Genomic DNA, 125,127 nt, shown 5'->3' on the forward strand with positions numbered 1-125,127 from the left:
AAGAGTTATGGGAAAATACTAAAAGACATCTTTAACGATTGCACAGCTACGATAGTCCCCCATAAAGTCAGCAATAAGATTCCAGTAAGGAAGGGTGTCAGGCAGGGAGACACGATCTCGCCAATGCTATTCACAGCCTGTTTACAGGAGGTATTCCGGGGCCTGAAATGGGAACAGTTGGGGGATAACAGTTAATGGAGAATACCTAAGTAATCTACGATTCGCTGATGACTTTGCCTTGCTAAGTCACTCAGGACATGAACTGCAAAGCATGATCAATGAGTTAGACAGGCAGAGCAGAACGGTGGGACTAAGAATTAACATGCAGAAAACCAAAGTAATGTTCAACAGTCTCGCAAGCGAACCGCAGTTCGCAATTGGTAACGAGGAGCTGGAAGTAGTAAGAGAATATGTCTACCTAGGGCAGGTATTGACCACTTATCCGGATCTTGAGATCGAAATAACTCGAATAAGAATGGGGTGGAGTGCATATGGGAGGTCCTCTCGGATCATGAATGGAAGTTTACCAATATCCTTCAAGAGAAAATTATACGACAGCTGTATCTTAAGCTGTAGCTTAAGTTAAAGACAACGCAACGAGCTATGGAAAGAAAAATGATAGGTGTAACGTTAAGAGATCCGAAACCGGCGGTGTGTTTAAGGGAACAAACTCGGGTTATTGGCAAGCTAGTCAATATGAAGGGGAAGAAATGGGCTTGGGCAGGGCACATGTAATGCGCAGGCAAGATAACCGCTGGACCTTAAGGGCAACGGAGCGGATTTCATCAGAAGGCAAGCGTAGCAGGGGGTGGCAGAAAGTTAGGTGTGCGGGTGGCAGAAAGTTAGGTGTGCGGATGAGATTGAGAAGTTTGCAGCGACACGGTGGCCGCAGCTGGCAAAGAACAGGGTGTTTGGTACAGTGCGCATCTTTGGATTCTAATCGAACACTGTGTCAGGTGGTCAAGGATGCCATTACAAGCAGAAACCGGCTGATGCGTCGAAGACCGACTGCCCGAGCACATGAATCGCGCCGGGAACACTTTCGCTGGTGATATGAGAATCTGCTCGTGAGATCGCGGTAGGCGCGAATTTCCCTACAAGGTTTGGTCTTGATAGCAGGATAGAAAAGTGAGCTGGCGACATAAACTTCAACGTTTCGCACATCAATGCTTTTGATGTTCACCCCCCGGCTTTGTGACAAGAACACTGTTCACCCAGAAACAAAACCGAATTTGCGAACTTTCCAAAGGAATTTCATTTGTTTTACGCACTGACCCCTGTTTCCATTTACGACAGAGTTCGTCAGCACAGTTTGAACCGCTGTGCCGGACCGCAACGAGTTAAGTCTACTTTTAAACTTTTGCAACTTTGTGACTCGATGGAAACTGTGGAACACATATTCTGCTTGAGTGTCCTGCGTATGCTGACGAACGTGCGCACTATGAATAGAGCATGAAGAAGCTCTCCTTAGTGCCTGTAACAGTGGGCAGTGCTTTAGGTCCCTTAGCCTGCCCTAGGCAACAGAGACATGCAATAAACGTTTTGTTTGCATATCTAAAGGACATTGGACATCTTGACAAGCTCTAATTTCACCTTGCGCCTTACCCTCATGCATTCTTCACGCTGTGAACTTTGTTAGCCCATTTGTAGGACTATGCACTTCATCATTTCATGTGTTACATCGTTTCATCAGCTCACATTCACAGCTTTTGCTGGTGAACCGGGCAAGAGAGGCGGCAAAAACAAATGGGCTCCTGGAATGAGGGCCCACCCAATCATTTTATGCATTAAACGCTTTTGAAGCGAAAGCTTCCCTACGGGACCTCGTGCTTCGATCGCCGGGTGCCTAGTTTTGACCTTCAGGTGAGTTCCGGTTCCATCCGGAGGTTTGGCGACAAAGTCACAATAAAAGGGTTAGACACTTATTGTAGACATCACAGCAGAATATAAACGCTACCGCATTTTCTTCTCTAACAATGTGATTAAGAAGGCCCCCAATTTACTTCTGAACTTTCTCATTGGACCTGTACGCTTCAACCTCCTCACCTCTTTCCTAAAACGCTGCAATATCAGTTGGCTGCTATTTTGCATACACTTGAAACATCATACTATTCGGACAGATGCTGAACAGACTGCTCCACTTTCTCGACCATGTTCTTCAGTAAAGATAATACAAAAATTGGCCTGTGGGTTAGCGTTGCTTAGTAGATGTGGAGTAGATGTTTTTTCGGCACCCGTGAGACTGAGTGGCTTGTGCGCGAGGGTAAAAGGCCAGGATAAAAGATCGGAATCTGGTCATAATTGCAAGAAAAACTACAGGATGAAGTATGTGCCATGCCAAAATAACGTGGTGTATTCAGTCCCGTTGACGTGTGGTTGGTCATACATCGGCTAAACTGGCCAGTGTCTAAATGAAAGACTTAGGGAGCATGGAAATAATGCTAAGAACGCGGCCGGCCACATAGGTATTCACTGTCGTGAGTGTTCGTTTTACCCAGCGTTCAAACACAGCCAAGTAGTTACTGAACACAAGGATAAGCTTACACGAGAGATTATCGAGACATCTGAGATCATGAAGCTGGGTGCGAATTGTATCAGCACTCCTTCTGTTGCCATCTCTTTGAAAGAGCACAACTTTCTGATATCAAATGATCGATGTACACGCGATACAGCTGCATGCGCGTAGTGACTGGGTTTGATACTTTCCGCTCTTCTCTGTTTCTTTTGTTTTTTTTCTGAGGTGCAAAAGTGCATATATATGCTGTTAGCATCCAGAATGAACATTTGTTGTCAGTTCAGCGCTGTGTTCGTCCCTTTCTTCCCTTTGGCCCTGTGCCGTTGCGCTGCTTCACTAGATATAGCATTGCTAAGCACGAAATATTGTGCGAAAGCAGTTTTTTGCTGGTGGACACCGTCGACACGTACTTGAAAGCGCGACTGAGGTGTCCACTGATCCAGGGAGCCAGTTCCGGTACCGCCTTTCGTCAGCAGCGCCTTGTTTCCGCCACAGAGTTGTCCACGCCCGTATTCAGCGCACACATCTCTCTGTCGCTGCCGCCACTTAGGCCAAAGCGCGAATATTAGTTTGATTGTAGTATTAGTTGATGAAGATGATGCGCAATGCACAGCGCGAGAGTGTGTTGCAGTTTAACACGAGACGTTTTAGGCTGTGGCGAAAGCCGAGTGCTCTCGCGGAGTGAAGCTCATCTGTTGGTGCCCCCACGGGTTCGAATCCCAGTCGCGGGTATTTATTTGATTTCTTTTTATTTACTCTTTTCAGTTGTCACAAACCAACAAACATCGCAAACCCACAAACATCGGAAGATGTTGCGCGGGATTTACCACTCGGCATATTGTTTCGCACTTCGCACTATTATCTATTTAAACTTAATTTAGTTTATCGCGTCAATCCGGCGGCTGACTTGTGTGTGAACCCTTCTATAGGTTGGCCTTCTTCTTGTTTAGTGTTGTGAGAGTCTTTCAATTATCTAGCTGATGACGTGAGACATGTTTGAAATTTCAATTCTTTTTTCCTTTGCCATCGTCAGTGTAAAAAGCTGACTTGGTCCACGTCTGGTCTTGAGCATGCGCCTCCCCTCTAGTCCGGCCCTGTTTGGTCACGGCAGAACAGGAGCCAAGATGACACCAATGATCGCACTTAAACAGCTTGCGAAAATTACCGTTTTTCAAAAGTGCTCAGTGAGGCAGTAAAAAACATTGAAATTCTACACTGCAGGAACTAAATTACGAAAACGTCACTTCAGAAAGAAAAGCGTTAGCGAAGATGCAACAGCAGCAGCAAGCACAGACACGGTGAGGCCCGCGGAAATTTCTAGAAAAAAAGATTACTCTAAACTTATGCCAACCTGGAAGATACCAACGCAAGGATTAAATGCGTTACAGCATGTATTGATACCACCTTTGCGCACGTGTGACATGTGAGCACATCTGTACATACTGCACACTCAGGAAGCGCAGTGTCATGTGTTGTCACTGTGTCATACACAGTGCGCGCCAACAGCCCGGCTGCTTTCCTTCCATAGATAAGCACACGCGGAACGTCCGGGACGTCATACCCATCTGCTTGATGCACGTAAAGGTTCATTGTTATTCATTTCCTTCAGTGCGCACTGTTACAAGTCTACAGAAGCGCTGTAAGGTTGGCCTGGATAAGCCCCAGCCACCTTTATGCCTCCGGCATCTCTTGACACGGCTGGGTTAAACTAGCGCTGCGAACGAACAATTGTTCCAACGTCTCAACCGGAACGTAACACTCGTCTTTAGCCAGTGGCGCACTCGCCTGTCCCTGGGCGACACACCACAGATGAGTACTCGGAGTATCATTGCGCGATGGTGGCGCGTCAGGGACGGCGTGGCGACGACGTAAACTACATTAAAACACGCTATTTATGTGCGATGAGTGGGTTGAGGAGTCGGAGAGGGACGCATTCGTGAATCACCGCGTGCGCTTCCTTAAATGCGAGCGGGAGGTCATTGGGAAATTGCGGTGGAGGTGACTTCGCCGCCCCGTTCGTTAGCGCCGACGCCTTAGTAACCGGGCTTCCACAGCTGACGAATGACACATCTGCGTTGCGCCTGGCACTCTATTCACTCCCACATCGCGCACAAAAGAGGGGATGGGAAAGAATTCCACTGCTCTGTAGGCTTTTGAGGGCGGCCCGGCAGTAACATAAGAGGACAAACCTTGAAGGTACCGAGGCGCGGCTAGTTCTCCAGGCAAAAAAAAAGTTTATTGCAGGAATAGACAGAGGTCCTGAAGCCTTTATATTTGCCACATTCACGGCTATCTGTGGCTCCTCCGTCCAAGGCGCTCCAATCGCTTAACGTGCAGCACGAACCCGCGGACTACGATGGGTTTGAGGTCAAAGTGTTGATAATTTTTACAATAAATTCTGGTAACTTGCCTAAATCGAGACCTGCATCGATGACAGCAAGCATGCACAAGTTCTGAAGGGTTGGTGCTAAGTGCAAGATGTGGAGATCCGCCATTTCCTCTACCTCTTCACTGTCCTCCTCCGTGGGTTCTGCGTCTGTACATTTGGGGGGAGGCCCGAAGCCACCGAACAGAAACACCCTTTCTCCAAGCATGGTGCAGCCAGGCGAGCGCCTGGCAGACGGGCTTAACCCATATGGCATAACTTCAATCCAGAACGAGTCTTGTGGGTTATACTTGTGCATGTCCGAAAAGTAGGCGTCAGGCAGTTCCGTGGAACCTCCAAAGATGTATAGCTGATCGTCGTACACGAAGGCAGAGTGACACTTGCGTCCCTTGGGGGCCATGCCTTGCACTTGTGGGCGCACCCACGTCGCGGTGGTCGTTTCCAGATAATACAAGGCATTGTCAAACCTGTCCTGGCGCCATGAGTTGCATTGATCGCCACCCCAAACGTACATGCGTGTTCCGATGGCGGACGCCGTGTGGCAGATTCGCCCAACCGGAGCCTCTCCACTGGTCAGGACGACATGCCACTCGAAGCTCTCGAGGTCTAGAAAGCACACACCGCGCGAGGAAACACTGTGCGATCCACCAAAGATGTACATTCGGTTACCCAGCACGCAGGCCGAGTGGTAGATGTCCGCTCTCGGCACTTCGCCGCTTACCCAGGGACGGCTCCATGTCATAGCTTGGGTATCGAAGCGGTACAGTACGTTAAACGCTGGGCTGTGGTGCTTACCGCCCCACAGGTAGGCACAGTGGCCGTAGGCTACAATGCTGCGGCCGGAAGTGTCGAGCGGCTCATCGTCGGGGTGCGACTGAGTTTCCAGAATCTGCCACTGATACGATGCGGCGTCGAAGGCGTACACGTCGTTGAGGTACAGTGAGCTGCCTTCACTGCCCGCACTACTGTCACGAAAAGAGTCGAACGAGTAGAGCTTCCCTTTGATGGTGACAGACATCTGGTTGACGCCTTCTGGAACGCCGTTCAGCCGCACCGTCCACATCTTACGATGGCAATCAATTCTTACAAAAATGATAGTGGAACACTTTCCTTCGCTACAGCTGTAGGCCACGAGTTGAAATCAAACCTAGTTGGTATTTGGTTTTTTTCGGGGCTCCGTTTTATATAGCGAGCTGCTGGTGGGCAGTGTGCCGTTATCACGGCGTACTTGACGTGTTTACGCAATAGAAAGGAGGAAAGGGCGAGGGATGGTTTTCAATGGAAAGGGAAGAGGCGAGGGGGAACGCACTGTACTCTGATTGGGCAAGAACAAGCAAAGTCAATTTACATAGGTCGCGAAGGTGGAGCTCGAATAGTGGCAGAACCAAGCGCCAGCGATATCAGTGAGGCTTCTGTACTGGAGCGCCAAAACGAAGCGGGTGGACAGGCACAAATGCGAGAAAAATAATTGGCTGGATATTTGCATCTATAGTCATCTAAAACACAGTTGCAGTTGCTTTTTATAAGAAAGATTTTTAGTTTGTGTTCATTTGGCTGGAAAGCACAACGCTTTTAAAAAGATAGTTATGTTCGCGTTCCCTCGAAGCAACGAACAGCGAGCGGCTCTCACGTCATCCACCTTGACTTTTCTGCGGCTTGCTTGCCGCTAGCTGCCTACCTTCGCCGGCGTATTTTTTCATATCGTGACTTCGTTGCGTGCGGCTGCTCGCCTTTTATGAGCGTTGATTTCAAGTACATGGTTTCGATACAAAACTTCTATTTTAGCCGGGTGTCCGCATACGACCTTGAAGTGACCTTCTGACTTTGAGGTTTTATAGCAACCGCCTGAAGTCAAATGCGGAAGCGTACTTTGGCTAAGGTCAGTGTGATGGTGTCTCCAGATTAGACCCGGTTCGTTTTCGAAATGTTGCCCATCCCACTCCCCAGACTTGGCCAACCCCACCCCGAAATTTCATCTTCATTGATTTGGACCAAAATCAATGTCGTGGGAAGAAATCGGAAAAAGTGTTAACTATTCAAGCGACCAATTATCTCACCGAACGATGCACTCAGCAGAGGCGAAACGGAAGACGAAAAGTCTCGCCCTTGCACGGGCCACCGATTGTGTATCGCGCTTCCCCTCGCCTCGCAATCTTCCAATCGTGGTTTCCTCTTCAAATCTTCCAGTCTATCGCGGTTTCCTCCTCTCTTCTTTGCATATACCCAGGAATGCACGCTGGCCATGCCGCGATTCTGGAAGACGCCATCCGAGCAGCTCACTCTGTGAAACGAAGGCCTGAGGAAAAGCGAACAACGCTTACCAGGTTTGATATCAGCGCGTGGCCGATAGCCTTAAAGAAAGAAGGCGGCCCGATAGCCTTTTCGCAAGAACTGGCTGTCACTGCAACATATATGGACGCTGAGGCTGAACGGCATTCGAGAACGCTTCAACGACAAGCCTGTCACCATGAAATGGAAGGTCTACTCATTGGACTCCTACGGCACCCGGCACCAGGGCAGTGAAGAAGTCTCGGGCTTCCTCGTCGACGTGTACACCTTCGCCCCCTCATTGGCTAGGTGGGATATGCTGCAGGCTCAGTCTCTCCAAGAAGATTGATCGATTAACATTTTGGGCCGCAGCGTTGTAGCATACGGCCACTGCGTCTACATGTGGGGCGGACAGCACATCAGCCCAGAGTTACCGGCCTCTACCGCTTCGATACCCAAGCCATGACATGGAGCCGTCCGGACATCAGCGACGGAATCCCGGAAGCGGACATCAACCTCTTGGTGTGCGTGCTGGGTCACCGGATGTACATCCTTTGTGAGTTCGGCACGGGTTCCTTGCGGTATGTACCCGTCCTAGACCTGGAGAGCTTCCAATGGCAACGCGTTCCAACCCGCGGAGGGGCCCGGCTGGGCGTTGTTGCCACACGGCGACTGCCATTGGAACTCGCAAGTACGTTTGGGGTGGCTGTCGAAACGGCTCATGGCCTAACGACAGCTATGACAATTCCTTGTATCATCTGGAAACGACCACCGCGACGTGGGTGCGCCCACAAGTGCAAGGCGTGGCCGCGGAGGGGCGCGAGTGTCACTCTGCTTTAGTGTACGAGAGAGAGCTGTATATCTTCGGTGGCTACAACGGAATGCTGAACACATGCTTTGCAGATATGGTATGACGCTGAACAGTCGTGCTGGACTAAAGTGACGCCAGTTGGATCAGGCCCGTCAGCGAGGTACTCGCCCGGCTGCTGTGTGCTTGGGGAGAGGGTGTTGGTCTTCGGTGGATTCGGGCCTCCACCCAGCCGTGAGGAGCAAGAGCACCTCGAGGACATTTGTGAGGAAGAAGAGGAGCTGACGGACCTGCACGTGTTGCACTTAGCACCGACGCTGCAGAACCTGTGCCTACTCGCTATCATCGATAGAGCTCTTGACGTAAGCGACTTCCCAGATACAAAACGAGCTCAACACTATCACCTCCCGCCCATCGTAGTCCACTGGTTGGTGTAAGTGAAGCGAAAAGACCGCTTTGAAAGGAGCCACGGATATGAGGGCGCGAGGGCGAATATGAAGATTTCAATATCTGTCTACACACTTTTGAACATTATATTCCGATTTAAATTTTTTTGTTTGCGTGGAGGCCTTTTACACCTCACGGCTTTTATCTGTTTTATTCCTTTTATCGTGTTCATCACACGTAACTCATGCTTTATTCATTGACGTGACTAAACTGAAATCCGGTGGCGGCGCAACCTTTTTTGTAATGTGCCGCCCCCTTCTACATATTCTTTCTGCCTCCGAAATAAAATTTTGTTGATAGTCAGCGCTCATTTGTGTCTTTCACTGTTTCTGTTTGACTTGTGTCTTGCGCTGTATATTCATGCCTCTATACTGGCGCATATATAACGGATCGAAAGTATAAGTATCAATTGTGACAGTGCGCTCACGTCGTTACCGTTTTGGCAGTTTGACCTTCATTGCAGACAGACGTCTCCTCGATAAACTTAAGCAGTAAGAGCTCACGCTCTGAAAGTTTCGCGTGTGCTTACCAATAGAAGGAAAACAACGGGGCTTTCAGTGTCCGGTGCATGGTGTGCGTCATAATGACAGTCCCTTCCACGTGCGCTTCTTGAGTGTACATTAGGGAAATATGGGTACACATGTGGCGTTCGATCATCGGTGACGGGGATACAAACTGCAACGCGTTTAATCCCCGCGCTCAAATCTTGCACTTCGGCGGGAGTTGAAAGTCATCTTTCTTTCTCGAAAATTCTGTGCTCGTCACTGCGTCTGGGCTTGCTGATGCTGCGTATGTAGTAACGCTTTCTTTTTTAGAGCGCAGCTCTTTGGCGTCCGTTCCCGGGTTTCGCGTCGTCGTCGTCGTCGGCGTTGTCGTCGGCGTCGGCCTCGTAACCAGCTCCGCCCCCCTTTCATCCGCAGCTGGGGTTGACTCACTATCGGCGTCAGCGGCATCAGTCAGTCGCTGCTATCTCTTCTCTCCTCCCTTTATCGTGTTGTCCGCTTGCTGCGCGCGCTTCTGCCCCTATCGTTTGCCGCTGGGTGTACACGCCGCCCCCCTCCCCCCTCTTCCTGCGAGTCTCCGGTTGTCAAAGCGCCGGCTCGAACTTAATTCCTTTCTTCGCTCCTCCTCCAATGCAACCCCTGTGCGGTGGCAATCAGAGAGCCGGATCGGTGGCGGCGGATCTGTATATGTGCACCGCCCGAGCCCAAATTGCCGCTGCCGTTCGCCACTGCGAAATTATCTGCCAGTTCTTTCTGAGCCATGAGCGAGACGACCGATGGAAGTCCTCCGTCTGCTAAAAAAAAAAATTCTGTGATAGCGCATACATGTGTTGCTCGATTTCTTTGCCTCAATCTATCGAAAAGGTGAAACAGCTTATTTGCTGCGCTCAAATTTCGCATTAGGAAGTAACGTAATCGTCGGTAATTTTTTTTTTTTGCTCAGGGGCTATATCTGTGATTTCCCTCCTACAGCGTAGGATTCCGATCTGTATCCACTTCGTAACGACGCACTTCTGAGAAACAATTTTTTTTTCACATGTAGCGAATGCGATTACTGCTGCCATCTTGACTCCTACATAACCATGACCAAGTCAGTGTTTAACGCTGCAGACAGCTAGAAAAAAGAAATAATAGGAAATTATAAACGTTTGTCGCGTCATCAGCTGGACTGGCGAAGGCTTTCCCAGTCCACAGTAACACTGTCTGTTAAAGAGGCGTTTTTCGTCCATTGCACTAGCCAACTTGGTTTTGTTATCTTTCGATGTGAAGGTATAATCTTTTTTTTTTGTTTCCTGATTAAATTATTCGGTTTTAGCGCTCCTACCGTAGGTTAATTTTCCTCCGCGTTTTCATCTTGTACTCCCTGGTTATTATTATTTTTTGTTAAAGGTGCACTAAAGAGGATCCTCAACTCGTCCTTTTATCGCGAGATATCGACCTACACACTCCTAGCATTATCAGAAACTGCGAATTATTGTCCTGTGGTACCGATTTCCCTATTACGTTGGATGAAACGTTCCGGCTACCACTTTTTTTTTCGCACTGACCTCCGAGAGTGGGAGGAGTCAACCAACGCGTGGAGTGTCTTTCAGCCAGTCCCGTGGCGGCTTGCCGCTCTGCCATTGGCGGAGTGACACGCAGTGATACTCGGAGTGATCTTCGAAAATGTGCGGGTTTCTAGTCTGACTACATTCAGCCAGTATTTCTTTGTCTGCTGTCGAGATGCGTGTGGAAAACTTGAGCGCGACGGAGATGGAAATTCTTCGACGGACAGCCGATCTCGGATCCATTTCATACGACAGCACGGCTTTACGCGAGGTCGACGGTAGCAAGAGTATTTGCTCCAGTAGTAACCCGTCCCACCGCGATGATATTTAGCGAGGATGTGGTGTCCTCCGACGCCGATGACACAGCGGACGGCCGGCAACGAGTGGACAGTGTGGACTGGTGAGCGATGTGAACCATATTATGCCATGCATCGCTGACATCCGTTTTGTGCGAAGGTGCCAGTGGGAGTGCTGCGCCGTCGTCCCGACCGCCATGGAATACGTCTGCTGCTGGGAATACCCAGCCGCCGTGCAGAAGCAGCCGGATCAGTGCTACCCCCCCTTCCTCCCCCCCCCCCCCCCTTCCCCCTCCTGCGAGAACCTATGCCTCAACCCGGTATTGATGCAGCAGGCGTCTTTGAACCTGCAGTATTACCGACACCCAGGCATGTACGACACCATCAACGAGTAAGTAGTACAACAGCGAGCTTCATCGATCGCGTAACCGCATTTAGAAATAAAAAAAAAATTTCAGCGTTGCACTTGAGTCTGCTTAGGTGTAGTAATGCGAAATCATTTCTATTACTGCTGCCGATTATGTCGCTGCGCGTTCGTTTCATTACGCCTTTGCCGTTTCTAAGCTGTGTTTTTTGCTCTAACTTCGGTTCCATACCATAGCCGAAGACGTGGGTCCCGTTGCTAGGGCGCCTAGTAAGCACACCAAAGAATTAATTAATAACTTCAGTAATTAAGTAATTCACTAATTCGTTCAAATTACCGACGATTGTGTGAGACACTTCACTAATTAAACGAATTGGTTCGATTAATTGATTACCCAATCATTTTGTGCTGTGGCGACTTGATTGAATGCAATTGAATTTAAGTGTACGATTAAATCAGTAATTAATTCACTAACTCAACTAATCATTTACTTCGTCCAGTTAATGAATTGCCCATTTGATTAATTATCTTCGTGATTTAATTATTCATTCATGATTACATTATTATTTATTCAACTATTCTATTAATTACCGCTTAATGGATGATTGACAGTTCGTGCGGACACGATCTGGTGGCACGCCTTGCCGGCACGCTCTGATGACAGGCCCTGTTCACGCCACTCATGAGAAAACAAATGCTTTCGCATTAATAACGCTACTAGCCTTCGCCACTGCGTTTATCGTCGACAGTAGGATCTAAAGCGCATACGTATGCGATGCGTTTGTACTGAAAAGTCGGGGTAGTAGATAATCGCTTTTTATCGCGCAGCTGTTAGGAGCTCGCTCTCGCGTCCCACGTCGTCGGCGTAAACCGTTGTCCAAGTACAGCAGAGCGCAATGCCACCTGGAAGGTGGTTGTCACGGAAGGATCCCGCAGGGTGGCTAACATCGTAGCACGTGACCTGCGACTGTTACCAGGTCGCGTGTGAAGAGCTGCGCTCAAATTTCGCGCTACCGACTATCGTAATCGTATTCGTCAAATGTTTAGGGGAATTCCTCAAAGTGGAGTAGATTTGTAATAAGGGAGTAATTACTCATTGACATCCACCCGAGCGCAGCCATACGGCTACAAAGGAAAGCTATGCAGCTTTCTCAGAAACTTCTCAGTTAAAGAAAAATTCGTCCTGGTCTGGGGTTCGAGCCCGGGACCACCGCTTCACCGGAGCAGTCGCTCTTACAACTGAGCTAACCGGTACGGCAAGTTTATGGAAGGGCGAGAGCGAATTTATCAATAACTCGAAGTGAGAACTGTGTTCGCCCAATGTTTAGGGGAATCCCCCAATGTGGAGTAGATTTGTAATAAGGGAGTAATTACTTATTGACATCCACCCGACATCCACCTAATCGTATGTCAATTTTTTTCCTTGATATTGACGCTGCGCGTTTCTGTGCGACTGTTCGTCGCCATGTAACAAAGTAAAATGACGAAAATCAGAGAGAGAGAGAGAGAGAGAGAGAGTAGCTAAGGCAGAACTAGTCCGCAATAGGCGAAAAAAAAAGATAACAGTGGTGTCACGACTTATCACACTATGACTGTAACCTCAAGTGCAAAGTAATCAGGCATCTTTTCATCTGCTACAACTCTGAATTCCCTGCGAGAACATTCTTGCAGGCTAGGTAGTGCATATTTGGCGAATTTTTGGTGCAGAAACAAGGGCACAAAAGAAGCGATGTGGACAGTACACAGCGCTACTAACAACATTTTTTGTTGAAAGAGCACTGCTTTTGTACAGCAATCGTTCTTAAAGGTGCACTGAAAAGAAATCTGAACTCGTCTTTTTGCCGCGGGAACTCAATCTGCACGTTCCGAGCATTCTTAGAAACTGCGACTTATTGCCCTTTGTGGCCGATTTCCCTAATTAAATCGAATTAACGCCCGGCTCCCGCCTTTTTTTTTTTTTGAATTCTCCTTCGTACGGTGGGCGGAGTCGACCAACGCGGGGAGTGCCTTTCAGCCAGCTCCGTGAAGGCTTTGCTTTCGCTTCATTTTGTTTTTTAGGTTTCCGTGAATAATTAGTTTCATTTGCAGATAATATAACCGCAAAATAAGCCCGCAGAAATAAAAATACGCGCGGACTATTTGCATCTACGGACTACTACGTATTACTCCGCCGATGGCAGAGCGGCAAGCCGCCACGGGACTGGGTGAAAGGCACTCCCCGCGTTGGTCGACTCCGCCCACCGTACGAGGGAGGATTAAAAAAAAAAAAGGGTGGGAGCCGGGCGTTAATTCGATTTAATTAGGGAAATCGGCCACACAGGGCAATAAATCGAAGTTTCTAAGAATGCTCGGAACGTGTAGATTGAGTTCCCGCGGGAAAAAGACGAGTTCAGATTCCTCTTCAGTGCACCTTTAACAACAAAAATAAATCATCATAGAAGCTTGTGAATCGAATGGCTTATCGCGTCTGCTTTAGGCAAGAAACAGGATGAATTGGGTTTACTTATATCTAAATATCTGATCTCTTTTTCTGTGAGAGATATTGATGGTTTGATGGCACATGTGTTCCTGGGACTTTCAATTTCGTTAGCTTCAGATATCCCTTCTAAGCTGCATTCGACATATGCGCTGAAATGCGTTTTCAAGCGCTGGGCTGCAGTTATGGCATTCGAGATTATGTTCAGCCATATTGCTCCCTGCTTTCCTTTACACATTTGTGGCGTGCTCCTTCGGCCTCTCATTTAGGTCTGGCTTTAGCGCCGTTTACCGCAGGCCAGCGGAACGGAGTACACTACTTCTTTGTTGCAGACTACAAAGTGTTGCTGGTGTCGCTTAGAGCAAGCGATGGTCGGGGCCTCGGAATTATCCCTCCTGCGGATTCTGAGAGCTTCCCAGGGGTAGAAAAAAGGACATCAACGCCAGCTCTTTTGCCGATTTTCTTCAGTTGCGCGAGATCCCGTCGAAATACAGGATAACCGCAACCTTCTCTATCCTCTCTTTGTGAATCTCATTCTGCTTATTCGCTGAAAACATGCCGAAAACATGGTGAAAAAACTGAACGTTCCAGCGAGGAAGCTGAGTGAAGCAGTCATGTGGGTCCCTTGCTCAAGTCCCCTCAACTTTGCATCGTCAACTGACGCACGCCACGTGTGACTTTGACAGAGCGCGGAAGCTCTTGCCTATCAACAGCAACAAACTTTATCACATGTTGCCTAGAGGTGCAACCGAAGAAGGCGATCTATTGTACCGATGGATAATAGTCTTGGGAAAGAGGGACTTACTGAAAGCTGCTATATTGTGTTGCGTTTGCAGTGGGCTTCGTATGCCTCCTCTTGCGGTAAGTTTCGATTTTAGACGACAAAAAAAAAAAAGGCTAGATTTTCTTGCGCCGCAGAGCTTAAGAGAACGACTTTTCTTTTTTTTTTTTTCAAAAAGTGTTAAGGCATCGTCTTGTCCATGGCTTCGGGCTAAACGCCACACGGTGTAATTATAAATTGAATTAGTGATTTTAGTCGTTTAGTAGTCGAATATTATGCATTTTATAGTTTCCGGCTTCCACCGCAGCTGAGAGTGAATTCCTGAGAAAATGTAAGAATTTTATTTTATTTATTTTAAGGAATTTGCGAACACCTAGTACGCTGCGGAACAATTTGTGTGAAGGAGTAAGGAGGGAGTCTCTAGTGCTCTTCCGATAACTGGCATATAGTAAATCACGTAAACATTCCGCAAATTTTATGATTCCCTGCAGATGTAACACAAATCCCCCACCTCCGAGCACCGCCAAAACCTAAATGAGCTAGTTGGGATCTTCAATATGATGTTTGCTTAGAAACGGTGTATTCTTATCATCTATGCTCCACACCCTGCTGCTCCATAGGCCTCAACTTTGGTCGCCACTAAAAAAAGAAAGTTCGAAGGGAAAAAAAGAAATACATATTCTCTTTTAGTCTTGGAGTTCATACGCACTTCCTCAGCCGCCGACTACAGAGCGGGTTCAGCAATGGGCTCAACGCGTTTATCGGCATCGATAACACCCACTCATGAGATGTCTTACCTCCGCCTCTTGAATGTTGGCATCAAGAGCGCGGCTCAGTGACGATCATGGCGCACCCGGGAGCAGGAAGGCTTCTGCGGCTGAGCGTCGGAAGCATCGGTGGCGTCAGATGGAGACCCACGCGGTTTACAGAGGACACGGCGCGTCGTTACGCGTGTTCCTTATGCGGGGTGATTTCAAGCACCAGGACGATCCTGCCTTGCATGCACGCGCTGTGCGATACCTGCAAGGCTGGCAGCTACCAGAATGATGCCGGTAGCGTCTGCCCGCTGGACCACGAACCTTTCCAGGAGGAAGAATGCGGCAAAGTTCTGCTGAGCGTTGAGAAAATCCACAGTCTGAAGGTGAGTCTGCTTCACTCTACGATCTTTATGCGACTATAGTAAATTGGGCTGCTTACTCCGGTTGCGTACTGAGTACTCCAGTACTCAGTTGATAGTTTGTGCTCTTATGTCTTCTGCTCTTTCCTGTTTATGTTTGTTCTTGTGCGCAACGCCTTCCCAAGAAAGCTATGCATGCCAACTCGCCCAGCAAGAAGTTCTACAGTACTCCAGAAGTCCTTACAAAGCTAGAACAGCTTCAGCGTGACTTACACTGTATCTCATACAGAATTGCTCCACGCGTGTCAAGGCAGAACGCATGCATAGGCTGCTCCCAAACGTATCACGTCGTTAATTAAAAGACTAACGCATAAAACTAGGACAAATACATAGAAGGAGAGAGGACGAGACAGGATTAGAGCTCGTTCTGTCTCTTTCTATGTCTTTGTCCCAGTTTTATGCACTAGTCTTTTAATTAACAATGACACTCCAACTAGCCCAACTTTCCGCCTTGATTGTATCCCGTCGGTATTTCTGAAGCGAACATCTCGGAAACTACAGAAAGCTTCCGCGTTTGTGAGGCCTGTAATAAATAAAAAGAAATGCGCCCTAAAAGTCGTAATTTGTATCCACGAAAGACAATTGTTGTCAATGCAAAGATGTAATTTACGGCTAAGTAATCATATTTCACTCAAAGTGTATTGCTGAGTGAGTTGGTGATAGAACATCTCAGACAAAGAACAGCGCAAAAAGACGAGAAGAAGAAGTAGCAGACACACACAAGCGCTCGTGTGTGTCTGTTTTTTCTCCGTCTCGTCTTTTTGCACTGTCCTTTGTCTAAGACATTTCAATCACATGGCATGATTGACTAAGGTGAGGCGGTATTAAAAGAAGAAAATGTGCGCAATTTTTTTATTTCCATTCAAGAGAGCAGAATTAAACATTGGGTACATGGTCCGCAATGTCTACGTCATCGTTTACAACTGCCGTGTTTTCTCGCATATAAGTTGACCAGTATTTTCAAAGTCCTGGTCTTCGAATTCGGGGGAAGATCAACTGCGTATCACATATGCAGCAAGGCGGACTTTGAAACCAAAAAAAGAAAGTAACGGAGAAAGCGGATCCTTCTGGCCGCCTTCGAGCTTTCCCAATGTACGGCACTTGTTGCGGCTATCACTGCGCAGAGGTTTGAAGAGCCCTCCAAGTTCAAAAGGTCCGCCGACAAGATCAGCAGATAATGAAGATACGAAGGGATCTCGTAGCCCTACTGCGCTGTCGACACCCTCGCTGACCGCGACCTTATCGTGAAAACGAAACTTCTCCCAGTCGCTCAGCCGCGCAGCGACTTCTGTCTCTTGAGCTCCGGTGACCGATGTCGAGGCCATTTCATAAAAAAATTAAGGTTTTCAGGTTAAATTGGCGCTAAACGCGATGAGGGGAAAATAAGGAATATTTTTAATCAGTACCTACTAATTTTCAAACGTTCGGTCCAATTATTTGCGCATAGACTTGCTGTTGTCCGAGTCATATTGAGTCGTTCTGCGTCCGGAATCTTCCTCCTCTTCCCTACAAGTCGAAAGGAAAAGGAGAGAAGGGCAGAGAGAGAGAGAGCGGGATGGTTGACAGGTGGCGGGTGGAGAGAGGCAAATTCCCCTAAAACCCAACCAATGTGGGTGGAGGTTTCACAGAGACGCCGACACCACCGTACAGTTTCCGCCTTGATGGACCTTCCTAATGCTGCCACATTAAAGAACTGGGACTTATTACTTTATTCTTGCGATAAGACCGGTAGCGCAATGTTTGAATTAGTAATGGTGAAAACCTGCCCAGGCGGAGCTATTTAAGCGAATATTGACCACTATAAAAAAATCACTGGGGTCGATATAGGTTAGAGCAGAGTGCCACTCATAGGCACTTGCGAACCAGTTTTTGATTTTTATATCTACAGAAAAAATGAATCAGAGTTACAAAAAAGGTGTCTCCTGTCGGGTGGAAACATGGATGCCAACTATGAAACCCTGAACATAAACACCGTATAGAACTCCGCCGCGGTGGCTCAGTGGTTACGGCGTTCGGCTGCTGACCCGAAAGACGCGGGTTGGATTCCGGCTGCGGCAGCCGAATTTCGATAGAGGTGAAGGTCCGTGTATACTGTGCCATGTCAGTACACGTTAAAGAACCCCAGGTGGTCGAAATTTCCGAAGCCCTTCACTACGGCGCCTCTCATAGTCTTAGTCACTTTGGGACTTAAACCCCAATAAACCATAAACCATGAAATTCCGTGCAGCAAAGTGTGCTGTGCGCGCAGGCACGCTGTTTCAGTCGGTCAGTAGGAAAATAACAGCTATGAACGCCACAGTGCAGCAGTAGTTTGCAATAAAGTCAACTTCCGAATAAGGAGATTTGCAATTCTGTGTGGTCGGTTTAATGCGTCAGCATAGACGTGCGCTCTAGCATGGTGTCTCCACGATATTTTTTTCCAAACACATAAGTCATACATCAAATTTTTGTCCACACGATTACGTCGTTCTCTAAAGATAAATGTGTGAAAGTGCGATTTTGAGAAATAGTGTGCGATAAAATGTGGCCGTGGGAAAAATTTGGTCAATGAGGTGTAATTATTTATTGATTAAATGCAAAAAACGCGGAAAAGTACACTTAGACGTCAAAATAGCCATGGGCGTCGATATAGTACATGGACTTCAGAACAGCTACGAACGTCGATATATAGAATGTGGACGTTTTGCTTTCACATCGCTCCACTGCGGGTCACCCCAGTGATCTCAAACTTCTTTTTTTTTTCTCTTCCAAGGCCTACTGCTGGAACCAAGACCACGGCTGCCCGTTCTCAGGCACCCTACCGGAGGTCCTGCGCCACTACGAGGAGGAGTGCCCCTTCCATGCTGTCCAATGTCCCCGGTGTGGGGAAAGCGTCCCGCACGCCAACCTAGCGGCACATTACAGCCTCGGATGCCCCGTCAACGTGAGCGCTGTTGCAGTCGACCCAGAGCCACCACAAGATGGCGGTGTCTTCGGCGTTCGTGACGTCACCGCCGCCCTGGAAGAGTTCAAGGCGCTCCTGAGGGAACCTTACCAGGAACAGCTGCCGGCGTTGCAGAGCCACATGAATCAACTCTCGGAGGAAGTGACCAACCAGTACGCCCTCTTGAGGCGAATTGGTGAGATGCTGCTGGAAACCTCGGCTGATGAAGAGAACTGGGATCGCCGCAACCGCATGCCCTGGCACCTGGAGCAAAGGCATATCCTACGAAGACTAGATGTCTTGGCGAGTGAATCGGTTGCAGGTTTGCAGGATTTGCGCCGAGCATTCGTGCCTAACATGGGAGATCCCATCATCTGGTTTGACTACTCCACCAGAAAGGATTGGACGGGTTCATCTTCCGGCGCCAGCCTCCACTGGAGAGCATGCAAGCACGACGGCCGAGAAAGGGCAGTTTACAATTTTGTTGGCAAAAAAATGAAAGCAATTTCCAACCGCTCTCCTTGCAAACGCGTAGTTGTCGCCGAGGTCACTCAGTGGCATTGCAAGGACCTCTATTTTACCATGGCTTTGATCACAGACACTGAAAAGGACCGGTTGAAGATTTCATTCCGACTTGGCGGCACTCTCGACAGCGTCCAAGCACGGGCGCAGGTCTCATCCGTTTGTCTTGAGGATGAGAGCAAGAGGCGTGTGGCCATGAATCTAACCACTGCAGCTGAGTTATCACACGATGATCTGGAATGGCACTACACATTCTGGACTGGCCTTTCGCAGCTGACAAAGAGCGGCTTCTGCAGGGATGCATTGCTGCGTTTGGCGGTCACGGTCATCGTCTAGCCTAAACTGTCGGAGGCTGCCAAGAGCACTAAAAGCTTTGTGAAGAGGTTACGTTCAAACAAATGCTTCTTTTTCATTTTATTCTAGCCCCCAAAGTATATTTCCAGGCAATTCACTTCATTGTCTTGTTCCACTTTAACACACTCGACCATACCGCGGCTCTTCCAATCCACACTGCTCATTACTAGCTGAACGATAAAATGCATATATGTGTATGCTTGGTCAGCAAGAAATCTGAACGAAAAAAAATAGATTAATATGAATGCTCCTTACAGCAGCATGCCAGATAAAAGTATTTTTGAGTAACTGTAGTATATTTCTTCAGCCACGTAAATACATATAGTTTCTGTTCGGTGCTCGTCCCGTGACACCATTTTCTGTGCAAAAAGGAAAAAAAATTCGCTGTTCACACGAAGTGCCCTGACCTTGCTCACACCTGGTCTTCGACAGTCCGTGGCTCGAAACGCAAGTGTCTATTCAAAGTTTTGATTTGCTTAAATTTAAGGTAACATTATTCAATTTATCCTTAAAACAATTCCCATGTATTTTCTCTATCATGTTAGATATCTTTCTGACAGAAAAATGATTTTAGAAGCATCTTCATATATTCATTCATTATTTGCATTTGTATTCAATTGTTATATCTCTATATGCTTTGTTGTAATAAAATACACCATTGATGTATATTCACGGATAAAACCAATTTTTATACCTTGTTTGCATGACGTTTCCATTTCTTTCCTACAAACTGGGCTGCCAAGCCAGTTTCATGCTTTTCCAGTGCACTGCTAACGTCGCGCAAATGCTGAAAAAAGTGCTCTTATGATTTGAGTTCGCGAAGAGAAAACTTTTACGACGCTAATAAAGATAAACAAATTCGCAGGGACACACAATTGCAGCTAACGTGTTGACACTGCGACAGCATTAGAAGCAATTCATGCCTTTACGTCTAGTTTTCTGTCATTTTTTCATGCTTGTGTCTGCGGGCCCCAGTTAGTCTGCCCGCGTACAACCAGATATCTGAGTCATATAATTGGTGGGTCTTCGGTGCTCGTCCCTCTTCCTCCGGACGGCTTGCCGTGGTAACCACATACAGATAATGCATTCATATGCTCTCGCCATATCCTACTCCTTCCAAAGTAACCCTTCCTTATCCTTCCAGGGTAACTACCGTCTGGCTTGTTCCCGTGGCAACCACCCATCAGTTGCGCCATCTTCCGTTCGCGCTATGCACTCAATATGTGCTCCTCATTCCACTGTAACCCTTCTCAGACTTCCAAGGTAACTGCCCTTCGTGTGGTTCCCATCGCAGCCATCGACCGCTCGCGCCTTACGCTCTCGACACACCCTCCTCCATACGCGGTAACCATCCTCTGGCTGCGTATTCTTTTGTAGCAAAAGCTACACTGGCCACGAACTTGCGGTTTCGCTGTGGCGGTGCTCCGAGGAGGCACACAGACCGACCTTGAGCCGTTGCCTAGCAACCGCCGCAGCTGGCGGACGTCGCGCACTCGTCGCGCCATCTGGCATGACGTTACACTACACTGCGTGCCTCGCCGCGGAGCCGCCGCCGCCGTTTGGTATGACGTCACGCCGCTTGCTTCGTCGTTGCGCTCGACTCCGCTCGCTTCGCTAGCTGTGTTGCATGCTTGATAGCATATCGGAGGATTGAAAAAGAGAGCTCGCGTGCGCCGCAAAGACAGTTGAGGCATTTCGATACGTACATCCTGGCATAGCCGAGCTAAGCCACTGCCAATTTTTGCTGTCTTGATACCCTCTTCCTTTCATGGTAACCGGTCTACGGATGGTTCTGGTGGTAAAAATCACCCACCGGTTCCGCATTCCTCCCTTCTCCTCATGCCCTCATCCTTCTAGGGTAATCACCTTCCGAGTGGTTTCCATGGTGACGCATCCACACGTTCCGCTGACGACTAGGGCGTAATACAGCTACAACTACTACGACGCGAAATCCAGGAACGCGTGCTCAACAGCCGTCGCTGTAAAACATTCAAGGAGCCTCACATCAACCGGGCGGCATCAGCGAACCAAGGCCTTTCGAAGCCGTTCACTTTTCTCTTTGTATCCATCTCCTGCATATCATGCATTTGCTTCTTGTACAAGTTTTTTCCCTCTTGCTTTGAAGACTGTGATGTCACGTATTGGTTTGGCTAATGCGCGCATCGAAAAGGTTAAAACTATAGTGCGCTCCTTACAGCGTTAGCAGCATCTGCCCTTATACGAAACTTTCCCCCCTATTCGCGTCAACAGCCCTGTCTTTCGTTGTACAAATGAGTTTACTTATTCTGCATTGTGCTGCATTGAATGATAAGTGAAGTTTATTGTCTGACATCCTCCCAGCTGCCACAGCTGGTGCCAGGCCAGCGAGTTGGACGCCCGTCGTGGAGGAGTCAACGCAGCGAGTAGGAGGATACGATGAACCAATTATTATTAGAAACTCGGCGTACCGCTAATTTGTCGGAGACGCGAAACCATCAGGACGCCGAGTTCCAGCGACTCATGCGCGCCCTCGAAAGTCTCATTGAGAACAATCCTGTATATGCAGACAGCACGTACCACATTTTGCACACCAGTAGCAGCTACGACTAACATATAATATATGAATATTCGCCGTTGAACATGTCTGACTGACGTGTGTATGACTATGTCTTGTGGGGCTTGGTCTTCACGGCGCAATGTTTAGCGTGAAAGTGAAACCAGCTCTTTAAAACCACTCGGAGTTGAAGTTTGCAGTTGAAGCTCCTTATCTATTTAGAGCCAGACAGCAACAGTTGTGGCAGCCGCTGTACATACCGTCGCCGTGACCGAAGCGTCGGCTCCGACGCAGCAGGCGGCAGTTGCGCCGCAGCTGGCAGCAGCTGCGACACAGCAGGGGGCAGCTGTCGTCACGGGGCGCAGACGCGGCCCAACATGAGCTGCTCGGAGACTGTGTCGGGCTACTGACCCTGCTACTCCGCAATCAGTACAGCTGCTGGACGCACCCTCTTGATTATTTTCTTTTTTCGTAGTTTTTCATCGTACTTCTGCCAGCCGTAAAAGGTTGTTGTTGTTGCTCACCTCAGTAAATACAGCACATACCCACGCGGGGAGATTGGCTAAGGTACGGTGGTGAATGCCAAGGAAGTAATTGTGCGCGAAAAAGACATGAGGCGGCGAACTGGGATAGTAGAACGACTGAAACTAGAAAAAAAATTATATTAATTCTTGAAAAATTTAAATAAATTAAACCGATTTGAAGTGTCAGGAATAGAATAAATTTTTTTTGGACTTGGGACAGGATTTTATGTATAGTGAACAAGGTCACTGACCAGTTGGAATAATGTAATCATAAAGGTAGCCGCAAACGCTACTTAACCAGAATCCCTTGAAGCTCGCATTGAACCAGATAACTGGTAGAGACACACGGAGTCCTAACCTTGAAAGAGGGACCTCCAATTATTGCTTTCTCTGAGGGCGGACCGCCGACAAGAGAGGTGAAAATGTTCTGTTTCAACTTCTCCACATGAGTCACAAAGAAATGTCGTAGCGAACCTGCATCTGCATAAGTACAAATTTAGGTGGGAGATTCTGCATCGCAGAAGCGTCATTGACACCTCAAACAGCCTTGATTTACACGACCGGACATTCCACGGGTACTTTATGTGCTGAAAGTCCTTGGTATTCAGCAACGGATCATTCAAGCTTAGTCAGAGGTAAACTGAAACCATGCTTAGTCAGAGGTAAAGAGGCGGCAGAGGTAAACTGAAACCATATGCGCGAAGGCAATGCCCTGGCTCGTGCTTGCTCAAGGGGGTCGCGCAGCGGCACGAGCAGACGATTTTCACGGCTACCGGAAGTGTGCCCATGACGTGGATGCCGTGGCTCCAGCGAATGACAGGGTGTGGTGGCCTGCCGACGTCATGGGATTAGTGACGTCTGTTTTCCCGATTTTAGTTTCAAACTCGGTCACTGCGAGCACACCAGTTGGCCTGTGAATTAAAAAAATAAACGCGGTTTATCAAAATTCATAATGAATTGCCTGCTCTGTTCCAAAGACTCTTACTTGGCGTGAATGCATCTTAGCATCATTTCTAACCATCGAAAACACTTACAAGCGACTTTTAATTCGTTGCATAATCCCTTTAAGCCACTACTCGGATCCGTTAGTAGCTGACTCAACAGTGGACAGCTCGCAGCTGGTTCAGTTGATGCCCACGGGGTCGCTTGAGCCACATATTTGACTGAGCCACACACGTGAGCCACACATGTTGACTTGAAACGAACATAACATCATGGCTCTGTCTCGAGTCGTCCATTACACACCCAACAACGCATTCACTCACTCGCAAAGGTGGAAATCTAACGCAAGTTTACGACAAGTGTCCGGGCTCTATAATGCGCCATGCTTACAGCAACACTACAATTTTTGTGTGAAACAGGCCTGGATACTCGTCTGTGACCGCCTGTGCACAACCTACATGGTTAATGACGTGTCGGTGTTTGTATTGCAGACACCAGTTTTATGAGTTTTATGTGCGTCTACTAACCGCGATGCGAGTGCCAGCTAGTGTGTTGTGTGTGTGTGTGTGTAGACATCACCCGTTAAACTCATTGTATTATTCCATCATCAGCCTTCATCCGCACTTTCCTTTTCCTCCCCTTCCCTTTCTCCTGTGTGGAGTAGCAGGCCAGGGCCATGTTACCACCGGCCGACCTCTCCACCTTTCCCTCATTAAAATTCCTTTCTCTCTCTCTACAATGTTTCGCCTTAATTGTGAACAGGAGCTTAAACGAAATCTCATTTTGTAAGTCGGCGCCCTTTATTTATCTATTTTTTTATCATGAAGCATTTTTTAAAGAAACACCGTGACCCACATCGATATCGCTTCTCGTAATGAGAAATGACCGAGAGCCGTGAAGGGATCGAGCTACGCGTACTCGGACAGGCGGATGAAGGACGTGGCTTTTCTTTGTCGCGTTTTTGAAGTTCCATTCTGGCCTCGAACGCTTGCAGCTCTTCCTTCGCATGACGCATCGCCGCTATCTTCCCTCCCGGTGGAGAGGGCGTATCGTTAGGTCTAGAATGCGTGTCTGCCGCCAAGGTCCACGTTGGAAGTTTCGGAATCGCACGACGGCAACCGGATTTATGAGCTCGTGCATCACACCCTCCGTATTTTTTGTTCAGCGTGCGCCCTTTTGTGCGCCCCACTGTGCGCGCGCTGCTCCAGTAGTCATCACATCGAGTAAGCGTTCCTGGTGGCCACTTTGTTTCCCTGCTCACCACTGCACAGGCAAGGATTCTCTACGTATCCTTCGTTGCACATCGTTTTTTGCCCTGCTTTTATTAGTCTACGTGAGATTCTCTTTGAAGGCAAAGCAACAAATGGCCTGCGCTTCAAGTTACGAGCTGGAAGAAGCATTCAGGAGCAAAGCTATTATCCATTTGAAGTCTCAGCCCTGGTGCTCCCGGAGCATTGCGGACGGCACCGACTTGACAAACACTCGGCCCGGTTTCGGCATCATATTCAAGTTAGCGGACGACCAATTCGTGCACCGCATCCGAGACGCCATTGCGCCGGGAATCATGGTCCTGAAAACAAAGGACAGCGCCATGCACGTCACTATTTTTCACGCGGGGATTTACTTCGACAAGGCAAAGTACAATCCCGCGTCGCTGCCGAACACGCTGCTGTATTCGTTACGGGAGGAACTTATGGATACTTTTGGCGGAGTCCTCAAGGAGGTGAACGCGGCCTTTCGCCAGGGAACGGTGGCGATGAAAGTGCCTGAGAATCCGTGGATCTTGCTTGGGTATGGCTGCCCGTCACACGTGGGCATCGAGGTGAATTACGAGGAGACCGGCGAGATACTGAAAGAGATGCGGGATGTGGTCGACAAACAGCACATAAGAAAATGGATCGCCCGGGCTGCCACTGTGATCAGGGATCGTGGATTTAAAGCCACCATCGAAAGGGACGAGCTAGGACTGCAGCTGGTGGGCGAAGGATGGACGCTACGCATAGCTTTTACGGGGAACGCCGACTACAAGTCCCACATCACGCTGGGAATGTTTTGCACCACTGTGCGGATGGACGAGACGATTCGACAACTCGTGCCGAAATTCCCGCAGCGCATCGACTCGGTGTTTTCCAGGAGAAGTCCTAGCAACTGGCTGCCCGAAATCGAAATGCTGGAAGATCTGAAATGGGAGTACGCTGCGAAGTGCTACAACGAAACATCCGACGTGCTCGACCGCCCTGTGGACGCCGTGCGCAACGGACAAGAGGCCCGCACGTTGATTCCACCATCCTTCGTGTTCAAGTGGGGCTCCTACCTGCTGGAGACAAAGCTGATCAAGATGTTTGAGCAACGACTGCACGACTGCGGTGTTACCATGGATGATAGTGTTCGAATTTCGGCTGTGCGTATGGATTTTTTGGACTTTAACCGCATCCCAAACTACGATCTGGTATAACCGTTCATCGTGTAATTCCTTCCAAGTGAGTGTGAAATGAACAACAATCCAGACCCTCTATATTTATTAAGCGGCGATTATGCATTATAATAAGCTATTTTTTCTCCTAAACTTATGTTGTATCGCTTCGATTTCACATAATTTCGGTATTGCTGTCGGGGTTAAACCAAACTCAACTTCTGCTTTGTTTTCCTCATGTATTACTTCTTGTACACACCAAACAAAAGTGGACAAAAACATTTTTGTACGGGGAAGAGTTTATGAATGCAGTTTTTTTCAGATGTAAGATTTCACTGTATCAGTATATTCATAGATCTCCTCTCAACAGTCTTGCATTCTTTTGCTACTAACATTTTTGTGATCATAAAAAACGCCTAATGGTTTTTTAGGGCACTTTTAACTGATCCAGCGAGTGATGGAAAAACCTTAAGAGTTTTGCTTCTCTTCGGAAGAATTTACCATTATGTGCGCCTTCAATATTTCCATAACAATACCTTACAATCATCCAGTTTTCAAATTTTTCGCCCGAAAAAGTTGGACATGGTATGCTGTAACAAATCTACGTTGATTATTTTTTCATATGTTTTAATGTTCTACCGGGAAGACCCCGGTACTGTAGTCTGACTGTGAGACACCTTGCCTCTATACTTCACATTTTTTTACGCTTTCTGAACCATTCCGCATTCGAACCAATCAGAATAAAAGACGACAGCCCTAACGCGGTCGCTCATGGTACTCTGAAATAATTTCCCACTACCTTCACGTCATTTTAGCCGGCTCTGATGAAAGGAGCCTGCTTAGTTGAGAACGTCAACTAAGAACGTTAAGTACATTACATCACAATTATGAATGAAAGCAGCGAGACATTTATAAAACACTGGATTTTCCAAATGGAGTTACACACCACAAAACACAATCACGGTGCAATCACAATACACAACCATCAAAATAGACAGATTTGTTCAACGCGCACATAAATTGTGAGCAAATCATGGGTAAAATTTTATGAAAATTCAGTATTACTACTTGTACAATGTTGTTTAATGTTCTCATTTAACCGCTTAGCGGAAGTATTCATTTGAAGATATTAAGGTAAATTATTCAGTGCCTAGGGCGCTTTGTATCTCAGTGTATGTTTAAAGTAATGTGATCGAAAATGTGGACCTAACTTTTTATGTTCTGAAGTGGTACGATGAGGAAGAATTATCAGGAATGGCGATGGAAAGTCGTTTTTCATGTATATGTTGAAAGAATCAAAGCCAATAGATCTGATCTGTCTTAGGATACTATGTTTGAGGAAAAGAGGCATTGCTATTATGTTTTGTAGCCGGCCATGATATTCTTCAATTGCTTGTAGTGGTTTCTATTGTCTCGTAATTTGCTTTCGATATTTACCAAAAGTCGTAGAATAAAAAATTGACACATGATTACGATAGTCGGTGGTGGGAAATTTGAGCGCAGCTCTTCACACGGCACCTGCCAACGCTGGCGGGTGGCATGTTACGCTGCTACAGCCACCCCCTCCGGGATCTTCCTGTGTCAGCCACCTTCTCTCTGTCCATTCCTCCGCTCAAGCCATGGCAGAAGCGTTTCGCTCTGCCCCCTGTTACGGTTGTCAGGCGGCGTGTTACGTCTACGCCGACAACGAATACAACATGGAATCCACGAACGGGCGTCTAACAGCTGCGCTGTAAGATGCGCATGATATATTGATATCTTATTCCATGTAGGTGTAACCTCAATCAATCTCTAAAGCAGTCATCAACTCTGCTTTACTTGAAGATACGTTTCCATTACAGCGTCTCGCTGAACCTAACCCAGAGAAACTTATAGCTTGCGACGTTTTCAGTCGTAATTTTAGCAAATTCAATATTATGCATACAGCAGTCTATGCTGTTAATAGGCCTGAAAATGATGCACTGCGTTTTGGAGAGATTTAAATGTCGCGGTTGACTTCTAACCAGGAATGGAGTCGATTTAGGTCAGCATTTACTTTGACTTCCAGTGATCCGCCGAAGGTGTACGTGGTGCTTTGGCATTAGCTGAGTTAGTGAAATTGCACACAAGTTCAACATGTATGTGAAATACATTATGCAGAAAGACAAATGCGTAGCGTGTGTATGGCGGTCTTCCACTTGTAATTTATCCGCTCTTCATTTTTACGGAAAGAAGATATTTTTTCTCTCGTAAACTACTATTAGTGTTCTTTGCTTTGTACCTCTGAAACTTTGAAACTTGCAATTTGTAGTCTTGTATGCCGTGTCTGTAACTTTTGAAATCTTTAGCCATTTGTTTAGCCTAGTAACTTGAAATATGCAAGCTCTTACTGTTGTCTTTGGGGAGATGAAGCGTTGTCAAGCTCTATTGAAACTTTTTCTCCACCCTCCCTTTACATTTTTTGCGTGAATCAAATGTTCTGTTCTGTTCTGTTCAAAACTTTGAAGCATGTCTGAGATTGCCTGTGTGTTTGATGCTCGATCACTTACCGGAACTCGCCTAAGATGGAGTTTCACTTGATTCCTTCCAGGTAATAAGGCTATAATACACAGCTTCATCACATTTCGCTGGAATGCGTATTTTTTTGTAACCTTTTCTCGCAACTGAATTCAAGACACCATCGTTTCATCGGTAATCGTTAGACGGTCACGGTCGGTATGCCGATTTGTTTACAAACAAATTGATTTACTGGTACCATTCTCAGCTCGTGGAGGAGAGCGCTGCATACTATTGTGGCACTTTTGAAGACACTTTTCGCGTCGCGGCTGCTGAGGCAAGCGCAGCTTCTGTCGCTGCCTCAAGTCTTGCCGGAAGTGGAACATTGCTGCATTGCCTTAAAGGACTTTGCGACCTGAGACATGCTTCACACGCCCAGCAGAGGCTGTGGCGTTCGAATGCCAAGCATGAGGTCGCGGGTTCGAACCCTTGCTGTTACCACAGCATTTTGATTCAAGATAAACGCAAAAATTGCCCGTGTGATGTGCTACACCTACGCATGTTCAGGAACCCAGGGTGATCAGAATTCATCCGAAGACTCCTGCTACTGCGCCTTGCTCTCTTCCTTCCTTCACTGCCGCTTCTATGCATTCGCTCGTGGCACAGCCCAGGCGGTCACCAGCATGTGGACGATTACTAAGCCTTTACTTTCTGCATCGCCTCCATATCGTGCTTTGAGCTCTAAGAATGCCCCTTCTACATGTTTCGAGACTGTAATGAGTGAATCCAAGTCACGAAAAGAACCTCTGATCATGTAAAGCAACTCAACCAATCAATTTTTATTGACAGGGAAATAAACATTGCAGGAAAATAATACATTTCTTTTTCTGCCCGCGACTAAAACATTGATGGCCACCACAAGTGCCATACACGAGGCAGCAATCAGCACACTTAGAAACGTCTTTGACATACATGTAGTAAATACTGAAGATTTCCCATAGATTCAGTCTCCAACTCCAAGAAGATTTTATTGCTTACGTATCTCGTGCGAAAACCTTTGAACTTATGAACTTTTTTTAAATGCACACGCACCCTTCGACATAGATAGCGGTGCTCTCATTATGCATGTATTAACTAATAATAAAAGTATTAAAATCTGAGTAAATTTTCTCCCATTGCTTCGGGAATCTTTAGAAGCCCTTTTTCTCTGTCGCGATGTTGCCGTGGAAGGCAATAATACAAGAACGTTTTGGTCCTCGAACTGCTTTTAATTTTATTATTGGATTCCTTATATAAATTCAATCCCCATTTTCTCGTGCTCATGGTATTCCCATGCGAAATAAAACAGGGATTCTAAAATAGATTACAAGATCAGTGGGCACGTGTAAGTATTCTTATGTACTACTAGAGCCATGTACAAATTGCCTTTCTCCCGATATTTTTCATGAAGTTCCTGATCCCTTCCACATAGCTGTCCTTTACCAACCATGAATTCAACACACACGTCTTAAAAAAGTTTGTAGCAGCTCAGTGAAGGAAACAAATATTCAGAGCTAAACAGGCGCAGGACCTGTAAGGAGGGCGCGCTTAGACTACTATGCAGTTTTTATGTACTCTGGAAAAATTTGCCCAGTGTAGCTAAAAACTCAAGTCCTGCGTAAGATGACACATGCAACGATGCAAAGATTCTTCTGAAAAACTTGGTTAAAAAAATGAGAAAGTAAATAAATGCTTCCGACACCAAATTATACAACCACTCTGAACCCTGAATGAAACTCGTCTTTCATCTAGACAAATGCCGTTCAGTAGATTCAGCCACGACCTGTAATTAGAGAGTTTCGACATATAGAAGAGACATACTAGCGTAGTAGCATGCTGGACCGGCCGGGCACTTGTTGCGCGTGCGCTGTGGTAGGTGTACGCATCGCTAACTGTTACCATCTCTGTTATTCCCGGTGGAGTAATAATGTACTACTTGTAAAAATCCAATAATAATACGCCTACTAAAGCACAAAAGAAATTTCCGCAATTTTCGATATACAGTCCACGAGTGATGCATGCTTAAAATTTTAAATTTTGCACTTTGCGGAGCCTCTATAGGTGTGGACTATAGAGTAATTACTTTTAGTGGTCATCGAATATAATTCCCAGCGCTTATACTAGTTAGAGTTTATTGCACTGTGCGCGTACATTAATTTGTATGCACTGGTTGCCCACCTGCTCTGCCGGCTATGTACCGGGTGCAGATAATTTAGTAAGAACAATTCTTTTTCCCCAAAGATTTATCCCTGTGGGCGATGGACCGGGTTCGCACAGTACTCCGGAAATTACGGTAAATGAAGGATTTTCATGTTAGAGGGAAAGTTATTTTTCGCATAACGGCACGTATTATCTAAGTGCTTCGTTATATTTCATGTGCATACAAAAAATATAGAGAGCATGAAAAGCGCAAATTCACACATCTTAAGCTCTTAAAGGTTACTCGAAGCTGCAAGTAGCACTATGACTGAAACTGCACCGCTGCTTTAAGCGGCACCATCCAAGAGTGAAATATTTTGCGCGTTAGGAATGCATCTTCACGCATAGAACAGCACATAATTTGTCTTGAGAATTTGGCACTCAATCGCCTAATACGCGATAATTTGACCGTGGCCGAAAGGAATGCATGTTCCTGTTGACTAGCAAAAGAGAAACAATAAGTACGCAAAAGGAGTAAGTGACATGTCATAGCCTCGCGCTTATACGCCGAGATTTTTCTAGCCCCTGTCTGAGCAGAGCCGCAGATCATTGTCAAATAGCGTGCCAGGCAGTGGGTGTCACACCTGGATTAAAAAATTATGGCTGAGGCTTAGCTAAGGTTAAGCCTAGTCAGATGCGAAGCATATTGGTGGCTAGGCTTGGTAATACATGGCTTTCCTTGGTTGCATACTTGGTCATTTTAATACAACCACTAGAAGCCTTCGTCGTGGGGGAAGACAACGGCATGGCTACAGCGGAACGCCGACTAACCCCGAGACGCGCGTTGGGTGAGCGCCTGGATTGCCACGGAAGCCGCGTCTGCCCGCCCGGTGGAGCGAGCGTTTCACCTACAGCGAGTGTGAACGCGCGTTCGAAATGCGCGGGAATGCCGCTCGAGGACATTCCGGCGTCTGTGCGATGGCATCGTCACGACGACGTCACGGTTTCACGTGGCGTGACGGCTAGGGGTCCCACGGCGACGGCGCGAGGTGGAGGCCGCCTCTCATCCGATGTCACGTGGTGTGACGTCACGGTGTCACGTGGTGTGACGTCTAGGGGTCCCACACCGACGGCGTGAGTGGTAGCTCTAGCAATATGCTTCGCATAAAATGAGGATATTTCCAATTCAACATTAAGACGATCATCAACAGGCGTTTCTAGAGCGGGCTGCATCCTTGTTGCGATGTTTTTAGTGACAACAAAGCACTGCGATAACAACCACAACAACAACAAAAAATAAACTGCATCCCAGCTAAGCAAAATCATGCTGCCGAACATTCAACAGCAGCTAGTAGAAGCGGCGGTCTCAGCATTCAGCTGTCCTCCACTAGGCGGACCTGCGCGTCAAGCGAAGTTGCCGCGGTTTCGTTGCGTTCCTCCATTTGTCGGTGACCCCCGGTGTTTCGTCTTCCCCGCCATTCTACTGTGCGGTCTTTCAGGCGACAATGAACTTGAAGGCAACCAGGCAGATCAGTGTGTGAAGTAGACCTGTACAGCAGGGGAAAAATATATACTATTGCAGTGACTGCAATTCAGGCACGTCACGGCGAAAGGCATAAGCTCATGTTTTCTAAAGATGGCCGAATGTGATCATACTTCTGAGGAAATGGCAAAAAAAGAAAAACAGCACAGATAGGCTCTTGTGCCTCTGTACTGTTCGTAGGCCATTGCCGGGAACTGAAAGTGTTATCCGTCAGCCTATGCTCACCTATTGTGCATCGGGCTGTTTCATCTGGAGGGCTCACATATCAATTTATGCGTTAAGTTTACTACTACTACAACTACTGGGTATTTGTTCTTTTTAGCCTGATTTACACTAGTCTGTAAAATCCGTTCAACGTCACTGCAGACCCCAGTCGCTCTTAGTGCCCCTAGGAATGCTTTATCTGGAGTGCTGACGGCCAGTGGGATTCACAGACGCGTGCTAGTGCTGCACTCAACTGCGTCGACACAGCACTCGTGCATGCTGCAGATTTTAGGCTGCAGTGGATGCCATAAATGTCACACACGACAGCCGGTTTTTCTTTTCTGAAATTTCTTCTGCCCGGTTCCTGCTCTCCTCGAAATAAGCTGGTGCACATTTGGCTCAAGCTTGTTAGTGTCTTTGCAAGTGGAAGTCGTACCTTTGTTGAGGGTCGAGGCTCCACCGTGTGGGATGTGAAACTCTGCGGGATCACCTGCGCACAGCAACAAGTTACTAGTCACTAACACAATTCACTTTCACAACAACAACAACAACAACAACAAAAAATGTTCACACCAAGCACCTCGAGCAAGTTACTTCGTTACTATTCATTAACACAATTCAGTTTCGCAACAAAAAATGTGCACAACAAGCACATCGATGAACCGTTTAGCATTACGGCTCACGAAGAAGAAGCGAACGCCCGGATAGGCTCAACGAAATCTCCTAGTGCTTTAGAGGGGATGACGAGGAAAGAAGGGAGGGGGCAGGAGGATAGGTAGTCACACGCGCACAAGGGCACACACGCACAATTCACATTTAAACTATTGGCCGAGATTGCAGAAAAGGTTTTCTATGTAAAACGGCAGAGGCGTGTCGAAGCGAACGCTTTCGTCGCATACAGAGAGGAAGCCCTAATTCGAACAAACCTACATGCCACCTCATTGCCACAGCGCGCCGGCTAACATGCACACATAGAGTATCATGGGGCAAGCCGTAATAATGGCTTTTTACTCATATTGAAAACTCGTTCATTGGACTTGCCATGTGCTTTCTATGATATTTAAAAATGGACTCCTATAGGCGCCATAAGTTGCAGCTATCACTTGTGCCCTCACTTGCAGGGTACTGCAATGAGTCGCGTAGTTTCTAGCTCCTAAAAACCTTGGCGTCTTTAGAGTAGATAAATTATATTATATAGTTTTAGATATTTACCATCGAACAGCAAAGAAAAAAATGAAAGCATTTGATCTCCCAGCGCATTGATCTCAATCGGCTCAGGCGGAAACACTTTTTCTAGTTCGCGTCGTCAGCGACAAGCAGCAGATTTGTCCAAGAGAAGCTTGTTCAAGTATGGAGAGGGTAGGTTTCTCAACTGCTACGCGAACAAAGGAAGCCCTTACCCCTGGTGAAGATGGTGCAGTCGTCCGAAGGGACTGAGCGCAGTCCGGTACTGTTGCCGGTGAACAAGTCACAAACTCCTAGAGCTTCTCCATCGTCCACGCAAAACTGTATGTGCTCACAGTTGAACTTGACATCAGTGGAGCAGTTTTTTGCGCATTCTTCTTTGCCAACATTGGTCAGGTTGAGATACGGCAGAGGCCTTGAGAGTTCGTAGAAAGCAATCTCTTCGTATTCTTCGAGGTAAACTGCAAACAAAGGAAATAGATAAAATAAACGTTACATACCTCCATCGCTATACACATTTGCAGACGCAAAGATGGACGGAGCGGCTATGGTGATAGTGATGTTTTATTTTTATAGCCAGGAACGTCACAGTAATGAAGTCCCGGCAAGGTGGCAGCTCAGTTCGTGATTGAAAGCGAGAGGTTGCTGAGAAAAAAAAAACAATCTAGGTCTCACTGTTTTAAAAATTTGTTTAGACAGTCTATAGGCTGTCCATAGACTGCTTTCGATAAAGTCTTTTTACAAATCCTAGAGAATTACGGAGAATAGTCCATAGGCAATGGAAATTCTATAGACAGTGTATAGAGAATCACGGAGAACAGTCCATAGGCAATGGAAATTATATAGACAGTGTATAGACAATCTATAGATTTGTGGCCGTACAATTTTAGCAGACTTTTGTCTGTAGACATATTACCGGGATTTTTAGCGCAAGAAAGACACACAAAAAAGGCGCTGTAGTGGCTCAGTGGTTATGGCGCTCGGCTGCTGACCCGAAAGGCGCGGGTTCGATCCCGGCCGCGGAGGTCGAATTTCGATGGAGGCGAAATTCTAGAGTGCCGTGTACTGTGCGATGTCAATGCACATTAAAGAGCCGTAGGTGGTCAAAATTTCCGGAGCCCTTCACTACGACTTCCCTCGTAGCCTGAGTCGCTTTGATACGTTAAACCCACATAAACCATACACCAAACCGAAGAACACACAGGAAAGACAAAAGCACTCGTGTTGTCCACTTTCTTGTGCGTGTCTTCGTTGCGCTGAAAATCCTGGTAATATATCTAAAATCCAACTAGCTCGGCAGTTCACTCTCTTAAAGTATATTTTGTCTATAGACAGTCTATAGACTGTGAATAGACAGAAGGAATTATCTATAAAAAGGCAATAGAGTCTACAAGAAGTCTATAAACCACTTTTATAAGAGGGGCTTGGCGCTTGTGTACAAGCCCGAAATATGGGAGGACCTGCCATCGCATGGCCGTTTGGAATCACTTAACCTATCCACCACTACTCCAGCATTGGTATTAGAACTCCCAGGTATCTATGAATGAGCAGTAGAGAATAACCAATTTCGCATATATGGGCATTAACCCATTATCGCGATCCGAACAACTTCCATCCGCGTACAATGGATCCGAAGACCGGAACCGAAGTGAACACTAGGTGCTAGCGAACCCAATTCGCATTTTGCCTTACTACGCCAATCAAGCGCCATTTTTTTTTCTTCAGGGTTGCGGGGTGATACTTGTCATTTCACAATGAATATGCGATAGGAAACTTCCCTTATAAAAATGGTCTATAGACTTTCTATAGACTTTTTATAGACTCTATAGCCATCCTATAGACTTTTCCTTTTGTCTATAGACAGTCTATAGAAAATCTATGGACTAAAGTCTATAGCTACTTCAATTTCCTTTTGTCTATAGACGGTCTATAGACCCTCTATAGACTAAGGTCTATAGCCGCCTCAATTTCCTTTCGTCTATAGACTGTCTATAGACCCTCTATAGACTAAAGTCTATAGCTGCCTGAATTTCCTTTCGTCTATAGACTCTCTATAGACTCTCTATGGACTAAGGTCTATAGCTGCCTCAATTTTCTTTCGTCTATAGACTGTCTATAGACACTTTATAGACTAAAGTCTATAGCTGACTCAATTTCCTTTTGTCTATAGACGGTCTATAGACTCTCTATAGACTGAAGTCTATAACTACCTCTATTTCCTTTTGTCTATAGACGGTCTATAGACTCGCTATAGCCTAGGGTCTATAGCTGCCTCAATTTCCTTTTGTCTATAGACTGTCTATAGACTAAAGTCTATAACTGCTTCAATTTCCTTTCGTCTATAGACGGTCTATAGACTCGCTATAGACTAAGGTCTATAGCTGCCTCAATTTCCTTTTGTCTATAGACCGTCTATAGACCTAAGTCTATAACTGCTTCAATTTCCTTTCGTCTATAGACGGTCTATAGACTAAGGTCTATAGCTGTCACAATTTACTTTCGTCTATAGACGGTCAATAGACTCTCTATAGACTACGGTCTATAGCTGCTTCAATTTCCTTTCGTCTATAGACGGTCTATAGACTCTCTATAGACTACGGTCTATAGGTGCTTCAATTTCCTTTCGTCTATAGACGGTCTATAGACTCTCTACAGACTACAGTCTACAACTACCTCAATTTGCTTTCGTCTAACACTGTACACTATAGATAGTCTACTGCCTATAGACCAGTCTATAACAATCGTAATTTTATCTAACAATGTTCGATACACTGACCTTCGACTAAGTCCAGAACAATGTCAATTTCTTTTTGCACTGTATGTTGAGGGGACCTGCATCTAGTGACCGCAACTATGTCGGGATTCCCCCACCTTCTTCGCTATTACGGAAATTAAAATGTATTGCGTAAGGCCATTACAACACCCTCCTGTATATTGTTTTCAGGAGCCTTGACAAGCTCCTTTTCGTTATACCGTGACGTATATTGTCAATACAATTAAATATTTAATGCTAACAAGTAAGCCAAGGAAAAGCAGCCGTTCTTGAAGTAAGGGCACCCGTAAACTGTACTACATCGAACGAATACGCTGTCCCTTAAAGGAATCGCTCGACAAAATTCCATTCCATCTTTCAATCGTTACTGTCCAACGTGTTGAAGTCAGAAACATTTTATCAAGGGATCTACATTTCTCTTTAGAACGTCCTGAAAATAAAGGGGGAAATAGGGGTGTGAGAATTCAAGGAAGCGCCCATGCCTTAGAAACATCTTAGATTAATCTCAAAGAGCCTGGTCCTTTCTGCGATTAACATCTGCCATTTCTACCTTTGCAGTTTGTATTCACGTGAATAAGTGCTGCGACGCAACAATCACAGAGCCAGTATTTTTTCGTTCCTACCCTTGCACCTGTTGCTTCGGAGCCGATGACACGCTGATGTGGCGCATATCAGTTTTCTAAACACGAACACACGCAAAAAAGACGTTATGCTATGTAACCTTATAATTATTATTTGAGAATTGTACCACATACTATTCGGTGGGAGATGCGGCGCGTATACCGACAAGAAGTTAGATTTCAGTTGTGTTTTCACGAAAACAATAAAATTTTTGGGGGGTAAGCGAAGAATTTAAGCTTATAAACCGATTGCCTTCTGTGGTCTTGGATATCAGATCAAGCTGCACACGGCAAGAGTGCGAGCGATAAAGATACGACCGTGAAATGGGTTTCTGTTTCACGTTTTACCCATTTTACCGCGAGACGGCGAAAAATCATTCGGGCTGCAAACAACCCTGTGCGTGGCTGCATCAATGGCGGTGGCGTGTTTTTCGCGGATTACGTTTTCTTCAAAATCCAGCTTCATCGTCCCCTTACGGTAAGTCTACACGTTTATATTTTATTCATTTGGTCTCCTAAACCACTCTAAGCAGAGCTGTGTGTGCAGAACAGATTATGTGCGCAGTTACAAACGTCCTATCTTCGTTTCTAAGGCGGAAGCCATCGGGCTCTCGACTAATGCCGCTTATCTCTGTGCCGCTGTCTTTACTAACGCGCGGAAAGGCAGTCTGTGCGATGCCCTTGATGATAAGCCGCTCCTCGCGAGCTGTCTACTAGATTTTTCGTGTTTCAAGGTAGATGCGCGGCCAGAAATGTCGTTTAGCCTGTGAATGACGGCCGAAATGGAACTGTGTGTTAGTTAGCGCCGTGTGAGCTCTATTTACTTTGCACCTCCGAAAACGTACTTACATACAGTCTCGTTCAGTGGTGGATTATATTTATTTTTTTTATTTTTGTGTTATCGCCTGTCTGGACCATGGAGTGCTGTTCTTTTGGAGGTGTGCATTGCTTGCTACGTATGGACGCTCGCTCGGTGCGCGTCGTGGACGCCGACGTTTCAGTAAAGTTGTCTTGTAACGCTATAGACTGGAGCGCGAGACGTTTGTCAAAGTTGTAGTCAAGCGGCGCTGGAGGAATGCTTGTAGTGTGATGGGTGAATAAAATTCGTTGCCGGCGCGAATGGCCGGCGTGCTCAAACACCGCGAAAAACCCACGAGCTCCATCCCATCTCCCCTTCGTTGCACACGTATGGATTCGTCCGTGTCTGTCATCAGAGCGGCCGCCGCCGCTGGCTTGCGGGCACTTCATTTTGAAAGCTGGGTAAAGGTCGGCTCGACAAGAGGTGGCTTACATTTCGTTCCGAGTGGTTCGTTCATGACTCCCGCTCACACGTGCACAGATTTCTCGAATACCATTTGCGCTAGAGGCAAAGTATGTGTTTCTGATTTAAGACTTCTACGTTACGAAAGCGCCGATGTGGCTCGCCGCTTATTTGCGCCTAAAATTAAATTAAGCTCTCGTGTTATTATAGCTGCGCCTGTAATTGTTTCATTGAAATACTTCCTACTTTGAGCACGTTCAATGCTTTCGCTGATTTTTCTAGCAGCGTTGGGTTAGGCTACCTCCATGCAATAAACACACCTCTTTACTGCGCTGTTGGGGCTGCACTTGAAGGAAAAACTAAGTGAATTTCAGACGGTATTTTATCGTGACAGTAATTTGCTGTCTCAACCTCGCGACTGCTTTTGAAACGGCGCAGCTGCAGCCTCTGTGTGCTGTATTAGTATTCTGAATAATGAGCGCGGCATGGAAGCGCTGCAACCCGCTTGTTTCTAAGAGCGCGCGCGGATGTATGAGTATGCTGTTCCGTCTTTGTGCTTCAAGTTATAGGCGAAAATCTGTGGTGAACTGGTTGCTTCTGCCTGCTGGTTTTGTATAGCTTGTGCCCGTTTGAGTATCAGCTTACGTACACTCGGCCAAATCTTTAACTGGCTCAGGTGTTGCATCGCTAAATGCACCTTGTAAAAAGGTGCCTTTTGGCTACACTGCTGGCATATTCATGTTGTAATTTGACGCGTGAGATGGCATTTCATAGTTTCTTTTTGTTAATATAATGTTTGAGTGGAGTACGTGCATGTTTATATCAAAGTTATAAGAAATATTCATCGTCTGCCGCTATACGAAGAGCCGAAACAAGCGGAATACGAAGCAATGGTTCTGGTGGCGCATTTGCACTAATCTGGCTAAACGACTTGTCCGCCATGAAAGGAGTGGTACTTTACCCAGAGAATGAGGCCATATGGACCAGATCAATTTCTGCGTATGCCGCTTGTTTCAGCTGTTCGTAGTGGCAGACGAATGTTTCTGATAACGTTGATCTAAACACGAAAGTACTGAACTCAAACATTATATGAACAAAAAGGAAGCACGAAATGACATTTCACTCGTTAAATTACAGCATGAATATGCCAGCAGTGTAGCCGAAAGGCACCTTTTTTACAAGGTGCATTTAGCGATGCAACACCCGAGCCAGTTAAAAATTTGGCCGGGTGTACCAGGCTTCACGCAGGGTATTTTGAAGCGCTTCTTATATAGCGGTTATAAGAATAAATGCTGCAATATTCTCCTTTTTGGATCCCTGTGTGAGGTGCACTGAATCTGTATTTTATGGAGGTGGCATTCTTAACAGCTCCTTGCGAGTCAATGCAGATATGTGGCACAATTGTTCGAAGTCTTCTGTTACAAATAAAGTAAAAAGATTGCCATAAAGAGGTCAGTATTGGCTGTAACAGTATTGCCATACAGAAATCAGTATCAGTACTGGATTCAGAGTAGAGTGCTCCAGGGATTAGGGTTCTTTGTTACAATGTTTTATGACGACGCATATAATCTTTCGTGTATTTACTGATATGATTGAGCCGGCGTGATAGCTCAGTGGATATCATGTTCGCATGGCGACCTGAAAGATGCAGGTTCGATTCCGGCCTAGGCGGTCGCATTTTAATAGAGGCAAAATGCTAAAGGCCTGCACAAGTGGCCGAAATTATTCCCCAGCCTTTCACTTCAGCGTCTCGTAGCCTGTGTCGCCTTGGGTTTTTGAACCCCATAAAACCAAACCAAAAGATCAAGATTGCCTTTCTAGAATGGCATAGCCAGGATATGCCTTGCATTGTAAAGCACATGTGTAGAGATGGAATGGGAATTTTTTTTTTTCAGTTCCTCTTATATTATTTTTTTCCTTTGTGCTGTACAGGTAAACGTGCCCGGACGATTTACTGCAGACAACAGGCCACAAGAATGCTTCTGAGGAAACTAGCCGGACTGTAACTTTCAACTTTTATGTTACTGTGGTGCATTCTTATGGTGCATGTATTGCATATTCCCAGCCTGGATAGCTTGGAAATAAACTAAATTTGTAAGTATATTGATTGTTTCATGTGTGAACGCTGTCTGGTGACCTTTTTCAATGATTGTAGACAGTCTATATGCAGTCTATAGATAATGGTCTTAGTAGACCAGTTTAGTAGACAGAGGTCTATAGACTGTCTATAGACAAAGGTCTATAGCACTGCCAGGCCACACACCTATGGAATGTCTATAGACAGTCTATAGACATATGTCTACTGGACCAGTAGACTTTTGTCTGTAGACTGTCTATAGACGGTAATCTACAGGAAGTCTATGGCCATAAGTCTATAGGTCGTCTATAGTCCGTCTATAGACAAGTGTCTATAGACGGTCTATAGACAGCTCTATAGGAAATGTATGACCATAAGTCTATAGATCGTCTATAGACTGTCTATAGACTTGTGTCTATAGACTTCCTATAGACCCATAGACTTTCAGTAGACATTTGTCTATAGACTGTCTATAGACAAAAGTCTACTAAAAGTGTATGGCCATAAATCTATAGACTGTCTATAGACCAGTCTAAAGGATTTGTCTATAGACAGTCTATAGACTTCATAGACTAAAGTCTATAGACAGTCTATGGACTGTCTATAGAAATTTTTATAAGGGTTATAGCTGTTTAACTGTGTCTCGTCATCGTATTCGAAAGGTTGAGGCCCTTTTTATTTATTTACTTATTTCGGATTACTGTCAATCCCTTGGGATTTTAACAGTAGAGGGCAAAACATACAAATACAGGTTCAGTGCTATATTTTTTTAAGAGTAGAAAATAAAGGCAAAACATGCAGTACAAATGGCAATAATAAATATAAAAATTGTGTCATAAAACTGATGATGGCACTTCAGTACAATAAAAACGCTGAAAAGAGCACTCATTACAAAATTTTGAAAAGGTTATGGCGAGAGGAATGAAAGCACAGAGCTCTCAGCGAGAGTAACAAATTTGTCAATGGTGCGCTGGGCTGTGACTGATGGATGCAAGCGAATCCAATCTCGGACAACTTGTGGAAAAAAAGAATATTGGAAAGTATTACTGCCACAGAAATATTCTTCAAGGGTGAGTGCATGCTTGTGACGTGTTCCTCGCATAGTGTTTGTGCGAACAAAGTCTGGGGGAGACATCTTTAATGCGTTAATGAGCAGTAAATACAGAAACTTTAAACGATGTAATTTGGCACGGCTGGTCAGCGTCAGTTTTTCATTAGGTCAGTTTTTAATTACCGTATAGGTTTTGAATTTTCAAAAAGCAGTATCTGCTCTGCAGAGGGCGCAAGAAATTCCGACTCTCTCGGCGCGTTAAACAGGGACCGAACGACCGGACAGCGGATGTAGCCACACCAAAGACCACTAGTCGCTTGGCTCGGCTACCTATGTGTCACCTGCCCTTTCCTGTTTGAACCGGGCTGGAGTGGTTAACAACGGCTTGAGTGTCTGTTTCCGCCACTCTAGGGAAACATGCAGGACAGAAACTATGACGCGACAAGCAGCCCGGGATAGGCTGTGCCAGCTCAAACCGCAATCATCGTCTTTCTGGCGATAAAGATCCCCTGTACACGCAGGTGATATTTGCACAAAGGGGCACGGTGAAACACTGCTCTGTGTGCGTCACACAGTGTGAAGTGTCCCGCAAACAATAACATTTGTGTTCCCAAGCAAGCTACACATTCCTCGTTTTTATACCGCTATATTGTCACGTCGGTGTAAGACGCGCTAACGCTCAAGGCGGTTTAGAAGGCTCCCAAGAACCTCCGGTGCCGAGTCCGATGGTGGCGAACTTCGTCCTTTTCGCTTAATGTCCTCACGTCGTCGTCTTCAGTAGCGCTAGCGTCATTAGCCCCCCCCCCCCCCCCCCCCCCCCCCCCGTTCGAAAAGCATCGTCCCGATGCTAAAGGAAACCAGCGTCAGAGGGAGTGTCACAGTGTCCTTGCGTGATACGGTTTCAGGCGAACGACGTGGACCACCTCGGGGCGCGCGTCGCGTCGTGAGCGTGGTGTTTGATCAGGAATGACTTCATAGTTGAGATCGCCGATGCGCCGCAGGACTTGGTAGGGGCCGAAGTAACGACGTAAGAGCTTGTCGCTGAGTCCGCGACGTCGGATTGGGGACCAAACCCAGACAAGGTCGCCTGGGAAATATTCGACCGCCCGTCTCCGCAGGTTGTACCGTCGGGCATCTTGGTCCTGCTGAGCGCGAATTCGCACCCGGGCTAGTTGACGAGCATCCTCGGCGCGCTGTAAAAAGTGGGCAACGTCGGCATTTGGGTGGTCGTCGACGTGGGGAAGCATAGCGTCGAGTGTTGTGGTCACCTGTCGTCCATAGACGAGACTGAACGGTGTCATGTTGGTTGTTTCCTGGACGGCGGTATTATAGGCGATCGTGACGTAAGGCAGGACTTCATCCCACGTTTTGTGCTCCACGTCCACGTACATCGAAAGCATATCCGCGAGAGTCTTGTTCAGACGTTCGGTCAAGCCGTTCGTCTGGGGGTGGTATGAGGTCGACCTGCGGTGGCTCGTGTGGCTGAAAGCAAGGATATGCTGCATGAGCTCAGCAGTAAAGGCAGCTCCTCGGTCAGTAATGAGAACCCGGGGTGCGCCGTGGCGCAGGACGATCTAAAGCACAAAAAATTTGGCCACATCGATAGCGGTTCCACTCGAAAGAGCGGCTGTCTCCGCGTAACGCGTGAGATAGTCTGTGGCGACAATTATCCACCGCTTTCCGGAGTTTGATATGGGGAACGGGCCGAGCAAGTCCATCCCGATTTGTTGGAATGGTCGGGACGGCGGGTCAATGGGCTTGAGGAAGCCGGCGGGCTTGGCAGGAGGAACCTTGCGGCGCTGACAGTCACGGCAAGAGCGAACGTAATGCGTAACGTCATGTCCAAGGCGAGGCCAGTAGTATTTTTCGCGAATCTTGGCTTGCGTTCTAGTGACGCCAAGGTGGCCGGAAGCAGGTTCGTCGTGGCAGGCATTCAAAATTTCGACGCGTAGGTTCTCGGGCACGACGAGCAAGTACTCGCGACTGTTAGAAGAAAAGTTCTTTTTGTAGAGTACGCCGTCACGGAGGCAGAGGGAAGACAAAGCTCGCCGGAAGGCGGCAGGTACTCTGCCACTGGCACCTTCAAGATAATCAATGACGTCTCGAAGGTCCGGGTCGGCGCGTTGTTGGTCAGCAAAGTCGGTAGAGTTTAGGGCGGTCACAAAGGCGTCGTCGTCCGCAGCGTCGTCAGGAGCTGGTTGTGCAGGGGCACGGGAAAGGCAGTCGGCGTCCAAGTGTTTGTGGCCGGATTTGTAGGTTACAGAAATGTCGTATTCCTGCAGTCGGAGACTCCAAAGTGCAAGGCGCCCTGAAGGATCCTTTATGTTGGCCAGCCAACAAAGTGCGTGATGGTCGGTCACTACTTTGAAAGGTCGACCGTAAAGGTATGGTCGAAACTTGGAAATTGCCCACACGATGGCGAGGCATTCTTTTTCGGTGGCAGAGTAGTTTGCCTCGGCCTTAGACAGTGCACGACTTGCGTAGGCAATTACAGGATGTTGATTTTTCTGGACCTGACTAGGACTGCACCCAAACCGACATTGCTGGCGTCGGTGTGTACCTCAGTGTCAGCATATTCATCAAAGTGCGCCAGAATGGGTGGTAACTGTAAGCGGCGTTGAAGCTCTAGGAACGCCTGTTGTTGCGGCGCTTCCCACTGGAATTGGACATCGGCCTTGGTCAGGTAAGTAATGGGCGCAGCGATTTTAGAGAAGTTTTTCACAAAGCGGCGATAATACGCACATAGTCCAAGGAAACGCCGAACTTCTTTCTGATCGCGTGGCGGCGGGAAATTCGCGATGGCGACGGTTTTTTCAGGGTCCGGAAGGACCCCTTCTTGGTTCACGAGGTGACCCAAAAACTTCAACTCCTCGTAACCGAAGTGACACTTCTCGGCTTTTAGAGTGAGTCCAGAGGATTTTATGGCCTGCAGCACCGCCTCGAGGCGACGAAGGTGCTCGTCAAAAGTTGGGACGAATACGATCACATCGTCCAGGTATACGAGGCAAGTGTGCCATTTCAGGTCCACGAGTACTGTGTCCATAAGCCTCTGAAAGGTCGCTGGGGCGGAGCAAAGACCAAATGGCATGACCTGGAACTCGTACAACCCGTCTGGAGTGATGAATGCCGTCTTCTCGCGGTCCCTCTCGTCTACCTCTATTTGCCAGTACCCAGACTTCAAATCCATGGAGGAGAAATACTTGGCGTTGCATAAACGATCCAAAGCGTCGTCGATTCTGGGCAAAGGGTAAACGTCCTTTTTAGTAATGTTATTCAGTCGCCGGTAATCAACGCAGAACCGCAATGTTCCGTCCTTTTTCTTTACGAGCACGACAGGTGCGGCCCAGGGGCTCCGAGACGGTCGAATGACGTCGTTATCAAGCATTTCCTTTACTTGCGTGCTGATGGCGGCGCGTTCTCTAGAGGAAACACGGTAGGGTGACTGTCGCAGTGGTGGCGTCGTGTCGTCCGTAATAATCCGATGTGTAGCAAGGTGTGTCCTGCCGACTCGCGGAGACGACGCAAATGTGTGTCTGTAGCGATTGAGCAGGTCACGCAGCATGCCTTGTTGTTGTTGCGGCAATGTCTGATTAATGTCGTACTTGACGTCGACTATGTCCTCTGGATCCGGTTGTGAAAGACGAGTCAGGCTTTGTGCGCACTTGGTATCAGTGACGGCATCTATGTAAGCGACAGTCGTCCCCTTGTTCAGGTGCTGGTGCTCATTGCTGAAATTAGTCAGAAGTACCCTCGAAGACCCATCTCCTTATATGGACAGCGGCGCCAGATGTGCCCAGGTGCCCCGCAATGGTAGCGCAACGGTCGATGGTCCGGGGTTCTCCAGACGTCAGTTCTGCGACGCCTAGGTCGCTGGACAATGTTCGACTGGGAAGGTGGAAGCTGAAGAGCGGCTGGCGTAGGTGCTTCATATCGTTGGGTCGAGGCCGGAAGGAAACGGCTTGCGGCGGCAGCATAACTCAATGTTTGTGGCGGCGGTGGAGTGGCTGCCGGAAGCTGCGACGTACCTAATGCTTGTTCGACCTCCTCGCGAATGACATCTGTAAACGACGCAATCTGCGGCTGAGCAGGGGTGTGCTGCAAAGCCTTCGCCACCTCTTCCCTTACAATGGCTCGAATGACCTCACGCAGCGATTCTCCTGAGGTCATGGAGGTTCCCTCAGTACGGGTGCAGAGCATCGATACGTTAGTGCGCTCGTACTGTCGTGCCCGCATGTCGAGTGATTTCTCAATGGACATTGCTTCCTTGACGAATTCGTTTACTGTTGCGGGTGGACTACGAACCAGGCCTGCGAAAAGCTGCTCCTTTACACCCTTCATCAGCAATCGCACCTTCTTTTCCTCCGGCATGCTTGGGTCTGCGCGACGGAAGAGGCGTGTCATCTCTTCCACGTACACCATTACACTTTCGTTCCGAAGTTGGATGCGATTCTGCAGAAGAAGGTCGGCCTTCTCCTTGCGAAACGTACTGGTGAACGCCTGGAGAAATTCTGCTTTGAATGTCTCCCATGTTTGGAGGCAAGATTCATGGTTTACGTACCATGTCCTTGCAGAGTCTTCCAGAGCAAAATAGACATGGCGCATCTTTGAGTCCCCGTCCCAAGAATTGAATGTGGCCACCCGGTCGAACTGGTCGAGCCAGTCCTCGGCGTCCTCATGAGGTAGGCCGTGGAAACGCGGCGGATCCCGTTGGTGATGGAGAAGGACGGGCGCAGTTGATGTTGGAGGATTCATTGCAGCAGCGCCGGTACTCCTTGTTGACTTGTGGTCAGGGAGCAGCCCGAACTCGGGAGATAGGCCTTGTAGTCGGCGGCTGCCCTGGTGAACGGGCGTGTCTACCGGGGGTGGTCGACCTCTGCTGGAATCGCGGCTTGATGGGGGCGTCCGGTACATGAAAGATGTACCCAGCAGCTCCACCAGATGTCACGTCGGTGTAAGACGCGCTAACGCTCAAGGCGGTTTAGAAGGCTCCCAAGAACGTCCGGTGCCGAGTCCGATGGTGGCGAACTTCGTCCTTTTCGCTTAATGTCCTCACGTCGTCGTCTTCAGTAGCGCTAGCGTCAATATGACGGACAGAGAGTAGGTTGCCGTGCCGAGGTGCATGATATGTGTGCATGCGTATTTGAGGAGGAGGCGCGAATGATATGTATATAGTGACAACATGAAAATCCGCCGTCCTCAACTCACTACTCCGCTACCAAGGACATTAGTAAACTAAATCGGCTTTTGAATATTTGACTGCGTGAAACAAGCTTAATGACATCAAAGCTTTTTTGAGCTAATAATTTCATCTCCTGATTCGGTTCTGGTTCAGTTATCATGAAAAGTTTTAACAACGAAATATTTTCTTCTCGCATGATGGACGAAGCTTTAATGCAGACTTGAGTATCGACAAACACTCATCACAGTGTTCACCAGTGAAATACGAACGTTTTCATGTAATAGTACGAAGCGCAGTAGCTGGAAATATTGACCGAGATGAGAGGAGAGACAGAAGTTCATTTGAACATTGGGCACTGTGTCGCACCATAAAAAACCTCTGCGAGTCTCATGCTTCCCATTAATCTCGCGCACCCTGTACAACGTCATTGCGCATGCTCTGTGTGCTTCCCTTCTGATTTATGACGAAGAAAGAGGGTGAAAACTCGAGAGACAATAAATATATATTTTAAAGCTCCAAGGTGAAAACGATAGACACAAAGCGAAGTAAAAACTGTAGAGTGCTGACATGATCGAATTTACTAGAAAAAAACTCCTCGGCTATTTTAATCGGTTGCATACACGCACACAAATAAAAACACGCTCGCACTTCCTCGCTTTTATTACTGCAGTTGAAGCAACTGAAATTCTTGTTCTGTTAGGCACAATCAATTATTGCTGATGCATGAGTCATCTCTCTTCACATGCGAAGCACCTCCGTCACCTCGCACGCAAAAACACGAGGCGCTTGTTTTATCACCCGAATCAAACCATGCGAGAGATAACAGAGGTGTTCCATTTCTCCAGAAGATGCGACTTATCTATTAGCCATATATATCAGAACACTGTGAATTCTAGCCATAGTTCGGCGTTGTCGGCCCATTGTCAAAAGTGTGAGTCAAGTTCGGTCTTTCTTTTGAAGAGGTGGGTTGCTTGTTCCGTTACCCGAATAAAATCACGAGAGAGAGCGAGATAACAGAAGCGTTCCGAATCTCCAGGAGAGCCGGCTTATGCACTAGGAATACAAGTATCTGCTTGCTGATAGCGATGTACATTGCTTCCTTCACTTCCTTCTTGTCTCTTTTTCGAGCTGAAAATTGAAGATGTACTTGTCGACTCAGCTTTAGCCACATCACAACGTCCTGCGACCCCCTCTCCTCGCTCTGCTGCTTTTCTTTTGCACTGTTTGGTCGTGATTATTTGTTATTAATTGGTCCAACTGTCTCTATTATTTTTTCGCCTTGAACACGCGCGGTTATCCGCTCTCATTCATAACGCGCATCACAGACGCGACGAGCTCTACTAACAAGGGAACAGGATCCTGCAGTACGGGCTATTTTGTCTCGTTTATATATTCTGTTTCACACATTCTCCCCTTATTTCGTTTAGCAGCGTAACTCTACAATATGTGCTCTTGCGTTTGGATTGTGATACAAATGCGCTAGTTTGCCTGATACAATCAAAATGAATGTTAGATATAAATATATGAGGGAAGTGAGGTCATAGGTGGTGCGCTGGTGTTCATGTACAGGCGGGATTAGTTTTACAACGTTGTGTCGGCAGTTGCCCCTCATGAGCCATTTAATTGAACGAATGTGTCTCTACCATTGCATTGCTTCTATGCTGCGTAAAAGATAACGATCTTTTCGGTAATTAGACAGGCCGTGATTTTTTTCATGTTTGTCGACATGTGCGCGAACTGGAAGACCTATACTCAGTTACGCGCTCGACGTGAAACAATTTTTTTTTTCATATTATCATCATCGAGTAAATTAGCTTTCCACCTCTCTTGAATATGCGTGTACTATCGAGCACAAACGTGTCCAAGACGCGCGATTGGAGACTTTAAGGCCAAAGTTTTAGAACATTCACTTGATTTCACTATCAAGCATTAGAGCTCGCAAATGCAACTTTTATCTCTACAGGTGTTGTCTAACACCAACAATTAATATCAAGTTCATAATCGTCGGTTGCAGCGCACGCGTCCTGGAGACTTCTGTACTCTATAGTACATGAAAAGCACCTACCTTTTGCAGTTGACGTTTGAGTGGCAAAATATGCAGCGCAAGCGACGGCGATTATAATCACCGACAAAACAGACAGGGAGATCCACACCCAACGGGGCAGCACCTGTGTGAACATAGGAAAGAAGTTAGAATAAAGCGGTGCTCTTTACTCATCAAAAGACGAGAAGCAAGTCAAAACTGGGTGGTTGATAAGTTTTCGTATATCGTGTACTATAGAGGGGAAATACACAGGTAACTGACGAAATATATGACCGGTGGTATGTTGGGGCAGCGAGGGGGGCGGAAAGTCAGGTGGGCGGTCTTTGCGTAGATAGTGTGGCCGCAGCTGTCACAAGACAGGGTTAATTAAAAGGATGTGAATGCCTTTGTCCCACAGTGGGCGCAACTGGGCTGGTTATGCTGATGTTTAAACAGAAGAGTGGGTTCGAAGGAAGCAGAAACTTAGCTGGAAGCGACAGAATCAGATGGGGACCCGAGATTAACGAAAGTTTCCAAGTACAGGGTGATAGCGGTTAGCCTGGGAAAGGGTCAGTTGCACGGAGGTCAATGGAAGAGGCCTTTGTTCTGCATTAAATGTGATCCAGTGACTGGTTATGATTCATGCTTTAGGACGTTAAACCCCAATAAACGAAACGAACGATGATTAATGCGTTCTTTTTTGTAGATTGTTTCTCAGCTGCGCTCACACGGTATACACACACATCGCTATAACGCAGTCGGTACTACAGCCGAATGACACAGCTACTGAGCCAGCGGAGGCGGTATTTTAGAGAGAGTGGTCATGATTAAAAGCAACCTTAGGATGCATGAAACGAGATGTTCCACGATATAATCATAATGTTACATATTTACCGATATATCGCCTTAATTATCAGCTGATGGCTGGATTTATCGATTTATTCACCGATTGATTTACAGATTGATTCAACGACTCATTGACTGACTGATTGATTGATTGATTAACTCACCGACCGACCGACCAGCTGACTAACTGACTGGATTGTGATTCCTGGGTTTTAAGAATCTTCAGGGGGGGCTTCTTGGGTTAATAGATTTTAAAATTTTATTCAGGTCATTTGTTATGAGGAAAAAAAAGGTGCAGTAACAGACTCGCTCAGAGTAGGCACCCGGAATAAATTGTGAGTGAAGAAATGAAAAAGCGATTGAGAGAACGGTGAGAGAACGATCGCTCTGGGTTAGCGCTTCGGACTATTTTCGACCAGCTGGGGTTCTTTATCGTGTCCTGGCACCGAACCATACATGCGCACTTTTCTTGTTTCAACTCCACCGAAATACGGCCGCTGTTGCTGGGATTCGAACCCTCGACCTCCTGCTCACTTTCCGAATGCTTTAGCCACTGAGCCCCCAGGGCGAGTCGCATGCTCATACTTCACCTTCTTTTCCTTGAGCCAGTCGGCGACAGTGGTGTTATTGCCAGTCGTACCAGCGTCAGCAGGGGCTGCGTCAAGCTGCGCTTGGCCGGCGGAGTCGTTAGCCGTTGTCATCCTAAGCGTCAACCTGACGAAAATGAGGCCAGAATGAGGACAGAAGAGCAAGGAAAGATCGCTTGTTAGGGAACAGTGATAGAGCGAATGGTTCTAAGCGGCTGTTCTCTCGTCTAAGGTAAGATAATTGTTTACAATGACAATAGCGCATTCTTGAGTCACGTGATCCTGCTGTGACTTAGGTTGGATGCCCTTTTGAACGGGGAAGAGGTTGTGGCACAGCTACTTGTCCCCGAGGGCAGCCAACACTGTGGGCGTTTTTATGCACATATGCAAAAACAACACAAAAAGAACTCATCACGCTTTCACTTTGTTGAACGTGAAAATAAAGAAATTTCAAGCGATTCCTCGCGTACGAGCAGGTTAATAGCACTGTATGCTCAGTTGAAGCAAGCATTGCAAATCCTAATCGATGGAATTGGGCATCGAGAGCCGATTTTAAATGTACGGCACCAGTTAATTCCGTCTGCCTTCTCTAACAGGCATTCTTCGTACAAACAATCTAAAGGACGGGAATAGTAGGCAAATATAGAATAAGAGGCTTCGTCTCACACAGCATCGACGAGAAATGGCACTTTGAAACAAAATGGTCTACTTCAGTCGCGGGGCTAAGGGAAATGAATGGTCAAGCTTTGCAGGTGACGAAAACCATGTATAACAATTATTATTTGTCCAGTGCGCTGCCTTCCTTTAATCCGCTTGTTTTAGCTCTGTTAGTCCAAGTTAGTCACCACGTCAAGTCGCCTACTTGTTCCCTCGTCTTCGTGTTAAATCCCTGTTTCACTATTCTGTTTTCTAACCTCATTATTCCTCAGCGGAGTGCGTTAAAGAAGCTCTGAAACGTGTTCTGAGGAGAGCACATCAACTCGCTCAATCACTGTATTGTGTTGTCATGAAAACTTGAGCCAACCAATACTCGCAGTAGGCGACCCATGATCACGCGCGAAAATTGGCGAGCCCTCCCCGGCGACTTTTTTATGCTCGCACCCTCCTCCGTCGCTCGCATTTGGCGCAGGTGGCGGACGGCACACAGCTTTCTAATTTCCGCACGTAAGGACATTGAAGTTCTCGTAATTTTTTCCAATTTGTAGTGTTAGTTAATTAGATAATAATTGCGTAAATATTCAATCACCTAACGATAATTCATAAGAAAGCAGAAGGAAAAACAATCACATGCCACCGGTAGGATCCGAACCCACGACTTCCAAATTTTCTCACCGAATTGTAAGCAAAGTGACCACCGTGGCCGATGGCAATTAAATGAATTATTTTTCGCTCGGTAAGAGCAACCTAGGTAGCATAAGCCTCACTGGTGGCAGAGACTGCCATCGCAGGGCAGAGGCGCATCGTTTAACCGCTGAACCCGGAGTGGTACGAAGACTCCCAGGGTTCCATAACATAATGTCGAGAATGACCAATTGCGCATTTAGGGGCATTGACCCATTAATACTATCGTGTCATACCCTTAATTTTTATGCAAGCCACGTCACCTGAACAGTCTTCATGGCCCTCCCCACAGCCCTCCCTCAAGCTAAGGAGCGGTCCACACGGTCCCCCGCTCGCACCCTTTTACCCTTTTACTGGTCCTCTCAGAAAAAATAAAAACAACATAAAGATAGAGAGGGTGCCTGGACCAGCAAAGCTTTGCCAGGCTTAACGCCAATTCAAGATAAATGAAAAAGATGTAAACGTTCCAAACAAGAAGAAAAAAACTTAAGTGAAAAACAGAGCAGTAAAAAAAAAAAACTCAAAAGAAGAGAAAACAAAAGGATCATCACAGTAAAAGTTAGTCGCAGACAGACAGCCAAAACAGAGCGTGCAGTCCGCGGAATAAATAATAATAATAAAAAAATATAAAACCGAAGTCACTGCAAAGTCATGGTCACAGTAACAGTCTAAACAAAGCACCGAGTGCCGGCCACAAAGAAAATCAGAAAAATAAAAACATAATCAAAACAAAACAAGGCAAAACCAAAGTCACAGTCACACATTCAAGGACACATTAAAGGACACAGTCACAGTGACACAGTCAAGGACGCAGTCACTGTCCCACAGTCAAGCACAGTAAACACGCCACTACGAAAGCGCCTATGCCCAATACAGGAGCACGGGGCTTTCCTCTGTGCAGCCACGCAACTCTACTCTCCAGAAGCGCCACCCATCATCAACCCGGTCACCTCCGCTCGCCTCCGCCCTCCACAAGGCCACCACCAACTAGATACCCATGAAGCAGGGAACAGAAAAGCGACAGCGAAATTGAATTGCTCCCTCCGAACTATTCAGAGCAAGTTGCTCTTCCCGCAACCAATCCGTAATTAAATTATTGAATTAATTGAATTACCAGTCAGTAATTGAACTGCCACCTGCCATGTTGGGCAGTTTGCTCACAATCCGGTGGCCGGGTTGTGATGACGGTACAAGGTCACGTGACCTGTGCGGCCCAACTGCCACATAAGGGGCCACCTAAGCGGCTGGGTGGAAGGTCTGCGCTAATTCACTAGGCGCCACATATGCCACACATCGTGAGGAAATAGTTTCCTGAAAAGTTATTTTATCCGATGGCTTGTATACTTTGCGCCCAAAACCAAACGATTTACGGGGAAATTTACCGAGATTTACCGAGTCACCGAGAAATCCAAGTAAAAAACAACCGGGACACAGTGGCGCGAGATTAACAGGGCAGCTAGACATACCAACGATATTTAATGAGCGAAGAGGTACAAGGGCAGATTAAACTTTCTAAGTAATTCCAAATGCGGCGGCTGATGTGGAAAGCAAACGCGGCCATTTTGTCTCATGTGTGAAAAACACAGGACTTACGTGATAAGAACAACCTAGCAAGCTCAAAGTGCTTTCCGATATTGTTTGCTCGGCTGGGGCTCACTGCGAGAAAGGTAAGCGCACTGGAAATCAAATTAATAGTACATTCAGTCACTACTTCATATGCCCACTCGCTGTTTCTTGGCTGATCAGCCTCCCAGCGAACGACTGCTTGCAAATAGCGAACCAGGTTGTATTGAATGAACTGTTTTGACCGAATACACATGAACTCTCAAGCACTGTCTTGCCCAAATACACATTGCACTCTGAAGCACTGCGGCAGCACGAATCAAGATATAGAAACAATACCACAAAACTACACACAAGGTCATGAAGTCACGCACGAATAACTGAGTTCCTTTATCGCTATACATTTCTCTTTTCGTCACTGGATTTCATCATCTATCATAAATCGTCAATAATGCAGTACCTGGTCTCGCACGTTCCTTGCAGCAGGTGGACGCCGAGAGGGGTGAAGAACACGACGGCTTAGGTAGTGCCTAAAAGCAGGGCACACGCTCACTGAAAATAACGACCTGAAGACCCAGGCACCACGAGCAGAAATGAGGGTAGCTCCAATATACAAAAGAGCGGCAGAAGCCGCGCGTTGCACAACGCCAACTGTTGTGAGATAAGGGAAGCCGACGTCAACGCATTCCGAAGTGCAGCGACATTTATTGTTCCACCTTTTCTTACTATCTCATATTGTTCTCCTGTAACATCTGACATTTCTTCCACCGGGACCAACAATGCACTGATATGCAGTTCTAGCGGAGCCACAATGCGGCCAAAAAATACGGGGGTGGAGGAGGAGAAAGCATTAACTACAGCACTGCACTGAATTGGGAAAGGGGGTGGGGATGGTCGTGACGCTGGACAAACTGCCCACTCTTGGTAGTGAATCATTATAGATAATTAGATAGATACTTTGTCATCATTGATATCAAACCATTGAGGTTGAATTAAAGTGTTACCACCTATCTCGGTTAAATGCGTAGTTTCTTTTCTCTGCATTTTGATCCAATTTTCAGAAGAGCGCATGTAAAAGCAGCGCATCACAGATGTGGCGGAGTTTCAGATATTATTCAGAATACTATCAGAATACTATCTGTGCATTTTAACCTTCTACGTTTTTGGTGAACTACCTCCTTCGCACAGGTACGGCTAACGACTGTATTTGAGGAAACTTGACAAACCAAAGATTATCCAACAAGTAATAATGACTAACACACGTAAATATTTTTCTTTTATAAATAGCTTTTCTCTGAACTAAACATGACAGGCAAGATAACCGCTGGTCCTTAAGGGTAACGGAGTCGATTCTAAGAGAAGGCAAGCATAGCAAGGGGCGGCAGAAAGTCAGGTGGGCGGAGGAGATTAAGAAGTTTGCGGGGATACGGTGGCCGCAACTGGCAAAGGACAGGGTTAACTGGAGAGAGATGGGAGAGGCCTTTGCTCTGCAGTGGGCGTAGTCAGGCTGATGATGATGATGACGACGAAACATGGCAGAAGGGCATTTTGCTCTTCAGCGAAAAAATTACAGCAAAATTTGTTCTTGGGTGTAAAGTGACTTTTCTCTTGCCCGTCGCATCTATCTGTGCGTTGTGCAAGAAGGAAAAATAACCAGCTACAAATGCGGAGGGGGTAGGAGAACATTTTCAATTTTCTCCTGCTGGTGGGCTGACAAAACGGGGATCCTAGTTTTTTCGACTAAAGCCCATCTAAAATGTAACTGTTACCTTCTTCATGTATAGCTTTCTTGCAGGGGCCGTAGAGGAACTTAAATAAATACTGACCGCTTGCAGCAGCGAAGTGTAATACGCTGTAGAGGCGGCAGCAGCGAGCCCAAAGGCATCGGGTAAGAACCTTGATCCATAATAGTAAACCAAAGCGCTTAGTATTCAGAAGAGTTCAGAATCTAAACACTTTAAGGTGACCAGGCACAAAACGAGAACATGTCGCATGCAATCTACATTAAGTGTGTTACTTTCACCGTGCATACCTGAGTGCATATCGGGAAATTCAATTTCATCGAAAATCAGCGCCCTCTTTATTCTTTACCCCCGTGTCGTACGCCTGCCACTTCTTAAAACCGCCCCACGTGACAACTCTTCTCTAGGATATATGGACACTTGGTCTAAGAAAATCACTTGACTCAAAATACTCCATTGTTCAAAGCCCTTGGTGATTCCAAGGCATCAGTTTAAGCATCTGGTTATTATACGACTATTATACGAAAAACTTACTCAATCCAGTGAGGACGCAAGGGAAGGAAAATGGGGGGCTCGTTATGACATCCATGTGAGGGAAAGCAACAGTCACCGAAACCGAGGAAAGTATCGGATATTTTTTTTTACTTTTTAAATGAGAAAGCATCTTATTTCTCATTATCACAAAAGCCAGCGTCCGTCGCTGTCCATGACACGAAATTTCTGTGGCATCCATGCTCTCGCATGACATCAGCAGTGGACCATAAGAAGCAGAAAAAAATAAAACTTCCCCCGAAGGTGCAGGGAATTGAACCAAGGGCATTTATATAGCGAGGTGAGCACGGACTTCATAAGCCATAAAACTGCATTACTTTTTTCGTATAAAGCTGAACCCTGTGTAGCGTTTCATTAGTACTGTATGCCAATGAGTAGGTGTGTCATTAGAAAGGAAGTAATCTTTAATTTACCTCACCACAGAGCTCACGAGACAATGCTTTCCCATTCATAGCACGTAGGAAGTTTTAAGTGCCCTCCTTGTCTTTTTAAATTTGTGATGTTGGTAAACGGGGATTAACTGGGTTATGAAGGCTGGAATATGATTCGGAAGAAAGTAGAAGAAAAACAAACGCATGCCACCGATGGGATCTAAACCTATGACCTGTATGACTTGTTGCCACGTACGTGATACGATGCCCCAATGTTCTACGCTTCGACAAGTGCATGACCCATTTTGTCTTTGCCGGTAAACATCCCTTTGTTATTTTATCCTTGTTATTTTAACGTCTTTTTTTTTGCGATACAAAGACACTCACGAGGGCTGCGCGAACCTGATAAGGACTGATACTGTCCACAAGCGGCAGGCTACAGACACAAAGGGTTCGCTAACAGCGCACCGTTCTCGATTGGCCATCCTTCGCCACCGTAATGAGCAACGAAAACACATCTTTCAAATCTCAGCGATCTGAATAGGCGACGTCAGCAAGGACGCGATAAGCCAACGCCGAAGCCTGTAGGGCAACCCGGCACAAGGTCAATTACTGGGAATGGTCCACGAAAGCCAAATGTATTCCTTTTTTCGGAAAGAAGAGATTTGTTTTTCATAGATATGTTGTGCTCTAAACTGACATTCACAGGAGGAAGGAGAGACGACAGGACAGAACCCTTTTTCCTAGGGATTACGAGAAGGCACTTGATTCCGTCGAAACCTCAGCAGTCGAAACCTCAGCAGTAGTTGCGCAATCAGGGCTTAGAAGAGCCTTATGCAAAAATACCGGAAGGTGTCTATAACGGCTGCACAGCTGCCATAGTCCTCCATAAAATCAGCTATAAAGGAAGGGTGTCAGGCAGGGAGACAGGATCTCGCCCATGCTATTTACCGTCTGTTTACAGGTGTTCTGAGGCCTGAATTGGGAACAGTTGGGGATAAGAGATAATGGGGAATGCCTAATTAATCTGGGACCCGCTGTTGACATTGCCTTGGTAAGTCACTCAGGAAATGAACTGCAAAACATGATCAATCTGTTAGACAGGCAGATCAGAACGATGGGTGTAAAAATTAACATGCTGAAAACCAGAGTAATGTTGAACAGTGTTGCAAGGGAACAGCAGTTCACAATTAGCATCGAGGTGCTAGAAGTAGTAAGGGAATGCGTCTACATAGGGCAGGTAGTGACCGCTGATCCGGATTGTGGGAACTAACTAGAAGAATATGATTCCGGTGGAGCCCATATGGCAGGTTCTCTCAGATCATGAATGAGAGTTTACCAATATCCTTCAAAAGAAAAGTATAGAACTGTATCTTACCACTACCCACCTATGGGGCAGAGACGCGGCGGCTAACGGAAAGGGTCCAGCTTAAGGACAACGCAGCAAGCTATGAAAAGGGAAAGGATAGGCGTAACAGTAAAATACCGGAAGCGGGCAGAGTGGGTGAGGGAACAAATGCGGGTTAATGACATCCTAGTCGAAATCAAGAGGAACAAGTGGGCTTGGGCAGGGCATGTAATGCGAAGGCAAGATACCGCTGGTATTTAAGGGTAACGGAGTGGATTCCAAGAGAAGGCAAGCGTAGCAGTGGGCGGCAGAAAGATAGGTGGGCGGATGAGATTAAGAAGTTCGCGTGAAAACGGTGGTTGCTGCTGGCAGCGGACAGGGTTAACTGGAGACATGGGAGAGGCCTTTGCCCTGATTGGGCGTAGTGAGGCTGATGATGATGACGATCGCAGTCTTCACAATATGAGCCCGGCACCAGGAAAGCGCATTGCCACCCTCCTCCTCCTTACTTCCTCGCTTTGTTGCATCCGCCTTTGGACCATCAACAATGGTACATACGCAGAAAATATACTAAGATAACGAAACTATTACCATCAGAACGATCGAAGAAAATCGCCATCTTTAACTACGATGGACGTAACGGGATAAGACACGACACAATAGAATAAGTGCACCAATAAATGTTGTGCAGAGAGTTCGATTGTTTCCTAAGTGCGTGCTACGTGCAATGCGACATTTTCTGGGACTTTTGATGTTTCTTCGCGGAAAATACGTTCCACCGTCAGTAAACTGAGTAGATCTTGTTTGAATGTGACACGTGTGACGGGGTTACGGTGATACCTTAGGATTGCCTCCCATACACAGCTTTACATTGTTACATTTACATTTACATTTACGCTGGAGGTAATGCGCATTTCAATAAAATTTTGTATGGTGCCAAATGCCGACCCCAGTCGGAGTGTTAATTCTTGTCCATATAGCTCATTCACTCATATGAATGTAGATCCAAAAACAAATGTAGATCCATTCGTGTGAAACTGAATTACGTCATGAGTGGATTCATTGCATTGCAACCAATCCATGTTTGGCACTGTGGTCAGTCAGTGGTGCGATTAGCCACAATGTCGTGCGTGAACAGTAATCTATTTTGACAAATCGGCATATAACACTGCCATGACGTCATGCGCGATGTAACTTTGTTCTTACCGATCAGCCTAGCGCACCGTCATGACGCCATACGTTACGTGTAAGCTCAAACAATAAGCGGGATGCTTTGTATGTCATGTGTTAAACCAATGATACGAACACCACTTAAACAGCAAAGGTGGCCTTAAAAGCCGTCACTGTAAACTACTATGTGGCACTGGGGCATGAATAGTAAGACAAGACCCTGACGACTTAAGTGTTAGTGAAAAATAATAAAGCAATGCATGCACACGTTTCCCCATAAGACCACGTATCACAAAAACAGCCATGCTACAGTCGTCATCAACACAACGCGACCGTTGTCCGTTTCTGAGTCGAAAGCGTTTATTTTGAACCAAACGCAGCGTCGGCCCGTAGACTACGATGAGCTCGAGGTGCTGCAGTTGGCCATCATGGCGCGGATTTCGCTCCCATTGATAGGTGGCAGGCGGGCGACCTCCAGGCCTGCATGTATAAAAGCCAGTAGGCACAAGGTCTTCAAACTAGGTGCGAAGTCCAACACGTGCATATCTGTCACAGGCTCGTCATCAAAGGGGGATATCCTAACCTGCTGCCTATCCCGCTGGGTGTGTCTCTGTCGCAAACCATTAAACACAAACACCCTGTCGCCAACTACGCAGCAGCCATTAAGCCTTCTTGCACAAGGTCCTGAGCCACATGGTGTCACCCGAGTCCAGCACGACTTATCGGGGTCGTACCGGTGCATGTCTGCGAAGTCGGTGCCATGGTCGAGGTGTCCACCACCAAAGATGTACATGTGTCCTTTATACACGAACACAGAGTGGTCCTGGCGTGCCTCGGGGGGATCGCCTTCGACTTGCGGGCGGACCCATGTCGAGCTGGTCGTTTCCAGATAACACACAGAGCGGTCGTAGCGGCGGCCCCATGCACCATCCGCCTTGCCACCCCAAATGTACATGCGGGTCCCAATGGCAGACGCCGTGTGGAAAAAACGCGAGTCCTCGGAGGCTTGCCCAGTGGTGTCGACACGATGCCACACCATTGTGTTCAGATCAAGGAACCACACATGCTGCCAGGGATCCCTATGCAAGCCACCGAAAATGTACATCCGGGGACCCACCATGCACGCCGAGTGGCCGAAGACCGTTGTGGGGACATCACCGCGCACCTCGGGACGGCTCCATGTCATCGTGTTTGTATCGAAGCGGTAAACGGCGCGGTCTGATTCCCCGTCATCAGTGCCGCCCCAGAGGTACGCGCAGTCGCGATAGGCTACAACGGTGTAGCCGTTAAGCTTCACCGGCCCGCCGTCGGGCAGTGGCTGCGTCTGGACGAGATCCCAGCGGTAGCATTCGGGGTCGCAGATGTACACGTAGATGGGCATTCCTCGTTCGTAAGTGTAGAAGCAATATATCTTGCCGTTAATGCAGACAGCCTCGTAGACACTCACTGGGTCCGGAACGCCTTTCACCTGCCCCGTCCACATGCCGCTCTGATAGACGCTCGCTCTTTGGAAGGATGCCGGGCGTTGTTTTTTGCCTGAGAGCACTGGATATTAGGCTGATGATCGGTAGCCCTTGCTTCTTTTTCTTCCTTCAGGCCCTTCTTTCTTTTCATACCATCCATTATTTCCAAAGCGGTCAGCAGCCGTTAAAACGATATTCACATGCGTTTTTTCCAAATTATGCTCATACAGATAAAGCCGGGAGATTATTCAGAGCGGGAACCCTTTTTCGCGGCATTACAGTATATCGTGAAAAGATATTTTTCAAGAGTCACTCATTCATCCGCATTTCAATCTGGCAGGCGAGGTGTGGGAATTAACGTTCGATGAGAACACAGTGATGTAATTTTTTCCATAAACTTTGTTGTTGTTTTTTTCACGGCTGGGAGCATTACTTCGTTATAATTAATGCTACCGTTTTAACAGCTGCAATTATTTGTGAAGACGCGGCCATATTTTCGCATTGCTCCGGTGAGAAATTATTCTGCCGCTAGGCCGCGTGCGCTGCACATGCGGGCAAGTTGAATCAATAGAATCTTTTCTCCCATCTTGCCGGTGGTTCGGACTTCAGAGAAATATCACACTTTCGAGGTTAGGCCTCCTTGTGTCACTCCCAGTTCTCTCGTTCAGTGCGAGCACCAAGGGATCCGCGTCAAGTAGGTTTTGTGGGTGCCTTCACGACTGCACAATTGCAACTGGAATGTTACCATGTTAGCTGTGTTCAAAATTCTTCCACATGTCTGAAAAAATGTCTTTTTTTCACCAATGCTTATAATTTTTTCCAGTGTCAGTCATTTCGCTATTCTACTTTTCCGCCTGATGCATTTTTTCTACTAGCAATTGCCTATGTGATTCTTCTTGGCACGCACCACCAAACCTTGCATATCTCCCCGTGTGGATATGTTCCATGTTCACTGAGATCAGCAATAAAAACTGGATTCAGATGTTTGAAACTGGAGTCTCTAGATTGGTACGTATGCCTAGGAGGAGGAGAAGGGATAAACATGGAGGAATGGATAAGTTGTGAGAGGGAGTGAGGTGGACTGCTAGTCCAGAACCCTAGACCCTGGGGGAGGGACTAGTGCTCGTTCATTATAGTGGCCATTGGGCCTGCATGAACCGACTAGCTGCTGTCTTTGTAGCTGACCATCAGAATACTGGCAGAAAAGACTCTTTATGGCAATGAGAAAGGGAAGAAAGATAAACGACAAGACGGCATTCTCTTTTCTTTAGGAGGGTATATGGAGGATATGTTTGTAGGCTTCTTGACAAATAATAATATCAGAATCAGAATAAGTTTATTTAAACGAACAAACAATGCATGCCCATATTTGTTAAATACAGGAGGAGGTCAAAAGCCAAAGGCTACACAGGAGACCTCATGTTAGAAACTTTAAAAAAAAATGGACAGATAATCACGGAATACACAGGCAATAGGCAGTAGGCAACACGAGGCGCTTTTATATGCTGCCTCAATACCGTACCTTGTGCGGTTATTTGGCCTTATTTTATGCCGTGTTACAAACATTACTTCCATTCTGCACGGCCGTGTCTTAAACCGTCTCACATCTGCAGATGCCAACTGGGTTGCGTCTTTTGCTGCTATGCTTTTGTCTGCCAACTCTAAGATTTATACGGACCAACGAGATGCTTGGAGAAAAGCATTAACTGACCCTTACTTTAGAGTTTCCGGAAGTGCAACCGATATTAAGAATTTCGATCTTGTCCTGTACCTTTTGCAGCCTCGGCTGTTGGTCCTGTTTTCTTCGCGCATGTAATTGTTGCTACACGCTGAGCTCTGCCGCCAAAATTTTTGCGATAATGTGCCGGTTCAAGAGAGAGCATAAAAGTAGAGGAAAAGCAGGGAGTCTAACCAGAAGGGCATTCCGGTTGGCTACCCTGCACAGTAAGCCAATGGGACAACAACGCGATGATTATACTTCGTACTAACTATTTTCAAAATGAAAGCATACCTCAATGTGCAGTACAATCGACAGCTGGGCCACTAGGTTGCATAGTGCAGGAAAGAATAGAAAAGAGAAAAAGTGTCGTCAGCACATGTGGGTAGCAGGCGCTGAATATATCATTAATTGCCCAGTGGGAAACCGTCATGCCTGTGCGAACATTTTTCTTCCGTGCGGAGCGCTCATGTATTATGTCTCGCCCCCCGTGTCACGCCCCACAGTGCCAGCGTCGTTCGGCCGCCTCATCGTCATCGTCATCATCAGCCTGACTACGCCCACTGCAGGGCAAAGGCCCATGTCTCTCCATTTAACCCTGTCCTTTGCCAGATGCACCACCGTATCCCCGCAAACTTCTTAATCTCAGTCACCCACCTATCTTTCTTCCGCACCCTGCGACGCTTGCATTCTCTTGGAATCCATTCCGTAACCCTTGAAGACCAGCGGTTATCTTGATTTCGTACTACTTGCGCTGCCCAAGCCCATTTATTCTTCTTGATTTCGAGTAGAATGTCATTAACTCGCGTCTGTTCCCTCACCCACTCCGCCCGCTTGCGGTCTCTTAGCGTTACATCTATCATTTTTATTTACCCAGCTCGCTGCGCTGTCCTTGACTTAAGCTAAACCCTCTTTGTTAGCCTCCATGTTTCTGCCCCTTAGGTGAGTACCGGTAAGGTACAGATTCGGCCGCCTACGGCGTCATCGACGTCATGGTACACCGAATGCCAGGGGGAAAAGAGCGCAGCTTTATTTGAGCAACGCGTATTTATACAAATGGCTTGGACAGCAGCGTATCGGCTGTTGCGTATCAGTTGTACATTTCGAGGCCGCACTGCGCATGCTGTCCCTCACGCATACGATACATCTTCCTTCTTTTGGAAAGAAAACTAAAAACAACAACAAAGCAAAGTTGCAAGCACAACATGGGCTCAGTGCACAAAAGAATAACTTAAGACATTTGCTGAAAGTCTCTCCCGTATTCCAAGCGTCGCGGGGGTGCACGTTGTCTCTGCGATCGTCTTAACCCAGGAGCGCTTGACACTGCATCACCATCAGATGTCACTGGTCGCGGCTGCTGCTGCGGCGTTCTGTCCTCAATGGTGTCATCGCCGTCGTCGTCAAGTTCACTCAGAAATGTTTCTTTCGTAGACATGAGATGTTTTCGATTGCGACGCAGAAGTCTGCCGTCTTCTGTTAGAACATTGTAGGACCTTGGTTCAGCGCGGCGCTGCACGACCTTTGCTTTTTTGTCCCAGACAACTTTCTTCACGCGCACAACGTCACCTTGTCTCAGGGGTGGTAGGGGTTGCCGGTCTCTCTTACTCTGGCGATGCTTGGCAATATGCAAACTGGGACCTTCTTGAGTGTCTGGTAGCGTTGTTCGTAGCTTTCTGGCCTGAAGAATCTCTGCGGGTGCCGCAGAACCTTCCAGTGGGGTTGTCCTGTAAGCGAGCAAACCAAGCCAGAAATCTTTATTGGCTTCAGCAGTTTTCTTTAATATTCGCTTCACCACCTGTACCCCCTTTTCTGCCAGGCCATTCGACTGTGGGTATCTCGGGCTAGAAGTAATGTGCTGGAAATCATATTCTCTTGCAAATGCAGCGAACTGGTAGCTTGAAAAAGGGGGTCCGTTGTCTGAGCATACCTCCATTGGTATGCCATATCTAGCGAAGATAGCGCTTGTTGCTTGAATGACAGTCCTGGCCGATGTATCCTGAAGTAATTCCACCTCCGGAAAGTTTGAGAGCGCATCGTAAACACAAAGATAAGGTCTACCCCCAGAGTAAAAAATGTCGATTCCTACTCGGTACCACGCTTGCGTGGGCACTGAGCGCATCTGCAGCGGCTCACGCGGCTGGCTGTATGCATATTTCCGGCAGACTGCGCATTTCTGGACAAAGGCTTCAATGTCACTATTCATGCCTGGCCAGAATATCGCTTCCCGGGCTCTGGATTTGCATTTGCTTATACCCAAGTGGCCTTGGTGAATTTTTTCCAGAATTTCGTGCTTCATGCTAGTGGGAATCACCACTTTGGAACCCTTTAACAAAACGCCCTGAACTTGCGAGAGCTCGCCAGTAAATGGCTTCAGCTGGCCTTCAACCGGTGCACCTTCTCTCAGACTTTTGAGTACACTGCACAGATATTCATCTTTGTTTGTCTCGGCGACCAGTCGAGTTAAAGTTCTATGGCTCACGCGAGACGAAACTACACTCACGGCGTGTACTTCTGCATCTTGGCTGTCGATGTCGGTCTTGTCACAGTTGAGTGAAGCCCGGGACAGCATATCGGCCAGGAAGAGGTGCTTTCCTGGAACAAAAACAATCTTGATATCGTAACGAAGCAGTCGCAGAAAGAAGCGTTGCAGCCTTGGCGGCATGTCACCAATCGCTTTTTGAGATATCGCTATCAAAGGTCGATGATCGGATTCCACGATAATGTGACGACCGTATGTGAAATGATTGAATCTTTCACAACCGTACACAATCGCCATGGCTTCTTTTTCTATCTGCGAGTATCGCTGCTGGGTTTCCGTCAGAGCTTTAGACGCGTATGCGACCGGCTTCCACTCATTATCGTGAAGCTGTAATAATGCAGCACCTAAGCCGTTTTGCGATGCATCGCATGAAATTTTAGTTTCTTTTGCAGGGTCGAAAAGTGATAGGAGTGGTTGTTTACTCATGCTGTCGCAAAGCTGGTTCCACTCTTTGGCGTGGTTCGCCGTCCATTCAAACACAGCTCCCTGCTTTAGCAAACCTCGTAGTAGTGCTGTCCTGCGCGCCAACGATGGCAGAAATTTGCTGAAGTAGTTTGCTACGCCGAGCATTCTTTGCACTGCTTGTTTGTCCTTCGGCTCAGGCATTTGCGTCATGCATTGTATCAATGAGTGGCTAGGTCTTACTCCCTCACTGCTGATTGTGTCACCTAGGAATTCTATTTCTGTCACGCCAACTGTGCATTTGGTCGGGTTGAAAGTCAAGCCAGCTCGTTCTGCCGCTTCTAACGCTAGTCTCAGCCGGTCATCGTGCTCTTTCATCGATTTGCCCCAGACTAATACGTCGTCAACGTACACTCTAACACCTTGTAGTCCATCGAAGATTTCATTCAGAATCTTTTGGAAAACCTCTGAAGCAGATGAAATCCCAAAAGGTAACCTAAGAAAACGGTACCGCCCGAAAGGCGTTGCAAATGTGCACAGTTTTGACGTTTCCTCGTCCAGGGGTATCTGGTGGAACCCGGCGTTCGCATCGAGGCGCGAAAAAACAGTTGCCCCGGTCAGCTCCGCCTCTATGTCTTCTCGCGTTGGCATCTGGTAATGTTCTCTTTTAATACATTCATTAATCTTCCTGGGGTCCATGCATACCCGAAGTTTTCCATCCTTTTTTCGTACTATCACAAGAGGGCTTACCCAGTCAGTGGGCTCCGACACCTTGGAAATGATTCCACCCTGTTCCATGCGTTGCAGCTCTTCCCGTAGTGGCTCCCGCAAGGCTAGTGGCACTCGTCGCGCTGGCTGCACTACCGGCACGGCGTCATCGCGGAGTACCATATGGTATCGACGCTCAACGCAACCTGTGCCGCTGAACAGATGACGGAATTCGTCCACCACTGTTTGTGTTGTATCTTGAGACACGGCGTGCACTTGCCGCGAAAGGAGTCTAAGGCGTTCGCAGGCTTGAAGGCCTAGTATCGCTTGCCCTTTGCGCACAATGAAAAACTGTAGAACGGCGTTGTGACCATTAAGCTTCACTTCCGTAGTGATCGTGCCAAAGTGTTGAATTTCGCTTCCGCCGAAGGACCGCAATGTCGCGCAACTGGGCTTCAGCGGTGGCTTTGGCAGCATCTTGTTTAGGACACTGAGGGGAAGAATATTGGCTTGTGAACCGGTGTCAACTTTCATGGACACCGACAAGTTGCCAACTTGTGCTTGAGCAAGCCAATCGCGCTCACGAACAGTGTTTCTGACAGCCACGTTGAGTACATCGAACTCTTCCTCGGAACCAGTGAGCTCACTTATTTGCTGCTTTGCTTTACAGCAGACCGCAAAGTGGTTTTTCCGCTGGCATTTATAACAAGTACGACCAAAAGCAGGGCAGCTTCGCGGTGCGTGCGTTCGTGCGCAGCTTTGGCAGATATAGGCGTGCTGCCTTTTACGATGGGTAGAGCTCGTTTTCTGGACTGGGTCGACCTGATGATGGTCTCGTTCCCATATTTCCTGCTGCGCCGCGGCTGCTTCGGCAGCCTTGCAGATCTGTTCTGCTTTCTGGAGGGTGAGCTTGTTATCTCTCAATAACTTCTCGCGTATCTTGTCGTCAGTTATACCAAAAACAATTTGGTCTCTGATCACTGAATCGAGTGACCCGGCAAAGTTACAAAGTCGTGCTTGAGTCTTCAAATCCCTCAAAAAGTGCTCGAATGGCTCGCCGGGTTCCTGCACTCGCCTCCTGAATAAGTAGCGCTCATATACTTCATTGCTCTGGGCTGCGCAATACTCGTCAAACTTTTTGATTACCGTCGCGTAGTCACTGCTGCTTTCATCTTCCAAAAAAGTGAAGGTGTTAAATACCTCAATTGCTTCTTCACCTGCGGTAGTCAGCAGTAGCGCTGTTTTCGTTGGCTCTGGTCGAGGCTTTGCTGTTTCTGTCGCCGTCAGGAAAAGCTGGAACTTCTGCTTGAACAGCTGCCAATTCTTTGCGATGTCCCCTTTCAGGTGAAGTGCGTTCGGTGGCCTTAAGAAATCCATTTCGTGGCTTATTCCTTCGGTCTGCTCGTCGGCGTTAGCCACTTCTGACACCATGTATCGACGTCATGGTACACCGAATGCCAGGGGGAAAAGAGCGCAGCTTTATTTGAGCAACGCGTATTTATACAAATGGCTTGGACAGCAGCGTATCGGCTGTTGCGTATCAGTTGTACATTTCGAGGCCGCACTGCGCATGCTGTCCCTCACGCATACGATACACTTCCGCACCCTGCGACGCTTGCATTCTCTTGGAATCCATTCCGTAACCCTTGAAGATCAGCGGTTATCTTGATTTCGTACTACTTGCGCTGCCCAAGCCCATTTATTCTTCTTGATTTCGAGTAGAATGTCATTAACTCGCGTCTGTTCCCTCACCCACTCCGCCCGCTTGCGGTCTCTTAGCGTTACATCTATCATTTTTCTTTACCCAGCTCGCTGCGCTGTCCTTGACTTAAGCTAAACCCTCTTTGTTAGCCTCCATGTTTCTGCCCCTTAGGTGAGTACCGGTAAGATACAGATTCGGCCGCCTACGGCGTGTGAAAACGTAGATTCTCGATTAGTGAACCACTCCACTCTAGGTTGCGTCAGCGTGCCTGAAGCCCGGGGCTGAACAACAAACAAAGGCAGGAACGCGTCTATAAAAGAAGAGCGCTTTGAACCAGTGGACGAAAGTGCGCCACTGTGAAAGCAAATATTTTCGGGAGGGAGTGGTCTTATAATGTGCGACGCCCTTCTCTGAATGTAGTTCTTACTTGCACATACTATTGACAACGATATAGGTTAGAATTTTCCGTTCACGATGCGGGTAGTCAGGCTTTGTTAACACCAAGAAACTGATCGGCCGCGTACACACACAGCAAATCGCGGATTCAGTTTTCCGTGTAGCTAACTTCCGCTTTCCTTCGGCGGATATGTCACTGCCTGTCCGGCCGGCTGTACTATTTCCTGCGCAGAACTTATTCTTGGTCTTCAATGCTTCCTGCTTCACTAGATAAGCGTCCCCCCCCCCCCCCCCCGTCCTCCCGCAGAATCTAATCGATTTAAAACCCCTCAATGAATCAAGTCACTTAATTTGAACTTCCGGGGTTTCCCAGTTCCCCTGGCGTGCTCCGGGAGGACTGATCCTCCCTATGGTTGAAAAGCCGTGGTCACGTGCTATCGATCACTTTTTCATCCCGCAGCGGCCGCCGGCATCATCACTGTATGCAGGACACACACTTTGGTTGGTTTTATTAGGCTGCCCACAGCGGAGCTGTGACGGGGCAGTCTGCCGGATAGTGACTGCGCTTTCGTGCTGGGGCAATGCCGAGCTTGCGCGGTGCTTAAAGGTGCAACGTCATAGCAGGGAAAAGGAAGAAGACGTCCGAAGTTCCATGCTTTGGTTGCACAAAATCGTCCGAACAAACTTCAGTAGTAATCTTTTTGGAGAACCCCTGGGAGGTAAGTGGTCTTTCTTCAGCGGACGTTCGTGTCATACTTTGCAAAATGTTCTGCAAAGCGCGTGCAAGTGAAAGCTTTCTTTGCAGTAAACTACGTTCGGTGTGGCTGTAGTTTGACTCGTGCGTTCAGGACCTCGACATGAACTCTACGTTTCCATTTGTTTGAGCCACGCGTTTTTCGCTGTTCGCTGTGTAGGCCTTGCTTCCCTAAAATAATGATTTGTGCGCATGCCAGTCAAGCTCCAGCAGCTTTAAAGTTGCGTGCATTGCCAAACGTATCACGTGTAAAGCGTCATGTACAGGAGTGAACAGCACTGCAGAGACCACGGCTGCGGCGGATGGAGCGGCTGTGGGTCCGCCCCACGGCGCTGATATCTCGCCCGGACTGATGACAAACTTCGGCCTCGCTCAGGCGCTGGTGCTTATCACGCTTACTGAATTTCCTCTGCGGTGTTTGGCTGCTCTGCTGCTGCTGCTGGTCGCGACGAATGGGAGCGCGCATCACAAAGTGTCCATGACAAGGCGCTGGCGCACAGTAGCGGAAAAGGCAGACGACAGCGTCCGCTTACGTCCGCTTGATACGCTACAGCGCGACAGCGCGATATCGGGATGGCAATGCTAGTTTTAGTCGCGCCGTTGTTTCGTATTTTCTCTACACTGAAGGTTTGCTTACCTCGCGTTGCGAACTCGGCTGTGCGATGTTGTCTTTTGTCTGACGCATCAAATGATGCATTGCAATCGGTGAACCAGAGCAGGCTTTATTGCTCCATGAACCGGAAAGCATATTTCAAAGGGCTATTTGGGTTCAGATTCTGAGTTGTGAAAGGCTACCGGGACGCCACTAAGTATATTGGGCTCTTTCGTTTGCTTACTGAGTTGTACCACATTGCAATAAGTAAAAGTGGAGAGACCACAGGCACTGGCAGAACGGCGTATTGATGATGCCTGGTGCAAGTGCCTGTATGCGCAGTGCGCCCTTCGTAATATCGCTGTCCTGTTCATCGGCACATTTCCACGAGACATGGAGTTTTCTATACAAAAGCCGCAAGTGCCCGCTCTTTGTTTGACTCGTTCCGAATCACCGATTGGAATACGCTGTTAGATGCATTAGACGGCGAAAAACTTCCTGCAGACGAGTTCACTACTAAAAACAAACCAGCCTTTCTTCATTGTGGAGAAAATACGAAACGTCGGTGCAACTAAAACCAAACCGTCCTTATCTACTTCAAAGCTCAGTAATTTGACGCCACACAGCTACCCGCGTACACAACAGTTATGGACAAAATAATTCTTGAGCTGGAAACCGTTTGCGAACTGGAAACCGTTTGCGAACGCAATTTTTTCATATGATGTAAGATTTCACTATAGCGATCAACATATCTGCAGGTAATCCGATGGCAGTATTGGATTTTTTCTTCTATTAACTTTTTTTCTATCTTAGTCAGAGTTGCCCATTGGTTTTCTATGGCAGTCTTAACTATTCGATGCGTTCGATGGAAACGCTTTAAAAGAAATATTTTGCTACTTATGAGCAAAGTGGACCATTGCCTTGAATGTTTCCATAAAAGTGTCTTACATTTTCTTAAATTTCAAAATTTTGTACGAGAATGTTAAACATGGCTTAAGCAACTACACGGCAGGGCATGTCCCGGACACTTTGCGATGCGCGATTTTCAAGTGGATTTCAAGAGAAGGCAAGCGTAGCAGGGGCCGGCAGAAAGTTAGGTGGGCGGATGGGATTAACAAGTTTGCGGTGATACGGAGGCCGCAGTTGGGAAATAACAAGGTAAATTAGACGGACATAGGAGAGACCTTTGCCCTGCAGTGGGCATAGTCAAGCTGATAGTGATGATGATGATGATAATAATGCTTCCCGAGGTAGCAGTGCCTAGCAGCCACTTCTGGCTCCGGAGCTGTGGTCTCTCAGCTTTTGTTCATGTCTGTACATAAATCTTGAAACAGCAATCGCGTTGGGACATGCTTCGATAAAGAACTTGGCTGAGTGCAGTTTCAAGACTAAAACATTTCGATTCTACCATGGCATGCCCTTACTGCAATCAACAATCCATTCTTGTGCGCCGTGCAATGCGCTCGAATGCAGCGAGCTTTGGGATGACTGCTTTACCTAGCCCGACTCAAGAAACTGCCACATTCGCCGAGCTGAGTCGGAGAGAAAGCAGGGTTTAGATGTCGCTACTATTCAGGGGTTTTAATCGCCTGCGCTCGCTTTCCAGTCGGCGCTTTCCGAGACAGCGCAGCGCTTTGCGTCACGGGTGTAAATAAACCTCAAAGTTTATTTACTTATTAGCGGGAACGATGAATTGCACTGACCGAAACACAAAGAATGACAAAGAAAACGATCGCACTCGTAGCTTTTACGTCCTTAACACAACATATCTGTGGGTGTTTATGTAACTTCACACGACACTTCTCCATCGTGATTCTTTAAGCAAATACTAAACTGAAGCTTTTCTCCTGAGCATACAGGACGTATTTTTTCTTTCTTTCTTAATGTTCGCTGTACCAGGAAAAGACTTTCCGGAGTTTCAGACGTTATCGTCTTCTTTTATTCGTAGTTGTGCTTCTGTCGTAGCAGAACTCTCCATCGCGTCAGCACTCTAGGATAACGCGATGAGATTCTGAGTAAAAAAAAAAAAAAACTCTTCTATTATGCTTCCTCAGTAATACGCATCACAAGCGATGTTGTTGTTGCTTTAGTAGTTTGTGAATAAGCGAAGAGACTCCACCTGCACTTGCTATGTCGTGTGACCGTTGCGTCATGTTCAATTGAACTCCGTCCTTCTCGCTTAGTGTGCTTCGCCATCACCATCACTCACGCCTGAAGTGCCGCACTAAAAGCTTCACTATAAAACACCAAAAAGCTTTATCACTCTTACCTTTTCATGTCTGACATTGTGCCATTGTAGCCATATCATCCATACCCGTGTGTGTGGTTTCTGTGGCTGTTGGCTTCTGTCATATTTATAACGAGCCCCTCATTCCCATACCCGTGTTGTGTGGATCGACCTTTGTTTGGAGCTTTCATAAGGAGGGTAAAGCGGCGAAGCCTTCTCAGATGCTTTCTTGACTGGGACAACAGCTGGAAGGCGAGTAGCTCTGCGCACACGCAACAGTGTTGTGCAATAGATGTCCAATCCCAAGCGATGTGCAAGAAAGAGAGAACTGTTCAGAAGGAAAGACAATCGGTGTAACGCAAAAACATCGGACATGTATTTCTGCACTCAGAATCTTACATGGTGCGACGGATTCGGTTGATGAAGCGTAAAAGGCTGTTACCGAATACACGAATAACAGTATGTGCGTTGACAACAATGCGGTGGGTGCAGGATAAAAAAAATGAACACTTGTGCTTTATGATTGATAAGTGGTTGTTTGACATAGTGTGGGTAGTGAGGATGTCCTGATGACACAAAGTCTTTGTATCAATTCTTCTGACCAAATGATATGCGTCATGCGAGATTTTCATAACGTCGAACTTTTTATGAACTCATTGCATACGCGTGATCAAAGTGGGCGAATGTCGTAAGCCTGTGCCCCACGAGAGACAATAAAGATTATTGAGCCGTCTCACCAACGTGTAATTCCTAGAGATTATATTTGCACTTTGTCGCAACATATCGCCGCCCACGTATGAAACCAATGTTTCGACGCTTACCCAAACTGGTCGTGGACGCGACTGGTTCGGAATTATGTTTAAACGCACGCTGTAGTTTCTATTTTTGCTTCTCCAGCCGTCTTTTGCAAATTAAGACTGACATGACCAATTCCTTTTTGAACGTCCACCAAATTTAAAGTCATTCCCGGTTGCACATGCATGCTGCTGGTTGTCATGGCCTCGTCTTAATTTGCTATCAGAATTTGTTAACGGCTTTCAGAATTACACTTTTCTGCCCTATAATAAACTGGTTCGAACGCCAAAATTCACTTGGCCATACAACAAACCAATGTTTTTCTTTTTAAGGTACCCAGAGTTTCTGCTTTAAAAAAGTACCAATACTCTTCAGTAAAATTAGCTTTTGGGGAAGTTTTGTGGAGAGCCAGTCTTTGGAATTGCCTGTCATATGTCACTTTGCTTCATTTTCATTTTTGCCACTTTGTGAGGCTATGGTTATCAGGGATAGTCAATCACCTGTTGTGCTTGTTAAACCACGCGGAAACCTCGGCACCTAATTATCTCGTCTTACGATTGTTATAGTGCTCAGCCAGGGGCTGCGAAATCTAAGACTCAGCGAAGAGTAGGCGAATTGAAAACGACGTCATTCAAGGCTGCTCATAGCTTCGGCTCGTGACAGTCAGCATAATGCAATGGGACGTCGTCTTAAATTCTGTTGTCTTGCATGCCATTTTGTATGCCATGGTGGCCGTGACACTTTGTTCTCTGTAACATCGTACCTCCATCAACATTGCGAACCAAATCGTCCAAAAATATGAATCTCACAACATCGTCTAACTGTCATATGGTACTCTGTTTTGTCAATTTTCACAACGAGACGCTTGTTTTTTCCGAACAGTGAAAGAAGGATGACCACTATGTTAATTCGACACAACCTACTTCAAATCGTGCACCTTCGCAGCGTTTTAAAACGCATCTGAGCTAAAAACATCATCACGATTTTCGTGTCATTTCTCTAGAGATCACAGCAGGTTCTAAAACATGTGAGGGTGTAGAACACTTGGTGGAGGGCATGTACTTGTGAGGAAGGCAAGAGCGCTTTGCGCAAGTGTATTGCTACGGGTTGAGGCTGTGCGCTGAAAACACGTGTAATATCACCATCAGAAAGGCTGGCAAATAGTTATGTCGGAGTTCTTCTGGATTACGTGACATAAGGGAAAAATACGAACAACTCTATGTGCTGTGAGGCAAAAAGTTCTTGCTGTGAGGAAAGGCGACTAGAACGCGTTAATCACATGCCACTTCCGCTACGTCACTTCCGACCTAACCACCATTACCAGGCTCAACAAGTAGCGAACCAACATACAAGGACCGAAGCATAAAGCACACTGTATGGTTGGGTCACTTGTTCAAAGTCACACACACATAGTCGGGAGTTACCGCATCTTTCAGTACGTTGCTATTATACATGAATATTCGATTTTTCTAGACATTCGGCACATTATTAATTGTCTCAAGCAGCTTGCACACATAGAAGATGTTTCGCGTAGTTTTCTTTGAAATATCACGTTTAGTTTGCGTACAACACCTCAGCTTTCTTTCCTGTCAAAATGCTTCGTCTTTACTACCGATCAATCTGCCTTACCAATCGTCGTGCAGCAGTAGTAATTAGACGGCTTGCTGCATGGAAAGTTGGGTTGCTATCTGTTTTACAGAGAACACTGAGGACGAAAAACACCGATATGACAAACATTAATTTGGGGTTGTCATGAGAGGAAGAACATTTACCAAAAAGTCGCTTTCGAACTAAGATGCAAACTCTGTTCAAGAGTAGATGTGGTAACACTGCGAGAATTCATAAACATATGGATCGTTGTGGGAGATACCTGTGTTCCTGCCTTATTGCAGTATAATTCGGAAACAACAAGGAAAACAAAATATGCTGGTAGTGTACATGAAAGAAGGGAAAATACTGAGGGTGATACATTGTTTCTGGCGTTGTAAAGTAAATTTACTGTAATAGATATCTGGCAAAAATTACTCATAGGGTTTTAGGTTTCTGTTCATTCTTAACCAATTTCTCTTCTATATTAATGTAAATTCTGTAAACCAAAGCGAAACCTCTCCGACTGAGTCGCATTTTTACCGTCGCGCTGGCACTGAGCATTGGCAGCTGAGGGTTTCACAAGAGGTTTACACTGTGTCGACTTAGGAAGTGTGCTTGCCTGACTTAAACTGAGGCATGGCATGAGGAGTGTACGCAAGGCTGTGCATTTTGCAATTTCTCTCCACTCAGCTTCTACAGAGCTTCCAGGCATTCATCAATAACGAAAGATCGATAGGCACATTGAGTGGAATACTTATTAGTGGATGTGACAAGAAGTGCTGTATGTTTCGACATGATATAAGGCCTGTGTAGCACCTATTGTACTATACAGACGCCATGACACCTCTATAACTTACAAGATGGATATGATCAGTAGGTGTATGAAAGTAAGTTGTGCTTTAATTTAGATAACGAAAGTATCTGAACATGACCTGTGAATTATTTGTACAATTCTTTGTTTGAAAGACAGCACCCTTACTTGCCCCTACATACTGCAAACTGGATACCCTGTAGCTTAACTGAAGTACCCCAAAAGCCTCCTCATACAGAGGAAAAAAAATGTTTTAACCCCCCCAATTGAACAAAATTCCGAGTATCGGAAAATGTTGTGGCACCGTGAAATATTTGTTACAACGCTTAACTGAGTTCATAGCAGTAACCAACGAATACATGTGGGAGATCTCGCCAGTCATATAGCACATTTTATATAAAGGAACTTTGAGCATTCTAACCCTAAATGAAGGGCATGGGATGAGCCTTCAGGATGGTACAGTGTTAGATGTGCGAAGATTGTAAGTTAAACTCTGGATTAAAAATATCGCAGACACTTTGCTAAGTTGTGTTTCTGCAGCTACTTAAAAGATGTGAACAGATCACAAGGTACGAATCTGCGACGTTTCTTATCGAGCTTATACTGTACCTGACCTTTCAGATTCTCTTGGTCTGGTCTAGATTAATCAGTGAATCCATATCACTCAGTTCAATTTTTCAAATAAGTATTCCTGCAATACGACTACCTAAATGGCTTTCATGACATTAAGATTCTAACTTTATTTTGTGCTAGTTTGTATGCTGTAACTTATAGTTTGAAAGAAAGTGTTTTATTTCGATTATTGCATTCGTTGATGCATGGCAGTCCAAATATGTTAAGTTCTTGGAATATGAATATTCTCGATATGCTGCCACTGCATTCGAAATTAATTATTTTTCATAAGGTTAAGCTTGTCATTACGAAAAGCTTTTAAAGACCTAGCGTTCTTATCCAAATACTACTCATAAAAAAGCTTTGTGGCCTCTCCAAACACATCACTAAAGCAGGAGTTGGCTTTCTGTTTCAGCGAAATAAACTGTGGCTAGGAATAAATTTCACGGTCTACAGTGTATTTTCATAGGTTGAAGAACCCGAATACCTCGCCAGATTCAAATATAATGCTGTGCCAAATAAAATAACTCATTCGCTGTTTGTGGTGCTATTATGGGAACTACGGTAATAAAATTTTTTTTTGGAGGTACGATACATGTTAAAACAATCGAGGCGAGCGTTCCAAAATGCTCAAAACTTATAAACGCGGCTATCAAAAACTGTGAGCACCAGCCCATAATGTGCGTATCTGATATTCGTGGACTGACAAGCTCGACGTCGCTGGAATGCATGAGTAGGATATAACACCCACACTCCAGACCAATATCAACGTTAACAGTACTGTGCATTGTCAGCGCCTCAATAAGCCATCATCTAAAACACGCCCTAGCTGGTATCATGCAAAACGAAAGACACTGTTTGATTGGTTTGATTGAAAGATAGGGAAACCTGCGGACCCTGAGTGGGCGCCTCTGGTCTCAGTAACGAACCGACCGCTTTGGGAACAGGAGCACCGGCAATCACTTCCGACGTTCGCACAGTGGCAAAGTCGAAAGTGTCCGTAAAGGGGGCAAAGTACATCGACACTGTCCAACACGCACCTCACTTTCCTCGCGTTTCAGTTCACGGTGGTGGCGCTGTCGTCGTCGCCAGGGGTACGGCTCCCCTCTCAAGTCTGACGCGTTGGTTTCCAAGGGCAGCACGCTATCACCACCACACAAACTTGGCACTGCGGTCCAGTCGGCAGAAATGCGCTGCAGACGCTTTGCTATTTGCTCATATGGTGCGTTTAAGACACGAATGTCTGGGATACACAGTATGACGTCCCTTTTCACTACACATGCGTCCATTCGCACCATACGTTTCTCGATAAAACAAACTGACATTCTAAGAGGCAGAGCTGACGCCAGCTGATCGAAGGACAAAATTGGCAAAGCTGCTTGCATTGTACGTGTTTGGCACCCGTATACACTGGCAGATCGCGTTACCAGGCTGTACAGAGGCGCAGGCTGCGGTTTAAAGCGAAAACCGTTTTAGATACAAACACCCCGAAGGTTAAGCACCCCGCTTTACTGGTGTTTGGTACGTTCCAATACTACGGGCCAATACACAGGTAGTTACTACCCATTGGTGTGTGGAGAATGAGGAGCAGGAGGAGGAAAGGAAAGACGCAGCAGCAGAGTTCCTCACTCTGGGTTGACATCTGAACCGTGCCGTAGGGAAGAGGTGAAAGGGGGCAAACGCTCAGAGCATATAGGCTTGCGGGCTTAACTGTACAGGCAGCTGAAATATGAAAGGGAACACGGAAGTGCATGGCCTCTGCGCTTCGCGAAGTACTGCCGCCGAGACTCGGCGCGAATCGGCAGCAAAGGCACATGCGTATCAAGCACGGCTGGCTGCTCTTTCCGCGCATGCGCCTGGTGCTGTCCATTCGCGCCAAGTTTCGAGGGAGCGCTTCGCGACACGCGGAGACCACGCGTCCCTGTGTTATTTTTCAGATTGGCGCTACCTGTAGCTTGTAAATGCCCTTCCAATGAGTCCATCCACGCAAGAAAAATTGGTTCAACATCTCTGTGCATCCGCTTATAAAGTTCGACGGATACCAGTATTATTGCAAACAGGGGATTCGCAATTCAACCGAAACATCCCGTTCCAAGTCATTTTTTTTCACTACCGACGTTCTCATTATAATTTTTCTCCGTTTCTTCCACAGTGCTAATCACTAGAGTATCAGCGGTACCGCTGCAGAGGTAATGCAGGGATTTTCTTTTTCACTGCAGTCACACACACATGCGAGCAGCTCCACGAATTTTGAACATGACTATAGCTGAAACGTGCTCTGCTTTTGCAGTGCTGCACGTTCTTACTGAGACAAGCTAAAGCAGAAATTGACCGCTTGTATGCTCTCTAATCCAGAGCAGAGATCGTGCTGAATGACTTTACATTATTTTTGCAGGGAAAAGTGGTACTGTTATTATAATGGCGTCTCAAGAGCTTCAGATCTCAATGTCAGTAATTTAGCGCTCATGATTTAGTTAAGACATGACAATCAGAGCTGACCACGACGACTTGGAACACATTTATGATGAATCAGTGATGACGCTCAAGAGAGAAATCGCAATAGTTCAATTGAAGATGCTGTCGGCGAGCCTCTTCAGAGCACTAGCACCAGTATTACGATTTCGCTAATTGGTTATCTGATCAGTCAGCAACCTCGTCTTGTTCGTTAAACATTTTTAATAGGTTTGTGCTTGTTTTTGGAAATTTAAAAAGGACTGACCACACCTATCATGCCAGATTACGAATTGCTAATATAAGCACAGCTCTTGTAAAGCGTTCGAAGCAAGAATGACGGCATCGCTTCCTTGTCTTTAGCCCCCTCACAGTTTCGGGCAGAGTCGGCATTGCGGTATCAACACTGCAGGGTAAATTAAGCGAGAAATACGCTAGAAACCACAGTTGTCGAATAAAAATTGCAGGATGACGTCTCCGCTCTCGATCAGAAAGCAAGCAAGCGGCGAACAGTTCATGAAATCTTTCGTGCCTGCGCCCCCCACCACCGCGACAGAGTGTGCGGGCAATCGGCAATTCAGCAATCGGCGTGGTGAGAGTCAAGCGCCTTCTGCCTCATGAACGGGTGCCGCTTCATAGTCGCCGACTTGGTCGCCGTCAGGACGGAACTTCTCGCCACGTCGCTCTGGCTTTGGCGGGGGCTCGTCGAAGCACTCGTCGACGTTCGACGCAGCGAATGTGCGTCCGACTTCCGCGGCGTGGACGTTCGAGACTTCCTAGGCGACGTGTCCGACTCGGTGGAACAGTAGCTGTCACCGGATTCCACCTCACCCCTGGACAGTTTCCTGCTCGAAGCACCCGATGACCTGCGGCCTTTCCTACTTCCTCCGGCGACTGTGGCGCCCCCGCCGGTGGCCACAGTAGCGGCAGTAGGGGAGACGTCGCGCTGGTGCTTCTTCGTCTTGACCTTGAGCGTGACCGAGCCTTCGGGAAGGTAGACGTCCATGGCCATCGAGCCGTGCGAGGACGTGGACTGAGCCGGATGGCTGTCCCCGAGAGCTGTGGGCGCTTCCAGCACCGGAGGCGAGGCGCAGTCCACGGACACGACTTTTCGGTAGTCGTGCGGAGACACGTTGAACGGCCGAGGCCTCAGGAGCTGCGGATTAGCCGGCGGCTTGAGGAAACACTCGCGCTCGGCCTCCTCTCGTTTTCTGAGCGGCGAAGTCGGCGTGGCCGCTTCGCGGAATGTGGGCGAGCCTCCCGCCACACCGAGCCCGACGACGTTCGGGTCCGATTGGCACCGGTGCAGCCTGTCTCGCGGGCTGCCCGTGGCGGACCCTTCAGCTCCGGCGCCTCCGCCCGACGTCGCGGCCCCTGCAACGCCGGGGCCGGGCAGCCGTCCCGACTCGAAGCTGCTCTGCAGGTTCTTGCTGAAGCTGATGAGTGCGCTGGTGACGGCAGACCGGTCCGCCTCCGTCACGGTCGAGTTGTGGCGGGTGCCAGGCAGAAAGCGCTCCCAGGAGACGTCGCTCACGCTGGTTCCCTGGCAGCTGATCTCGGGTCGCGGGGCCACGTACGACCTGCGCCAAGCGGTCGGAGCACGATACGTATCAGGGGAGAGAAAAGGCCTGCGTGACCATAGAAAAGCCATCCGGCACTGACTACAGAAGTGCCGACCCACCTCTATCACTCAGCCTTCCTGATAGAACTATGTTTGGCCCTAATTACATCTGCTCAAAAGCTTTTGAATCTCCTCAGCATCGTAATCTTTGTAAGGGTGGGGTCATTGTACGGATGTGTGAAAGCTTGCGTCGTGGCAAAATGTAAAGAGCCCGTCATCACCGCTGGCGGCATGACTTCCGTGCTCCAACCATTAGACGTCAGGCTCAAGCAGCCGTCCAAGGCACGAACGAAGCAGCTGTACGGTAAATGCATCGCCAGAGAAGTTTGCGTGCTTACACCGACAGATGTGTTCGAAGGCCAGACACCGCCTTGCTGTCATTCCTGTCTGACATGATGTGCAAGTACTTCAGTAAACGCGCAGTTATTAACAGCCTGGATGGAGCAGACATATTTTACAGCAGATGTCTTGGAACACATCAGTGATAGTGATATTTTAATGCGATGAGTCGAGCGTTACAGCCAACTTCTAGAAAAAAAGAAACTTTAGACGCAAAACGATCACTGTCTGTGCAGTTATGAAAGTGCTTAGTCGTACTTCCTTCAGGGTGGGTTTTACGCGGCGATAATTTTTTCCCTATCGTGGATGTCGAAATTGGAGGTGCTGGTTATATGAAGGGATGGGTTATAAGAGCGAAAATACGGTAACTCTATATTTATTACTGGATCTCTTGTTTCAGTACAATTATTGGGCAGCGCAGTTCCCTTCGGAAGCAGCGGGATGCATCAGCCCGCGCCCGTGACAATGTCCGCCCAGAGGGAGTACGCCGCCCAGAGGGAGTACGCACCTGCTCCTCTTGAACCAGGCAGAGACGAGCTTGGCGGACGAGGACGAAGTGTCGCGCGCCTCGAACGTCATGACGCAGGTGGCGACGATGATGAAGCCTCCGAGACCCATGACCAGGGGCCCCAGGTAGGTGAGGCTGTCCAGGTGCCGGTCACGATGCTCGTTCTTGACCCGCACCGTGCTGTTGCCTCGTCGCTCTTCGACGGTGGACAGGTGGTCCGAGTAGAAGCCCACGGTGGCCATCGAGGCACCGATCACGATGAGCACAAGGCCCGTGGTCATAGCCTTGCATGCCGCCCACAGGCACTGGTCGCTCACCTGCACACAACGCCTGCACTCTTCAAAAGCGCCCTCTCGGGATGTCCTCGCTAGGGTTTTGGTCATGGCGTCGACAAATCTGCGTTCTGGGAAGACCTCGTTATGCGTTTAGCCGGTGGACGCCGACATGACTCTGGTCATGGACCTACGATATTTACCGCTATAGTGTACCCCTTTTGAATGACACAGCAAAAAATTTCTTCACTGGCAGGGGTACGGTAAATGGGTAGCTGAAACAATACGTGGCTGCTACGGAATGGGTGAACGGGAAGTCGGGACTGCGTTTTTAATGTTCTGTGGACCGCCATACAGAGGTTATGAGGGCGATGAGGTGCTTTACATCGGTGAATTTAAAGCCCCCCCATGCGTTTGTTCCAGGTTCAGTGCATCAAAAGTAAAATGCTGGCGTAGATTATACTCACAGGATAAACATTTATCGGTTCACAGCAAGCTGAATACAGTGTCTTCCTCGACGTCCCCATTTCTCACTGTAAGGACCCGGAATAACAAGCCTCCTGATAATCAGGCTAAACAACTAGTCTTAGTCTAAGAGAACTTCTTGCTGGGCTAGTTGGCGATTCATTGTCAAACATAAAGGCGCCAAAAACCACACACACACACAAGACAAGAAAACGGGACAGAGCGCCTGTTGCAGAAGACGGGACAGAGCGCCTGATACAGAGCAATGTATCAGGCGGAAAAAAAGTTTTTAGAGCGTTCGTTATCTCATTGATATGTAGTTTTGCTCCTTGCGCACGCGCTGGCTAAGTGTATATATGTATCTGGGTAAAAAGGCGCTCTGTCCCGTTTTCTTGTCTTGTGTGTGTGTGTGTGTGGTTTTTGGCGCCTTTAGTTTGACAACTAGTCTTAGTGAAGGAGTCTGCATTTGTAAGAGAAAACTGGGTGAGGAATCTTCCCCTTAGAAAATGAAGTCATCTTCGATGTCACGATATGTTGTAATAAAAAACTCGCGTCACCCGCCAACTAACGAGACGCCATCTGGTATGACTGTTTGACGTGTGGTCTATTTCTGTCTCTGTATAATGCGGTCTTTAGCTTGGTGAGTTCAGAGGACGGGGTGTGGAGGTGGGAGAAAAGAGGAGTGGATGGTGTGTGGTAATTGTTGCTGCATTTTGACACTGGGGTAAGCAATAAGAGGAAGCTTTTCAACATTTTCAAGAAATATGAGCCGGGCCTTTTGCGTTTTTCCGACAAGAGCCACCCACCTGAGCACAGTAATACCGCCTGCAACATGACGCAATGCAGCTCCTTCAGGAAAATTTCCCTGCTGGCCCGAATAGGGGAGTCCTGACCACCACCACTTACATTCCATTGAAGCCTTCTGGAGGACAAATACATTTTTTCTTGTTTACAATTTTGATTATTTAAGGAAAGCACGCATTTCTGTTCCGTAGTAATGTGCTGCTCTGAGCAGCGTGGTAACTAAAATCATTAGATATTAAGCGAATGTTTCTCTGCTTGGAAGCAGCAACAGTCTTTCGTACAACGAAAGAAACTTTAAGAATAATTATTTTTATTCTATACCGTACTGTGAAATATCTAAAATAAGCTAAGAAAGCATGCGCATGTGTCCAGTCCTATGCCACAAGTAAACGAAATTTCACTGATGCTTAAAAATTTTGCAAAAGGGTGAATATGCAAAAAACGATATCTCTGAACTCACCGTTGTTTCGTTTCGCAAAATGACTGCTCACAATTCATTTATTTCAAAGCTAATCTACCGCGCAGCATGTGGACTGCTTTCATCAAATACAAAACCCCAATTCGTTTTGGTAATTGCCTTCATTAGAGCCAATATGGCGATCTATGTGCTATCGAAACGAGTTTAAACACAAGAAATATGACTGAACTAAACTGTTCTTTTTTTTTTCACTTCACCACTGAATATACCTTTTATGTTTTCAAATAAGAATTCTTGAATCCACATTGGTACCTTAGTCTCTCTGAATCGATGCATTCCTTTCAACAACACAGTTTGGTCGGGGGTTGAGAAACTAGAAATGCTACTTTATTTAATTTCTTCAGAAAAAAGAAGGCAGCCTGACGGATTGCTCTCACAGGAGATATTGCTATTACCACATTTTAGAAGTACTTCCGGTGCGGAAATCCTTGGGCATTTGCCTCATTTGACTGGTCTAATTAGGATCTTCTTGATCTTTTTGGGAACAAGTCATTATCTAGCTTAGTCTTTTCTTTTTTGTGAGCCTCAGATCCAAATCAATCGGAGACATTTGGCCCTCATAGAACCATATTCTGTAGGTCATTCGTTAACATTTTGTTTTCTCTATTTAGACAGGTAAGCCTGTCGCAACGACTGTTTGTAGCAAGGCTACAGTACAACCTTTTTCATGCTGTTATGGGTTTCCAAGCCAAGTCGAATGGCCTGCCAGTGACTTAATTTCTTAATCTCTACCATGGTCTTTTCTCAAGGATTTTACAGGAAATGAACTCAAATTCCAAGTGAAAGCTGTACCTGATACAGGTTAGTTGCCGTTATCGCTTCGTGAGCATGACTAATAACACGTAGTAAGGAGGGTTTTTATTCAGTTATACCAGCTCGGGTACAAATTTATTTATACTGTACGCAGTCGCGACCCCAAAACATCACACACTCAGGCACAGCGATAGCAGAGCCACCGGACGGTGCCCACCTTTCCGCGACCAGCCGCCTCTCCCGCCCATAGGAAAGTCGGTTCCCGCTGTCGGACGTCGCTCATGCCGGGGTCGACCACGTCATGGCGCCGCTGCCAAGAGCAATCCCTGCACCAAAGGAGAGAGAGGGGCGGTGATTTTACTTGTGAAAAACTTGAAAAAAAAAATATATATGGCACGGTTCAGTGAGCGCGACAAGTCGAACCACCACCGCGGTGGCTCAGTGGTTGTGGTGCTCGGCTGCTGACCAGAAAGACGTGGGTTCGATCCCGGCCACGGTGATCGAATTTCGATGGAGGCGAAATTCTAGAAGCCCGTGCACTGTGCGATGTCAGTGCACGTTAAAGAACCACAAGTGGTCGGAATTTCCGGAGCCCTTCACTACGGCGTCCCTCATATCCCGAGTCGCTTTGAGACGTTAAACCTCCAAAAACCAAACTAAAGAAACCAGTCGAGCCTGCAGCATGATGCATGTAAGTGCTGTGCATTGCAAATTACATCATGTATTCCTCCCGAACCGAGTGAAATATGCGGTGTAGTTCGAAGTCGAAGTCTTGCTGAATATCTCTTGCCAGCGGTTCTCTCTATGCGGTGGGAGGGTACAATGGGCATAAAGAAGATTGCACTAGTATTCTGCGGTGTAATTATGGCAATAACAGAAAAAAAAACGAAATAAAGTATACCCTGTGAGATAACTAGTTTATTTTAGTCTCCTATTCGTCGCTACCGGTCTCCGTATATACACGAGGCAGCATGTCCCTATCTAGTTCAGTATTTGGTTACCACTTTGCTACCAATGTGCTTCTACTCTCAATGCACTTTTGTGCGTGTGTATTTTTGCTTTCCTTCAACCGAAAAATTGTGTGTACGCAGTTGTGTGTCTGTCCTTCAGAAGAATGGCCTGAGGGGCGAGTTGGTGCATGATGAAATGAACGGCGGCGCAACAAGGACACTTAACAAGAGAGGGGACACCACATGCGCACACTACCCAGTAGTGTGCGCATGTGGTGTCCCCTCTCTTGTTAAGTGTCCTTGTTGCGCCGCCGTTCATTTCTTTGTGTGTCTGTACCTGTGTCTCGCTTTGTCCCCGTTTACTTCGCCCAGTTTTATTATCCTGCAGAAATGAAATATCTATAGCTCACCAAGATGTCCTACTGTAGAATAATCCTAACCGTACGCCTAACCTTGCTGCTCGTCCTTAGTCTCGTCTTAAGCTGCGTAAAAAATTCGTACAGTGGCGAGCACACACGTGTTTCCAGTTATCAACCAGTAGAGTACAGGAGAGGGCAGAGAAGGAGAAGAGCGCATGCGCAGAACGAACCTGTGAAATAGGCGGATTTGGTGCCTTTCGGATCGGTTGAAAACCGATCATACGAACCGGCAATGCTGCCAAAAACTCCTTTATTTGAAGGCATTGTATTTTTCTCTCTTTTGGCGCGAAGCTCTTTTTTTTTTTTTCTCTCATCACATTTTTCAAGCCAGCAGAATCTGATCTTTCAAAATCGATGCTGCCGATCGGCTCAGTCTGCAGCGTGGAACTCATGGAAGAATGGCAAACGATTCGATTTCAGACCCGACCTGCAGAACTTGGAATTCTTATTGCTTCGTCGTTTTTTTTTTATGGCCTGGCAAGACGCGTGCACAGGATTCAGTCGGGAAGGATATGTTGCGATCCCTTGCTCGAAAGCATGGCTGATAACTTGGCGCCTGGCTCCTGCCGATAAGCATTTCTTGTATCCAAGGCTGTTTCAAAGCGAATACCTCTACGCTTGCAAACCGGCGCCTTCCTCTCTGCCAGCTGTTTCCCGCTTAACAAAATCTCCCAGCGGGTCGCATCGCTCGGTGTTGCCTGGTAGGCGTGAAATAATCGCTCCCCTTTGAACGCAGACATCGTTTTCGACTGCATATATCTGGCTCTTACTATGGTAGGGTATGACTTATGGTTGGTTTATGGTTTATGGTTTATGGGGTTTAACCTCCCAAAGCGACTCAGGCTATGAGAGACGCCGTAGTGGAGGGCTCCGGAAATTTCGTTCACCTGGGGTTCTTTAACGTGCACTGACATTGCACAGTACACGGGCCTCTAGAATTTCTCCTCCAAAGAAATTCCAGCCGCCGCGGCCGGGATCGAACCCGCGTCTTTCGGGTCAGCAGCCGAGCACCATAACCACTGAGCCACCGCGGCGGCCGGATACGACTTATGTTAGCAGTAAAGCTATGCCCACATTCACGGTTGTCACACACTGTTCCTCGTTTAGCAGACATTGAAGCTTTTATTGCCACTTAATCAAAAAGCTGATCCCAGGACGACTACAGGATATTATAAATGCGGGAATTTTGACGGCTATGACTTGTTTGATAGAATGAAACAGAAATGTGAACGCGGAGTAATAGGGAACCAAGGGGACCATGGGCCGTTCTTGCCAACTGCTGTCTTGTTTAACACGGCAGCGTTATAGCGTACGTTCGGAGGAAAGGTCGTCTGCGTTGTCACATTAGTCTAGGATAGGTCGCGAGGGTAGTGACGTCACACATTGAGGTGTGAAGTTAAAATGATTAAAACTCAAGGTTAAGAGTGACTACGAGGTCGGAGCGGGACCGAAATGTGATTAGGACATGTAAGGATTTAAAGTGAATTAATTATGCTGAAAACAAAAGTTGGGCCATTATTTAGGAATCGAACACACGACCTTTGGGTTTCGAGTCAGACACGCTTACCCTAGATTGTTTAGGCACGTTCGTTCGACTTTGTTAAAGAGAGAAATCGGGTGCCTTGTGATGTATCACGTGGTCTGCTAGGCCTACTGACGTATGCTAAACAGTGTATGTAATTAGAAAGAGATCATCATCATCATCATCATCAGCCTGACTACACCCACTGCAAGGCTAAGGCCTCTCTCATGTAAGTCCAATTATTTCATTTCATTTCATTGCACTTCATTTATTTCATTTACTGAAAGGACATGAGGGGGCGAGAGAAAAAAGCTGCCTTACGGGCAGCTTGACAAGCTCGCACCCCCTATTACATATGGACAAGGGCAGACGCAGTACATGCGCGAAACATTAGGAATTACATATTTTGTATAGCCATTAGAGTAATTAGATAACAATTATTATCAAAACACATGACAACTCTATAAATACTGTAATAACATGAAAATTTGACAAACCAGAGAGTGGCAATTTTCCATTGCCCTGTAAAAAAATGTCGACATAATACACACCACTTTCACACACACATATACACATTAACTGCATTCATCAGAATTCATATACCATAAATAAAATCAACTGTACAAGACGTCAAGGTTTCTAATATGTTCATGCATTGTATGGCCTTTATTAAGATTATTTAACAGTCTTGGAATTACATTACACAACATTTGCATTCGATAGTTTGTTCGTGATGAGGGAACTTCCCAGAGTTCTGTGTGCCGTGTGTGATATGGGTGAATGTTGTGACCTATGTTTGCTAACTGCAAGAGGAAGTTACTTTGTTTTTTATCTTTCACTAGGGCCTTACATAAACAGAAATCATAATAGTGTTCCATGTTTACTAAGTTAAGTTCTTTAAGAAGTGCAATAGATGAACATATTGGAGGTGAGTTTGTAACAATTCTTACAATTTTCTTTTGAACGCGACCAAGTTTAGCAATATTTTTACATGTACTATTTCCCCACACGAGAAAACAGTAACGTACAGTGGACATGAAAAGTGTGTGGTATAGCAAAAGTCTGACGTTAAATGGAAGTACGTCGCGATGGCGATAAAGCAAACCTGTGGTGCGAGGTAGTTCAGTTGTTATGAACCTGTTCTTTGCCAGTTGCAGCCACCCTATCCCCACACCTCATCCGCCCGCCTAACTTTGCCGCCCCCTGCTATGCTTGCCTTATCTTGGAATCTACTCCGTTGCGCTTAAGGACCGGCGGTTGTCTTGCCTTTGCACTACATGCCCTGCCCAAGCCCGTTTCTTCATCTTGATTTCGACTAGGATGTCATTAGCCCGGGTTTGTTCCCTCACTCACCCCGCACGCCCTGCTCGTTAGCTTCCATATTTCTGCCCGATAGGTGAGCAGCGGTAAGATACAGCTGTTGTATACTTTTCTCCTGAGGGATATTGGTAAACTGCCATTCATGACCTGAGAGAACCTGCCATATGCGCTGCACCCCACTCTTATTCTTCTAGTTATTTCCCTCTCATGATCCAGATCAGCGCTCACTACCTGCCCTAAGTCGACATATTCCATTACTACTTCGAGCACCTCGCTGGATGCTATGAATGATATATTAATTAAGGAAGAAAGTAGCAAATAGCCATTAATTCTTTCGCGTCATATCCTTAAGGCGGAGCTCAAGTGTATCCCTAATTGTCTCTTTTTATGTTGCATCCAACTATAGAAGCATTTTGTACGCCCTCTGTCGTGGAAGGCCCGCAGCTGCGCCGAAATGCTGAGAGATCTACTAAGCAGCGTAACGAATCTGCTTACGCAGCGCGTCTACCGTCAGCGCCACTATACGGGTTTCATTTCCTTCGGATCGATCGGCGTACACAGCGTCGTGCTGGGCAGTGGCCTTCAGGCTGGCCTACTCTGTTTTCCTCGCTTTGGCAAGGGCTGCATTACCTGTCAGAGTAAGCAGAGTGGATGAAAGAGCAGCCTAGCAACAAGGCGAGCGAATTGTGTGCGAAAAACAGTAGCGTGACAAAACAAATTACTATGGCTTGTTTACTGCGTGTTTTCTAGTTGATGAGCTTATTTGACTCTAAAAACAGCCACTCGTGTCCATGGCCCTTTATGCCTGCATGCAAGGTCTCATTTTCAGCGTGCACTCATTCTCTGTTGTACTTCGGTTGTAGTGCATTGGACTCGCTTTTCGCAAAAAATATTGAACAGAATGTAATGAGAGACGCAGAATTCAAACCGTTGTAGAGACAGTGATGAAAAAACGGGTTAAGAAGTGGAATTGAGGCAAATAAGAACTTCGGCAAACATACGTCTGAAATTGCCCCGCCGCAGTGGCTCAGTGGTTATGGCGCTCGACTGCTGGCCCGAAAGACGTGGGTTCGATCACGGCGCCGCGGCGGCTGAATTTCGATGGAGGCTAAATTCTAGAGCCCGTGTACTGTGCGATGTCAGTGCACGTTAGAGAACCCCAGGTGGTGTCGAAATTTCCGGAGCCCTTCACTACGGCGTCTCTCATAGCCTGAGTCGCTTTGGGACGTTAAACCCTAATAAACCAGCCAACGTACGTCTGAAATTACCATGCGAGTTAAAAAGTGGAGACAAACATACAAAACAGAGTAGTTAGAGTAAAGCGTTATAAAATGCGGAAGAACGTACATTGTGGGTGGTACAGCGCGAAACAGAAGAAAGCACAAAAGAAAGTGATCCGACGCTTATTGTCGTGATAATCGTGCCCAACAACTCTGGACGGGAGCATCTTGAACGGGAAAGAGTATATGAGCGCAATTTTTTCATATATTTTATAATTTCACTATAACAGTCAATATACCCGCAAATCTCCCGTCGGCCGGCTTGATTTAATTTTTTTTTTTTTGCTATCAATGTTTTTGCTGTCGTCCAAAGCTTTCCCCATTGGCTTTCTACGGCAGTCAGCTTCTCGATGCTAGAGATGGAAACACTATAAAAGAAAATTTTCTACATATTGGAAGAATGGATCATTATGTTCAATATTTCTACACAAGTGCCTCACAGTTTTCTAATATTCAAAATTTTTATCCAAGAATGTTGGACCTGGCCAGTTTCAGCAGCAGTTCGGCTGTTGCGGAATACTTATCCTAGTCAGAGTCTTTAGTAGCTGTGGGTAGGGGTATGTGTCATAGAGGGGTATACAGCTATAGACTAGACGTGCATCACGCTTACGATCGTGCGTGCCCTTTTTGCAGAACGTAACCAGGCAACGGGATTTGTTTCTTAGCCATGTATCATACCACTTATAGAACGACTCAGGCTCTCGGTCTCTGTCAGGCAAAAAGAACTCTCGTCTCACCTTTCGAGAACCTTGGGCTTAATCGGTGCCGTACATTTTAAGCAAGTTTTCGTTTCGATGGAGGCGAAATTCTAGTGGTCCGTGTACTGTGCGATGTCAGTGCACGTTAAAGAACACCAGGCGGTCTAAATTTCCGGAGCCCTTCACTACGGCGTCCCTCATAGCCTGAGTCTCTTTGGGACGTTAAACCCCTATAACCAATAACCAACCAACAAATAAGCAGTTTTTCGTCCTTTTCGACGAAAAGGTGGTCCTCTCGAAGGCGAACTACGTTGTCACAAATATTAAACCTTCGCGAGACTAGATGTGGAGAAATTATCCGTTAGTATGCTGCCAATTATCCCTTGGGGCGCAAGTGTTCGTCTGCAGCTAGCAACGTAGGGGTTCAACGGTTCGCCCAAGAAGAGCAATAAAAAGAAAATCGCTGACTCGTAGGTTGGGAGCCGGACGTGTTATTCACTAGAACAGTGCTACAACCGATTCATCCTAACAAATACGTGGTTTATATAGGTTACATACAGTTGGTAAGTGTAACCAAGTCACGATTTATAGCACGTATTCTATTATTCGTGCTAAGTGTGGCTATTTCACTGCCATACTCTTCCATGGTACGCCTTGATAAGCTTGAAATATAGACTATGCACTTATAACGGCGTTCGCGCAAAAAAATGTGGGCGAGCCGTGCATGTTTCGACGCAGAGGCTATGGTGGCACCGTGCTTCACATCCGTTGCTGCCATTGGCAACGTAAAATTGAAAATCGGTTTTTGAGGCAAGGAAATGGCGCAGTATCTGTCGCACATATCTCGGTGGACACGCAAACCGCGCCGTAAGGGAAGGGAGGAAGGTGGGAGTGAAAGAAGAAAGGAAGAAAGAGGCGCCGTAATAGAGGTCTCCGGAATAATTTCGACCACCTGTGGTTCTTTAACGTGCGCTGACATCGCACAGCACACGAACGCCTTCTGCGTCTCGCCTCCATGGAAACGTGGCCGCCGCGGCCGGGATCGAACCCGCGCCCGAGAACCGAGAACTGTTGTTGCTATTGTTGCCTCTGAAGGAATGGCACATACTCTGTCAGGGCGTTCCTTCTAATCCTCCTTTAGCGTTTGCGCTTGGTTTCCTTCCTCGACGCCAGGTGTAGCGGCGATATCGATTCGACAGACACGGGCTCATATAAACGCGGCCGGGTCGGGCTAAGTGAGCCCGGCATCTGGCGCAACCAGACTCGACGCATAACGTCGGGCTCCTGTAAACGAAGCAGGTGTCACGCTAGCCGCTAAAAGCTACTTAACACGCACTTGCATCAACTGCTTTTGCTGAGTTTTGCGCACTACGCGAATTGCGTACATGTTGCGCAATTTTTTTCGTCGGTCGAGACCATGGCTGGGTAGCCCCAGTTTATTTCATGGGGTGGGCCCTCAAACTACTCTAAACTAACTCGGTATCTTGCACCAAGGCCAATAAATTTTCTACGTGTCAGAATGATTCCTCTTGGGCCAGCGCTTTGGCATCTGCAATTTGGCCACTCACGATTGGCCAGCTCATGTGTCAATCATGAGCCGTTTCTTGTCAAAAACGGTGATTAATATGTGCAAACACTGGGATCAACGCTTTCAAGCAGCTTTTTGCCGCAATGATAGAACGCTGAAAGGCGGAACAAAGTGCTTTCTATCCGCCAAGTTTTCGTTGAATGCGCTCTTGGCCCTGGCGAGATTGGCACTTTCGGCCAGCTTCACGAGTTCCAGCCTTTGACTTTTGAATGAGTTCTTCCATGCAGTCACAATAAGTTTTTACATACATTTCACATGCTTTCTTTGGCACCATGGATCGTTAAGCGCTTGACAATTTCTATTCCGTTGTGGGACATTCCTCCTGCAGCGGCATTTTCTGCCAGGACAACGAAGAAATGTCCGACGTATATACGTGGAAGAATCGTTGTATACTAGGTATTTCAGGGAAGACTTGTAAGTCTCAGTAATAGGTTTTCGAGCTAAAAGCATGGCCTTTTCAGCATTAAAGGGATACTGAGGCGTTTTTCGAATCAGCTAACCTTCTAGGGTTTTGAAGTAGTGTCATTGCTGATCACGTCTGTGAAATTATTTTTTCGATTTTGGCTAAAACAGCAGCGCAATCACCAATTAAAAACGCGATGTTCAAAAATCCCGCGCCCCGCGCAGGAGAGGGGAACAGCGGAGAGGGAAACCTCGTCCATGTCGGCCAGCGTGACGTCATGTTGAGGAGCCGGGGATGCTTCGGCGCACCCGAGCGCGCTTTCAGCGCGCGTTGTTTCTCATGCTGCATGCGTTGTTCCTCGTACTGCGTGCGTTGCGACGTACAAAACGTGTCAGCCGATCTTGAGAATCAGATTCAACAGGTACTACTCTGCGTTCGTGTCCACGAACAACTACGGCCGCGACTGTGTCGTCTTCCACTGTTTTCCGCAATACTACAAGCTCGCAGCACAACCGCTCGCTGCTGTGACGAAGAATTCAAGCCGACTAAAGCAAGCTTACTCTGCTCGAAACACTTTCGTAAGAGCGGCTACAGGCAGAGCTTGTCCTAGTGTGATCTCTGGAGATTTCTGTCGAAAAGGCGCGGCTGAACCATGACACAGTTCCATCGATTTCCTCGCGCATAAGAGGCGTGTCACCATTCCGAAGAAGCGCCTCTTTTAAAAGTAGAAACATGCTCACTTAGCCCCTGAAGAAACCTTATAGAGGCTTAATCATGTGTCGCTCTCCTCAGCTTAGGTGCGGCCAGACCACCTGAGACGTGCTCAGCAAGGCTCGGTTAGTGATTTTATACTCGGTTCGACGTGTCCAAGCAAGCAAGCAAGCAAGCAAGAAAGCAGAGCAAAGCACAATAAAGCAAAGCAAGCAAGCATCGAAGCTCTTCATATGCGGCATCTCGTTTAATCCTAGCTAAGCAATTAATATGAAAGCGTTCGACGTTGATTTCGGATGCAAATTTATGAGAGAAATGAATGCCAACCGAGTTTTTGCAAAAAAACACCGCAACCTTACTCGGTTTCTTCATCAAGTTGTGGCAGCGGGCGAGTTGCAGCTAGCTTGGCTTTTAAACACACATATAGTCGGCAACTACTTCACTGAACCTAAACTGCAAATCTAGGAAGGGTGAACGTTTCCGAGCAGCGATTAATATTTTCTGGCATCTGCTGAACGCGCCAGGAGTGAAGCGTATTTGTGCGCGTATTTGGCTTGGTTTCCAGCGCACCATGATTGCGTCACTATCTTGTGGTCACATGCCTCGCAGTGCTTGGCCACTGCGCTTCGCTAATTTTGACACCAACTTTGTGCTCCTTCATCGTTCACTTGAAATACTTTCTTGCCCCAACCTGCAACGCCGGGTATTGAGAACAGGATTTACACAGTTCTTTGGGCCTTTTCTTTAGGATGACGCTCTTCCGGGCGAGCCAGGAGGCGTCCGGTGGTGGTAATTGACTTACTTGAGTATTGTTCGCACCCCTTCCTTTCCGAGAATACGAGCCGATGTTGTGCTGGCACCTTTTACGCATGGTCTGTATCGCGTCTTTGACGCTGGCGTATGCTTGTGCTAGGCATAGAATTTTTTGCTTGTGTCTTTTTTGGTTTCAGGCGATACGTGGAATGAGCAAACTGTAGTATCTTTTACTTCGGTGGTCAGTAAAAAAAAAATAGTCGCCGTATTCGCTTTTACAACGACACGGAAAGCTGCGATCTGCCCTCAACGCAGCGCCGGATCCGCATCGGCAGCTGCTCCAGTCCTCAAAGTGACGTCACGACCTCTCTTGACCAATCACGGGCGGCGGCGCGCCGCGCGGCGTGCCCCGCGGCACAGGCCGCATATTTCGGCTAAAAAAGGCAATTCGCGCTTGTTTTTGCCTTATTTGGATGCGATATTCCAGTATACAGCATGAAAAACTATAGGATGCCGCTGCCAGCCCGATTTTCGGAAAAAGTGCTTCAGTCTCCCTTTAAGTGTTGGTGGACACCTGAAAACCAGGGAATCATTTTAGGTAGTAAGATGGTTATCTAATTTTTAGCAATAAACTTTTAACTACTAGAGTCAGGTACCTAGTTGCATTTAGAGATTTACAGCCGGCCGCTAGTAACAGCCATATCAGTTTTCAGAATTTAGGAAACGCGATTACCCTTGGCGCTGTGGCTCGACAAAATTTGGCTTTTGTGACTATTTACTTGCACTGGAAAGGTTTCTTTGCCTACATGCTTTTGGAACGCGAATATATTTTGGCACGATGTAGCGAAAAGTTTTTGGATCACAGAGACAAGGATAACTGCGTTTTCGGAATTCTAAAAACTGAAATGGCTATTATTAGCGACCGGTTACTAATTCTAATTATAACCAGTTGCCTAGTTGTGATAGTTAAAATTAATTATCAAGAATTAGTGAACCAGTTTAATATTTAAAACAATTCACCGGCTTTCCGGTGTCCGCAACACTAATAATATTATGTCGCAAACGGCGTATTTTACCCCAGAAAGCCTATTTTTGAAAATTACTTACACTTTCCTGAAACAGCCGCGTATCCTTGTAATGTTATTTGTTCATGCAGGATGCTATACGGCAATATCAACTGATGAGAATTTAATTCTTAGCATATCCAACGTCAGCGCGTTTTTCATAACTTCGAGCATTCGGGTGCTTCGTAATAAACTTTCAAAGTAAAGTAAGCTGAAAGTGCTGCTAAAAATAACATGTTCGATCGTATATAAGCCGTACAATTATATTTCACTCCTGTTTTACTCGGGCATTTCAAATTTCTGCTGTTTTTTCTCCGGCCGGCTCTTAAATCCAATAAGCTTCAATTTCATTTTATTGCTTGCTGAAACACAGTGTTTCACGACGTACTCGAAAATGTGCGCCTCCATGCTTGAAACAACGTAAAGAATGAGACTGAAAGGGATAACCACCACGAGAGAGGACAATCAAGTGGAAGTTTTATTTCAGGAATCGCGAAAACATGTACAGGCTTGGAAGATCGATTCAAGCCCATAAAACCCTGTAAGAAGCCAACTATTTTTCCCGGTAAAACTTGTTTTTCTGATATCGCTTTTTTATCCAAACGCGTGCGACCTTACTTCGCCACCACGCGTCCTTGCCCGGCAGCTTCATTAGAGACAATAGACTTTTAAACACAGTTAAAACAGTTTTGGAACATAGACACATCTTTCCTCGACCAGAAGTGCCGTATCCTGGTTTCATTCTATTTTTACGCCCTACTCTCCTAATATGTTGGTTGTCGTTCCTTTTTTAGTTACACTTTGTCCTATGTAGAGAGTTTCTTCCTATATTGGCCACAGTCGTAGCCTCAGCTCAGCAGCATAAAGCAAGGAAATGAACACTCGAATTAAAGCAGAGTTGTTACAAGTTTTAACACAAAGTGTGTGAAGAGTCGAAATATGCTTTCATCGCCCCAGGAAGCATACTGAGCCCTTCACAGTATTCTTTTTTAAAGTAAAAATTTGCTAATCTAACTGTGTACATTCTATTAACATAAAACCTCATGGAATAATCAAAGATTGGCACCTCTAAGACATCTGAAAATGTGTGTTTTTGCGCTGGCGTTTTTCTTTGTATTTATTGTAACCGACAAAAACGTTAGCGACAACTGGCCGTAATATGCCTTATTATGTTTAAACTCATGAGATAAGAACTTAACCAACAATGGGCTCTGTAAGCGCATGATTTTAAGCCTACAAATATAATAATTAAGAAGGTACCAATGACCGTTTTCATGTGGGCAAGTTTCATCCCGGTCATTTATATATTTACATGTAAAGCACATGCCTCGATTGTTGTACTTTCAACAAATAACCTCATTCAAAAAAAAAAAAAGACAGGACGCGTTTCCCTCCGTCCTAAAATAGTAACCGAAAGCGCCAAAGAAGCCTCGAAACCAGACTTATGTTTGCGGAACCCGAAAAGAGCGTGCTTTGTACGCGGCCAATGTTTTAGTTCCCTCTGTGCACCTTTCTTTCAGTTAGAAGCGCTTGAGAAATAAAAAGAACAGCCGCTGTCTACTGCTTACCATTCCGAGCGCGTGCGAGATCGGGCATTTGTTTCAGAATCCGAAACCTTCCCCGCATTCTTCTCCTTCTCTCTCTCTCTCTCTCTCTTTTTTTTTTTTTTGCAGTAATCCAGCTGTTGCTGCCGCACGTTGACGATCAACAGGTACGCCCTTTCCGAGGCTTCCGTTCGCCTTTCATCGAAGCCAAGGTTCTACAACCAAAACTAAACGCACAAACTATAAGACTAAAAGAACACGAAACAAACGCTATACCGAAAACCTTTCAACCGATGACTAGGAGGGAACACAAGTACGCCGTAGAAACCTCGATTCGCGGCGTTCAACAGGTTCGTCAGATCAATGCATTTATGACTAGCCACTTGTTCCCAGGGCCACCAGAATGTCCATAGAAGAGACAACATAATTTATGGAGAGCTGGTCAATAGAAAGTGAAGCTGAGTGAGAAAAAAAAGTCATAAATAAAAGAAGAATTCAGTTGTCGTTTCGCGCCGACAGGTGCGTGGGATGACCGTCCAACGATTACCTGCACCCGTCACGGGGAACCAATGCCCTAAAGGGAGACTGCGATAAGACTAGCTAGTCGGGAAGCGAAGCGAAATCCACCTATAGGAGCAGCAGCAGCTCACCTTGAAATTCACCGATGTGGCGACGGCGGCGATCCTCCAGCGTCCTCGCTAGCGCCGTTGTCGTCTCGCTCGTCGTTGTCGGCCATGGCGCTGTCTCGCGCGCGCTGCTCTCCCAGCGTCCAGCCTGTGGCGCGCTTAAACCCTCTCCTCCAAATCCTCCTCGTCCTCTTCTCTCCTCCATTCCGGCCGTCACGTTCCTCCTCTCTGCTCCGGCATTGTGGTCGCTCCGGACCCAAAAAAGAAAAAAAACCAAAAGCGTCCTAGCGCGCAGAGCGTCGTCTCGACAAAACGATGATGATGTAGCAGCTGCAGCTGCGTCGTTGTCGAAGTCCTCTTGGTCGCTGGGCGGAGGATGACGTCTCTTGCGCGCCGCCGCCTTTGACCACTACTGCTGGTGTCGCGGCGAACGAAGCCGAAAGAGCGGAGGCGTGCAATGCCGTCCAGGCACGCGCGACCTGTTTGAGTCCGGCGAGGAGGCAGCGTCTACGTGACGGCGCCGAGGCACTGTCGAGGAGACCGGCGAGCCGGGCTGCTGCTGCTGCGCGTCGGAGGCGGCCACCTGTGCTCCCATTGCGCAAGAAACGGACCGAGCCGCGTGCGCAGCGCTCTGCGCGCCAAGGCGTTTGTGGACGTGCGTGTCTGTTTGTCTGTTTCCAATCCAGGAGAGAATAGAAGAGAGAGAGGGGGTGACCCTTTCTCTCCTCGTTTTGTCCTCCGCACTCCACCGTGCGCGCTCATCGTCGTTTCCTCTTCGCTAAGCTGTTCGCTCCGGGAAAGAGAGGAGAGATGATCGGAGAAAGAGAGGAGGAGATAGAAAGGAGAATAAGGGAAGTGCGCATGCGCTCTGCTATCGATTTTTGTGTGGCTTTGTGCGAGGAGGTGAGGGAGGGGCGCCTCCTGTCGTGTTTGTTGCAGGGACACGGAGCGTCGCGCGCCTTGACCGAGGCTGCAGCCGAGGTGTGACTTGTTTCTTTTGCCCAGTGGGAGAGAGGAAGGGGCCGTCGGGAGGCCAGGGTCGTTGCCTTTTGGGAGAAAGGGTTGGACCGCTCTTTCAGCCTTCATCTTGGTGGGCCAGGGGCAGCGGTCAGGGTTGTGGGGTTGATTGGGTATTGACGTGCACATAAGCCAGAGCAAGCGAATAGAATATGAAATAAATTCCGTTGGCGTCGACGAAACAAAACTCAGTAAATACGTATTGAAAACCAAATGGAACGGCTGCAGAAAAGGTAGGAGCGTTGCTGTCGGGTCATGCCATGTGCCCGAATAAATGTTTCTTGTCGAAACCAAAACGCACAAAAAAAAATAGTCACGGAAGTGACGTAGCGATGAGAACGCCGGTCGACTAAGCAAGTAACATTAAGAATTCAATGGAAAACCATACCCGCAAATTCTGAACAAGCGAATTTTTCAAAGGGAAGTTGTTTATGAACGCAATTTTTTCACATAACTTAAGGCATCACTACAACAATCAATATACCCCCAGATCTCCCCTCGAGGGGCTTGTAGTTTTGCTCATTATGTTTTGCTACCATCCAACACATTCCCACTGATTTTCTATGGCAGCTAGAACTACTCGATGCGTGCGATGGACAATCATTAAAAAAAAACGACTGCAACAAATCGGAAGATCGGACCCTTAGCTGCAATATTTCCGTAGCAGTATCTTAAAATATTTCACAGCTGCCTCGCAATTAAACTGATGTCTAAGAATTTTGTACTTGAGTATGACAAACTAACGTACAAGATTTCGAAACCTGTATGAGAGACTGAGCCGTGCTCAATGCGTATCAGTAGCATTTCCTAAAGGAATCAACATCGCAGAGAGCTATTACACTTCTGTGATTAATTGTTCCACCTTGCCTCAGTGTTTTTATAAGCATTATGTTCAGTATGTATCCTGTGCTTCAGTGCTCTGTAGTTGTTGTTTCTTTTGTAAAGAGTATGAAACAACGCAGGATTATAATAAATTAGCTATTTTACTCGAGCGGCGCACACCAAACATTTGAGTACTTTGCGGCATTGCTCCCCTGATACTTTAGTTTTTTCTTGTGGTGGTACTTCCGTCAGTTTATCGACAGATACTCGAATAAGTTTCGGCACAGATGAAACAGATCGCAGAGTTACTAGCAGATTTTTTTATGTGCGGACAACTATGACTCACAAAATTAAAAAGTAAAAAGTACCATCACGAGATAAAGTTGGGAACAACAGTTCCCCATGCTGTCACAACGTTTTCGTTTCATGTGACCCGGCTCTGAAGATCATTTGGTTTACCAGTGATATCAGCGGTCACCGAGAAAAAAGAAAACCTTTGTACAAAACTAAAATCAGAGGCGAAGAATGTGGTAGTAATTTTTTTGGTCATCTAACTTGATGTCTTGCCTAACATACTGTTTTGCAATTAATGCTTCTTTTTGGCTGAGTACTCGACAAGGAAACAATTTCAAAGATGACGTCTGTGCTTCGAAAACTTAGTCGTTCCTCTTTCTCTTCAGTCTAGTGCTTTATGGATATAGAGAGGAAGGAGATCATAAAGTCAAGATCAGGCAACGCGACTTCAGTCAACTCAATTTCACGCTTCATATCATCGCTCCCTGGGCTCCCAGCAGAATCGAATACGATTGCCTGCGTTTCGTAAATTTGATTTCTAAACCAGTTATTCGCTTAACTTCTCCCTTTCCTTGCGTGAGTGATTTAACTGCGACCCCTGTGTGAGATCGTCGGGCAGTTTTTGCTAAAAAAACAGCGCGAACAAACGGGGACGAGACGAAGAATACACAGGAACAAGCCCTGACTCTCAACTAAAGTTTAATCACAGGAAACACGCTTATAAAAGGAAACAGAAAACAAAAAAAAAACACCACCAAAATCAAAATGCATGTGTTACTAAGCGATATCCAGATATGCAACCTCACAGTCACGCAGGAGCAGGGAAGGTTTGCTGACACACAATCTTGCTTTCTTTGCCATGTTGTACGCCTCGATAATTTCCCTGGTCAACTGGTCGGGGTGTTTGTACAAAATGTCAGTAAAATGCAAGGACGGAAAACGTGATTGACACGCTCGGCAATGATCAACTAGGTTAGTGGAGCGATTAGATTCTAATGAATTGAGATGTTCTCCGAGTCGTGTGTTGATACAACGTCCCGTTTGCCCAATGTATATCTGACCACAGGATAGGGGGATTTTATAAACTACCCCTTTGGAGCACGGCACAAAACCTTTAGCGTGCTTAACACCACAGGACGCTACAGATTTCTTGGGGTTGCGGGACTTATTTTCTACTGCTGAACAAATTTTACTGAGCGTATTCGGGGCCGAAAAAACCACGTCAACTTTATACCTATGGGCCACATTTTTAAGACCATGAGAAATGCGATGCACATAGGGAAGGACTGCGAAATTTTTCCGTTTCTGTTCTTTCTGTGAAGACAGCAGCAATGTCGGCGCTTTAAGCTTTTTAATTATTTTATTTCAACCCAAAGTGATAAGCTCAGCTGGATATCCTGCTTCCTTAAGTCTCTTAGCCTGATTAGCAAAGCTTTCTTGCATAGCATGGTGACAAGATTTTGACAACGCAGATGACAAGGATGAAACAACAATTCCACATTTCACTACCTTAGAATGATGTGACTTATAGTTCAGCAGCGGTTTGTTGGCCCGTGGCGCGTAATTCCAACACATGCGTCCCTTCCCTTCAGTCAAACATAAATCTAAAAATTGTATCTGGTTATCGACCGGTACCTCAGTGGTGAACTGCAAACCCCATGCATTAGCTTAGAAAAAGAAAATTAGAAAAAGAAAGCTTTCGAGTGACTACCCGTCCGCCTGTAAGAACAATTTCGTAAAGTGTTTGCATGAATATGTTTTTAAGAGAAAGTTAGCAATATATATCATAGCAATGCAACGAGAATGGAAGGCCGCAAAGAAAATTTCAAACCTCCAGACAACGTCCTCATGTTTCAGGAACCCTAGCTAAGTTAACATCTTTAAAGTTCAATTCTAGGCACCAGTTTTCTATTTTCGGTTTTTATCGTAAAGATGATCTTACTTTCCATCTCACTGAGTTCGTTTCTTTCTTGCGTTTTTCAGTTTGGTTTATTTATTTTCTCTAACAGTGGACGTAAGAAGGAATAAATTTGGTTTAGACCTAGCTTTCACGTTGCCTTGCCTGGTCACAGGGTAATAAGACAAAGTAAGCAACACTGGTGTAGCTTGAAATTGAAAGTTTGTGAACTAGAGCAGAGCACTGCCGACACACCCGCTCGTGAAAGCATGTTGTCGCCGTGCTGCACATGGTGAATTTAGAAATGCGAGCGTGCTTCGGATTTGCAGAGAACAAGGAGGCAGATATAGCAACGAGATCGCAAAGTACAAAAGGTGCCGATACATCGTTACCACTATGATATAGGTCAAGTTTCTCAACCTTACGTTTGTGTAATGCAATAAAAGAGTGGGGCGTTGTTTTGAGCATTTTATTATGGTATAGTTTCTTCTCAACGACCTGCAACACCCTTTGTACTCAATCGTTAGTTCGAGCTAGTTAACCTTGATTCATTTAAGCACTGTATATTATAGTGTTTTCACTTCTTTTCGGCTCTGGCAGTCGTACTTAGATCTCAGCTTGCAATGCATTCAAGGGACACTGAGGAGAGCACTATTAATATATTTTTTATAGCAAAATCCGATAGTTCGGCATGTCATGGCTTTGTTGCCACTTGGCCGGCAGCGAAAAATGCATTTATTTCTAAGAAATTTGGATTCGAAGTTGAAAAGGTTTTTCCCGCCGCTGTGATTCAAACTTGGGATTCGGCTATGACGACAGAGGACTAAGTGACGTGAAACATGACGTGACATGACGTGATGCAGACTCCGTGATTTCTGCGGCCAGCAGTGCGGCCTAGCAGCAGCCGAAAAGAAAGCTACCGCCGGCCGCACGTTGAAGGCATCTATCGGCTATTGCGGCCGTCGCTACAGTCGCTTCGCTTACGTTTGCACCGACGTTTTGCGAGCGTTACGATGGATCTCGTTCTCGAAGTCGTCAACGAAGTTCTCGCAAATAGACACCTTTAGCATACCGTGTACCTTGATACCGCTAGCGGAATACCGGGAGCCCGCCTAACGCCGGCGAGCAGGCGCTGATTGGTCCCGATGCTTCAGGCGAGCGCGCAGCTGCCCGGCACGTGGCGCCATCTGGCGACGTCAAGGAGATTTGCGCATGCATTAGATGCGCCTCAGTGATTTGTGCATCTCGTGTCCTAGCGTTGCTAGAACCATTGGTTCTAGCAACACTGTTTTGTTATATGACGTCATGACGCTTGTACTTGCGGGTTTAGCCTGTGGCGGCGATACCTATATTTTGATTCTTGCTCTTTTCTACGTTACAAGAGCTTTGTTGTCAGTATGAGTGGCGTTTTTGTAATCAGGAGCTGGTATTCTGTCGATACAAGCCAACTTCAATTTCTCCTCAGTGTCCCTTTCACATTTTTTACTTGATTGTAAAGCTGGCTTCACTGACTAAGAGTAGTTGATGAGGGTAAGCCTCTAACCCACTCCCGAAGGCCACTCGGGAGCAAGCCACAGATAAACCGGGCATGAAAGTGCGTCCAGCTTTTCTTCCAAGTTTGAAAGAATAACGCAACACTAAGGAACATCTTAAGAAGCAAAAAACAAATGCAACGTCTCTAAGCGGTTCACCTACGTATCGCCCAATCGTCAGCGAAGCCGCATCGAAGAAAGCGACCCTACTGCAGCAAAGGAAATAAAGTCGAACCGGTCGCCTTGAATAGAAAAGGAGACCGCCGTGTTTAGTGTCCCCTAGAAAGCCCAGAAATTAATCGCAGTTATTTTTTTTTTGCCCCTTGAAACTGAAAGGATGACATATTCCCAGAACGGCGGATCATGTTCGGAAAATGGGGAGCGGAGATTAGAAGATCAGAATGACAGCACGCTGAGGAGACGGGGACAAAAGAAAGTAAAGGTACAGAACAAGTTGGTTCACGTCTTAAGAAGGCTTTTGCGCTACATGGAATGTTGCCAAGAGCGGCTCCAAAGATGTATTGAAAGGCTTGAAAGTGATGAGCTCTTTTTTATTCCCTTGTTGCTCACAAGTATCCGTCTTACGGTCCTAGCTGGATTCAAATCAGGGCTTAAATATGAAAAGCCTCTGCTGTAAGCTCTAGGCACCAATTTTGGTGGCTTTGTGATGTCTGCGCTTGTATTGTACGCAAGGTGAGTGAATTGGGTGACATTGCAAATGAAAGATAAGGTAGGGCTGTGTAATGTCAAATGTTTCAGAAAGAGGTGGATCCTAATAGTTATCGTGAAGAACAATTTTAAAGAGATGCAAGGGGAATTTTCCATCGTTGTCGAACAAAATAGAGGCCCACAGAATATTTTTTTCACTCATTTTTTTTATAGTCTGGTGCTCAGGGCAGTTCTGACCTTCTACGCAGTATGCTTGGCCTTGATTGTCTTTTGAGGCGCTTAATATTAGTAAGGCTTTTGATATCTAAGGTGGAGTGAGACTTCAAAAATGGTCTTCAAAAATGGCTGTAGATTCATTTTATTTGCTGTCGCTTTTAAGCACAGCAATGAAAGTTATTAGCAACCTTCTAAAAGAAAACAGATATTTTTCATTCTTCCAATTTTTTACCTTTTTTAAATATGTACTAAATTCAGGGACCAGGAGTTTTGTATGAGAGCATCAACGGTTATTTTACAGAACTTGGCCTAACATTGTGTGTTTCTAGAAGAAACAATGCTATTTTTTTCTTGGTGCAATAAAATTTGCAGAAATGAATGTTTTTTTACTAATAAACATAAAAAAATTTGCCCAGGCTTTTGATTTCAGTCCTATTCATGTTAAAGGCATCAATTTAACCCTCAGGAAACATTTGTTTGCTTCCGCCCTATTGTTCCTGAGAAAAAGGTACATAAACCTCCAAAAATTCTTATTAATGTATAATATTTTTTTTTGCCGTGTTATCCCCACCCCTCATGTAATGTCCCGAAAGGGCCCTTTGAGGAATAATAAATAAATAAATAAATAAATAAAAAATATTGTTTTGAAAAAAAAGTGCAAATAAATCCTTCAAAATTTTCCCTTTTTTCTCTCCACATAACAAAGAAAACACACCACAAAAGCATTTTGAAGTCTCTAGTACCAAAACACAATGTACGAGTATTTTCTGCAATCTAAAGAAATTCTCCATCAGAAGCTCGCAAAATCTAAAAAAAAATATATATTTTTTCCACAGAACAGTTTCATCCTTCATAACTTTGCTTTCAAAGCCGCCTCGGTGGCTCAGGGGTTACGGTGCTCGGCTGCTGACCCGAAAGACGCGGGTTCGATTCCTTCCGCGGTGGTCGCATTTCAGTGGAGGCGAAATTCTAGAGGCCCACGTACTATGCATCGTTAGCACACGTTAAACAACCCCGGGTCATCGAAATTCCCGGAACCCTTCACTGCGGCTTCCCTCATAGCATGGGTCGCCTTGGGACGTTAAACCCCCATAAACCATAAACCCTTTCGCTTTCCATGGGAGGACACAACTCAAGCGATGTTAGCAACGAATTGATTTTTTCTTAATGCTTGGCCGCCTTTATCTGGCTGTTACCTGGTTGAAGTGCTGAGGAGACAAAATGTAAGAGCCCTTCGTTTTGAAATCATGCCTGGAATAGCTGTACTAGCATACCTTCTTCCTCATAAGATCCCCTCGAAGCCTTCAAAAGTGTAATGAATAATAAATAAATGATCCCACCATCCCTTAGTCCCTTTTTTAATGCTGCATGGCAATGACCTGAATCGCTATCCCTATGAAGTACTGAAACAGAGGCATAAGCTTGAATATTAACATTGCTCTTATACTTAATCATTTACTGTAAATAGGAATACAGCGAAGGTTTCAAAGCGTCACGATAGTTAACGCGATAGCGTTAACTATCTCGGGCTGCAGTATTTTGTAAATAAAAATAAATAAATAAATAGCGTTACAGGCCACATTGTCCAGGAAATCCGGTGTCGGCGTTGTCGGTGTCGGTGTTGTGATCGAAAGTTCACTACCTTGACTCTGGCAGGTGGCGGTCAGAGAACGGCCTAGGAGGGAGGTTGGTCACTTAGGTCACGTGACCTGCGGCGTCATCACAACCTGCCCACCGGATAGAGATAATACTGGCCACCGTGGCAGGTTGCAGTTTAATAATTAGTCGCCCGGAAAGAGCAACCTGGGCCACACAAGGCCCACCGCTGGTAGCACCTGCCATCGCAGGGCAGTGGCGCATCGCTTAGCGGCTGCACCACTGCGCCAGGAGCGGTATGAATACTCCCAGGGATCCGTTGACAATTCAGAAATTAGTATGTAGTCGGTTTAATTCGGAACGTTAAATCTCTACTTTTGTCTGCTCAAGTACTTATTTCCCGCTATTTTCACAGATCTGACGGCGCGATTTTGGCGTTCTTTTTTTTTTGTGGCCTTGAGTCTAAAAATTTTCAACCTCTTAGTTCAATGCAGAAAGCACAAATAGTTGAGAGAGCTATGACAGTATAAAATACAGAAAAGAGACGTTTATTTTAAGTCAAGCTATAGCCTACCAGTAGCAGAAACTGCAAAATCTACTGTGGCTCCGATTATTGGGTGCATTGGAAACCTCTTGACATATTGCGCCTTTGATACGTCGTCTACGTTTATTAATAGATGTAGCCTATATTTGAAAGCCATAGTTTTAGAGTATTACTTCTAGCTACAAGGGGCATGTCCCCACCACACCTGTCAGACTCTGTCGCCGGTTATTTATCCTATCGCCTTCACATCTACCTAAGCCTACTTGTCTGACAAGCTTGAGTACACTCGTTCTTTCAGTGTGGGCAGTTGAGACTACAATCCCTCTTTCAGTACCTCATTCTGAATCATCTCTTCTGGCTTCACTTTGATGTTTTCGCATTAATTTCCCTGTTTTCGAAAATGCGCTGAGTGTTTTATTTTTTTTTCAGGTGTTCTTCAGCCGTTAAAGCACAGCAAATGATTGCAACACGACATGTTTCGTGACGATGCCTCACACCCGACTTTCCCGCACGCGACGCGATTCTCGGAAAACACAGCATCGCGCTCTGTTCGCGGTCGTTGCATGCAGCTTCGATAAACGTTAGCGGGGCTCGCAAAGAGGGTTTCCATGTTTTCAGGGTCTCTGCGGTGTTGTTCACATGTAGTGGATTCTCTGCCTCGCTGCCTCGTAGGTACAGCCACTACCTGCAACTAATTCTAGTCACGTTCACTCTTATACTGAACACGGCAGCTTGAATTCCCTACCCGCTATTACTTCCCTTTAGGCTCGACAGTTTACGCGTGCGTACGGTGTAATCATAATGCTCCAGATAGAGAGTGCTCAGCTCTCATTGAAAATAAAATGAACGCTTCTGTAATAGCCTTACCAGTTTTTTTCTTCTTTAATAGTGCTGTAGAGAGCGCTCGTGACGACGGCTCGTGACGAAGACCATTTTATTGTTATGTGAGGATCGTTCTAATTCAGTACAAACTGAGGCATGCTACCAGGGCATGGGGCGGGGCTGTCATAAGCTGTTGGAGGAAAGGGGGGGGGGGGGGGGGGCTGCGCGGACATCGACACCGATGACAAACAACGCAGTGGTTGCTCCGAACATGATACATAGATTACCGGGTGTCCCAGCTAAATGTAACCAAACTTTTAAAAAAGGCGAAGTGTCCTAGTCCAGTGAAACCAACTCAGCGTTGTTTATAGTCGAGTGGCCTAGTCATGAGTATTTTTTGCGCTCTTCAAAGTTAATTAATTAGTTAAGTTTAATTAGCTACCTTTTTAATTGTTAACTTCAGGAAGAAAGTGTCAATGCAAAAGTTTTAGATCCCCTCGAAAAACCGCTAGTAGGGCTGTTTCCGTCAAGTTGCGATTTACGTAGCTTCATTTATTGGCCTTAAAAGAAAGCTGTCACGTGACCAGCTGCTCGCTCACTTCTCTGCCCCAATGTGCACCCAAAGTCTCATCGAGGAGAGGACTTCAGAAAAAATAGATTTTATTCTTTAAGGCACGTCTTGGGACGTTGAAGTGGCACAGTTATGTGGAAGCTTTTTCTTACTGTGCGGGTTATGGTTAAAGGCAGGTAAAAAAACTACTTTACGTAAATATTACTTTGCTGCAAATGTCTCAGTAAGCTGTCTCTCAAAGCGATCTACAAGTTTTCCATTGGCACTTTGTTCCTCAAGTCAATAATTAAAAAGTTAGTTAATTAAGCTTAAGTAATTAGTCAACCTTGAAGAACGAAAAAATACTGCAGACTAGGTCAAGCGACTCTAAACAACCCTCATTTGGTTTCAGACGGCTTGGACACGCCGTGTTTTTTAAAAGCTTGGTTACACTTAGCTGGGACACCTGGTATACTGATACAACTGTAAAACAACACGCAGTATTTCCCGCATGCATCCTCGGATCGATTAATTTAAGAACAAACCGCGTGAACCTGTTTCAGTTAATCAAGTTAATCAAAATGAAGCAAAAGTTGGCGAATAGTACATTTTACTTTAGAGAAAGGAATGGGGCAAAAAAATTACTGCAGCGGATATAAACACCAACTCCTGCATCAATCAGTGCGTGTTTTACAGGAGAGCAATGAGGCATCGGATTGCCTTTACTACCGCAAGGTTTGCTGAAAATATTTGTGCCCGTTGTGTTGCCATTAACAAGCCTGGAATGCTCAGCGTATCAGTTCTGGTGCACAGTAAATAAATGATAATTCTTATTTCTGCCCACAGTATGCATGAATGAATAACACACTTGCAGAAACGCCTTTTCTAACATATTTATCTATGTAACGTCAATGTTTTGGCTGCCAGCAACACAGGAGCCCTGCTGGAGCCTAACTTAATGAATTAAATTAATGCAAACGCTTACCTTAACGTCTAACAGCGTAAAATTTCTTAGCTCTTAATACTTTATAGCAGATGACGGAGAACAGTTTGACGTTTTTTTTCTCGATTTGCTCATCAGCCTGCGTACATATACGGAGTTTTATCGTCCTCAGGCATTATGAGGTCATTTCAATTGCTCTAATCACTTCGTTTTTGAAAATAAACTCGCAATTCTTTATATATGTGCAATGAAGGGATTATTGTTGAAGAAATCCTGGAATCCTGATATCTGTTCCTGACAACTTTATCCTCACAACTTTTATCCAATATTTTGAATGCCTGGCTATGGCCGGATTAGCGACGGCAACAATAGGCCTTTTAATGCTGGCAACGCGGGGAGAAATAATGCTGCAGTAGTAGTAAAAATAGTAAAAGCAGTATTAGTAGTATTAGTGCTAGCAGTAGCTGCAGCAGTAATAGAGGGTGTGCCACTTGTAGCAGTAGTAGCGACTATTTTAGTAACATAGGTAGTAGTAGTGCGTCCTAGTATAGAGTAGGAACTGCAGCGTTTCTTTTCATTTAATTCATAAGTTCACTTCATTCAGTTCATAAGTATTAGTACTAATAGTAGCAGTAGTAGTAGTACTAGTAGTAAAACCCACTAGTAGTAGCAGCAGTAACCATTTATAAGTAGCAGCAGCAGTAGTAGTAATGGCACGTGCTAGGAGTTTCATCAGTAACAGTTCATAAGTAGTACCATGAGTACGTACTAGTAGTAGCAGCAGTAACAGAACTTAAGTAGTAGTAGTAGCAACAGTAGTCGTAGTTGTAGTCGTAGTAACCGTAGCAGAAGTGCAGCTAGTACCAGTAGCAGTAGCCGTAGCCGAGGTAGAGCTTGTACCAGTAGCAGAGCTAGTAGCAATGCTGTAGTAGTAGCAGCAGCAGTAGCAATAGAAATAGTACCGGTAATTGTAGTTGATGTAGTATTTATAGTAAAGACGTTGTTAATTTTGGGGTTTAAAGTGCAGAAGCGGCACATTGTCTGTAAGGGGCGCCGTAATGGAGGGCTCCAGATTGATGTAGACCACCTGGGGTTCTTTAATATGCGCTGACATCGCACAGCACACATGCGTTTTACGGCAGTCACATCCGAGGCCGAACCCGCGATCTTGGAGTCAGCAACTGAACGCCACAGCCACTGAGCCACCGCGGCGGGTAGTAGGGGTAGCGGTAGTAGCAGTTCTAGCAGTTAACAGCAGTAGTTAGTAATAGTGGATAGTAAGTAGTAGTACTGGTAGTTAGCAGGAGAAGTTACTAGTAGTAAGTAGAAAGTTCTTAGTAGTAGTAGAAGTAGTAGTAGTAGCGGTAGTAGTGGTAGTTGTGGTAGTAGTGGTAGTGGTGATGGTAGTAGTAGTAGTAGTAGTAGTAGGAGGAGGAGGAGGAGGAGGAGTATTAGGAGGAGTAGTAGTAGTAATAGTAGCAGTTGTATTATTTAGTGCTGTAGTTAGCAGTAGTAGTAATAGTAGCAGTAGTAGTCATAATAGTAGAAGTAGTAGTAATAGGAGTAGTAGTAGTAATAAAAGCAGCAGTGGTATTATTTATTGGAGCAGTTAGCAGTAGTAGTAATAGTAGCAGTAGTATTATTTAGTTGAGTAGTTAGCGTAGTAGCAATGATAAGATGCAGCTTTCATTTCCAAAACTAATTTTAGGCAGTGTTTGCGAAAATATTTTCCCTTGACTGTGTAAAGTAGGGAGATGCGGGGCCCAGCTTTCTTCCGCTCCTGATACTGCGTCTAAATGAAGCTTGACTGTGGCCCACCATGCTAGAGGCCGACCCTCCGATAAATGTCAAGTGGCAGGTAGCCGCGGTCCCGACGTGGTCGAGTCAGTGTTCGCGAAAGAGGACGGAACACGCTAGAATCCCGATATATGCGAGAGAAAAGTGCGCGAAAGACACGGAGGGCCGCGTAGCACGGACCGAACCACTGATCCTGACGAAATTGCTCTGCCAAGCCAAACAACGCGAGTGGACGAAACCCGGCTCTTCTCGTGTCAGGCGAAAGCGCACACAATGGCTTCCCATTACGGGCGCAATCAGAGCAACAGTGGTCGTCGCGAGCCATCCGTGTCGCGAGCGAACGCATCTCCCGTTACGGAAACTTGCCCGCTGCCGGCCAGACACTGCAATAGAGGAGCAAAACGAGAGGAACCCGACCGAAAAGAGTGCGGAGCGGCTCTCTAGTCGGAGCGGCTGCCCACGGTTTTTCACACGGATTAAGATTGAAAACCTTTGATTATTTATTTACTTATATCTAAATATTGACCATGCGAGGCGGTTATTAGAGTGTAATACAACGCAAAATGACTATGCCAACATTCTAAGGAAAACAGCGAGGTTTTGATAATTCATGAATGTGTGATTGCAACTATATTATAACTTATCGTACATAATTCATAGCATTTAAGTTATGTTCACAGATTGCATGAAATCACCAAGAAAAAACATTACGACATTATTTGAGCGCAGCATCAGTAGCGCTCAAATAGACGGTCCGGGTTTTTTTAGTTTAGCGCGGATACAGGTTGCAGGACACGTATCACGAGCAACGCCTCTCGGGAAAGCTGCCTAGCATGCTATGGGGCTTTGCATTAGCTTATTTACTCCATCAATCACTAAATACATCTACAAACTTCGTTTTGCCCTCTTCTCTTTATCTACATCCACCACTCTCCGCAGTTCCTTTCGAAAACTAGCACAACACACAAAGGAAAAGGTTTTGTTTATTTATTTACGCGTTTTTCTTCAAAAATTTGCACATTTAATTCTATACACCCCGGTGCTTGGTATTCTTTACATTAGTCTCACTGTCCAGAGGAATAGAAAAAGGCCCCGCCGCGGTGGCTCAGTGGTTACGGCGCTCGGCTGCTGTCCCGAAAGACGCGGGTTCGATCCCGGCCGCGGTGGCTGAATTTCGATGAAGGCGAAATTCTAGAGGCCCGTGTACTGTGCGATGTCAGTGCACGTTAAAGAACCCCAGGTGGTCGAAATTTCCGTAGCCCTCCACTACGGCGTCTCTCATAGCCTTAGTCGCTTTGGGACGTTAAACCCCAATAAACCAAACCAAGCCGAATACAAAAAGTGCATGTTTGGAGACTAGTCGCTGGGCTTGATACGGCCGGTAAATACACTGCCAAGCTCACCTGATAATCACCAGAACACCTCCTAGGCTCTGAAACGTAGTGTTTTTTTCGTTTTTCATTGGCGTTCTTTTCCAACTTAAACTAACTCTGGGTGCAACAAGGAAGTAATTACTCAATGGCATCCACCCAAGAGAAGCCATACGGCTACACAAGAAAGCTGTACAGCTTTCTGAGAAACTTCACAGTTAACGAAAAATTCTTCCTAGTCCAGGGTTCGAACCCAGGACCACCGCTTCACGGGGCAGTCGCTCTACCAACTGCGCTAACCGGGATGGCAAGCTTAATGTAGGGCGAGAGCACCCTAGGGCGATAGTTGGTAGAGCGACTGCTCCGATGAAGCGGTGGTCCCGGGTTCGAACCGCAGACCAGGATGAATTTTTCTTTAGCTGACAAGTTTCTGAGAAAGTTGTGCAGCTTTCCTATGTACCCGTAGGCTGCTCTTGGGTGGATGCCAATGAGTAATTACTCCCTCATTACATATCTACTCCGCCTTGGGGGATTCCCCTAAATATCTTACCATCACATTAGGTGTCTTGCTCTTCCACATTGAAGTATGGGTTTCCCGTTCTTTAAGAGCCATAAAGATAAGCCGACTTGCATGCCACGTAATTTATTTAAATGAGGAGGGATAGACTACTGTGTTACCATGAGGTTTCAGGAATATTTAACTTCAGTTTCAGTTCAGTTTCAGTTTATTTCCCACAACAAGTACAGGGCATGTACGAGGTGTGGCGGGGGTGACGGGATAAAAGCTGCGTCAAGGGCAGCTTGACTGGCCCCGTCTCCCCGAACAACATGGCAGCAAGCACGACAGTTCAGAAGGACATAAAATATATATGATGGGAAGAATAACAAGGAACAAATGAAAAAAAAAATATACGAACAAGATAAGTGCAAAAACAGTGAATGAGTGCATTAGTTAAAAAATACAATCAAATCTTACAGTATAGGTTAGTTAATAATGTCGAATAATTTTTTCTTGGTTAGAACCCGCAGCTGCTCTTCCGTTAGCTTATATTTGTTAAGTGTACTAGGCAGCCTGTTTCGAAGCATCTGGAGACCGTAGTTAGTACGTGATCGCGGAACGTGCCAGTGTTCATGGTGGCGGGTGGAGCGAGATGACATGTTAATCTGCAAGTTTGCAACGGCTCGTAATGTTGTTATATTTTTATGGATTTCAGATTTCAAAGATGCCAGCAACTGGCGCTCATAAAGCGTGGAAATTTTAGTAATCTTGTATTTAAGGAATAGGTCGGAAGTGTGGGCATTATATGGAGAGTTTGAAATGGCTATAACTGCATTTTTTTGTAATGTAACCAATCTATTTAGTGATTTCTTGATGCCAGTACCCCAAACAAGATGACAATATAAAAGACGAGGTGCAAAAAGCGTGTTATAGAGCATTAGTTTCTGGGGGACAGGTAAAAAATGTACTTTTCTCAATATACCTAATGCTTTGCACAGTTTAGTTTGTATGTTTTCGGCGTGAAAATCCCATAGCATGTTTTCATCAAAAACGACACCCAGGGATTTTGCTGATGAAGAAAATTCTATTTCAGTGCCGCCGGGTACCCACCGGTTTTCTTTAATGGGTACAAGATTTCTCCTGGCCTGGTGCTCGGTTCTTCTAGGCTGAAATGCTCGGGAAAAGGGTCTTAGACCAAACGGTTGCCTTGACGGATGAGTGATAAGTTCCCCCGCCAAGCAACCATAAGTCCGCCTCGTGCGGCATAAGCCCAATTTACACTTAGTCCCAGTAAGTGTAAATGCGAGCCTCGCGCAATAGTACCACTCATGTCCTCTGTTTTTCATATCGCAGAGAGGCAGCGTGTTGCGTAGTACGGGCACAGTTGTAGGCGGTGCTTAACAACTCTACTCGCGAACCTCTTCCTGCGTTTTCTCCAAGGCATGCTCTTTCTTCTAAGATTACATAAATTATAATTCACTACAGTCGCACGATGCAATTACAGTCGAACCTCGCTATAACGGAACGGTTTATAACGAAAAAATGGATATAGCGAAGGACTGACGATTTTCCTCGGACGCTCCGTCAACACGGGCTGTAAAGAAGCTATGGCTGTAACGAAGTAGCCGCCAGGCTCCTTCAACGTCGTAAAAACGAGGTTCAAGTGTACTTCCGCCACTCGTTGTAATTTTCCCGTTTGTATTACTGCAATAACTGAGAAAAGTAACTTACCTTCATACGCTGGCGAGTTGCTAGCTTTATGATCAAGAATTACTTAGTACTGAACTACTGAATGTCCTATATCTGCAGTAATTATTGTGCTTACTAAGTGGTCGCCGAAATTTAGTGTTCTGTTACTTGCTTCCTATTGTACTAGGGGAGAGCGGGGCAAAAGGCGATACTTTGTTACTTAGCGCCCCACACTCATCAATGCGCAGTCATAATAACTTGATATTTAGCGGGCATGACCCGCCGCATGTCCATTGCTTCTGAACTTATGGCCTACGCCAGAAGTTTAAACAAGGAAAAATGGTTGCGAAATTATCCTTGGGAAACGAGAAAGCGGTCGGAAAGGCATGAAATTCGGAACGTCACACATTTAAAAACTGTGCAGCTCTACCGAGAAGGCATCCTAGTTAGCATAAGTATTCATTTATTGCAAATAATTTTTGATCTTATCACATACAAACTTTAGGCATGTCCGTAGCTCGCGCTCTTACAAAGGTAATTATTGACTGATCCCATTAAAAACGTCCTAAAAAGCATCCTCGGGCATTAAAAGCCTCACCGCGAAAACAATGGCGTCGGTCATAAATCTCGCCCAATGGCTGGAAAGAGGGGACATCACCTGAGCGGATAATTCCCATTGGCTGAGGCGATGTGACGCCACCAATCTGGAAGTGACGTCACTTTTAGTATAGATATCAACAGCTTCTAATATAATCGCCCGGCCCGCACATATAGTAATCAGGTGTCCCTGTGAATTTTATTTTAGCAGAAAGCTGCAGAGACTGCAAAACGCAACATTGGGGTGTTCCTCAGGTCCTAAAGTAAAGGTAATGATGGTTTTATTGCTCGCTGTGAAGCTCTGCCTTACCGTTGTCGCTATTTGGGATGGGTTGATCATAAAGAAGATAAACACTTATTTCAGAGTCGCGCCAAGAAGACATGAAGAAAGTCCTAAAAAGTATCAATCAGCGCTGTGCGTACTACCAAATGTTTTGGCCTCCCTAACGACACCCACCACAGAGCAGTAAAGGTGGTGAAGCAATACGAGTGGAAGAAAATGCACACACTTTACTTAAAGCCTGAGCGCCACACCTTTTATGAGAATAACGGTGGTTAGTTGAACAGAACGTTAAATATGAAACAAGCTGTGTACAGTGTGACCAACAATCACGTCTAAAAGCTCGTGTTTAGGTATTGTGATTCGAACAAAATTGCATGTCCGTTCGACAGGAAGGATGCGAAAGAGTACCAGCCGTGACACTAAAATAGAAAACAGTTTGCGAAGAATACAGAGAATTGAAAAAAATCGCGTAGCCGGGCTACGTCAACACTTGACTGTAGAAGTACCCAGTCTGTAGCGGGTCATGGAACAAAACGATTTCCAGTTCAGTCTGAATTCGACGGTTGTCATGTCGATAGGCAAAGAAAAATTGGCTGTGGCTCAACTCCGCTGAGCCAGGTTATACGGAGCGAAAGGCAACCGAACCAGTGGCCGATGTCGACGCGGAGATGATGGCAGCATCAGCTGCCCTTTGCCGATCGAGATACTCGTGTTGCCTGTGCCGCTGCTTTTCCAGACGTACCTCCCGTTCTTCATCGTTTTCATCAACTAGACGAGCCCGCTTTCGCGACTTATCCCTAGCCAACGCGGCTTCGTGAAGCTTTGTCGTAGGGATCGCTAGAAGCAGCCCAGCGGCTCAAATGCTCAGTCCAACAACTTGGCCCGGGGACCAGTTCTGGCTCCATATGTCTGCGGTGTATAGGCGGCGAGCGCTGGCCTTTACTGAAGAGCGAATCACATAGTCATGTGACGCAACTGGCGAGGGCGAGCGGTCGGTGCAGCAGCTGAATGAGTGGTAACAGCTGCGACAAGTCACGGGATATGACGCCACAGCCACACCTCCGGCGAGCCTCCAGTTAGAGTACGGCAGGGGACGGCAGAAAGTTAGGTGTGCGGATGACATTAAGAAGTTTGCGGGGATACAGTGGCCGCAACTGGCAAAGGACAGGGTTAATTGGAGAGACATGGGAGAGGCCTTTGCCCTGCAGTGGGTGTAGTCAGGCTGATGATGATGATGATGACATATATCTGATGAGCGCCGCTCCTACTCCACCTCTCGCCTACAAGATTCTCTAAATGAACAAAATATAATTAACCAAATACGCGCTCTATCCAAAGGTCTCTCCGATGCTGCAGCGTTTCTATATCTTGAACGCGATATCGTTAATTATTCCGTTCAGCAGAAAATCTGACCTCGGCGTGGCTGGAAAATCTTGATTGGTTGAGAGGGAAGAGACATAGAAAAATAGATTAGCTCAAAAGAACCAAGGCGGTCAAGCGGAATCGAACCACTGTTCTTTGGGGCGTGAGCCGGGCATGCCCCCTACACCACTGCGGAACGTCAATTCAGTGGTATAAATGGAGGTTCTGTAAAAGCATCTCGCACCGGCAAGTAGGCGAGTTACATTACATGAACACTTGGTTAATTAGGGTCACTAATGTGCATCCGTGATTAATGTGAACCATGGTGAGTGATAAAGCAATATGTAATGGCAACAAGCGTGTCGATGTGTGAAGAAAGGGTGTGCCATAGGGATACCCAACTGTCCCTAGGGATTCTCTAAAGTTCACGCGTTGTACTCTTGAGGTACGACGCCATAAAAACTATCACTTTTCCAGGAACTTCTCGCTTCAATTCTCGCTGCTTTGCGGATGTTTATAGAGATTTATAAAGGCAAGTCTGCGTGAAGCGAAGCTTTTCTACGCCTCACTAAGCAACTCTCTCTCCTGAAGTAATCAATGTTGCCTTACGAACCTTCCTTTAGTGAGCACTGAAGCGGATCGGCGCAATTTCTCCGCTGCACTTCGGAAGCGACCTGCGTCACAGGAGACCCTGGTAACCAAGAAACCCGTGAGCGAGACGCGTCCTTTTCACAAGACGAATCCGGCCTTAGACGCAGCCCCGTCCGAGACGCTGAGAAAGCAGCCGCCCATGGGACAACGACGGCGAAGAAGCCTTTTTTCTTTTCGCGAACACCGGCTCTCCCGGTGCACAGCCGACAAAAGGCTCCTCTCGTCTTGCCGACGAGCAAACAACAAGAGCGGCAAGGTTAGCCTTGCATCCAATCATCTTTCTTAGGGCTCAAAAGCTTCCGAGAACGGGAGCTCCGCCGCGTTTCTTCGGGGACGCTGGGATATCTCTCCCTCATTTTTTTCCACTCGCGTGCCTTGCGGCGGCAGAATGCATCTCGGGTGATTGCCTCTGGTATGAAAGGGCTTCGAGTTCGAGCGAGTGTCGTGTTTCTATTCTCAGGTGTGCGACCTATGGCTCGGTTCCTCTTCTAGTGCAGGTGTTCACGTATGCCTCCCTGGCATGGCCTCCGGAGTGACCTTTGTCTTCGGAAAGCCAGGCGGCTGACTGCCGTGGAGGCCCTTGAAAAAAGTTGACCGTACTCTTCAAGCGTAAGACACTAGCCCTGAAAGCCGGCCATGGAGGAAGGAAAGAACGAGTTTTCCTTCCTCCATGAAGCCGGCGCTGTCGTTCAAATGCAGTCGCTCTTTGACTTGCTCATTGGTAGCAGCGTCACTTTTGACGTCGCTGTAGTATGTCCTAACCAAAAACCGTCCTTCAGCACTCGTCAATCAAGGGCACATGCTTTCTGGCCAGGTGGCTTATGTGTTGCACTCACCCATGCTACCTACCTGAATCTTCTAAGATACCCACCAGAGCCACCAATACGACATATGGCTTTAGCCATACAGGCTTCCTGACCTGGAAGTCGATGGCCTATAGCCCAGCTTAGCCACATGCCTGAGCCACTAATGGCACCCATCACTTAGGTTTATAGGCTCATCCATAGCTTAGGCCACGGGTCTCCAGACCTTTTGGTCAGGGACCAGTTTGTAAATTTGGCAAGGCGACTAGAGTCGTAAAACAAATGAGTAGATATAAACTAAAATTGTATCTAAAATTTTAAGCATGAAATCAAATAATAATTTTAATACTTATATATCCATAATAAATATATAGACAAAGATTTATGCAGAAAGAAAGCAATTAATAGACACCTTTAGCGTACCATGTACCGTGTTTACGTTACCGGTACCGGAGTACCGGGAGCCCACGCGCAGCCAATGCGCATGCGCAAATCGCCTTGACGGCGCCACGTACCCGGCGCGCGCCTGCAACATCGGGACCAATCACCGCGTGCTCACCGGCGGTAGGCGGGCTCTCGGTACTCCGGTAACGGTAACGGTAACGGTAATACGGTACACGGTATGCTAAAGGTGTCTAATAAAAGGCATAAACTGTTTCCGCCGTGGCAGAGTCTCAGCAAGCGACTAAAGTGACTGGCCCACACGCGCTCGACGGTTCGGCTGGTTCGGTTGATCGTGTGTTTTATGATGAGTATACACGTGTCGTCAGGGAGGCTGTCGCTGAGGTTCGGTTACGACTTAGCGTTCGAATACACATACCTGCATTCTGGCTAAGACGCAAAAGTGTCTGCGCCCACTGCCAGGTTCGGCGCTCGTCAAAGAAACACAGAAGTGCACTCAGTCACGTGGTAGCTAACCCGTGCTCATTGGGTCTCTCCGCTCCCCGCTCCGGGGAGCGGCCAAACCATGCCAAGAGAGAGTAAGAAAAAAGAGAAAAACGGAGAAGAAGATGGGGGAAAATGGAGGGACGCCGACGGGCAGAGAGAAGTGGACATGACGACCCTCGCCGAATGTTGTGAAGCTGCAGGCTGGTTTCGCCAGCTATATTATTAAGCAGTGACTTGCCTGTAAAAATTTAACTGAATGCAGTCAATTGCTAGACTGAGACAAGTACAAAATTTTCTCCCACCATACAAGCACTTCAAGTAATTCTGCACACGAAGGATAGTTGTCATGCCTCTGTCTTGAACCATGCAGTATCCTCTTGCCACTTTTATTCCTGAATTCAACGGACATGCAGTAAATTCCAAGGCAATAAATGAAATTCTGCCCATAAAGCTGCAACACCCGTTGCAATATTTGTCGAGGCGTTTTCCCATTCACGAGGTGTTATAATTTTTTCGCATAGTTTCCGCCAGAGATAAATATGCAGCCACTGAAATTTACGGGTGAGTTGTGACAATTGAAAATCATGTCTGATTACATTCCTTAGTGCAGTCTGAACTTCTCCAATAAGGAGTGTTAAAAGGCTTGTCTAAAAGAGGCCCTTTAAAGGTCGAAAAGCTCTAGCAGTCATTTTGTATCGAAATGCATCCAAACGCACATGTATAGCAAAGTAACTGAGCCTGTAACTGGCTAAGTAATGGCGCATACTCACGAAGACTTTTAGATTGCATCCGAGAGTGACGAATCCTCCGCCCTCCATCCTTCCTTCTAATTTATTTTCGAACCGTTTTCTCTCCCTCTGTGACAGGGAATCAGGCAGCCGACGTATTTGAACCATGGTAACCTGCTTTCAACTGGCTTAATGCGGGACAGGCAGCCAATGCCGTTGAAGCGTCTCGGAAGTTAAAGAAAACAAATATCATTAAACAGATATTAGATTCCGTTACTCCGAAAGCACCCTCATGTTCCATATCCCCTTATGCTCAATCCAGATAACCGCAAGTTCTCTTGCGCCCCTAGTTTTTAAGCGGTGGCTTAATAGCGCTCCTTCGAACTTCACTTCAGCTGATCCACTTACACAGCCGATGTCGAATGCTTCGAGATCCCGGAAGGAAATATGGGACGCAAGGTTAGCAGACTCCTTCTTTCATATTTGAACGGGTTGACAGCAAGAGCATTTGTAAGCTGATCGCGTAAAGAAACATACAGAAAGAAACAAAAATTTCAAGGCCCTGAACAATACCTAGATCTTGCAAGTAGGTCAAGGCACCCAGTGCTGCGGCAATCTATGGTAACGGGATATATGAGCGATTCACAACGGGACCCTCCTTCCACGTGAACCTGCCTCGACTATGGTGCACTTCGCTAGCTTGCAAACTGCTTAGGTTCCGTAGCAATTCTGCCTTCGTTGTTGAATTTGGGAATTTCTCGATGGAACCACTCGTTCTTACAAATGAACCCTTCGCGAAAGCCACTCTAGCTTTCTGATCTCCGTGTTTCTTATTCTGCTCGCCATTCGTGCAAAACTTCCTTTAAATCCTTCCGCTTTTGCGTCTATTTTGTTGTGTTTTCCTGTATATGCTCTTCAATGAAATACACCCAGACTTGGTAAGTTTAGGCCGTGTTTGTTTCATTTCCTATTGAAACAGTCTGAACGGTACGAGCAGGTGCTAGCCAGTTAGGATTATACTGGCCACACGAACTCAGCTTAGTCAAAATTACGCAGCCAAAAGTTACGGCATAGGTGGTCCCAAAATACGATAAAATTTTCTTTTGTCCTGTTAAAAAGAAAAAGTTTTCTGTGGTACTGCGCAGTCGCCCTTCGTCGCGACAGAAGTGTCTCGATTACGCACAAGACGACTGTGGAATACTACGAAAGCGTTATCGGTACGGCACAAAATTATGTTATTACTTCAAGAATTTTTGTTTTTACAAAAACGTAACGTGTCAAAGTATTACAATACCTGTTGCAACAGAGGAAAATTTTCTGTCGTGTTTTATAGGTTATCCACCGCTCAAATATCCACTTTGTCACTCCCACCTACATACTCAACACATATTCCCAAACTGCTCTGAAATGTTAGTAAATTGTCATTGGAATTATTCCAAAATTAGAATTCATTTAGTCGCCTTTACCGCTACGGAAAGGACCAGTTTCTCATGCTTGGCGCGAGAAAGTAGAAAGAGACGACAGGCTCTCTGCGCTCGTCTTGGTCGCCTCTATTATTGCGGCGCAACTGCTGCGCTCGTAACAGATCTCGGAGGCTATGATCTGCTTTTGTACCTATTACACCGATGACCTGGCAGATGGCGCCACCGAAGTACAAAGGTTCGTTCAAAGCCCTCGTAGCCGCGTCGAAGTTTTACGAGCAGAGTAATGGAAACCGCGTTAGACGGTAGTCACGTGTGCAGCCGGGGTCACACTCATGAGAGAGCAATAAAGATGCCATGGGGAAGCTGCTCTCCGTAGTACTTGAGCACTCAGCGAGAAAGATTGATTGTGACGAGCTCGACTTTCGGTGGGAGGAGGCTTTAATGTTTCGCTTTTAGTACTCTTTGCGAGGCTTTCTCATGGCTCACAGTCATGAATTTGCAGGCAGTTGGTAGTTCTCTCCTAAATCTTCCTTCACTTCTTTCAGTTCTTTTTAAAGGTTCTCTTGCCTAATGACTATGGTGGCTGCGTGTTGTGTGCATATGACGGCACTCGATCTCGTTTGAAGCAAGTGGTAATGTTTTCCTTCGTAGCCGCGACGTTTACTTTGGAATCGTGTCTACCACCACTACCGCCCGTTCATTTCAAATGCTTTTCCACTGAAGTTCGCAGGAGGATGCATGTATTTACGCTCCTGAATTGAAGGCGCACTTTCTTGGGAACCGGTCTTAGTAAGCTCGCTAAATTCATGTTGATCCACTACACGAGCTATCCAGGCCTGACTGTCAGCCCTGCACTCGGGGAGAGAGGGAATGTCACAATAGAAGATGCGTGCCACTCTCGGTAATTGCGTCGTCATGACTAACGCCGGCGGGAGCGCAGGAAATGAACATCGTGTGATTCAAGGAGGTTCCATAAAGGGATGCTGGCCCATGTGCGGATGGTTTCTGTCTTGTAACAATCAGCAAACCCTACGTGTACTTGAACTTACCAATAGGTTTACGTCAATAAGAATATTTAAATATGACCATGTGGATTCGTTAACATTGTTGGCAGTGCCACATTCTCCCACACATTGAGGATCGTTGCCCTTCGTTGAAATGTCCATGCCTGGTGGTGCAGTTTACAAACTCTGTGGCTTAGTATCAAAATGGACTTCAAATTATGCTAACGGAATCTATTAGGGCTTTTAGAAGAAGATAGATTGACATTCTAGATTTCATTCAGTGTGGTGCCATTATTTCGTAACAAAAAGCGATATTTCATGCTATTTGTAAAAAAAAAAGTAAGCAAGATTTGTCTGCCTTCAGTCTTCCGTCAGTCAGTGTTAAAAAACGTCGGATAATTATTTTTGTTCACGAGCTCTAAACAAGTAAACATATATTTTTAATACATCTAGATCTAAATTCCCTCACTTCTGTTCAATGTTGTAAAATTTCTTCAACGCCTTGAACTCATTTCGGCTGCATGCTGTAATGGTATGTAATTTTTCAACATGTTAAACATGTTTAGTCAAGGCATTTTTGTCTCTCACTGTGCCTGCACGATCTTTACGTACCATTAGAAAGAACTGGAACGCCAACAACGTAATTGAGCCACTGACAGCAAAATAAGACCGTCTCAGCTAGGGGAGCTGGATACTAGCTCACGTTATTTTAACTTATCAGGCGCGAAGACTTATCTTCAGAAGTGTAATTGAAGCGTAAGAAGTGTAATCGCTTGTATTTGCTCTCCAGGAGCTAACATGTGGGTGTTTTTGTGTTGCCACGCCAGTTTTCTTGTTCGCGTTTCATTCGTTGCTGATAGTACCTAAGCGCGTTCTGTCTCTTACCTGGATAAAACAGTTGGTAGCACCGGCTGTGAGTGTTCCATGTTCGCATTCCTTATTCATGCCTTATTATTACCCTAAGCTGCTGGAAGCATGTACAACAAACCTGTTCTGCAGCATGCATTACTGAATTGCTTATGAATATTGGCAGAGACATCGTCTAATGAAGACATTTTTTCCCTTTACCGGAGAGTTTTAATATCAAAGTCGCGAGTGGGTCTGGACAGAAGCTCCCGCTCAAGGACACCTATTGCGCTAGTTACCGAAAGGTTCGCAAATCCGAAATGGTTGCAGGGACGAATTGTCACTCGAACTGCTGCAGACGAAAGAACAACTTACCTGCGACCTTCTGGCTCCGCTGGGAAATTGCGATTGGGAATGGCAGATCGTGCAAATGCCGTGCGAGGCGATGACAATGAGTGTCCATCAATCGTCACGTGACTTGCGCAGCTGCGCCGCGACAACAGCTGCCCATATTTTCGATGGTTTGGCAACGCATTAGCTTTCTCACCGACTAAGTCTCCAGCTGGAGAGAATGCGAATTGCCACCGACGCCAGGCTGCGCAGTTTATTTTTCTTTTTTTCTTTTTTTGCACGCATGCCGCTGTCTTTCTGTTAACAGCGCGAGTGAGATTACTGCAACGATGCGGGGCTCGTTCAAACGCGTTCACTGCGCTGGCCAACAGCACCAAGAGCATGACGAGTTCTCATCAAATCAGATGATACTAAGATCATTTATTGAAGGATAACATTGCTTGTAAAGCTCCTGACTGCACCACCCATCGTGAATTTCAATCCGTGAAGGCAGCTGCGACGCCTTGAATAAAGTCTGTCACTGCAGTAGGTCGGCTGCTCTTGTTGCCAACCTCTCTACACAGTATTGACTCAACGAACCCCGAAATGCTTTCTTTTGAGGGTATTACGAGGGAGTGTTAGTGTACCCTAGAAATTTAGGAACGTTAAGGGCAACAAAAAGCCGTTATCAACAGGCTAGTGTTAACATGTTGCAAACACAACGATACAAATCCTAGATTAACGTTACAAATCCTCGAATATAGTGCAAGAAAATTTTGTTGGGGGAAGACTGCAATAAATCCTACACTCCAGACTGGCCGCTACGTCAGCCAGTTTACCGCGCTGTCGGCCTCGCTATGCTTCATCCTTTGCTAAAAAAAAGAGGGCGTTCAAGACAAAAGTACGAACACGTGACTGAAGTTGACCTGGAACTGATTACTTTTCTTTTTTTTTTCGGGGGGGGGGGGGGGGGGCGGGGAAGGGGATGGAATGGCCTATAAATATGCTCATGGGACGCTGGGAAGTGTTAGGAATGGGGTAAGCATATTTCCAAGCTTTTGACAAACAGGAACTTCGGCTGAGAAGTTTAATGCATCGTTTTTAAAATATAGCACAATGGCTGATACCACCCCGCATTGTCTCGCTGCGCAGAAGGAGTTTACAATTTCGATAGTGCATTGTTGTTCATGGGAAAACAATATTATGTATAGCAGTGCGTCGCAATGTGTCTGTCGCTATGCCTTCAGATTAAGCGAGACGCGTGCTTCAACTCATATTTAAGCACGAGATGGTTTAAAGCATGTAATGGGCGGCAAAAACTTATCGAGGAAGCGCAAATAGCAATTTAGGCACATTTTTTGTACGTGTGCAAGCAATCACTTCATTTCGCCTCCATACGCATTCCTTACAACACATGATCCCGATCTTCATCTCTACGAGTGCTTTCTGGATCACCTCATTTGGCGTCTCTACACTACAGATTATAGCATGAGCTCACAATTTACACCTCCAGATATTCCGCCTGAAGACATCGGCTAATATGTTACAGGGCTTGTGGCTTTTGTTGCTGATCTGAACACTTTTTCCCTCGCAGTATACTACCGAATGTTTCACCTAAGATGGCCTGCAATTTTTAAAATTAGACTTTTTGAGCAAGATGGCCGCTTTTCTTGCCTTAGCATTGCCAGCAATGTAGCGCCTCAAAATACAGCTGAGACAAGCTATCTAAGAAGGCCAGTTCACTGATAATGTGTAGTTCACTCGTTAAATATTACTGTTAGTCTTATTATTTATTGAGAGGTGTACAGCCCACTGCAAGTAATTTCCATATCAGTTTTTAGAACTTTGAAAATGCGGTTACCGTCGCCGCTGTGGCCCAACAAATTTTGGTTGTTTCTACGTGTTACGTGACCTGGAGTGGTTGCTTTACGTGCAAACTTTTCGAGAGCTCATGTATTTTGGCGCGATGTAGCCAAAATTAGTTGGGCCACAGCGCAACAAAAAGTAACACGGATATTACTTACGATGGGTTTCACGCTGTGTAAATGAATTAGGAGGCTAAGAGTAATATAAAATTATCTTCGATACAAGTTAATCAGCCTACTAATTAGCAAGTCAGAATTGTGTTATGATGCGCTTCATCGCTGACAGTGCTAAGCCTCAAAAGACACTCTTCTAACTCGAAAACGCCATTTTTAAAAAGTGCGCAACTTGTTTGAAAAGTGCGCAACTTGTTATGTGAAACACCCGTTATACGGTTTTAGGTGAAACGATTAAAATACACACCTTTGTTTTGGCATTCAAAGAGTCCCGATGAGGGCTAGATCGATTTTTTTTCAATTTTCACATTCCGTTCATTTGACCTGGTCAGCGACATGGCAACTCTCTTTTTCTCATAAAAATTAGTAAACCATGCCAACTGCCTAGCTCTTTCCTATACCGAAGAGATTCGGACCACATATGAGGCACCTCTATGGCGACAATCCATGTGGGCGGTATCAAACTTCTAAGCTATATACATGTTTAGTTTTCAGTAGCATGACATCATGTTTACCATGTTTTTTATGAGTTTCTGTGCCTCAAGTGCCCATTCTATTTTAGAGCAGAACGTAACTCTTAGTGAACGCCTATTCTGCGTCTCCTATCTTGTTGCGTAGTCCCTGTACTTGTGTAGCAATAGCTCTGTTCCAAGCTGCTCAAATTTTTCGATTGCTTCGTGTAGTATGCTCCGACCGTATACCTTATGTGTTCCAATACTTACTTTATCCTGCAACACATCCCCTTAGAATGTACCGTTAGCTCTTTTCTGTCGGTGCACGTGCATTTGGCTGCTGCTATCAACAGGGTGAATTTCCTTAACATTTGCAGATCTCTATTTTAAGAAACTGCGAGAGATACGTCGGAGCGGTTTGTGCACGTGGGTTGTACAGTGGTGAGCAGCCTTGTCTAGAGCGCTTGAGCAGTGCGCACTTGGTAACAAAAACCGAAATTAGAGAGCAGCCCCTCATTACAGGGCAAAGTTTTCGTGCCTGCTTTGTTTACGAGGCTATCTGGCGCTACTTCCGTGCAAGCGTTGCAGCTGTACCCTAGAGGCTGCCACAAAATCTGGATTTGTTTGCAAGGAAGTGCACCGCCCGAGCGCTCTAGACAAGGCTGCTCACCACTGTACATCAAGCCGGACATTACGTAACTGGCATAGATGAATGATCAGAAGGTTAATTAACTAAAATTAATTTATAAACTTTTTTATTTGTGATCTTAAGAGGCAGAATTATATTGGGAAATTGAAGGCCGTCACAACCGAAGGCGAGCTCTGTTTTTGAGTTTCCTTAATGAACAGTGTGTTTCGAAATATCGGACGTCAAAAATACGCATTTGAAGGCTCGTTGAGTTCGCTTTCCCGCAATGCATGTTAAAAAAGGCGTTTCTGCGGGTCATATCGCCACCGAAATCAAGTGAATTTCTTCCCGAACTGAGTAAAAAACTGTGTGACATAAGGTCACAATATAAAATGATGAAAGAAATAAGAGAATGGTCTTCAACTTTCTTGCTTAAAGTAAGAGTTCTTTTCTTTTCTTCATTTGCTGAGTGGGAAACTTAGTCTTTTTTCCTTTTGTGTTAGTTATTTTCTTTGAAAATCTATAACTTTGATGACTTTATCTGCTTCTTATCTAATTCAAAGTATGTTTCACGAGTTGCATGGTCTATCAACAAGCACTATGGGCTTTAATGACCAGAAGATTTTTGTGCAATTTGATAGGAATAAAATTGATTCGGTTTGATTCGATTTACGTAATCCAATACACAAACAGATTTCGCATTGGACGCATAAAAAAGCGAGCGACGTTATTTATAAACATAAAATAGGGGCAAGCTAACGCAGCGAACCTTCAAATGCTTACTTTTGAGATTCGATTTTTCAAGCCACATTGCAGATTACGGGAGTTTAAAAACAACTAGCACCTTCGGCGATCATAGCCTCCAATTTCGCAATATAACCTTTCCCCAGAAAATTAGAAATTAAGTCCACTAGTTAATTTTTGTTAATTAACAGTCTTATTTTTCAGCCAAATGAGGTACGTAATGTCCACCTTAGTGTAAAATTCGCTTGCACAAAACGCTTCGACGTTTCTTTCACAAGTTTTAAAAGATCTGTGAAGGTTTAAAAAAAAAATGCCCTGTTTATTCTCGTTTCGTCAGGATCGATGTTTGAATCTGGCACCTATTTACGCCTCAGTTAGTGAAGTTACATACTTAAAAAATAGATGGAGGCTCTTTTCTGTGTTTAATGGGGAAAGAGTGAGAAAATACTCTAAGGTTAGAAAGCACACACGCACGCATATACACACAAGGATTTCAATGGTGACGTAAAGGTAACTTGTCCGGCAGAAATCTTGACGGAGCTTTTGTTGCATGAAGCCGAGTTACATCGGTGTCCAAGCATATTCGCCAGGTCGAGGGTATAGCTCCATAATCCTGACATCGGGAAAGTGAATGTGCCTGTTTCTACGCCTTAACCACGCCGTCCCTGCAGTCCTTGAGAATTCGCCATAAATTCTAAGAGAAAACACTCCATATGGCTTGCACGATGGGAGGGGAATGTTTTCTGCAAAGAAAACCGCACCTACTATAAATAAGAGGTAGCATACAGACCTGGAAACCAGCCCGAAGAAAGCCAGAACAGCACTGCCAGTGTTGTCGCAGCCGGAGTCACTGACACAAGAGGCTTCTTGACATGACCTTCAATATTTATTTATTAGTATTATGTAACGGCGTCTTATTGATTTTTTTTTCGTTGTGTCGTACACACGCCGTTAACACCAGTGTCTGTAGAACCCGCAGCACATGTATACCCAAAGGGTGTTCGGCACTTTGAGAAACAAAATGAAATACCGAAACAGATGGGCTGGTAATCGGGCGTGGCATTTGGCTCTTTCAAACACTGCAAGAAAGCATGCACGGACTTCTTTTCTGCCCAAGTGTAAGGCAATTATCAGGTGTATTTTTGTACAATGAACAAATTATTTTCATTTCACGTCAGTCTTGGGTTTGCTCTGATGGTATGCTGAGATCAATAAATGGAAACAATTCAGTTCTGCATGTATATAAATCCTTGTAAAACAGTATACATAAAACGTGTTATTGATTTCAGTATAGTATGCTAAAATTGCTCATTGAAGAACATCTGCAAAGCTTCAGTCGTGGTAGC

General features: G+C 46.3%; 4 protein-coding genes across 6 annotated transcripts; 1 reads left to right on the forward strand and 3 right to left on the reverse strand.

Moving 5' to 3' along the window:
- Positions 1–15,199: 15,199 nt before the first annotated feature.
- LOC149335092 (uncharacterized) lies at positions 15,200–20,067 on the forward strand. The gene is made up of 2 exons (XM_089551776.1): positions 15,200–15,532; positions 18,321–20,067. Exons 1-2 carry the CDS (start codon positions 15,236–15,238, stop codon positions 19,347–19,349), a joined length of 1,326 nt encoding a protein of 441 aa, XP_089407902.1. The 5' UTR covers positions 15,200–15,235; the 3' UTR covers positions 19,350–20,067.
- Positions 20,068–29,154: 9,087 nt separating this feature from the next.
- Positions 29,155–53,279, reverse strand: LOC149335093 (uncharacterized). Its single transcript, XM_089553740.1, has 6 exons — positions 53,146–53,279; positions 49,785–49,908; positions 48,391–48,493; positions 33,580–33,825; positions 32,616–32,669; positions 29,155–31,980 (listed from the first exon to the last, which is right to left on the reverse strand). The coding sequence occupies exons 2-6, from the start codon at positions 49,893–49,895 to the stop codon at positions 31,928–31,930; spliced, it is 567 nt and encodes a 188-aa protein (XP_089409866.1). The 5' UTR covers positions 49,896–49,908; positions 53,146–53,279; the 3' UTR covers positions 29,155–31,927.
- Positions 53,280–58,262: 4,983 nt separating this feature from the next.
- On the reverse strand, positions 58,263–59,351 carry LOC149335094 (kelch domain-containing protein 3-like). The gene has a single exon (XM_089553873.1). It carries the CDS (start codon positions 59,349–59,351, stop codon positions 58,263–58,265), a length of 1,089 nt encoding a protein of 362 aa, XP_089409999.1.
- Positions 59,352–70,722: 11,371 nt separating this feature from the next.
- On the reverse strand, positions 70,723–119,995 carry LOC149335095 (uncharacterized). 3 transcript variants are annotated; one of them, XM_089551780.1, is made up of 4 exons: positions 119,964–119,995; positions 82,085–82,193; positions 79,096–79,412; positions 70,723–78,207 (listed from the first exon to the last, which is right to left on the reverse strand). In XM_089551780.1, exons 2-4 carry the CDS (start codon positions 82,148–82,150, stop codon positions 77,205–77,207), a joined length of 1,386 nt encoding a protein of 461 aa, XP_089407906.1. In that variant the 5' UTR covers positions 82,151–82,193; positions 119,964–119,995; the 3' UTR covers positions 70,723–77,204. The 3 variants fall into 3 exon arrangements, with proteins under 3 accessions (XP_089407906.1, XP_089407905.1, XP_089407907.1); XM_089551779.1 differs by lacking the exon at positions 119,964–119,995 and adding an exon at positions 94,770–96,414; XM_089551781.1 differs by lacking the exon at positions 119,964–119,995 and having other exon boundaries at positions 79,096–79,425.
- Positions 119,996–125,127: the final 5,132 nt, after the last annotated feature.

Source organism: Amblyomma mixtum, chromosome 7, assembly GCF_055824585.1.
Source record: "Amblyomma mixtum isolate Tamu chromosome 7, ASM5582458v1, whole genome shotgun sequence".
Classification (NCBI taxonomy): Eukaryota; Metazoa; Arthropoda; class Arachnida; order Ixodida; family Ixodidae; genus Amblyomma; species Amblyomma mixtum.

Excerpts from the sequence above, each read along its gene's own strand:
- LOC149335092 (XM_089551776.1), top strand. The coding sequence starts at position 15,236 with ATGGCGCACCCGGGAGCAGGAAGGCTTCTGCGGCTGAGCGTCGGAAGC. Across the intron at positions 15,533-18,320 it reads AGAAAATCCACAGTCTGAAG|GCCTACTGCTGGAACCAAGA; the intron begins GTGAGTCTGCTT and ends TTCTCTTCCAAG.
- LOC149335093 (XM_089553740.1), bottom strand. The coding sequence starts at position 49,895 with ATGACAACGGCTAACGACTCCGCCGGCCAAGCGCAGCTTGACGCAGCC. Across the intron at positions 33,826-48,390 it reads TCAAACGTCAACTGCAAAAG|TTTACCTCGAAGAATACGAA; the intron begins GTAGGTGCTTTT and ends CTTTGTTTGCAG. Across the intron at positions 32,670-33,579 it reads CTGCACCATCTTCACCAGGG|GTGATCCCGCAGAGTTTCAC; the intron begins GTAAGGGCTTCC and ends TGCTGTGCGCAG.
- LOC149335094 (XM_089553873.1), bottom strand. The coding sequence starts at position 59,351 with ATGTGGACGGGGCAGGTGAAAGGCGTTCCGGACCCAGTGAGTGTCTAC.
- LOC149335095 (XM_089551780.1), bottom strand. The coding sequence starts at position 82,150 with ATGAGCGACGTCCGACAGCGGGAACCGACTTTCCTATGGGCGGGAGAG. Across the intron at positions 79,413-82,084 it reads AGGCGGCTGGTCGCGGAAAG|GTGAGCGACCAGTGCCTGTG; the intron begins GTGGGCACCGTC and ends CGTTGTGTGCAG. Across the intron at positions 78,208-79,095 it reads GCCTGGTTCAAGAGGAGCAG|GTCGTACGTGGCCCCGCGAC; the intron begins GTGCGTACTCCC and ends CGCTTGGCGCAG.